Genomic DNA, 144,179 nt, shown 5'->3' with positions numbered 1-144,179 from the left:
GAGGTGGCAAGTAACAAAGTACAAAGCCTTTGTCGCTGTACTAATGTCGCTTTTCAGCTGTCTTTTTCGGATAACTTTATTCAGCCTCTGCAGATTGACGGCAGGACCAAAAAAAAAATGTGAACAGAGAGGAGTCAAAATAACTGCGCTTGAGTTCTTGATTGATGGATTGATTGAGAACTTGGGGATTTATGATGAAGAAAAAAAGTGAGCAGTGACAGAGGGTGTGAAGCAAGGAACATAATAGAAGAAAGATATTCCGCCCCCCATCTGTCATCTAATTAATCTTTTTTTTAAAAAAGTTTGATGTTTTTGGCTGAGAGAATGACTCAAAACCAAGCGCTTCGGGCATTTAAAAATGATGACTATAATCCGCAAACACGGTCGCTGATGGTTGCATGGTGCACTCGCCTGACTCGAGTGCCGGCAGGGTAGGATCGGTTCGCACTCGCTGACGGCATGGATGTGGGTGTGAATGCGTGTTAGTCTCTAGATGTGCCCTGCGACTGAGTGGTGACCAGTTCAGGGTGTAGTCTGCCTTCCCACCCCTCGTGATGTCAGCTGGGAAAGGCTCCAGCAACTCCCCGCGACCCTCTTGTGTCAAAAGTGGATGGAATCCGCAATCACACTTTTACTTTTAATCAAATAGCGGCAGCCAAAGTCACCATCATGATTAAATTGGATTAATTACCGATTCAATCATTCATACTTGAAACTAGAAAGTTCAGGCTTGAAACTTATCACTTGCACATACTGTATGCAACAGGTGACTTACTCTCCGAAGCCGCACAGCCACCTGAACGTCAACACTGACACATCCGAACATCATCTCATTGAGGATAGTTGGGCCGAGGAGCAGCTTGAAAACGGCGTGCGGCCATGATGGGTCAAACGAAACCAAGAGGAGGTATTTCCGGCAATGCGCGGGGATTCTCGTACAGCAAATAAAATCCAAATAGGGAATCGGGTCCCTATTTGGATGTAAAAAAAAAAAAAAGGTCAGTTACCTTCTGAACATCTGACGGCATCCTCTTGAGGAAATCCAGCAGCTCATTATTGTCGATGGCGTAAGGTTTGCGCAGCTTCTTGGTAAATTTGTTCACCCCTGCGAAAAAGGAGGACACCTTTATCAGTGGAGGACCAACATGCTATGCGCCGTACACGTTCCGGCGATCCATCCCAGGAAGCCAAGTACAACATAAACAATACAACAACCCAAGGGTATGAATAATTTGAGGCTTGACTATCGGCCGATCGGGTATTGCAAAATAGACGAGATACATTCAAGGCTGAAATCATTCATACCCGTTGGGAAATGAATAATTTCAGCCTTGATTGTAACTCCCGCTCTCCGACCGGGTTAAACGTACTTATTCCTTGACATCCAAAAGAATTTAGGCTCTGGGTCAAGTTATGCAGCATCAATAATAATTCCTTGGCACCAATTGCTACTTTCCTACTAGCTAGGGCTTTGGTGCCATGTGATGGATCTTAAGAGTGCTACAGAAAATGCACAAAATGACACACGAATTGCTAAGCGTAGGTTTCCACATGAACTCATTCAGTACCAGCCAATTTTGGACCAAGTCTGAAAAGACGTTTAAATACGTCTTTGGGAGTGTATGAGTTAAAAACAAAACAATCCCCCCCCCCCACTCAATTCATAAAAATTGCGATTAGGAGGGGGTTCACGAAATTGCTTCATTTTGGAAGGACGAGCCACCTTCTGCTCACTTACAAGCGCAACGCCGTGAGACACTCCGTACAAATGAGTGAAAAACACATCTCAGCAGTCTGGTAATGGGACTATTATACTAGCAGCTAGCGAGTGCCTCACCTCAACGTGCAGACAAAGAACCCCGGGACCTAAATATGTGCACGCAACTTGAAAGGCTTGCCTTGAAACCACAGGGATGGAGGTTAACAGGGGAGGCAGAGAAAGCGTCTCCGTCTGCGCGCTTTTTTTTTGATACGATAGGATTTTGGTATCGATTGCGTCGAGGGCTGCGCACAAACGGAGAGCGGCTGTGGGCTGGCGAGCTGGTGGAGGAGGAGCCCGTGGAGGGCAGCGTATTTCCCTGACCACTGAGATGACGGTCCGCGCGGTATAGCCACGCTAGATAATGAGAGGCCTTCAGAGCGCCCAAGGATATGCGGTGTTATATACGGCTCCGCAGCTCTCCTTTGTGTTCCCTATAAAACCCGGGGCCTTTGCCTGCACCGGGCTCCGCGGCATCGTAGCCCACACGGAGCCCAGCGCGCTTCTGCTGCAGACGTCTGATATGGTTGCATGAGCAGAGGTGTATGGGGAGAGATCTTGAAAAGGACTTCACTTCATTAAATGATCGGTCAGAGTTAGGGTGGGCAGTGAAATCGAGCACGAGGGCTCTCCGAATGGAGCTTCCGCACAAAAAGTGAGCAATTCATGATTATTTGTTGCACTGTTGGTCGACATCTCGACCTTGTGACATTTTTCATTCGATTTTTGCACAACGGCGTGAATGCACTTACCCCATATGAGCACAATGTAGCGCAGTGGGATAAAATATAATAGCAAGGTGGCTGCAAAGAGGACCAGGCAGGCCAGACACGACATGAACGGAACCGACCAGTTGAATAAGCTGCAAAAGAAGAAGAGCGGCGTCAAAATCTAGTCAAAAATTTTGAAAAAACGTGGTATGAGAACAGAATTGTCTACTTCTTTGTACGCTCCCCGATGTTTGCAAGCTCTTCCAAAATGTTCTGGACGGTCAAGACAACTTCTTGCACCATGTGTATCTTATCCATCAAACCTTTTTTTCCGGGTTCCTAAAAAAAAAAAAAAAGACAACAAAAGCTCTGATGAGGTCAACTGTTTGGTCATTGCGCTGCTTCGACAAATACCGAAAACATGTCTGGTGAGCAATTATGTTGATTTGTCTATTCAATGGTTGTAATGAGCTAACAACGTCCACTTCAGACAGCGCTTTTCAAGATGAGATGTCCTGAAGGAAATGTGACTGGATGCCAGACAGGCACACAAATGCAAAATGTAATTTCAAATGTTGAGTGCACGACACAATACAATTTAATACTTTAACAATCAAGACGCTCGGTTGGATAAAAAGTACAGTGAAACTCCACTACAACGAAACCTACATGGGCGAAAATACCCCCCCCCGAGTGTGAAAAAATCTTCATGCATTAACACCATTCCCACTTTCCTGCCCCCCATACAACGAAAAAAAAAACCCTGTTGCGTTTGTTATAAAGAATCTTTTTCTCTGCTTTTGCCTCACGACGAGATTTACTACAACAAAGTCTAATCCAACAGTGACCTCTACTGCTTTGTTCGGAAATGGCAACAGCAACCACCACACTGGTTTACACATGCGCAGTAGTCCAGGAAGTATTTGTTATTGTTAGTTTCAAACGCAGCAAGAACGCTGCATTGCTAAAATGGCTACAAAGCGGACCTTTGGATGTCAAGCAGTTAAGACAAGAAGAGCTCTGATGCTGGAAGAGGGTAAAAGTGATCAAAATGAAAGATGGAGTAAGCAAAATAAAAGACATTATCCAAGAAATTGATGTAATGAAAGTGAATGCCGATTGTAAATTTCACAATTTTTTTCCCCTTTTTTCTTTCTACACTGACTATATGAAGTGTCAAATAAATGTATGCTCATACTTATGCACTATTTCAATAAAAAATAAAGAGCACACATACGTTTGTGTGTGTGTGTTTACATCCGAGATCAAATTTGCTACAGTGACAAACCCCCTGTTGTGAAAGATTTCTTGCTGCAAACATGATTTTGTTGTAGAGGAGTTTCAGTCCTAACGATCAATTGCAATCAGGTTCCACATTGGAAAGGTACCATTGCTGCAAACTGCGTAGGTCCAGAATCGTGAAAACTGTCCGTCTTGGTTCGATAACCCAGAGGATGTTGACACTTTCTGCACATGACAGAAATGCTTTTCCCTTTGCCGAAGCGTTATTTACGTTTAACGCACGACATAATAATTGAGTGTGGCAATGCACTAAGTCAACATGTGCGAGGTAGGGAAGGGGGCGGGGGGGATAAGGGAATGGAGGGTTTGTCTTTTTGATCACATCAAGGCACCAAATGGAGGACGCGTGTGAAGCCTTCCAGAGGGAGAGTAGTGCATCGAGATAACGCCGCCTAAAGAGGCCTGAAAAGGCTCACATCAAAAGGAGGAAATAATGACAGGAATGATGACAGAGCGGAGGGAGGCGGAGGGCAGTGGCCACGGAGGCTGGAGGATATCTGCCGTATGTGTTTATGATACCAGACAAGCGCGTTGACGTGGTCCAGGCGGGACGCCGCTATCACGGTTCGGTGAGGCCGCCCATGGGAACGCGGCGGCGTCTGCAAGCGGGGAGAGAAGGGAGAAAACTCCCCGCTGTCAGGCCCGCAGGAAGAGAGCCATTCCCACACTAGCACATCCTCACCCAACCGGGTGTCGGATCCTGGCTGCGCAGCGGAGACTCACCGCTGGCCAAAAAAGGCAAAAGCATGGCAAATATGCTTTGGTTGAGAGGAACCTCTCACGCTCTTAACATGGGGACTATCAGTGTTTGGACTTAAGAGGTCAGTTTGGTACAGTAAGCGCTTTTGAATAGTGAGCGGTACCAAACCTCTACAGTGACACTCCCCCTTCCCATCTCTCGTATGGAATACATTCTATTCCCACTTGCAGTAGGTGAAAATCTGCGATTTCGAGGGGCATCATAATTGTGTTTAGAGTTCCCCCCACATGCTTCAACCACATGTAAACGGTTAAGCTTAATTTAAAAAAAAAATGCCTAAATGTACTTTATGTGAGCACAAAAAGAACTGAGAGATAGCATACAGAATGTATCATCTGTCGAGATACTCTACAAGAACCTTTGAGAGGCAGGGCTTGGCGGAGGCGGCGTATGGCCGAGTCTGCATGTGATCGCTCGGTGCATTGTGTTTGACCGTTGTGCTTGTATTCAGTTAATGGCTGAAAAGTGCATCGGCTCTCCTTTCCCATCTGAGCGGGCATTACGGCAAGTAAGTAAAAAGCCATCAAAAACAATAGCTTAAAAAAAAGTGCAACATAGTGGGGGCAGCTACGAACCAAAATACGGTATAGCCGGAAGTGGTTGGGGTAGGAGGTGGCGGATGGTGTGGGGGTACTTGGCAACCTTGTCTGTGGTTCAAAAATTGCATTTCGTCATGAAAGAGTGGAACGACACATGCTGTACAGAATCGTATTTTTTTCTTCTGTAAACCCCGCGCCCAAAAAAAACATCACGTTTAAAATAAAAAGACAAAAAGTGCAAAATGTTGTTCATAAATTCTCCAGTAAACGAACCTTGTGCAACATGAATGATGACATAAAACCTAATTCTGATATAATTTGGACAGATTATCTGGAGATTTTTTTTTTTTAATCGATTGGCTGGTCCCTTTGTCACGTGTTTCATCACTCCGTGACATCCTTGAGGGACAATGAATGGTACTTGTTTATTTCACCGGTCAGTAGCTTAGAAGAGCATCTCTTTAGCTACTTCAGTGGCGGACAAAGTAATAAACCTGTTCAAATGCTGCAAGTACTGCAACCATATAGGACACACACACACACACGCACACACACACACACACACACACACATTGAATAGTTACGACGTACTTTTGTATCTCCAAGGAACACGGAATTGAAAAGTGGCCCACACAAGTCCAGCTCTAATGTAGGTTATTATACATACTGTATTTATCGAGTGTATACTAAGTGCAAAGAAATCATCAACAATGACGGCAGACACGGATAAAGAGCGAACGCCTTCGCTTTCATGTGAGGGAAAGAAAACAGACAAATAGATGCCCTCTGAAGTATAAATAAATAGGTGTCTCTCTGAAGATTATCATTATTCATTTCCTTTCACGAAAAAAAAAATCATGAAATGCTCCATCTCCTTGGTGACAAGACATACTTTCCATGTCTTTCTTCCGTCAAATTGTAATAAAACAATTTCAACTGGACTGCACATATCATGAATGTCTTCTGATGAGAAAAAGCTGCTAAAAGCACATGCACATATCAGCTCAAACTGTGCAGACAAAAAGAAGTGTGGTCACGGAAAACTCATTTGATCCTCTGAACAAAAGTAAACAAAACATTTGTGGTGGCGGGAAGAAAAGCTCATTTGACTCATTGGATTCATTCGAATAAGCGGTGGAAAGGTGAGGCGTGGTGCCAAAAGTACTCACACGACAAAATGTAGAGGTACTGATTCAACTTGTTTCATTTTCTACTGTCAAATATTTACCAGTTGTGAAAACTTCGCAAAATGACCAAAACAAAAAAACGCTTATTGTTTACCTCATTCAATGGCAGCCATTTTCTTAAAAGGCGGCCCCTCGAGTGGCAGCCATTTTGGAGCATTCCCTGGTTCACGTTCCTCCATGCCATTCATTGCCGCCCTGTTTTTTTTTTTCCCCGACTTCTAAAACCCCAAAATCTCAGTCACTCAAATCAAGAACTCAAATCCGGTTAACTTTCCCCTCCTTATTTTTAGTCTTCTTACATTGTGAGATCAATAAAAATAAATATTCAATTAAAGCGCAGTTACCAAATGACAAATACTGGTTCTTCTCACCACTTGACACATACAAAAGGATTCATTACGCTCAACTGTGTTGACAAAGCAGTTCTTGAGGCATCGCATGCTGCGGATGATGGCACGGACAGTCTGGTGCACTCAAGGAGACCCGCCGGTGACACTCGGTTGAGGCATAGAGCGAACAAGCATCCCCCCCGGTCCAGGCTAGCACCCGAACAAGCACCTCCTCTGCGCCCCCCCCCCCCCCCGCCCCCCACCCTTTTTCTTTTAACTCCCCTCTGGGAGCGAGCGGAGGCCCGGACCAGCTCCCGGCCCGTTTCATCTTCCCTTGCCTCAGTTCTATTGGGGATCTGTGGACTAGTTTTGCCTCTCCCGTTTCGTTGTGTTTTGATTAAATAGCGTCTGTGTGCACAATTGATACCTAAGGGTTGAAAGGGAAGTCACTTTGCCCACACATAATTTGTAAGCCGTTTCGTCCGACCCCTGAGGACAGATTTGTTCACAGGCCGAGGATCTGTTGTGTATTATCCTGCTGTAACACTGCGTCGCCTTTCGCCTCTTTTTAACATCATGCTTTGGCATTCCCGCAGTTCGCATAGTTCCCTCCTCGGGGGAAAGAAGGGGGAATAAAAAACATATTTTGAGTGGTAATCACAACCTCCTTATGAGGGGAGGCGAGGGGAGGGGGCGGGGGTCTTTCTTGGTATGTTAGCGGAGAGGCTTTGAAACCGTCAAACTTAAAACTGATCACTCTTTAACCCCAAATATTTTAAAGGCAGACTTTGATAGGAGGTGTAAAGCGACACGGGCTTGATCTCGCCGAGCGATATCGCACTCAAGTGACAGCGCAGACCATAACACCACTTTCAAATAAGCCACTTTAAATTAAAACTGACAGCTTAAAACAAACACGGCCCGCTGCTTAATTAGTAAATGAAAGGAGATATTTCATTTTTTTTCTCCCTTCTCTCAGTATGAAAAAGGGCTTAGGAAGTCTCATGGAGGGGTGGGGGACATTTCAGAGAGCTTTAAGATGAGAGGGACGCGCTCGCATCGGCGTTTCTTTGACGAAACTAGAAAGACCTTGATCATAAGCGGAGGTTCAAGGTGAATACAAATGTAATAAATATCCACGGAAACGTTGCTATTACATTAATTACACTGCGTCAATCCCGTCACGTAGCTATAAAAAACAATTTTTAGTGCTATTTTCTGTTAACTTGTGTGTGTGTGTGTGTGTGTGTGTGTGTGTGTTGGCAGACCTATCATGCGAGTTTCATCATCCTTGCAGACAGGAAGTGCCGGTGTATATGTTTTCTTCCCTTTTCTCGCGAGTAGCCGGCGGTCATCACAACAGAATATATTGAGCGCATTATGGATATGAATGCCGGGCTGGGACACGCAGCACAAGGGTCAGCGCTCGCAGGCTTTGCGTCGGGCACTCACTTCATTGCCATAAAGCAATAATGCGCATCGCTGTTCAGTGTCCCTTCCTTACACCAAAGGGGGGCGGGGGTGAGTGTAAATGAATGTGGTATTCCGTGGCATGGGAAGAAGGCTAATTTTTTCAGGCTCCTTAAACATTTCCTGTTGTTTTAGTTTTCCTGCAGACAGTAATAAAGATGCTGTTTGATTTTTCCTCACTAAGTGAACAAGTGGTAGTGGCTCGTAACCCCTTTGGGCAAAAAACCCCCCCCAAAAAAACATGTAATAAAATAAGGTTTTTGCAGCTACGTGGGAGTGAATATCACCCACAACTATTCCATTTCGACAGTAATGAGATCTGAATCAATGCACAAAATGCACTTTTACGAGGACACTAAATGTGAAGATGTGGGTTCTAAAAAACGCTTGCAGGACCTTTGTGGATTTATTTAAGAGACATTGAACACCGCAAGGTATGCTTGGTCATGCCCTTTATAAAAACTAGACAAGTAAAGATTTCTGATAGTTGATAGTATGAACAGGCAACTTGGTGGAATAGTGGTTGGATCGTTTACCTCACAGTCCTCCTGGTGGAAAATCTCTGACGTGTGTGTTTTGGGCTTTTCTCCGGTTCCTCCCAAATTAGGCATGCCGAGCGATACGGCAAAACAAAAGCAAACTGGACAATCGCAAACTAATGACGGTCATTGGCGCACACCTAACACATCTTCCTCGCGTACATGCCAACTCGCTGGAACGGAATAATTGCAACCTCCGGTGTTCCTATCGGCGGCATAGTGGACAGTGTGAGCACCATCCGCTGACCGCACCCATGCATTTCGGCAACAGAGACTCTCCACACTTTGCTTTTTAGCCACAGGCACTGTACGTACAACTGTAAACACAATACATTTATATCTGATGTATACACAGTACGTAATGTAATGGTACGCCTTGGCCGCGGCTCGAAATTGAAAAAACCTCTTCATGTCCAACTATTTTGATGAGTCTCTTGATGTTTCCTCAAGCTGCAGACAGTCAGCGTTCAAGGTAAACATTACAGGATGCTCGCCGATTGTTTATAAAACCTCGAGACGTACCACCAAAACACATTACCCTGTAAAAATGTTCGAGCGCGACCTGATAAAATACCTTCTCGTCGTCCTCTTCATCCTCACCCATGCTCATGTTCACCTGGGAGAAAAGAAAAGGGCAGAGAGAGATTCAAGTGAATGGGACATTTGTGGGACGGGAGCATTTTTAACAAACACCCCGTAATGAAATTTCCTTTGAGTACATTCACCCCTATTGGGAGAGGCTTGTTGCCATAGAGACGGCATCATGAGGTGACCTCAGACAAAAGGAAGAGGTGAAAGAGAGCCTTCTGCAAGCAAGCACCGTCACACCAAAGCAATCTCATTTCTCCGCCACATAAGCGCACAAAAAAAAAAAAAAAAACAGTGAGGAAGTGGGCACGGGGAAAAAAACATTTAATTTGGATGTTGTTGCTGATATCACTTTATATCAAGTCATCCCTGACCCCTCTGTGACATTGCCTTTGAACAGCGCTTTTGTCATCGCCAGCCGGAGGGTTACGAGAGGGTCTCGGCAACTGGATGTGGAGAGTGAGTTAGGCTTTAACACTGCCCAGGGATGCAACCTTTGCCTGCAACTGCATATGCGCTCACCGCTGAGGTGGCACCACTTTGGGGAGGATGTGTGAGCGGGGCCAGGCTTCTGGCAGGGGTGGGAGTCGGAAGTGTGAACAGCATTAACCTTCAGAGGCACGTGTAGGGCAAACATCGAGCCCACAGCGGTAGACAGGGTGGAGAATGCACGCTCACCCCACTTACACCATGCGTGCTCGAAAACGGATGGTCGGATGTTTGTGGTTGTTTGCATTTTTGTTGCGTGTTGGCGTAGACAGGCTCCCAAAACTCGACAAACAAATACCGTATTTTCCGGTCTAGATGTCGCACTAGAGCTTAAATCGCATTTTGGGGGTGCGGGGGGATTTATTTGATAACATCCAACAGCAAGAACAGACATGTCATCTTGAAAGGCAAATAAAAATAAAAATAGAGAACAACAAGCTGAAGTAAGTGAAGGATATGCCAACGTTACATGACACATAACCAACCAACTGAGAACGTGCCTGGTATGTTCACGTAACACATTAAGAGTTATTCAGATAACTAGAGCATAAAGAACATCCTAACAAGTTTACCAAACTGTCAGTGTCACCCCAAATCGCTAAATCCAATGAAATCATCCTCCGTGTCACTTTTAAAAAACTCCGCCAACTCCTGAGGTAGAAGATAAGGCGCTTCCTCTTCTACGGCGTTTATGTCAGAGTCATCGTCAGTTATTCCGATCAGTTAGCGCCTATGTGGAAAGTATCAACACAGGCCTAGAGCACCCTCTTGTGGTTTAATGTGAAAATAACATGTGAAATGATATGACGTGTTAATCATTTCACACATAATAATAATAACAATAATAATACATTTCATTTTTAAATTGCGCCAGATTATAAATCGCTCCCCTGCCTAAACTATATTTAAAAAAACTGCGATTTATAACCCAGAAAATACGGTAAAATTACCTTTTTGCACTTTTGTCGTCAAAAAGAAAAATGTACTTACACATGTCGAGTCTTGGCACAGGATGCGCACTAATCACTGTAGTTTCAATATATTATGCATCTCGGGTAAAAGACGCATGTTTTTTTTCCAAAGCCGACCCTTCATTGTTTGTGTGTAGATGCTGCAGTGTATGCCCAAATTCAAGTACGTACATACCACAGACAAATGCGTGTATGTACAATTCAAGCACAAATTTGTGTGTGTTCGTAAATGAGGCCCATTGACTTGGCTGGTTCATTCACTTATACACCCGAACAAACTACTTTGTGATTTGGGCTGGGTGTTTTGGTTCATGATCTTGCTGCGTGATCACAGATTTCCCAGTCAGTTTGGTTGCATCGTTCTTGATTTTTCATTTCTAAGCAGATCACTTTTTCTCCAAACTTTAGCCTTTCAGTCACCTTAGGAAAGGTTTTTTCATCTCATCAGCCTAGAATACCGGATTTTTTTTTTAATCTCTTCTCCGTTTTTCTGTTTGTGGCAAATTCTGCTTGCTGTATTTTACAGGTTAGATGAAAATGGCCTCTCCTGTCTCAACATAAATCTACACATTGATGACACATTTCTGTATGGTTTTATTTTTGTACTTCCTCTGCGTCTGCCGACTTTGTCCAACACCCTGCGGCCTTAATTTGAACTTGTTGCACTCCATTTTTCTGTTTGGAATTACTGACAACCCACACACGAGACTGACACTTTCCCTACCCACACTTCAACTATAATTCAAGTAAATTATGTCAAACTGCCCACTTTTTGAATCGTATGCCAAGCACGGAAATATACCGCTGCTATTAAGCCTAAAGATGGACTTGCTGTAAAACGTAAATGACAAAGTGTGTAGGTTTCAGTGTCTTCATAGTGCAGGGTTACATCGGCAAACTGCAATGTCAGTTTCACTCACCAGGTCCTGGTTGGAACTGCTGTTTCTGCCACAGAGATGAAGGTAGTTCCAGCTGATGAGCAGGAGCAGGAAGAGGGGAAGCATGAAGAGCTCCCAGTGCCATACTGTCACCAGGAAGATCTGAGGAGACGGGACAGGACAGATTCAATGCGATACGGCTCAAGAGACTTCAAAATCCCCAAGTGGCCGTCACCAAAACCAAATCCGAAATTGATTTAAGCGCATTCAAAATCTCTCTCAAAAAAAAAAAAAAGCACTGCAAACCATAAAGCCTTTTGAGAGTTTGGCAACAGATTATGTCTGAAAATTCAAGGGACAACTTTTTAATACGTCCAAATCCTATTTAGACACACGGCGATAGCGCTGTGTTGGCAGTGAGCGCTCTTGCTGAACAAAAAGTATGACGGATAGACGCGCGCTATGCCGTCTTTTTTAACCGGCATGTCAAATCCTCTTAGAGTTAGAGACGGCGAGAAAGTCTGACGAGGGACATATGGCAACCGGAGGCGCATTTGCAGCATTTACCCTTTCGGCTGCGATGATACTGACCCCTGGTTGAAATAAGGCGGATCACGCTGAATGCGTAATCCCTTATAATTCTGTAAAAGAGTAGTGCATGAAACGCAGATGCATTTCACAGCGGAGAGCTAATTGGATGGTTCCTTTTAAAGCCACTTAGTGGTCGGTCGTCAAATGAGTCTGCCTACAAGGCAAACGATCGGGAACACGCGAAAATGATTTTACCAGGCGCGTGACAAGAAGGAGGTGGGGAAAAATGTCCCCAATATTAAGTTGACGTCTTTATAAGCTTGACAAGAACACGTATATGTATTCATTTATAATTCTTTTGTTAAACGGGGTAAAGGCATACCGTCAAATGTGGCCTTCAGTCAGATGCAACTCAGGAAAGGCCTGATTGACAGATGACGGTGAAAAACCGTATGGCATCCTGGACTGGTCACTACCTAATCTCAGGGCACGTATAGACAACTAGGAATGAGATGATTACCAGTTTGACGGTTTACCGTGGTTTTAAAGTCAAGGTTTCAATGACTGTCAGTCATCGATAATGAGCCGAGGGGACTTCTAAGCAGGGCACAAAATGTTTGGCTGCTTGCAGAGTTGAGTAAACAAGCCACATCTTTGAAGTTAATTGCCTGAAATTAACTCCCCCCCCCCCCAATCCTTTCTCAGAAAGCAGAGAGAAAGTAGTTCTGCACAAAGGAGCAGGGAGGTAGCAAGACAAAAAAAAGAAGACGCCACCGACATGGATGCATTTTTGCTTATTGTCCCCAATAAATAAAAAAAACAAATAAAGAAAGAAAGCGAAAGAAAGGAGGAAAAAAAATGGCGCCAGAGGGCACTTGTTAGCCCCAAGGACAACATGAGCAGCTTTTCTAAAAATAGCTCACCAGTGATGGAACACTGTGACTTAGAATTACAACAGAAGAATGTTGTCATGTACTGTATTTATTTATGAAAGTTTTACAAGGTACACGTTTCGAAATATATACCAAATATTCGATAATTTGTTGAAAAAATTAAATATATTGTGTACAACAGAAAATAAAAAATACTGTTTTTATCCAGCCGAATATTTCAAAAAAGGACATTTTGGACCTGTAATTGTAATGACGTGAAACCACTGTATTTTTGCTCACAGTTATTATGCCAAATCATACTTTGAAATTTGGAGTCTTCAAGGAACTTAACATGTTTTTGGAGGGTGAGCCATTTGGAAAAAATATGTTTTTTGAGAAATAGGTGTAGAAAACAGTGATCCCTTTGAGAGAGGGTACTTCAGGTACCTAATTTATTCCCTTGCAATGACAGCTACAACTTGTACCCGTGCTATGCTAGCGCCTTAAAGCTAGAAAATAACAACAGGCTCAAAAGAGCTGCGGGCTGCTTGGAGAGTGAACAATATGTTTGCGTTAAAAACCCGAGACAGGACGAGAAACACGGAGAGAGCGAGAAAGAGCTTGGGGCCTCGGTATAGCGGGGCCCCGCAAACAACAGATTGCTTGTGTCACAATCACCACGCGCGGCATGTGTACACGTCGGCTCCCGGGGGCCAGTCTACCTAGTGCTGCTCAGGGAACAATGACTAATGCAGACAAACGCCCCCAAGCCTCTCCACCGCACCGCTTAGTATCCTCTGACAGAGCAGTAGGTGAGCTGAGGCGACGACAATGAAGCACCGCCTTTCGGGGGGGGGGGGGGGGGGGGGGGAATAGGGACTGAGCTGTGCTGCAAATTATGGAGAAAAAAAATGCAAGTAATTATGACCACTCCCAAAAAAAACCCCATTTACAATCGTCTGTTTTAATCTTTTAAACCAGTGGTGCGGTGTATTCTCTGCATACGTATAGCTCAGTTTGTATGTAGCTAACAGTTTATGCATCATGATGAATTAATTCATCGTGGCTCTGTCTGGTATGTGCAACTTGGCTATCGGGGGGTGGGGGGTGGGGTGGGACAAGTTTGAAGAATCATGCTGACGCGAAGAAGAGTTTCACTCGATTAACCCTTTGGTCCTTCGAAACAAAAAAACCCCAAGTTACGCGTTTTACAATTTTGGAAATGATGTATGTTGTGTTATACAAACATTCTTTTTTTTTATTCAAACACTCAAAATGTTCAGAGGCATCTGTGCTATCCATACATATATATTTTGTATTAGTTCTTTGGGATTTTTTATTCTTTATTTTTTGCAAAAGGAAAAAAAAATTGTGTCTGGAGGTCCCAACCAAGCCCTACTAACAATCCCGACCGGACGTGTTCATGTAAAATGCATTAGTTTGAAGCCTCCTGCAAAAAGGCAAACTCATTTGCGATCCTCTGGCGACACCTAAAAGTTGCACAATTGGAATGACCTCAACCCAACAATGTGGCATGCATACGTCCGTCCAAGCGAAAACAAAGCGATTGACGTAAAAATCGCGTGAAATGCATGTATACACATTAGGTTTACTATGCATTCAAAAATATGAATTATAATGGGTCTCTATGGTGCAAAATATGTAAATTGTTAAGATTACGGAATCAAAACCTTTTTTATTATTGCTGCAATGCCTGAGAATTATCAGCCGGTGACGTAATGAAATTTCGGTCATTTTAGAACCCCCCCATACGTTTCAGCTCTCTCGTGTTTTTCCGAATGCCTTTGCCTTTGATTCAAAGACATAATTTTGCATTTATCGCAAACGGTGGACTACGAGGGTTAATGTAAGGTAACGGCAGGAATAGTAGTGCTGTTTTCAAACTGAACATTTTGCACCTCATTAATCCATATCGAATCACAGAACTGAGGCTCAAACGCCAAAACATCGCTCAAAAGTCATAGAAGTAAAATAACCATCGAGATGGTCCGCAAAAGTGTCACTGGGCTCACATCATCAACGAAAGATAAGGTCAAAACAAATGGGGGCAGGGACGGGGGGGTTATGAAAAAAATGAGTGTACAATCTTTAATTGCCAGTTTCTGTGTTTAAAAAAAATACAGTGGAAGCCTTGAAAGATCTGTCAGAATGCTCTAAACTGGCTGACACTCAATAGGTTGTCTTTTTTTCCCCTTTTTTTCCCAAATGGCTGGCACTGCAAAAGTTCAAGGGTGATTACACCAAGACATTGATGCTATTCATTCGTCCATGTATGGACTCATTCATTCATTCATTTTCCCATTATGTGTTAGCATTCAGCTAGCGTACTTCAAGGCAACGTTATGTGGCTGTTTTATCTCATGTGTAACTCTCTTTTGCTACTATGTGAGCTGTGCTGAGTTCACGGTCGCAATACAGTGCTTGTATCTCAATGTTTTGCTCTCAAGTCAAATACAAAGGAAAGAAACACTTGTTTCTCACATCTCAAGGCACCAGTGTATTTGCAAATAGGCGGGGGGAGGGGGGTGGGTTCGCTGTACAACAACTTTCCACAAATAGACAATCTGCCGCTGTTATTCTTTTAATAGCTCATTTGCATTACAGCGACAAACTAGCACAAGCGGGGGGTAAAGTAAAAAAAAGAAAAAAGGTAAACAATGAATATGCATGGAGGCTCTGTTATGAATAACCTGCGTCATGTGTTGTCACCTCAGCTCCCAAGAGAGGCCTCCAAAGCAATGCCCCCCCACCCCCCGAGGAATTCAGCTGGCTGGCCGACGAGTAGCTTGTCATATTACCCACAATATTATAGAAATAAAAAAAGGGAAAAAGGGGAGGAAAGGAGAAGTGACACGAGCCCAGCAGGAATGTCGCCGCTCCTTGCTCTCGCCTGGCGAAAGCTGTCGCATTAACCACTAAAAGTCTAATTGCGAGGCCTCCGTCTTCCCGCGCAAGTCAACAGAGGAGGCCAATTCATTTCCGCCCGAAGGGGGGGAAGGGGAGGGAATCTGTCACAGGTATTCATGATCGCCCACTAATGCAAATTTCTGCTCGCCGCGTTCCGGCTCAGCGGACAAGATAAAAGCCTACAGGAAGACAATGCCTGGCGTCGGGGAAAAAAGTGAGTGCCTAAATGAGGGTAGAAACCAAAACTGTCAGACATATCTCCTCCATTCCTCCCTCACAGGTGTGTTCTGCCTGGGCATGCTTTCTTTGCGAAAAGTGAAACATCTGGGTGGTTAGGAAAAAAAAATAATAAAAAAATGTTCACTCAGGTGCTGTTGTTGTCAAGGATCCCAAAGTAATGAGCAGAGGCAGAAGGGTACACACCCCCGCCCCCCCATGTTTCCTCACATCCTCCAGCGTTCCCCCCACTAGAAAGGAGACGAGACTAATTCCCTCCCAACTAAGTGGCTTGTGTTTTATTAGCAAGTGGCTGAGTGATTAGAGGACACGTTGGACAAAGTGCAACTGTAAATCTGTATCAAAATAATCCCCCTTTTAATTGCCGTCAAAGACGAACGGAGGCCCTTTTCGAGTTCTCCCACCCCGCCTTCCTTCCATCCACAAATTACACGCGGAGAGCAAAACCTCGACCTTCCGAAACATGGCAAATGCGGTCAACGTAAAAGACAAAACAAAGCAGGACGATGACAAACAATGCAGTGGCGCACGGGGCACAAATGGCTAACACAGTGATTGGATTGGCAAAGTATGGCCTGCGGGCCACATATGGCCCACTTTCTTTCATTTCGTCCACCAAATATTATGAGTCCTGTAATATATGATGCTTTAACGTCTCCATTCTACCACTAAAATGAGTTATTGATAATGTATTTATCACATTATTGGTTATGAATATGTTGTAAATGAAATAATTAAAAATAAAAAAAAACACATAAACTAAATAAAATTTCACATAAACTGAACCAGAATTATAATGCGTCGCAACAAAAAGTTGGCACATCATCTTTCCACGAAAGAAAGTCAAAATTGTATGAGAAAATGTTGCTTTTCATTAGATACTTATAATTTTATACATACCATGTGCATTTAAACCTTTAGTTTAATCTAATTACTTCTTTATGAAACTTATTATTCATTCATTCATTCATCTTCCGTACCGCTTGATCCTCACTCGGGTCGCGGGGGGTGCTGGAGCCCATCCCAGCCGTCTCCGGGCAGTAGGCGGGGGACACCCTGAATCGGTTGCCAGCCAATCGCAGGGCACACATAGACGAACAACCATTCACGCTCACACTCACACCTAGGGACAATTTAGAGTGTTCAATCAGCCTACCACGCATGTTTTTGGAATGTGGGAGGAAACCGGAGCACCCGGAGAAAACCCACGCAGGCCCGGGGAGAACATGCAAACTCCACACAGGGAGGCCGGAGCTGGAATCGAACCCGGTACCTCTGCACTGTGAAGCCGACGTGCTTACCACTGGACTACCGGGCCGCCTGAAACTTATTAGCATCGCTGATATTTCAACATGAGAATTACTATTTGTGGATGCTTAAATTAATCATCAATGTAAATTTTGGTGAATTATTAAAATATAAAGAATTAAAAATAATACGAGTAAAATGCTAACGACAAATAACAGTTAAACATATTTGGAAAATAATTGCAAAATTAATTAGAATGAACAGATCGTTTGTCCCATAATGGGGAAATCCGAATAAAGGTTTTGGTTTAAGTTAGACAATATAAAAAAACAAAAAAGACAAAAAAAGAGAACGAATTACTATTGTATTATTCTCGTCAGACTTCAAGGTTCATTCAAGGTTGCAACCGTTTGCCAAACAGTCGCCAGACATTTGACAGATATTTGCCTGTACTTCCCTTGGCTCAAGAGCATTTTGAACATGTTCAAAATTTTCTTACAAGGAAAAAAAAACATCTGCTGAATGTCTGACAACCGTTTAGTGAACAATTGTGACCTTGAACAAACCCTGACGAGAACACACCATTCTCTGCCTTTGCAAATACTTGCAATCATTCGCCGCTCAGTGGAATGGGAGCTTAAAAGCCTACCTGAGCTAACTAATGTGGTCTGTATTTGAACAAGTGTTAGTGTGTACTGTAAATTACCAGCCGGCTGAAAAACAGCTGCATGATTCCAAGAGGGACACCCGGGGAGGAGACGAAACAAAACAATTAGCACTTCGAGGAGTATGAACTACCTATGTGATGGAGATTCACTCTCCCTAGCCACCTGTAAGTGATGGGAAAAGAGGCCAAGCCTGGGCAAGCAAATCTACCAGTGGGGTTAAGAACAGCCTGACAGAGTTGTTTTATGGCGCCATTATTATTCCACTTAATGTACCGCACAGATGCCCCCAAACCACCACCCTTTGCTTGGCTGGATGGAATTGGGCACGTAATCATAAAGCACTCGGCGATTAAAAGTGTGAATAAAACAAGTTCAAGCTGTGCAAGCGCGACAGCTCCACTGCCACACAGGCTCCCCCGGGAGGGAGCGTGGTGGATAAAAGATCAGCAAAAGGGACAAAGACATGCCGCAAAAGAGTTTCTGACATTCTGTAAATTGATTAACAAGAGGAAGAGGCAGGGGTGCGGACGTGGGGGCGAGGGGCCGGGGGAGGGGTGTGTGACCATTTCGGCCACGCTAGTCGAGTGACTGGCAGGCGTAGCAGCAGACTGGCAAATGATTCCCTTTCCAAGAAGGCACTCAATGATATGACTGTTTAAGCTCACCTATTCACGTTCTGCTATTTACCACTTCACGTATTCGCTTTCCATTTGCTATTTGTGAAAAAGAAACAAAAAAATTGCGTACCAGAATACCACAAGATTGTGCCCAAATCCGGACAAACAGGAAAGGAGTAAGTGGTGACGGGGATATATACTGTAATGAAAGGGATACATCTCAAATGCAAGACGAGCATCGTTGTATGCCAGGGAAGACCCAAATTCAACGCAGATTTGAAGTTCCACAGATAACATGCACTTTCACCTCATCTAAAGTCTTGTCATCAAATTGTCAAGTGCCACTGAGGCGTGTAATAGAAAACACCCTCGGTCTGCCGGAACGCCCAGCGAAGCTCTAAGCGGTCTTGCCAAATTGCCATAAAAGTTAGACAAATCAAAAGGCGCGTGCACACGTCGCTGGTCTTGAACCCGAGGGCCGGTTGCCGCGGAGCGTTGGGGCTCTCAAGTAGCTGTATATGCAGAGCAATGAGACATGTAATGTGTGTTGAGCTTAGGCCAGCGAGGGGGACAGGCTTTCGGGGGGTTGGGGGGGGGGGGGGGTTGTAGAGGGAGCGGGTGTCGGCAGGCAGGGAGGAAGCGCAGATAAGATTTCTCTTCGGGGCACACAGAGTGTGTGTGTGTGTGTGTGTGTGTGTGTGTGTGTGTGTGTGTGTGTGTGGGCAGCCGCGGCGCTCTGAGCAAATTATTTCTGAATAAATATTTCACATACACTCAGCTCAAGTCGTATTGACTGAGGAGGAGGAAGGGAAATGTATAGTAGAGAGACTACTTGGTGAGAGTATGAAAAGGGGTGGGGGGGGGGGACTTAATTTCATGTGGAGGTCACAGTTACTTTGAGTGTGATTCCAATTAGAAGCAATGAATGGACTTAATTGAAGGCTGGTTTTTAAGCTAATTGTTCGTATCAGTTCCTGTTCAAACTAACTTTACAAGGGGTGTTTGGCGGGGCAGTCAGAAACATCACAGACAGGTAGCAATCACTGCCTGGGTCACCAGTTCTGTCCTGTCCTATTTGCTACCACTCGTTCGGGCCGCATGATGTTACTTCACGGCACGACTCGACGGCACGCACGGTCCAAATTCACATGAAGCCTGTCGCAAATTCGCCACGAAGGTTACATGAGGAGGAGCCTTTGAAGGAGTCAAAGCACTCAGCCTGCAAATCGTCTTACTGGAATTTGGAAGCCACGTGCGGTCGAGCTGAGCTGTCATGCACGCAAAAAATGCCGCCTTCAGAAGACGCTGAATGTGAATTTGGACGCAGCCAACATTCTAGCGTGAAAAGGGATACAGCCACCGCCCTGTTTGACTCAGCAGTGGAAACAAGATCAGTTGAAAATGAGGAAGACACACATGTAGCGCCGACTGCCTCACTACCTCTGTCCTATCCTATCCCATTCACTTCATGAAAATCAGTTGCGAATTGAGCCATTCTGACTTATTTTCAATGGACATGCACTGCCTTTGACGGGAACGCCACCGACACCAAACGTCGCCGAGCTAATCACAGTAGTTGCAGCGCCTGTACTATTGTAAAAAGATAAGAGCTTGCTGATCACCGACGTGATAGAAAGTGGATCACGAGCATTCACACTGGCAGTAGCAGCTAGTTTTGTTACGCACTACAGGTGAAAGCCTTCAATCACCTCAAAGAGTTTCACAGTGGGTGGTAGTCGCTGTCTGGACCCGCACCGGACATTTGAATTTGGTCGGTGTCGTATTCTCAACAATCGGTCCTTTTTAAAACATTTTTTAAATTTACTCTATTTGAAGCTGACGAACTGTGCTACAGTATTCATTAGACGTGGCGCCGGATTTCTTCTCCATGCCTTCTTTCTTCTTCTTTCTACGGCCTGTATGTCATTACGTGGCAGCACCCCCCAGTGTTCAGACTAAGACACTACAGTATGTTAAAATATCACATTCATTGTTATGTTGTTCCTTGGAACAAAGCAATGCTTTACTCTTTTCCGTCACAAATTCAGACAATACAAAACTCTGACCAATGAAAGGCTTTTGAAATGATGGAAATTTACACCTTTTTTCACATTTATTTTGTTTGACTGCCAAGTGCAAGCTCTGAGGAATCTTTTTTTGTCTTTGTTTTTGTGATTGGCAATGAAAGGGGTGAGGCGACATTTGCCGATCGCATCAATGGCCAATTAATCGGAGCACCACTTATTGATACAAAGGTAACAGTTGGATCAAGCGGAGTTGGATAGATGATGCCTGAAGAGTGAGGGACAAGCATGACATCATGGAAAGGAAACGGTTGCCGTGTGACGATCTCAGACGCTTCGTTAATGTAGCAACAAAGCTAAAATAATACCGCACCCTTTAAATCAACAATAACAACAGGGGGTTATATATGATTAACGATTATGTATATCGCAATACTATATATATGGTTGGATCGTATGGCTCTAGGCCCAAGTGAACTAAGCATGCAAAATTACCTCTCCACAATATTTTCAATTTAATTAAACTTAATCTCCGACCGGCGGCCCGGTAGTCCAGTGGTTAGCACTGAATGAATGAATGAATGAATAATCTCCGACCATATTTAAAACTCTCTTGTTGCACAGCAAAATTGCTCTGGCGTAAAAAGGAATACAGATCACCAACACCGCATAGTTGACTGAGAGGGGTGGGATGTGGGGTGATGGAACAAAAATTTAGCCGTGATCAGTCATTGTCACTTACTTCAGCGCAATTAAAAATAAACCAATTTGTCTGACTTGTGCGGAGGAGATAAGAAAATGCTCATAAGGACGTCTGCACAGTCTCTAACATCCAAAAGCAAAGCATTAGCATGTGATCCCAAGGGCCAGATCTGGACGTCATCCCGCCACCCCTCACCCTCCCTGCCTGTCTGACACATGCCAGGGCCACAGCAGCACCAGCGCGAGAGGGGGGCTGGTCAGCAGGGGGCCCCATAGTGCCTGTCAGCGGCGGCCACGCTGACCCCGCACTCGGGCGCTGGCCACTAGTGTTTAATCCGTGTCGGGTGCGTTAACACTGAGCGACCTCCTGGGTGACAGATCTGCCACGTGAGCCCCCATCCCCAACACACACTTCACCCAAAGGGTGGGAGTGGGAGAATGGCATGGAATCGCTGTCAGCTCCACTCACACATACGTTAACACACCAGGGCATAGAGCCCCTTCCTTCCCTTTGCATAGCGGGGCGAATGAAGGGTCAGCGCCTCAAGTGCCTGGGGTCAGATGTCCACTGTGGCAAAGTAAGGTGGCGAGTAAGTCATTGCAACGCGGCACACACGGTGGGGTTAAGCACAGAGCATTCCTCCGTGAGGTGCGACTTGGAATAAATATGGAGGGTGGGGTTAGCAAGAGAAGTATTTAAGTGAATTTTTACTTTTCTCCTAGCATTCAATAAACAACTGAAAAGTGGATTGACGACGGTGACTCTCCTTTACCACATGCAAGGGCATCACAATGCGTAAATACCCACAAACTAAAAAATAAGAAAACCTTTATTTGTCTCACAATGGCGTTTTCCCAATTTACAGCAGCAAAATTATGAAAGCGAGAAGTAGAGGAGCAAAAGTGTATATAAATATAAATATAAATACAAGCATATTAAAAATGGGTGAGTTTTGAATAGCCTGACAGCAGTCGGCAGGAACGAGCAGCGGTACACCCCCCCCCCCCCTCCTTCCTGCAGCGTGGCTGAAGGAGCTACCCAGGGCTCAGACCACTTTAAAAAACATAATAGAGCAGGCCATTCGTACCTTGACCACCTCGTCGTCAAGGTACGAATGGCCTGGGCAAACACATGTTGTCATTCATACAACAGAATTTAGACATTTGGTGACATATTTTGTTTGGTCGTGTGCTGAGATTTTTTTGAATTGTAAAAATGTGTTCCTTGGATCAATAAAGGTTGGGAAACACTGGTGTAAACAACCACCTGGCGCCACAAAGTGGGGATGGTATATTGAGATTGATTCATATATATATAGAGAGAGATATTTATAGAGAGATTGATTCCTCTCTCTGGAATGACCTCCCACTGAACATTCGGCAAGCCTCCTCGCTGCCCATCTTCAAAGCCCTCCTCAAAACTCACTTGTATTCTTTGGCATTCGACTCAGCATGACTTTGATGTGTTCTTGGTTTTACTGTTTGGTGCTTTCTACCGCCTTTATTACCGATTTGTCTTACTGCTTATTGTGCATGTTAAATTGCTCCATGTACAGCACTTTGTATGCAGCGATGGCTGTTTGAAAGTGCTCTATAAATACTGTTGACTTGACTTGATTTAAGTTTGAAGAAATACGCTTTAAAAAGCAGACAACAACTGAAATGCGAGTGGTCATCATTTTCACCATCCGAATGAACAGAAATGTTGCTTAAATAAAGCGGCTGCGTTTCAAGGTTGCGAATGGCTGTTGCCAGACGCTGTGGTCATAATACCGCCTTAACTCGGCAAGGGTTGCAGGTGTATTGTTCAATAATTAATAAATTACGGCCTCCAAACAGTGCGAGTGCGCACACTTCATCGCCACAGCCGTCGTCGTTTTTGTTCCCGCTCGACACATTCCCACCGCATAGGCTGTGAGAACTCCCATAGCTCAGGGGGAGTGAGAGAGCGTAACCCCCAAGGGAGTGAAGAGCGGCGCTCCTTTTGAGGCCTCCAACTTTTTTTTTTTTTCGTCATCCCCAACCCCAAATGAGAGAGAAAACAGATGCACAGCAGAAACAAGGAGACGATTAACAGGCGAGCCCAGCCGCTGGACTCCTAAAGCCTCCGCTTTTCAGGGACGGGTGTTGACAAGAACAATTACCACTGAGTCTGATTGCGTCTTTGATCTGGGGGTGTTCTGGTTAATGGCCACCGCTGCCAAGGGTTCTGCACAGGTGGTCACTCGAGACCTCCGGCAGGCCCAAGCTGAACCCTGCCCTCGCCTCGATGTCGATTATATCGGCAGTTAGCAGAGGTGGCAAGAGTATTCTCGCCCTACATTGAAGTAGATGTCCAGATTCTTGTGTCAAAAAAAAAGGGTCTCTGGTAAAAGTGGAAGTACAGATTCAAATACTTAAGTGAAAACTACAGACGCTGCGATGTACATAAGTTTAAAAAAAATATTGAATTTTGATGACTGTTCATCATGTACAATGCTTCTTTTGTTGCGATAACCTATAGAGTAACCTTTTCGGTTGTTGTTTTTACAAAAACAAAGACTTTTAAGCTATCAAATCAATATGATCCCAAAGTTTGCGAATGTTGCAAAGTAGCAAAAAACTAAATAACATAAAAAACCTAAATTAGCTCATGATAATTGAAATAATATCATCGTATCTGCATGTGAATTTTCTGAAGAGCATACGGCACCAATCATTCTTGGTTCCGACATTAAACATTTCTCTAAAATAAAGTTATGAGTGGGGAATATTTTGCACTCTCGGTATCTGCGTGTTATCAGTGATAATGATTCACATTGCTCCATGTCACTGCTGTCCCAAAACTGTCAACCAATCATTTTATTATTGTTGTTTTTGTTTGTTTTTTTTAAACACGTGTAGTCATCCACGTATGGTTGAACAATGAAGAAGAACATGCAGATATCTGTTTTCAAATATAGGGAGTAAAAGTAAAATGGCGCCAGACAGATAAACACTTACTACAGTCACCTGAACATTTGTTTACGTTCCCTAACTACGTACTTGCACTTCCCGCCACTGGTGGTCGTGACTGCCTAATGTATTTACGACGTCGCTGCTTCAATATTCGTCAAATGCCATCTTTACGGTGTGTGATGTGACCCAATCAACATTTCACAGGATATTAAAAAAAAAAAAACGGCTGGCTGGGTCAAAAAGAGAACCCACTCGAGCTATACACACGTTTCCCAAGCAGCGCTCACGTTGAAATATTAATTCTCCTTAAATACTTTAAACAGTTCTAATGACAGCGAAGCTCCGAATCAGCTTTCAAGTGCAAATGATCCATTTTCTCTTTAACTCTCAATCAAAAGTTGAACTTCTGAAGCTGATTAATTTGCCTGGCTAATACGTGCTAATTTAAGATTCCTATTCCAACGTGTCTTTTCCGCTGCTCCCAAAACCGACGATCTCGCAAAGAACTTCTTCCCCATGAAAGGAAACTATCAGAAGGGGGCTGGGGGGGAGTGTCAGATGGCCCTCGCTCGCGTTCTCCAGAAGTGCTATAGCGCCATCTAAAGGCCGCATCCTGTCGTGCAACAAAGAACTCTGCGTGACCCTTCTTGGGGAGTGTATAGCACATTCATTTGGCTCTGCGTCCTAGCAAGGAAAAGAACATCTAAAGGTTTGTGAAGATTTTGTGAAAATTTATAGTCGTCACAGTTCCTTGCCGTTGTCAAACTCTTGAAAAATCCCAATCCGAGTCTCATTACAGCAGCACACACAAGTTGAGACGCTGGAGGGCAAAACATGGAATTTTCCAGTCTGTGTTTTTGTCCACTCTGGAAAATGTTTGACTTCAAACATGTCCTCTTTTTTTTTCGCAGAGCATGACAGCATAATATACATTTTTTACCTAATTAGCGCTACACTTCATAAACAACATCCGCAGTGCAGCAGCGGCATACTCAACCAAACGTTTTTACAACATCCAACATTCGATGCCATGGCAAAGCTTGAAAGAAACCACACAGGGAAGTCAACTCCACACTGTGATACTGAGATTCAAACCGGGAGCTCTTGACTGTGAGACAGACGAGATAACGGCTGGGTCTATGAATCTTTTTTTTTTAACTAACTTTTGGTTTTTTTTTAATCCCTAAAATACACACATTTTATAGGGAAAACGTTTTCATGTTAGCATAGGATTTCCAAACTGTCTTAAAATTAGCAATCAACTGGTGACATTTGGAGGCTCACTGATTAAGACGTGTCCCAAAACTGAATATTCTAGTGTGTCCCCAGTAGAGCTCAGCTTTTGGCGTGGAGTCCTCCGTTTCCATTCCAACAGCAAATTTATACATAAGCCAGGCAACTCACTAACCGACGTCAACATTGTAGCAAAGTCATAGTTCCAGTAAATATTTGATTGGAAAAAAAAAAAAACAAAACTTGCAGGCCATAAATATGAAACAATGACACGCCAAACAGTAAGTACATCGGGAACTGAGCGGCACGGTGACGTATTCTTTCGCTGCTGCCCGATCTACTTCATTGTGCATCGTATGCAACCTTGAAACGTTGTCTGCCGGTACCAACGTTAAAGCGAGGACAACCTGAATGAAGGTCTTCCAAAATCTAGCATTTTGTCTTGAAACGTGAGCGGAAACTCACGCTGTAAAGATGCCACGACTGGAAAGGCGACCGACCGTGACAGATAGCGGTATTGGTCATGTGTAAAGCTAACTGCAGCACCATCTAGAGGTATTATCTTTTGATTTTTTGAAGGAAAGGCCATGTCGCAGCTTCTTGTTTAGCATTGGTGACAAGTCATAACATACGTAGCAGGAGTAACAAACAAAAACAGAGGAGCTAAGGCCTATTTGCATTAAATATTTGTCTGAAAAGCACGTGTCGGACATACACACGAAACAAACAAAAGAAAAACGGTAAGTATGGCGGAAATTGAGCATTCCTACTCATTACCGACTAGCTAGTAAAATACCACCCAAAATGTCCCCCACCCCAAACCTCTCCGTGTACCAGGAGTGATTCGTCATGCAATAATTTGAATAGCTTATACAGACCGCACGCCGATGAGGTGCTTCATAATGCATACACGCATCTCCATAAACAGGATAAAAATGGAGGCCGCATGCTGCGCTGAGGTCAAAAAATTGGCCCCCGGGACTGAGTGATATAATAGCATTACCAGTATTTCTGGTAAAGTACTCGGTGAGGAACATCCCCGCGGTCTCAGCAGAGGCCGCGGCGGCGGAAATGCATTACAGGATGTATGCGGTGTAAAAAGGCTCACGCCGGTCCGCCCGGCTTGATAAATAATGTATTGTAATGTATATTGAAGCTGCGGCGCAAACTGCAACGTTTCCTACCGGCGTACCCTGAGAAGCAGACACTGGTGGTATAATTATGCACATCGCAGAGGCAAGCAGAGGCCATCTGTCAATGTCGGAATCAGTTACCTTATTACCACTGCCTAAAGATATAAAGATAGGAGTGGGAGCCGCTTTCATTAGAGCACACGGGTGGCGTGCTACGTCGTAGACGGCTCCGAACGCTAACCTAATTGCGGATGATGACTGGGAGGAGGGAGGGGGGTGGGTCACTGTACGAAGGCTGGCCTCAGAGTGTGCTGGAGCATGGACACTAAGTTAAGGTGGTCGTTTTCGTTTTCTGTTCAATGTTTGCGAATGATTGCTGAAGGGAAAAAATCGGATTAAACTCAACTGGATATCTGTTTAGTGTAGCGTGTGTCGTCACTAGGATTTTGGTTGTGTTGAGTAGAGGTGTGCATGAATCAGCATTTCATTAAACGAATAGCGAACACAGATTTTGGATACAAGTCTGAGTTCTAGTGTTGAATGCTTTCAGCATGTCTCACAAGTCGTTCACCACAATAAAAATGACAGGGAGTAAAGGAGTCGCAATGTACATCGTGATCGGATGAGCTAACAGTGAGTTAGATTTTTTTGGTATTTGTTCTTCTACTGTTGCACGGGAAAAAAAAATTCCACGCCGTGACAGCCGGTCATTGGCCCAGAGCGAGAAGGCTGCCTGGCCGCCGAGGCAAACAAGCCTGCGCTTCGCTAGCAAGGGGAGGCAAAGAGCTCTCACAACAATGGCAAAGTTTGGGGTATTTTTAACGTATGATAATTTCTTTTGGTGATTCTATTGTCGACCTTGGTTTCCCATTTTTCGTTTACGGCCAAGAATTGTCATTTTGGGCCGTCCCTAACCGTGATTTACGTGAAGTGTTATGGTTGTCCAGAGAATAGCCATAAGCACACATATGCTATATATATACAGTATATTTTTTTTTGGGGGGGGGGGGTTGTGTCGGGTCTCTCACACTTTAAAAATCGATTAGGCTTTTAAAAATTGCTATTTGTGTACTCAGACTGAAAAAAAAATCAACAGTAAGTTTCCCACCTGATAAAAGTTACGTGTCATAAAACTAGCATATATTCCACACCTTGGCGTTAGCGTCTTTTCGCCGACCCATCACATGTCAGATCTGCAAATCTCCAATGGCAAACATTTTCCTCTAACCTGACTCCCACTCTTCTTCTTATACAAACGCCCGCATTGTTCTCTCCCTACCTATGTATCTTTGGGACCCCACCCGCCCCCCGCCTTGTCTGTGCGTCTTGCCGTTTCCAGGCTGAGATACGTAGGCCTATAGCCTCAGGGTGAATCACTCCTCGGGATACGCCAGGTACGAGTTGCATGTCATCCTGAGACGGCGCAGACGGAAAGAAAGGTGGCGAAAGGCTAGCTCTTCACTTTGCACACCGTCTGTGACCGCCCACTCACCCTGGCGAGTGCGCGCTCTTAATCATGACATTATGGAGTGCCGCTCTGAGAGGGATTCACGGGGGCGACTCGAGATTATTTTGGCTTAGGACCTTAGATCACGTCGCCTCATTAAAAACAGTTAAACAGAGACATTGAAAACGCCGGATCACATCTCGGAGGCAGGCCGTCACTCCTCCACGTGATCCTCCGCCGTGATCCCTCCTCGCGCCTTTCCTCGGGTTGGGAGGCTTTGCTCACAAGTCTCACGCACAAACGCACCCTGAGGTTCAACTCGAAAGTCATCAGAATCGAAGGAAAGCCATGCGGGGTTTGATTGAAGGATAAAGCACATACAAGGGGGACCAAAACAGAAGGCAGACATTGTTTTTTCATTAGGGGGGAACGGATGGGAGAGGGGAGAGGGTGGGCTCAAAGGCAATACACGAACGTGAGGCAACGTCTTACCAGAAAGGCGATGAGGCTCCGTTGGGTGCTCTCCCATTGAAAACAGCTTTTAATGTACCGCAATGTGTACAGAACCGCTGTGCTGATTTTCCGAACCCGATAGATATTGTGAGCAAGAACCTAAATGGGGAACAATTGCAACCAAATAGCGGTTGGGATCACTGGAAATAGGAGACATGATGTTTTTATTGTTTGTTTTGTCTTTGTGTTCATGACTGAAATGAGGCTTGATCACTGAAAAAAAATGTCAGGACTTTTTTCTCCATGTATGGACAGGGAGGGGGGGGACTTCAAATGTGTGTGTCAAACTTTTTGGCCAGCCCTTCTTTATCATAATAGACGACTGCGGTGATACCTTTTTGGAGAACTTTACATTTTCCTCAGTGAATTTTTCTTCCTTTGGTTGGAAACTTCTAACACCAGCTCGAACCTAGCAGGAGTCAGAAGGAAAAAATTCTTTTCAGATCTCAAACTGTATGGTGCATCTTTTAAAATGATTTTCCGCTTACTTGATTATATATAACCTCTAAGACAAGTGTGATGGTTCCTTTGGCCGGGCCACTCAAGTCCTCCTTCTTTAAGTAGAGACAAATCTGCTGCTCGTTTTGAACCTTTGAACACAGTCAGACAATATTGCGTAAAATCGACTTTTGAATTGCGTGTACACAAAAAACAGGAGCCGCAAGTGAATTGATGATTATTGTGGCTCGGTGATGAAGTGCTGCCACCATGAGTGAAAATACAACCCATGCTTTTACGCTCTTTATGGCGTTCAAGCAAATATTGCACTGGTACGCCAAGTTAAACAGTTGACCAATTTATTATATACTGTATATATATGTATTTTTTTTTAAAGGTGGAGAAAAAAAATGCGCAGCAGCGTTCCTTTTTACAACGTCAACGGGCAGAACAGAAACGCCGTGGCCTACACGCCCGACAAACTTACAGTCAGTAATGGAATAGCCACTTTGCCCAAAAAGCCTGGTGCTTTGTCTCCATTTTCATCCAGGATGGTCAGCTCCACCACATCATGAATGTCCTTAACAGGGCTGCGGCATGACAGCGGCAGACATGCTGTAATATAAACCATGAAAGGTGGGAGGAAGGGGTGGGGTTGGGGGGGCATTGGCCTTCTTACAATGTGATTGCTTTGTTCCACTCTGGATTGACGCTCCTGTAGATGGTGTGAGTTTGAAGTTTGCCATTTCCGAGCGCAATCACACAATAGGGGTTGCTTTTCCCTGCAAATGGCAATGCGGCGTTCATAACTGACATCAAATCGTTGTTGAAAAGTGCCGCGGCGAATGGTTACCATTGATGTCCGTGGCGGGAAGTTCATTTGCTTTTAAAACCTTGACTTGGAGGAAACCGATTTCTCCAGTGGATTTATACGAGTTACGAAGGCTCTGCAGGAAAAAAAAAAGGGAAAACAAAAAGAAAAGACACTCAATTAGCAAATGTAATGAGAAATCCTTCACCGCAGCTTTTGGTATACAGTGATCCCTCGCTATTTCGCGTTCATCACGGCTTCAGTGCATCGCGGATTTTTTTCAAACATATTCATAATTAACCTGTGTATGTTTATTGGTCGCTACTTCGCGGATTTTTGTTTATCGCGGGTGGTTTTGGTCCCCATTAACCCCGATAAACGAGTGATTACTGTAACAACAAAAATTTGAAGGAAGAAGTTTGTGTTTGGCTATTTATGAGTGTATTAAAGTCATTAGTCATGTTATTAACGTTTTGTGCACAGCGCTTTGTTCCAACTGCGACTGTTGAGAAAGCGCCATACAAGCAAAGTTGAGTTGAACGTATCATGGGTCAATTTCTTCATCCCACTTGAGACGAGGCAGACCACCTCTGTTTTTATGGGCGCTCGCTTTTTTTTTCTCTTTGTGCCGCAATTTACTAAAATAGCGGCCGGGTTGTCATAGTAACAAAGGTCGTACGTGGTTTTGGCCCAGCAATCGAGTGGAGGTGAGCCTTCCTTCCGAAATGTGCATGTGAGCATGGCGTTATGAATTTTGCTGAACAAAGACAGAACCGTGGGGCTAATTTGCATAATACCCATCCATCCAATTTCCGACCCGCTTATCCTATCGCGGGGCACGGGTGTGGGGGGGGGGGGGGGTGCTGAAGCCTATCCCAGCTGTCTTCGGGCAGTAGGCGGGGGGCACCCTGAACCGGTTGCCCGCCAAGCCAAATATCATCCGCACTCACACTCACACCTAGGGACAATTTAGAGCAGGGGTGTCCAAACTTTTTGCCAAGGGGGCCAGATTTTATGTGGTAAAATGTCGGGGAGCCGACCTTGGCTGACATTCTTTACATTGAACAACAATATTGTTCAACAAATTTTAGTAAGCCAGTCTGTTTCACATTTCCATTTTTATTTTTATTTCAACAATCTTAAGAATTTCTTTTGGTTCATTTGAAACAGGAATTTGAAATATGACATATCAGTCAATATAAACACGGAGTGATGTCTTGTTAACTCGTGAGTGATGCCCTCTAGTGTTTAAATGCTATTACTCATTTAGTGAATGCTATTACTCATTTAGCCACTAGAGGGAAGCAGTACTCTATGAAACATCACTCACCAGTCTACGAGACCTCAGTCAATGCAACACGTGTTCCATTGCGCCCAACCTGCAGGCCAGACGGCACTGATTTTATGACGGGGGCCGAGGGCCGGATGAAATTCGACCGCGGGCCGGATTTGGCCCGCGGGCCGGACTTTGGACATGCCTGATTTAGAGTGTTCAATCAGCCTGCCCGTCTTTGGAATGTGGGAGGAAACCTGAGTACCCGGAGAAAACCCACGCAGGCCCGAGGAGAACATGCTTGCATAACACCATCCCAATCAAAAATTGTCCACAGAAGCTTTTTCAAGCGTATTTTCCACTGCTTAACAATATTATGCTAATGAATGAAAGTTGTGGGCATTTTGATAAAGCCAACGCGCACGATTTCTGACATATCAAATGCTCCGCACTTTTTCAAATGTCTTTGTTTTGTGCAAAAGCTAAGACTTACAAATTTCTCCACCGTAGAGTCTCTCTCATCCGGCTTCTCCAAAGGAGCGTTCTCGATGTCGGAGACCGAGACTCCCCAGCAGGGTAGCAGGGTCACCAAAAAGACCAACCTGCCCTTTCCTGGATCCAGCATTTGAGTGTAGAGCTGCCTCTCATTAAACACAAGGTTGGATAGGTCAACCTCAAACCTACGACACGCAAAAAAAGGGGAAAATGGTTTCAACCGGGAAGGTAAAGGGGCTGCGCGCAGGTGAGCTAACATTACCCAGTAGGAAGTACTCACATTCCCCACGATTCCTCACCCTTCCTGCCTCTCTTTAAATGCACCTGCACCTGCAGAGGTTCCTGGTGATCTGCAAACTGATTGAAGTCAAACCGCTCTCTCCACTGGGGATTGGCTTGAATGCAGAGGTTCTGGGAGACAAGAAAGGCAGGCTCATCTCGTACATGCAGACATTTACATTTACGGCGTTATCAAATCGAACGGCGTCTGCGTGACAGGTGGATTAAGTCACCGTGCAGGACAACCGGCTGAGAAAACCGAGGTGCTCGCGCGTCGGCGTTGGCGTGCACCCGCACACTCCGGTAGCCACGCTGGGATTGTAAACACTGACAGCTCCCAATTAGAATGGGCTTTGTTCGACAAACAAACAAGCAAGTGGAGAGGGACGGCTGAGAGGTTTTTACAAAGAAATGACACGACAGCGGCGACACGCCGACGACTCGCCGGGTTGGGGAGGGTGGGAGGAAAAACAAGTCCAGGTAGATGAACGGAGGCGTGCTGCGTATGCAAATGAGAGAGGCAACGGAGCCCGGCAGCACTGAGTGAGTGGCAGCCCCGGCCCGCTCTAATGAGCTGCCTTTGCCGCGGCCCAGTGAGCCAAGGTGGAGGTGAGTCACAGACGAGTACCCGCTGCGGCGAAGGAATCTCTCCTCCCCTCACCCCCCCTCCCGCAAAAGATAAAACAAAGTAAAAAGAGCGTGTCACGAAAAAGACAGGAGCGTGTGAGAAACCAGGGAGGGTTTTTTTTTTTTGGAAAGTCTAACCTTGCTCTTGTATTTCTGATCGCCCAGACGAAAGCGGACATAGATGTCGCCCTGTCCACACTGCGGCAGATCTTGGCCCTCCACCAGGGTGATGGCCAGAGCCCCCGTCCACAAGCGGCTCTTGGACTGACTCCTCTGCATCTCAGCCGGGCTCTGGTACTGAATCGCCTTCTGTGCAACGCAGATGTTGTGTTATTACCATGGTGCAGAGGTGAGAAGATGGCATTTTTTCAAGGGATCAGACTTGAGTAGCCATTTACTGCCGACATTATTTACTTCATTTAAAAGCAGATATTTGAGATGTTGAGTGCGGCCTTATTTAAGACAATTGTTTGGGGTTGTCAGCTACAAATCTAGCTCATGTCAAATGCATCATGTTGTGCCAACCTAAAAAAAAAAACCACAAGCTGCAGTGCAAAAATTCTTCATCTAATTTGAACGAAAAAAACAAACAGGTATTGTATATCTTTCCAGTCGTTAACATTCGGTAATGTTGTATATTCAATTACGTTGTTTTGTTGGTGCAGCACTTGTAACCATTTTAGTGCTGATTAGCCCGTGTCAAGCTTTTTTTTTCCTTTTAAATACAAGCACTAGTACTACGGGCAGTAAAAGTATATTTTTCATTCTCTACTTTTTTTACTTTTAAGTAAAGGAATTGAGTCACTATCCAGTATGTAGAGGGTCTACTTTTGCAACCTCTGGTTATAACCTTGGTTTCTGTTGTGTCTCAGCGAATTTTGCACAACAGGACAGACATTAAAATAAACAAATCAATCAATCAGTCAATCAAAGCAATAAAAAGATTGGAATAAAGACACAAACGGCATAGGAAAAGACACACGTGCGCAGTCAACACACACGATTCACAAATGCACCTTTTTTCCTGCGGGGACTATTTTCAGCTATTCACTGAAAATCTCAACCGTTGGCTCCTTTTGCGCTATCTGAAACGACCTAAGATGTCACGATATTCTGCCATAACCCTTGCTAATAAGAATGTACAGACCGCTGTCAAGGGAATCTGTAGAGGCGAAACATTCCGAACGTTCCAAGGTCTTTGCGTGAGAGACACGAGCAAGGTTTAGCCTGTGTTGTTGAAGGAAATTACAGAGAGTCTTTGCCATGTGCATGGACAACACTTTCAGCACGTTTATTTTTTTTCAAGCTCAAATCGTTTGTAAGCCATTTATTTTTACGGGTCGTGTTGCCGGATGAGTTTTAAATTATATTCGGATGTTTGGGGTGCTTGTGGATCCCCTGTATGCCATTTACACTGCGAATATGGCTAAATAAGTAAATAATGTACACTGTGTGACAGAATATGTTGTTGTGTGCAGCAATTTGTTTGATACAATTATACGGTCGTTAAGACTGTTAAAACATTGGGGCGCATTCAAGTGTTTCACGATAACGACAGCTTGACGTTGCATCACAACTAGGAGGGTCCCGGAAGGAACCGATACTCCACCTTTAAGGTTCGACTGTACGTGCAAACCGCTCGCCCTCCCCTACCGCATACATGTTGCCGCCTCATCCCGACACCTCCTCATGTTTCTCCGAGCGTTTTAAAAGTAAGACAAGGGTTTACACTTTGCAACACATCTCTGCTGGAGGACATTAGCACATCTCTTTTCTGTCAGGCAAGGCTGGCAAAAAAAGAGGGCGAGCGAGAGGGAGAGAGAGAGAGGAAAGAGAGCAGGACGACAGCGAGAAGCCAGATGTCCCGGGCTGTGACAGTCCCACTCATCACTGGCTTCCAGGCTGAGTGTTGAGAGTCAGGACACTTGGCACGCCGCACCGGAGACAGCAGGCGGCAGTGAGTAATGATGCACAGCGAGCACGCACACGGCTCTCTCATCAGCATATTATGCAAAAAATGCAGCATGTATGGCCCGCATTACAGCGCGTTCGTATGTGGGTACATCCTTGAGATTCATATACTCAACAGTCACAACATTAGGTACACATGATGAGATCCAGGCGTGTAAATTTTGCTCTCATAAAGGTAATAATGCTTCATTTTGAGAAATGTTACTTACGTTAATATTCATGATTGTGATTTAGCCGTAGTGTAGTTACTTCACAGTCATGCAGATTAACGATCATATTATTTTTAGTGTTCTTTAATAATCCTGAATGTTACACCGATTTACGGGATCTCACAAAAAAATGTCAATTTACAGTCATCTCAAAATAACTCAATACGCAGCCATTAATGTCTTAATGACTCGCAAAAAATGTGCATAGACCCCAAAGTGAGACACGTGCACAGACAGACGCACAGCAAGTTTATCTACACGGGAATCTGCCACGCATTGACTACGATGTCTGAGAGAGGTGGTGTGGTGGACAGATGTGCACGTTGACATTAAGTATAATATAATTTCAAATTCGACTTACAACAGTTACCCGAAAACAAATATATACAGTATATTTTTTAAATGCTGCAAAAACTCTCTCCAACAACCCAGGCTAAACCTCGCTCCTGTTCGACATACTGCCCAAAGCTTATCTCCAAGTCAAGATGGAGCACTTGGAAATACTTCCAACTGTACTTCTTCCCTATTAAAACAGGGCATTATTTAGCATTATCTCCTGGGCATCAACGAATAATGGAGGATACGTTGCCCCTACTACCCAGAATGCAAATAGATGAAGTTGTGTAGAGTAGACTTTGAATATGTGACTAGAGAACACACAGAAGACAGAACTGGCACCTCAAAATGGGTGTTCAGTGAGGCTTGAACAACGGGACGTAAAGCGTTTGTAATTCTTGATCCTTTGGGAATGTTCATGAAAGAATGTTCCAGATGTGTGTGTGTGTGTGTGTGTGTTTTTTTAAGACGTTCAGGGTTTCCAATCGAGGAAAAATCACGATACGTCTCCTTTAACAAGACATATGTTCCCATGCTTTGCCTTGGTCAACATGTCGGAAATGGAGGACAAGCTTGGCAAACGGACTCTTCCCGCCGGGCACCGCGCAGGGCCTTAAGACAGAGGGGCCTTGATACGTTTCCCTGTTAGAGTTCCCGCGAGGCTACTCAGTGATAGCGCCGCGCTGTAAAAACACAAACAGCAGAGAGGTTGCGCCAGGCCGCCACTAATTAAAGAGGAGGACCATCATCCCGCTCAAACCTCTTTGATTGTCCGGCTTCCCGGGCTGGAGACAAACAACTCCGCCGCCGCCCGCTCCAGCCCCTCCCGCCTCGCTACGGAGGTCACAACCTGCTTTGCCACCCAATCCGGAGGGGATCAAAGCTCATCTCGGGGACCTGAATTAACACGGAACACCGCAGGCGAGGCCCTATAAATATCAGCCCTCTTCAAAAGGAGAAAGAACAGAGGGAGTGGAGCGGCGATAGAAAACAGGCCTCAGCCAAGTCGTCCCAAGTGTTTATCTTGGCCAGGTTTCTATCTCAGCGGCCAATAAAACAATTCCACTTAGCCGTAAGTGGCCCCCGAAGAGAATCTATTCCTGGTCCTAAAAAGGGCCGCACGATGGCTTCCATATGGCGAGGCGGCACGGGGACAGGCGCAACGAGCTCGGAGCCGCGTCCATTTGGCCTCCGCCTCGCCACTGTCCGTCCACAGCTGCGATATTACTCGCTAACATCTGGGTTATTGCCCACTTTGCCTGGGAATTATCAGCCGCGCCGATCTTAGGCATGTCGCTCTGGCAGTGTGCCGCCTTTGCCGCCAGAGCCTCCCCACACGTTTGGAAATGGAGATTTTACTCCCGTCTCCCGTGATGGCAACACACACACACACACACACACACACACACACACACACACACACACACGCACACACACACACACACACACACGCACACACACACACGGAGAGGGAAAAAGCACGTTTGCAAAGACAGGAGGGGGCGTGGAGCTGTAAAAGCTGGCGATTCAGCACTTCCAGGATAGGTGTTAAAACGCCGTAAAGATATTGTCAAAAATGATATGAGGGAGGTGGGGACAGTGGGGGTGCTGGCATTGTTACATTGTCAAATTAGCACGATGACTTAGGCGGCGGAAAACCGCGCAGAGTCCCATCGCACATTTTCCATCTCCCTTTGAGTACCTTTAACCATCTGCAGTGAATGAAAATGGCTTCATTCCTTTGTCATCTCATTTCAAATCGAGATTGTCTGCTGGACCATCAAGAGACAGAACAGCGGCAGCTGGAGTGACTGCATAGGTGTGAATATAAACCCACTCGATGCAGCGCTCGTCTGTCCCAAACAGCCGCGCAACCATTTCACAGCGAATCTAATTATGGCGGCGCTATACTGAAAGCCACGGAGAGAAGACGCAACTTTGTTTACTACCAACCGCAATTACCGACCCTGTAATATTCACCTAAGAGTCCCTTGCAGGACAACGCAGAGTCAATTTTATTATTTTGGTTTGGATCAGACATATTGTGCTTCTTCTGCTGATAAATGAGAGGCATAGCAAATATTAAAGCATACTGTGAAACCAGCGCAGTGGTGTTGAAACCAAGGTTAGAACGCAGTCCAGCCACCCCTTTTCTTTTTTTCTTTTTTTTTTTTGGTTGCACCGTAGCACAGTGATCTACTGCCCCCTAGTGGCTTTTCTTTCATCAATAAAACCCCACCAAGTTGAGTCCATATGTTGTAAATCTTACCTTAGTCTTTTTGGCTGGCCACCTCTGTACAAAGAAAATACGGACAAGAGTCAACACGACACAGTTCTCCGTGCTCGGCGTAAAGTTTCAACCCACAAATACTCACCCAGTTTCGTTTGATGGTGGCGTCCCGAAACATAAGGCACACGTCCACCGAGATGACTCCCATGTCGTCTTCTTTGCTTTTCGGATCAGTGAGGGGCAAATCCAATTCATAAGTCCTACAGAGAAAGGTGATATTTGATTTCATATCTCCTTAACCTACTTTATTTACATATTTATTTCCTGAGATGGTCAATTGCGAGATTTTGTTGGCTGTAAACGGTAATGAGCTAACTTGTTTACAGTACAATATAAAAATAAAACGTCCCCGGATGTAGTGCGTAGACGTGTGACTTTTTAAATTACATCACATAATCTACATTTATTAAACTGCACCCATATGTCCTCATATTCCTCCTCACCCGTATTTTAAAACAGCCAAGCCACCATAGCAGATAGCAAGTGGTGGTTGCGAACAGGAATGGCTGATGTCCGTAGTGCCAACGCCGCCCATTAACATTGATGCGGGGGGGAGTTATGAAATACGTTTTACTGTCAAACACATTTTATTGCCTGCACCTGTCTTATATTGTTTTCATAATCCACGACACAGATGTAAAGGGACCGCCACTCACTTGTAAAGTTCGAAATTCCTCAGTGGAATGGTGCTCGAACCCATGAAGTCATCAGTCGTTAGATTTTTATCATAGACCTGCAACGAGTCGATAAAGTGTTCATTTGAGAGCGTTTTGCCCGTGTGAAATCATGTATTTCCATTCCAATCGAAAGGTTTGAGGACAACTACTCCTACCCGGACATCCACAACTTGCTCTCTGTCCCGCAGGGGATAGGAGAAGAACTCATTCCACCTGGGATTCAAGTTCTTATAAACCACTTTGCTCTTGTAGAACTGCTTTCCTTCCAATTTGAACTTCACGTACGGGTCGCTCGTACCTTCGAAGCACAATGGGTACATATTAGCATAATGTATGGCATCGTGAAGGTCGTCGAATTGTCTTATATAAGAACACACACATGCACTGATTCCAGAGGAGGAGGACATGAAGAAGGAGGAGGGTGGGGGGCGGACGGGAGGTGTACCACACACACTGCCGTGTAGCCGTTTAATAGTGAAAGAGCCGAAACACTCGCCAGCATGAGATGAGCGGAACGCGAAAATCTCGAAGCAACCAGTGTTAATCTCCCAGGCCTGTTAATAAAGTCTGGGCCGAGGGTATGAGACGTCTTTGTTTCTGCGATTGCAAAAAAAAAAAAAAAAAATGAAAGCCATTTCCATGCCTTCATTTGTGTAGGGGTGGGGGATAAAGGGGTGCCGGAGAGAGCCTGCAGGGATGCTTGAATCACATGACAAAGGCCCTGTGGGGATGGGCTGTCAGGCCTGTCAGCTCCCTACTCCAAATGAACATCTCGCAAAAGGCAGGCAGGACCCACAGCAGCTCCACCCTGCCAGCCTGTGACAGGGAAACCTCCAGGCAACTTGACAGGAGGAGAATGTGGCAGCTCGCGAGGAGAAAAGCTTTGGCACAAGTGAGGCCGGCGACGATGGAAATTAATGGTGGGGGAGGGGGGCGGGTTTGCAGTGGGGGCAAAACCCAAAGAGCACGTGAGGGGGCTGGTGGCGTGGGTCCTTTTCAGAATATGTAATGACAATGTACGCCCTTGGTGAGCCTTTGGCACACCGCTGATTGTTGGGCAAACAGGGGCAAGGCACGGAACGTGTGTGGCTTGCATCATCACGCTGCCATCTTGTCAGCGAAAAGGGCACCACAGCGTGTAACTCTCATACAGTGAATTCCAGACCCACCCGCAATTGGTAAAAAAAATGATGTGCAAAGACGAGGCTACTTGTATTTTATATATATATATATATATATATATATATATATATATATATATTATATATGTCCCACACACACACACACCTCAACCAATGCTGGTAAAAATTCGCCATAAAAAAAAAAAAGAAAACGAAATCTATAAAAATATTCACAATTTTTTTCATGGAAAACGAGGGGAAGAAGGTGGGAAAAATCTCAGGAATGAAATGGAAAATCATCCTGAGCCGCCCCAAAAATAGAATTCGCAAATACGCGGGTGCCAAACTGCGACGATGCAGCGGTTCACTGTGGTTTTGAGTTGTGATTTCATCCGTCACCAGCAGATCTTAGTCTTAGTAGTGCTCGTATTGGGTCTTACATTGCATCTTATTATGTGAATCGGCCAAATAAATTCCTGCGGATTGGGAATGATATGCAGGACAAACGTGGAAATACGATAATAGTGAATTTTGAGAGAGATGATTTTTGTGAGAAAAAATAGATACTTTTTGCACTTAACTCATTCACTCCCAAAGACGTTTTTAAACGTCTTTTCAGACTTAGGCCAGAATTGGCTGGTACTGAATGAGTTAATATCGGTTTCTTGTTGAGCAGTTTTGTGCTGTCATTGAATGGTCATTTTTCGGCAAAATAGCTCTTTGCACTGGGAAAAAATATATATGTGGTTATTTGTTATTTACTTCAAACCTTTTGTTGTTGGCTTTAGACAGTGAATCTTTTGTAGATGCATTGAAAAATGTTTTATCAAAATTGGAATCTTGAAAGTAATAAGAGCACATATTTTGCTCATTTACACATTTTTTTGTCCATATTATTTAATATTGTATTTTTGTCTTGCATCTGGTTGGGAAGAGAGTGTAGCACCGGCGAAAAAGTTCTGGCCGCCTCCAAGTGAGACAAGCATGCCAGTTTTCGGATAGATGGAAATTATATTAAATACCACCGGTGGTCACTGCTTTCCCAATTTCAATTTTGCTGGAGTGATGGCGCTCCGGATGAGGTCAACAGGCTCACCAGGAAGTATTATTCCAATTTGTACGGGTGCCTCCTGTGATTCATTTAAAATTGCAAAATAACTTTGTGGAGGCTTTGCTTCTGCACAAAAGTGTGAGTGTACGATTCATTTCAGACAGTTAATTGCCAGTGAGTGTGATGGAGTTTCAATATCCCGATGAACGGATTCCTTCATCGCATTCTTTGCGCTCTCGTACTGGTCTGACAGCATACTTCTCACACGACCGTAATCCTTGACAGAAGACGATATCCTCGCAAGCAAACGCGTTCGCAAATTTTGGCAAGGGTCCAACTGGCCCACACGAAAACATCGAAACTAAAAGTATGGTGACAGGAGTTGAGCAATCAAGATCAAGTTTGGACAGGTTGTGAATCCGGAACATGTTTTGGGTATTGTTTGCCTACCGCGTCTGTCTCGGATGACCAGGTTTTGGCCACGTTTCAAGCTGATGCAAAGCAGGTATTTCTGGAGCGGGGCCGGGAATTGGGCGTCCAACCCTGATGATGAAAACTGCCCCGAGGGACACTATTCACATTTAAATTGATCATTGCAAGTGATTGGACAACTCCATTATGGCAAAGAAGTCAGGTGGGCACTCACTGAGTTTTCCAGGGGGTCGGGAAGCATTTCTTCAAAGAATTCACATGGTTCACTGGACATCTGCATTCAGAAAAAGTCCATTTGATTCCAGGGAATATAAACATCTCGCACGTTGATGAGGTGAATGCAAAGTGAGACGATTGATGTTTTCCGAACGCAAGGACTTCAGTCCTCGAAACTCTGCGCCGCTTTATGGGACTCGCCCGTCGGCCCGCAGTCGTTGTTGTAATTACAGCGGTATCGACATACGTTTTGAAGCGCGTAATCAACTAGATCGCGTCATGTGTTGTCACGCGGCACAAGAAGGCATGTTCAGTGAGTGCCCTGCATGAAAGGGTTGAGGCTGTCGCTGCATTTGCGTCGGCAGATATCTCATTCATAGTTCCACATTTGGAAGAGGCCAAATTCCGATCTTGGTAGAGCTTGTCTTAGTTTCAACAACACGACCAAATCCCGGGTGGTCGCTTAACTTGACAGGACAAGAAGCCTCGTTCTATGAGATTGCACCAACACAACAGTATATACCGCCGATGAATAAACTGGGATTAGGTGTTATGAAAGCACAAAAGAAAACATTAGCATGCAAAAGACACCGCTGAACATGTGCACCTCGGAGCCTGCATATGTGCAACAAGTGTACCAACTCGCCAATGGGTGACATAGCGGCAAAATATTGTGAATAATTTTTTAAAACCCTTGCAAGACTCTTTGGCGTAGACTTTGTGGCGTAGTTTTGTGAATCAACTACTTCATTTGAGGAGCAACTGGTTTTATTTTAAACAATTAAAAATATGGCAATATAAAGCATGTTGTTTGTTTTTTTTAGTCAACAGTTTTGATCTCTTCAATTCACATTGTATACAGCAACAACTGTTATTTTCTTGTCTAGAAGCAAAGCAAAATTGATTATTATTATTATTGTCATTTTTTACATTTTTTTTTAAAGCTCTGCTCAAGTGATTTTTTTTTTCATTTATATTGCAGACACCAAAGTCAAAGTCCAGGACTCTATTGTGAAAACAAACTACCAGTAATAAAATTACTGATACATTTTAAATATTTCATTTAATATTGATATACGTTTAAGATTACAGGCCATTTACCAGCAATCCTTGAGTACTATGAAAAGTGCTTTCAAATAAAATGTTTCATTAGCCTTCTCTGTCGCCGCCCCCACCCTCTGGAACGCTCTACCACAACACATCCGCAACTGTACTGACCTCCAATCCTTCAAATCATCCCTAAAAACTCACCTGTTCCGCTATGCTTTTAATACCTTTTAATCTCTTTTACCAATTTTTCTTTTGTTCATCCAAAAGTGCTTTTGTAAATTATGTATGCTTGTTTTAAATGCACATTTTTATCCTGTGTTTTTATGCTCTTGTAAAGTGTCTTTGAGTGAGATGAAAAGCGCTTTCAAATAAAATGTATTACTATTATTATTATTATTATTAGTCATTTGCCTGAAATATTGTTGTTCAAAGTATTGAACACGGCTGGAGACGGACGTCTGTGAAAAGTGGACTCCATCACCCAAACACTTAATCAATACTGTGTTGAACGCACTAGTGGTGTCAATCTTAGGTTAGCTTAGCGTGAACGTGGCTTTGTTGTCTTTTCTTCATTATCTCTTTGTGAGGATGATTTTTGCCAGAAATGTAGCTTTCTGGAAACATTTCGCAAGTCCGACTTTGTTTTGATAGTTTCGCTCTCCAATGCGTATTAATGAGGCCGAATTTTGACCGGCAAAATGCAATGTGAAACCGCTGATTTCAAGCCTCGCCCTTATCAACAGCAAATCGAATCACCCTAACCCACCCACGATGGATGTGCCCAGGCGGCATATGAAGTGTGAATGCTCTGATTTTCTACAGCTCGTCAAACTATCTTGGTGTCTGCACTACTCCAAAATTAACTCTTTTCGATATTAGACTAAACTGGGAGGGAAAAAAGGTTGTATGCTTCTCTCGGATTTTGACATTGACACCAGACACAGATTTAGCAAATGTATTTCAGACTGACCTCAATTTCCTCCTGAGTGCCCCCTTCCAGTGAAAAGTCCTCAATGCTGTTCTCGTTTGGGACGGAGGAAAGCGCAACATCCGTGTCCAGTCCCTCCATGTCCGTCAACCACGGCATGGCCAACTGGTCCTCGCCCGACCAACAGTACTCACTGCCACAGTCTCCGCTCCCCAGAGGCTTACCGAGAGAATCCAACGTGGCGGGCGTCTTTTCCCGCTGTTCGGACAGGCCGCCTTTTCCAGACGTCTGCTTGAAATGCGTAGCCTTTGAATGCGCGTTAACGTTAGCTTGTTCTCCCATTGAGTTTGCTCTGTCCAGCACTTCGGAGATCAGCGCTCTGTCGGCTGAGATGTCCTCGGACAGCCAAGATCGTTCGGAGCTCATAGCGGAATTGGGCGTTGGCGAACCGGCTTTGGTAAAGACGAATCGTGGGACTGGACAAGGATCGAAGTTAAACAAAGGCCCTTTCCTCTTGGCTTGCAATTCAACGGGTGTGTTCGCTCTTTTCTCCGTGCTTGGTGTCAGCACATTGTGAACTCCCTCGTTGAGACTTGGCAAGTTAATTGGGGAAGTAGTTCTATTGGAGCCTGCGTCTGCGGGAAACCGAACGCCAATGTGCTTGTCAAATGAAGTCGAGCCATCTGGGATGGAGCCGCTCGCAACAGAGCCGCTCGCAACAGAGCCGCTCGCAACTGAATCGCTATCGCTCAATCCAAAAAACGTAGAATCGGACGTTTTGGGCAAGGCGGTCTTCGGAAGAAGACCTTCGTCCGGCTTCACACTGAGGTCCGGTACAGATATGCTGCGTCTGACGCCGAATTTTTTCTTTTGCTTCTCTGCTGCCTTCCTACCCGGCTTCATCAGATTGACCAGCTTTGTTTTCATGCGGAGGTTGTCCATCAACTTCTTTTTCTTGACCTCCATTTTGAGTGGTTCCTTGGAAATGAAAGAGTCGACATTACCGACTTGAAATGTGTGCAGTCCAAAGACGAGGCAAAGATTTGAATAATGACGACCTAGTGAGAGATAATTGCTACTCTGACTCATAGACTCACATTGTGCGTTAAGCTCGAATGCAACATTCTAACGAATTTGTACGAACCGAGGAAAGCCACTGGAGTCGTATTCTACCCTGAAACAAGGTGAGATTACAACATAAAGCAACCAAAGTCATAACCTAACATAGAATTGTAGTTCAATTAGGAACGGAAACATACTTATGACAATTCTTAATCATTATCTTATAAGGCCAAAGATATTTCCCGACAGTGACAAAGTTCGATGATATACAGTAGCTTCACAAACTTACGCTGCTCGCAGACCAAAGTTGAAGAGCAAGCTACCTGTCCCGTCAAATGCCGTCCCGAAATCCAAGTTGCTTTCGACGAGGCGGCGCGACCATCCGACGCCTTTGATTTAAAAAAGGAGGATGTGCGTCAAAACGTGCCAGTCGGAGCTCAGTCATTGGTGGGAGTGGCCCCACCGGCTGAAACTGGCCATACCTGTCTTGCGAGGTCGAGTTTCAAAACCTGTGAGAAAGCAACTGTTGCAATTCAGGGCCAGCCGTTAATTTTTTTTTTTTAAATACCTCCCCGAGGTGTACGAGGTGGGATGAAATGATTTCATAAATGCTGCCATAAAATCCACGTTGGGAGTGGGGTCAACCGTTGCAATCCGACAGGACATTGCAGAAATACAAATATACCCGCCCTGAATCAAACACGCTAACACGTTTATTCACTGTTCCGACAACGTTTCTGCAAACATTTTAATGTTCTTAACCGTATTAAATTCAAGAAAATATTTTTTTGTTGTGGAGTTAGCCATGTGCTGAGCATCCAGGGCCCTGATACGTTATCTCACAGAGGTGTGTACACCCATCAGATTTTTGTAATTACAATACAATACAATACAATACATGCTGATTTATATAGCGCTTTCACAACAGCGGCAGCTGTAACAAAGCGCTTTACAAAACAGTTAACATCAAGTAAAATAATAAACACAACACATAACAAAACACGGACAGTCGTGCAGTCCGAACCACTTTTCCATCCCACGCTTTGTTGGTTGAAGCAGTTTGAGATGAAAGAGGAGAGAATCAAAGTGTCCTTTAACCAGTGGATCAGAGACGTCATGCTCAAAATGTGCACACGTCGGCTACAAGCTAAGTTTCAAAGTCAACAAGAAGCTGTAGCATCCATTGACGAAAAAAGAGATTGGTTCACTTCTCCTAATTATTTCATGATTTCTTCACACGGGACTACACTGAAGAAACGACTGTACTGATTGCACAACAGTGTCAATCTACAGTCCCACAAATGTATCATAAAATGGTGACTTTCTTACCCTGTTCAAACTCAACATTGAAAAAAAGAAGCATGTTCAATTTTATGAGGGGAGCTATATTTTGTCAACACTGTCACAATATTGAGATCAATGTTGAGTTTGAACAGGGTAAGAAAGTGACCTTTTCGCAAGTGAATTTCAAATCTGCAACTTTGTCGTGAAATTAAAAATGTGCCTTTTAATATGGAAATGACATCTTTATTCCTAAAACATAAGACTATTATTATGAAAGAATACACATTTTCAAAAAGAAGTGGAGTTTTTTTTTCAAGCAGGGATGTCTGTCTGATTTACGTGATGATTGTCACGATCATACTTGAGCAAAGAGGGGGGAAATACTAAAATTCAGCCTGGCTTTTGTTTGCGTCGCTCCTGCTTTATCAGTGAAACCCTCACTTCCTGATTATCCCAAAAATCCCGCCGCACGGATCGAGCAACAAGACGGCGCCATATGAAATATTGGCCATCTCTCTTTCACTTCAGGTCTTCCAAACTGCATCTCTACTACCTCACAGCCTCCTCGCTCCATGTTTGTTTACTCATCATTTGCGTTTGCAAAGTATAAACTATGTCTTTCCCCGTCCACACAAAAAGTGAATACGAAAAGACCCGGTGGGTGTTCAACTGTGTCTCTCCCCATTCTATGCCAGCAGTAGAGTGGAGACTGTATGACAACAGATGCGTTTGAGTCTGGGCCCAAGCTTGTTCAATATTTGCCCAGGTCTTAACGGTGGATCAGGCCCACACGAAAGAACCCCAGCTTGGCTCCCGGTTGAAAGGCGGGATTTGGGAGGATTGGAACAGGGCAAGCCCCTCCGGCAGGTGGCCTGTAGCCCCTTCTTGCGCAACTCAAACAAGGCCCGAAGCCCCTTTGGTTACTCTACACATGCACACTGGACCAGTTCCTGCCTGCTGCACAGCTGGTCGAGGGATGGCGAGCCACGACCACGCACCTTATAGCACGAAATAGAAGATCTAAAATGCCAAATACACAAGGGATTTACACCCAAACACAGACTTTTTTCTCCGTCTCCGCTTTGCACTCTCATGTTGAAATAATTATAGATGCATAACTGCAACAGCAGCATCATTGTGAAGTTTTTGTGCAAGGTTGAAGCTGAAACTGAATGGTCAATTTGTTTCCAGTTTTGAAAAGAACGACATTTATAATCCATTTTGGATGATGCTTGTCCTCAAAGTTATTTCTATTAACGGATTGAAACTGTGAGAACTAATTCTACTTTGCCAACATGAATGACGATTAAAATAGGATGCTTTTTTTTTACGACGAATAAAATAAAGAGGTTATGGATTGTTTTCCCCCCTTTTGTTCTGACTTTCCACCAATCCATTTTCCATTTTCAACTAAGGCGCGACACATACAGATAAACAAGCATTCACACGCACTTAAACACCATTGGACAATTTTGAGTCTTCACTGAACTGAACAATTTTTCCCCCTTAATGTTGGAGGAGTGGAATAAGTTGAGCACCTGGAAACAGTCCTCGCAAGCACAACGAGAACATGCTAAATCCACGCATCTTACATCACATAACAAGTGCGATGCAGACGAGCTCACCACTGCACATGAGCACTGGACATTGAAAATTGTCAAATTGTTTAATTACCTGGTCAGTGTCTTCTGTTTCATATTACTAATGAGTGGGAAAATGTGGTCGAACGAGACCTGCTACTGTTCAGGAAAAATATTTTTCGTACTTCACATTTCGATGGAAATTAAAAGATGCGGAGGGACGCTTTCGTTTACCGTTCCTGACAGCTTGTTACCTTAACTTCTTCGTCATAAATTCCGGGGGTAAAAATTAAACTAATTCTTCATGGTTGCACAGCGCCACTTGCATGCCGGGTGGTAGAACTACAAGTTGCCGGTTTCATAGTTTTTTTCTGAAGGACGTCCACAGGGCCAGAGTGATGCAAATTATTTGTGGTATCACAGCGCCACTAGCAGGCCAAATACTGGAAGTACAAGACGTTGAAAGGGAGGCCTGCGGGCAGGGGTCAAAACCATCAGGTAGAACAATTTCATACGAGAACAATTGTATGAAAATGTTGGTAATTAAGTGTTTTAAAGCATGATTACATAGAGTACCTTTTCATCTGCCATTTGCTGTAATCTGCATTAGTTTCTGTCAAACAAAATGGGCACTGTTCCACAAAGCAGAACTGGACATAGTGTAACAAAATTAGTTTTTCGAGCTCAAGTACATTTTAATGCTCCTCAAACCAATAATTCTTTGACCGCATCAAATGATTACAGAATATTTTACAGGCAAGTTTCACTTTTTAAATTGCATGACTGCAGCAAATTATTCTCATTTACTGAGATGCTCCTGTAGCTTTGGGGAAAGTATTAAAATGGGGCTATTGACTATGCACACAATACTAATGTGAATACATTAATGTGGTTGGTTTAATATAAATAAATAAATAAAAAAGATCTAGCGGTTGCAGTTATCATGAGTACACACAATGATAAAGCATAGAGCCAATAGTTGCATTTAATGGGCAAGTCAAAGATGATCCAGACTGAAATATACACTGATGTGTTTAATCAAGATTGTTTACTCTCTCGGTGTGTGTGTGTGTGTGTGTCTTCACAACAAGAGAACAAATGCCATATCAGTGTTTTGTCTTTTTTTTATATATATATACATGTATACTGTATGTACTGTATATACATAGAAAGAGAAAGATATAACCTAAATGACACATTAAAAGCCAATATTTGTACTTCTCTGAAAATACAAAGTTTGTACAACAAATATCTAATAGCATAGTATTTCAATTGCTCAATAAAAACTTCACTTGAATATTTTTTTCCTCATGAAAAGGATGAAAATAAAACACACTTTAACTTAACATTTGTTTTCTTTTTTTTAGGTGGGAAAAAGAACAACTAACTTCATTGTTGGCAACAAAGTCCAGCTTGTGCCGCCAAAACGGTTTGAGTAGTCAAACCGAAAAAACAGCTTTTTTTTTTACTGAATAAGTCAACTAATTGAGACTACAAACACTGAGCAAACACACACACTTGTTTTTTTGTTGTTTTTTTTGAATATATATTTATATAGGTATACAAAAGCCAGCAAGCAAAGCAAAGTGTGATTCCTTTCACATTCGTCATCCAGTCGGGAGGAAAAGAGTGCATCACTGTGTATTGGCCTAGCGCTTTTTCTTCTTCATGTGAGGTGTGATTTTTTTTTTACCGAGTGGTGTCGTATTTCTTTGGGATAAGGCATTTCCTACATGTGCATATTGATATTAGAAAATTCCCTGATAAGAGTAAAACAGCATGAAGTACTAAAAGATGTGTGCTGTTATGTCGGGAGTCGCTCCGTTATTGCTTGTTTTGCCTGCTATGTACTGTTTAAAGATGCAACTGGAAACTACTGACTACAATTTAATGCATTTCGGGATGGGCATTTTGAGCATTTCTGGGTAAAATGGTTTTCGGGGCTTGTAATGACAGTTGGCATGGAAATCGCCATTTGGGAGACCTCAACATGTCCAAAACTTGACTAAAATGCCTTAAACTTTCAAAGCGTGGTCCATACACCTGTCATGAGTGGTATGTGGGCTCCCTCTCGTGGCCCAAGTACAATTCAGTTGTATTTAACTTAGTTCAATACATCTGCATTCATTCATTCATTCATTCATTCATTCATTCATTCATTCATCTTCCGAGCCGCTTGATCCTCACTAGGGTCGCGGGGGTGCTGGAGCCTATCGTAAGTAGGCTTCGGGCAGTAGGCGGGGGACACCCTGAATCGGTTACATCTGCATTGCATCTTTAAATATTTTTTGATTCAGAATATTTATTTGGGTATATTTTTTATTCATCTTCTGTGAACAATGCATTTATTATTAAGTTGCTGTTGTTTTTTAATTCCCGATATGTAAGTGTGGTGTTAATATTTCAAACTCCATGGTGCAGTGGATTCAAATATTAAATATATATATATATTGGGATAAACCTGATCTCATCTTTTTGAGGTGGTAATTTGCATGGAAAATTAAAAAACTTAAGAAAAAAAACCCGGCAAAGTTCAACTCATTTCTGATTTTGATTTTAGAACTGCATGATTCTCATATATATATATTCATTCATCTTCCGTACCGCTTGATCCTCACTAGTGTCGCGGGGGGTGCTGGAGCCCATCCCAGCCGTCTCCGGGCAGTAGGCGGGGGACACCCTGAATCGGTTGCCAGCCAATTGCAGGGCACACATAGTCAAACAACCATCCACGCACACACTCACACCTAGGGACAATTTAGAGTGTTCAATCAGCCTGCCATGCATATTTTTGGAATGTGGGAGGAAACCGGAGCACCCGGAGAAAACCCACACAGGCCCGGGGAGAACATGCAAACTCCACACAGGGAGGCCGGAGCTGGAATCGAACCCGGTACCACTGCACTGTGAAGCCGACGTGCTAACCACTGGACTACCGGGCCGCCCATATAATACATATATATATATATACATATACATATATATATATATACATATATATACATATATATACATATATATATACATATATATATATACATATATATATATGGCAAAGATTCTCCATCCCTGATCTAAAGAATACGATGGAACCTCCAACACCCCCCACCCCAAAAAAGTGGCAAATTTAGAAATTTGAACAAAATAATGCCACAAGAATATGCTTCAAAATTTAAATAACTTGTCAGAATATGCTTCACAATGTAAATAACGTGTCAAGTAATTTGCCATCAATGTTGTGACAAATTGCTGATCACCCAGGTGTGTAAAAGGATCCGCAAAATTTGGATGACAATGGTGCCATAGGGTAGTCACACAAAAAAATAGGTTAACACTGAAAAAACGAGAGCAATGAAAATGAGTCTGACACATTCCATTTCCCCCACTACTGCCTTTTGCTTTTTCATTGGCTTTAAAAAAAAAAAAAAACGGTGACTTGTGCTGACCTTTGGAGGTTCCACTATAGCATTACGTGGGCGTGTGTGTAACTGTGTATTCAATTCAATCAATCAATTCATGCATCGGTGGCACTGACGACGCTAACAGTCTACCTGTGGGTTCTCCTTACGCTTTGACATCATGTTATCTGTGGATCATATGTGGCGTGTGAGCTTAAAAATTGCATAGATTACTGCGGGGGTGGGGGGTGCGAGGGTGTACGGAGGACTGACGGAACAGCGGAAAGTGAGAAGCGCACGGCCAATGCACAGCGACACCTCTGGAGAGTGCCTCATTTGTTTAGGATGGCGATGCTGAGTGTGCAGAGGGGGGAGGGGAGAAGGGGTGACGAGTCGAGGCTGTGGCAAGGGAACCATTTGTTGTAACATTAGAGCCACGGGGGGTAATTATGAAATTTAACTTGAATGGATCAATCCAAATATTAAAACAAATCTTTGGAGACATCTCGTGACAGGCAGAGCAATTAAATTCTCCTCCACTGGATGGCAGAAAAATACCATTAACCTGTGTATCTGACTTGTTGTTGTAAAGTACAGTCATAATTACTTCTGTTTATATAGCTTTCGGGGCATTTAAGTAAAGTAAAATATGTGCCTTGGCTTAATTGAAAAATTAGTAAACACTGCTTTGGATGATGAGTCAATGTGTGGTTGAAGCAATTATGACAATGTAAAATCTCATAGGCCAGAAGTCAAATTCGGAGCAGCACGTGATCTCCTTTTAGGTTGCATGCTGCAGTAAATTTGGTGTTCATCCATAAAAATATACACGTTTTTTTTCTCCTTTTTGGACTACACTCTGGTGAAAACCATTCGTAAAGTGACTACTTACACAACAAAGGCAAAGGTTTGGGCTCAACACAATTGTACAGAAAAAAAGGCTTTCAATTGGAAATGTCTTGACACGTTCAACAAATTTGAGTGTGACAGAAAGGCAAAAGACGAGCTTTGATTTGTGATGACGATTGGGCAAGGTGAACTTCATTGCTCGCTTGGCCTCCCAATTTGCTCCTCTTAACTTTAAAGGAGTCATCGTATGTATTTTTTCCACCTCAAGGATCAAGAATAACAGTAAACTTTCATATTTTTCATTTTTGAGCTTCGTTTGCATGGGCCGTCTTATTTTATGCAAATGAGCAACTTCTTATTCCGGCCCCTTCTACTGTGCCAGGAAGCAAGAACAGCTTTAGGGAGTGGTTACTTGTTGAGCCCACAGTTTACAAAATCTTTCTATTTCATCTTGAACTATGAGCATTTTCACAAAGCTTCAGGTTTAAAGGTTCTGACGTTTGACTTTCCGAAGAGGCCCTGTGTCTAAATTAGAATTGGTAACATTGAACTATGTTGATGTTAACAGTAAGCGTTGTATGCCGGGAAGGTGAATTTAGCCTGGGTTGTTGATGTCAATTACGGAGAGTCTTTGATGCACATGCATGTAGACTTCTATTTTTTTTTTAAACCAAATCCATTCCAAGCACTTTCTTTGTAAGGGTAATGTTTTAAGATGTGCTTGAAGTAACATGAAAAGGTTTTGGATCATAGTTTCATAGTCGTAGTATATCTACATTTTAAACTATTAATATGGTTACTCTCACAAAAAAATTTGAGGTTTTCTTTTTTCAGGGATCGTGCCTTCGCTCTGCGAATGGCGTGGGGGGATTACTGCTCAAGCAATTCAAAAGTCTGTTTCCCATGATTTGTCCCCTAAACAGCAACATGGACATGACACTGTTTTTGCAACCGATTCCTTCATTTGATATTCTCCCTCCAGTCCACATTCTCAACATCAATAAATTAGAGGCCACTTGACATAACGACATGTGTGTTTACATCACGATTCTTAAAAAAAAAAAAAACATGGCCCTCAGCCTGCTCTGATTGTTTGCGAGCACAACAGCGCAACAGCAACTACATAATATAATTGTCAGATGGCTACAAACAATCTATTGTAACGTGTTTGTCTCTGAACGCCTCTCTGTTCCTGCCTGACAGTCAGTACCTGCTTTCATTGACAAACTGAACCCGGGCTTGTTGAATTATGATATCATTCGCGAGAAGGACCCTTTGCGCTTGCCTGCTTCACACCTGCCGGCGGTTCTATGTCACCCAGGAGTCCATGCGCAGGCGCTTGACCGAGGGGCTTTCCCTGTCGCCGGTCGCCGGCGCTCTGCCCATGCTGAGGGGTGAGTGGAAGTCCGCCCTGTGGTCCTCGCGGTCGCTGCCGTCGTAGGAGCTACAGGAGGAGCTGAGGCTGTCGGCGGGTGAGCGTCCCAGACCCTCCTGTTGCCGGCCGGGGCCCTGCTGCTGCTGCTGTTGAGGGTGCGGCGGCGGCGGATGATGCTGGGGTGGAAAGCCGGAGGGGGTGACGCGCTCTCGCGGTGGCGAGATGGGTTCCGACTTAATGTTGATGCTCTGGCTCGTGCTGATAGAGAGGTTGGAGCCTTGAGGTAGGTGCCCTCCGCCGCTGCTAGGAGGGGCAACATGTTAACAACATGCACTGGTCAACTTTTACAACTTGTTTAGAACAAGAGGAATACATATCTCAAAGTGCATTGGCAACTCTGGCTCTCCCTGCCCACGTGCATTACAGCACTTTAATTACTAGTTTGTTTGGGTTTTTTTTAAAATTCACTTCAGGGTGTAAACACAAGCGGCCGCTTATCTCAGAACTCAAATTATGCTCGCAAGCAGTGACGCGAAACACTCACAAAGTGGGTCACTTGATTATTGAGTTTAGAACATCCATGACTATGGACTTTTAATAGGGACATACAACTTGAAGGAACCAGTCGGAGGTGTACAATATTCCAGCAGGCTTTGACTGAGGGGGGAAATGGCACTATCTGGTGGACTATTACGAAATAACAAATTTTAATTTGTCACCTGTACTTCTGTTTTTAAACGATGTTGTCACAGTTTATTCTAACCCCCCAAAACCCGCAAAGAAATTGACCAGTTTCCCCCCCCCAAAAAAAACAGTTGGACTCCGTAATTTGAATGGTAATTGCTCATAGAATTTGAGATTTTATCTTATTTTGCTCGATAAATATGCAAAAGTCGTCTCAAATGCCGGTCTTGTTTTGTACGCTGCCATCTGACGAGCGTGTCTTCTTTGTTGGGTAGAGTGTTACTCACACCAAAGAATTAAGTGCCGCTTGGCCCAGTTGATGCTGTTGCCATGCTGACATGGAGCCCAGTGAGAGCCCGGGGGAACTGAAACCCTGCAGGGAGGAGAGCTCTGCACTGCTCAGGGAATACTCTGCAAAAACAACAACACAAGAAGAAACGCCTTAGTCGTGATGGCAAAAGATAGGCCGTCTAGCAAAGTCAAAGTGAGACTTTCGTGGGGGGAGGGGCAGGCTTACCAGCAGGGTTGTAGGAAGTGGGCATGCCTGAGTAAACTAGGCCTTGTGGAGGTAAGCTGGGTGTGGTAACAGATACCACTGGAGTGGCCAGTGGCTGAGTTGACTGGGAGCTGCTTATCCTTTGGGTGTTCTGCAAAGAGAAAAACAACAAAAATATTAGTAGAGTGTAGCACAGTAGCACCCCGCCTGCTGCCCTAAGACAGCTGGGATATAGTCCCACGACCCTCGTGAGGACTAGCAGCTCGGATCATGGAGGACTCTCAATTGATGTAACAACAGTTACGACCACGCGGGGGTGCTATCGATCTCTGGTTTGCTCTCTTTTGGCTCCTACTTGATCCAACGTAAATAGTCACCCCACTTTTTGTGTTTAAAATGTCAGGCGTTGAAGTGCTATAGCCAAGGGACGCTTATGAATTTAATAGTAGAGAATAATATACAACCGAGGCTGTATTTTAATGCAGTGTTGCGTCATCCGCACCAAACACAGCATACTGCAGCCATACGGCAAGAATAAATAGCAGACATGATGGCCCACGTAATGTAACAAACATGTGTGCGACTGCCATCGTGTTATCATCGTCATCATCATCATGCTGACAGCTTCCTCGCATTGTTCCAGCACTCTGAGGCCAGATGACTTCAACATGTATCTGACACAATGACCTCATTCGGGATGGTGTCACTTTATCTTCCTGATGAAAAAAGTAACAATAATAGTGTTGTTCAGGAAATGCTACACAAAAGCGCACATAGAAGTGCAAGCGTGGAGTGGCCGACATGAATGCGGAGGAGCCAAGTGAACAGGCTGAGGTGATTTTCACCAGCCAAAAAGCCGAAACGGGCAAAGACAAAATGGCTTCTTTCCTCAATGGCACTAATGCAGAGTACACACGCTTTGATTTTGAGCATTTTCACCCGTTCCTAACAACGATAGAAAAGACAGATGTCCGATTTCGAAGTATTTACTAAACCACCATTTTAAAATAACTATTTTCAAGATTTATAACTAAACATGCAGTGGCAGAGCGACCCACGTATAGGTTTGGTGTACCAAAGAAACAAACATAACAGGAGGCTTAAAAGGCTGACAAAACGGTGGCGCACCCATATTTGATTACCTCTACGCTTGTCTCATTCGGTATTCTTGTTGATTGCATTTTGGGAGGAAAATATTCCTCAAAAGTCTTCTGTGAGTTAAATTCCTAGTACTACGACATACTTTTTGCTTGCAGGAGGACACCGGTGATTGTGTGTGGAAATATGGTCTGGTATGTGCAGCAATATGTCAGACTACTAAGCCAACACAGAGGCAAATTTAGTTTCTCCTGGTCATATGACTCTCACTTAAAAAAAAGGTTTAGATTTTGAAAATGTGTGTACCCTGCTTCAACAAAAACATCTCCAATCAGCCACTTGACGCATCAATTGACAAAAGTGCAGCAGCAGTCGTTTTGTCTGTTACGACGCTAAGCGAAGCAAAAAGCGCCAGATGTGATGTGCCTTGACTTCACACGCGTGGCCACAACAACGGAGCGACGTGTGAATGGCTTGCGAGGGTGTAAAAGTTGCAAAGTTGTTATCGAGGCCCGCAACAAAGAAGACAAGCGACAGCACAGATTGCAACAGGAGAGCACACCAAGTGTTCCAGCTAATATTCCTTCACGGCTATGCATTAGCTACCGTCGTGGAAATGTTCAAATCGGTGCTTCTACCTTCAGAGACCAATTTATACTCGTTATCCGCACTTCTGAAATAACAAATGTTCTCGGATTTATGTTATTAGTAATCATAATGAGGTTCATTTGTGAGAACAATGATATTAATGATTTATCAAAAATGAAGGAACATACCTATCATACACAATGCTTTAATTCCACAAATCTGTTCGTGTTAGTTAGCAAGCAAATGTTGATATCTGCAACATTTCTAAAAAAAACAAACAAACACGCAAATAAATAAATAAATAAATAAATAAATCGCAGCGTTCCATCAAAGATGAGTCGTCTTTAGAGTGGACCTGCGAGCTACTGCTTTGGTGCTTTGGGGGCTACAGGTGCCACGTTGGTGACCCTTCATTTATAACAATATGGCGTCTTCCTTATACCCCCTGCGGCAAAACTTTGAAGATGCTTCATTCAAATCACTTTAAAAATTGGCCCTTTACATTTCATGCGAACGTATAATCAAGTGTATATAAGCCATCAAGTAATAAGAAACAGATTTGAAAATGTGTTTCAGAACTGTTGATGTCAACTAAAATTATGTTACCCAATGCATCAGCGATACTGGAATCCATTCCATAAAGTGATGTGTGAAAACATAAGTAGGGAACAGAAAGTTCCACCCACAACTGCGCTACACCCTTCTAGCATTTATGTAAATTAAAACCTCCTCTGAAATAAGACATCTTCAAATCAGTGCCAGGCACTTTCTGAAGATGACTAAATAGACACCGTTGAACTCTATTTGAGCAAATGCTACTTCTACTTTTCACTGTACTGTGCCTACTTCCAATTTCTCCTTTGACCGGGCCCAGTCTGCCTTAATGTAGGCACTCAATCAATAGCATGAATAAAACGTGACAAGATATTATCTGGCTCACACCCTGGGCCCCTTGATTAAGTCTTCATCTACACTCTGTCATGCCAAGATGTGATTAATTTAATACCATTACGGTCTAATGACAGGCTGTCTGCAGACCTGCCACAGCCACCAACCTCTGAAAGGCTTGTGAGCGGTCTGGAAGGCTCAGACACGACCGACTAAGCCTGCTTCTTAAAAAAACACAACCTGACTCACCCGAGTACAGAACACAGAAGTGCAACGCTAATATGTGTATGACTAATAGGAAATCTAACGTCACTTTAAACTCCAAACCTAATGCATAATTTTTTTAATGAATGCGTGTATTTGAGTATTAGGTGGGATTCACAGGGCATGGACAAATGGACTATTCCGATAGTTTTTTTGGTTTCTCGTTGAGTGAGCATTATATAGCGTGTTCACCCGAAGTATTTCATTCGTTCTGTGAATGTAAATACAGACAGATATTTGACTTATGCCATTTGAAACATATATGGCAAAAGATAAAATCAGATGCAGACTTTCAATGGGGTATTGGGCACTTGGACCTGAAAGTTTATAATCCAAAATAAAACAAGTAAAGTGTCGCCCCGGGTGTTCAAGGTGCGCTTTATCTTCATTATCAGAATTATACAAAGCCTGGTGTTTCAATGTGAATAACTGATTAAGCGTTATAGCACTCGAGCAGCACACCGTCTCAGGGTGGGGAGGGGATCTTTCTATAAAAAAAAAAGTTGTTATTATCTCATAAAGCTCTGAAAATTTCATACAACACACACACACACACACACACAAAGAGCGTGACACACGACACACCTGTTAATAAAATCACAGATCTCCAGATGCCGCAGTGCAAAAATGGCGAAAACCATACCAAACTGGAGACGCATCAAAACCACGTAAAAATGCAACAACGAAGGAGAATAAGGTCATATGTGCGAACCACGACACTGTCGTTGTGTCTTAATTTTTGACTTCCAGCGTTATGGGAACTCAAATGTCTGTGGCAACAGACTGAAAGAAGTTCATAAACTCACGATAAAAACTGATAGGAAGGTCTCAGGGCTTTGTAAGAGCAACGGTAAAAGCTTAACACATGAGTCCATGTGGTGCTATTAAGAGTCCATCTACTCACCAGCGGGGGCATCATCCCTTTGCTCGACGGAGGGATGACAACCCTCAGGTCTGGCTTGCGGGCTCCCATTCCCATGCTCCCTCCGGGGGGCGGCGGCGGCGACTTGGTGGGCATGACTTTACCCAGGCCATTGCCGCTGGGCGCACAGAGGAGGCTCGGGGAGCCCCTGGGGTTGGCGAAGCCGTTCCCTGCAGAGCCCAACACAGCAACAGTGACACGTCGTCAAAAAGCACAAAGCGTAACCGGCCACCATTGCCGTCATCAAAGGGAGCACGCGGCTCGCTTTTGTTTTTTTTTATCCACGCGGCGATGAGTGTTTTCAACCCTCTGGGAAGTTTTAATGGACGTGGATAATTATCCCGAACAGTTACAAAAATAAAATGTCCATTTCAAAATTGATGAGCCTTTTATTTTTTAGTGTGAATGATTACATTAAGTGGCTTCTTTTTGCGTGCGAAGACAAGGGGCAGTTTCCGGGCAAATGTACCGTGACCGCTTAAAAGAAATAGCTGAAACCATTACGCCCGGATAAAAACAATTAAAAGAAAAATGCAATGAACACACACAGGCTAGACTCTCACTTTTAACGCTCACACATTCACTTTGAACACATTTACCAGTGTAATATACTGTCAAGTTAGCCTTGCCAAAACACAATCATTCCATCTTAAATAGGAAAAACTTTGACATCTATAACGTTCATGTTTTAGAGTCCAAAAATTAGGTTTTTGGTTATTTTTGGCATGGTTTTTCAGGCGTGCGGCATCATCAAAAAGAAAAACAGGTTGCACTTGCATTTTTGGGGGGCACTTCATTTGCCAAAAACCCTGACTAAGAACATGAAGCTCCTACTCACACTCTAAGTCCCCGTTGCGTTGACGGCAACAAACAAATTCCATTTGGATTCAAAACGTTTTCCGTTGGCCACAATGGGATGTGGGATTCTAGTTCAGGTAAGCCATTTTATACTAAAAAGAAAAAAACTTTTCCATCGTTAGAAGCAGATAGTTTTTGCTGCCGTCAACACGATTTGGGAACATTCATTTTGGATTGCAGTCCGAACTCAAATTTTAATATACCGTATTTTCCACACTAAAAGGCGGACTGGATTATGAAGTGCACCTTCAATAAATGGCCTATTTTGTAATTTTTTTTCATACATCGGGCGCACCGCATTATAAGACGCAATCTATAATGCATGCACCAGATGGAGCTACGCTCAAGGAAACGGCAACAGAACGATCAGATGTCAGTAAAACCGATTTAATAAAGCAGCGACACAGTTCACTTAACCAACAGCAAGTTATAACATTAACTCATGAACGTTGAACTCTCTTCCCCCTGTTCTATTTCCGTGTTCAACTGCGTAACCGATCGTCTTAAGTTTGAACTGTACGTTGTCAGCACGTCTCCAGCAAGGAGCCATTTTGGGATCGAAATATTACCGCATCGCATCAGATTTTACGGCGCGGTGTGAGCTTTTCGGAAAATTGAAGGCTTTTAGGTGTGCCTTTCAGTGCAGAAAATACGGGATGCAAATCGCGTCAGAGTATAAGTTGCACGAACAGTCAAAATGTGGAAAAAGTGTGATTTCTAGACCATATTTTCAGAAAAATAAGGACTCCAAAATCACTAAGCGAAGCTACACTATTAAATAAACCAAGGGAGGGAGAAAGAATGAATGGTATCTGGCTCTGAATAAACAGATCAGTAACACTCCACTAAGTCGCTGACTTTTGACTTCTATTGTTTGTGCGGCAAGTCCAAGTGTGCGTGTGTGTGTGTATGTGTCTATGTGCGTGTGTGACCGGGAGGCTCTTTTGCGTTAGGAACATAATGGAACAATAGCCGTACGATAAAGACCTGGTGACAATTCCCGCTCAAATAAACAGTTATGAAGCCCACAATGGTATCTCACAGCTGAATCAACAGTATGTACACAAGCAGCTGTCAGCTGGGACTTTTATCACGTAAGAATTGACTGCAGTGTTTAACCGCCGTGTCGATGACGGCCCTTAGAAATGGCCACACTTTGACAAGAAAACAAGCATTTCAGGGAAAATCAATAAGCGGCGCAACTTGAGACGCTTGGCCATTCAACTACTGGACTGTCAACAATAAAATAATACGAGTGATGCAACATATGAATCGTATCTGGGGTGGGCTGTGGTAGGTCGTTGATGTTTTACAGTAAACAGTCCAACGCTTGTGATGTACAGTATGTGGTATTTTGCTGGTGCTTTGTTTTGAATTTGAAGTCCTGAAGTAGTCCAGGAAGTAATATCAATTAAGCTGCAGAGCAAGGGAACAAGGACCCCAAAAAATTACTAAAACTAAAACAAACATTTTGAAGATGATGGTGTAGCAATTAAATTTTCAACGGAGGAGCTGTAGTCTTTCTCATTTTCCCCTCCTCAGTTAAAGTTAATGAGCAACAAATCATTATTTAGTTAATTTTATGTGTTTAATGTATTTATAATGGTGTATTTTCACGTATTCTCTGGAGATTATATGTAATTTTAACCACGCACTGGCACGGGTTGGAACGGATTAATTGCATTTCCATTAATTTCATTGGGTCACATTTCCTCATTTTTGAACGTTCCAGGTTATGGGCTCACGGAAGCAATTAGGCTTTGAACTTGAGGTTTGTTGTTTGATTTCCTCAAACCGTTTCATTTTGGGTTAGGATAGAAGATCTTTTATACATGCAATGAAAAATGCCTGATCAAAAAAGATATATATTAACAGCACATATTTTGCAATTGGCTTTTTTGTCATACATCTGTGCTGGCCCCCATTAGCACAGATGAAAAATTGTGGCGCCCTTCGGCATTTGACTTGCCTATCCCTGCACTATAATCACAATAAATTGATTTTTTTTGTCATAGTACAAAAACATGTTTATATTGTTACAAATAGTGATTGATGTCTGAATAAAAAAAGACTCCTAATTTGTTTAAAAACTATGACAGGTACAATATCCCGAGAACAAAGTTGTTGGACTACGATTGGGGAAAAAAATAATTAATTCTATCTTGGGGCGTCTTGAGTAGGGCAGGTTGGGTGTTACCTTTTCAACTTGAATAACCCGAAGCCGCCATTTAACAGAAAATTGTTTCTCACATTGCCACGGAAGGCCTGGCGTTGTACTTAAAAGCGGCAAAGGCACACCTTTGTCATACAGACAGATGGCCGTGATTTGCATTTGGCACGGTTGTGCTCCTCTCTTCCGGGCAATGCTCAACAAGCTCTTTATTTTCATTGAAAAGCGCCTAGATTGTTTTGCGTTAAATTGTGACCAACTTTTGTTAGCGTCGTAATATCCAAACATTTCTTTATTCTCGTTTCTATTTAGGGATTTAAACTCCTTATATGATATGCAAATAAATGCTATACGCTGTGCAATCCCTTTAAGTTATTATGTGCACAGTGCAGTTGTTATGAATAAAAAGTGAGATTTATTAAGGTAACCGCATGTGAAGTAGTTTGCTGGGTGGCGTAAGAATATGTGGTTATGTGGCACAAGAAGGCACGCGTAATTACAACCATACTGATTAAAATAAACTGTAAAGAAAAACATTTTGTTTCCCTGATTCAAAGCTGACAGTTAAATTTGTGTGGTTATTTTCCAAAATAAAGACAAATTAAGTCATTATACTCCTTTTTAAATTTACAAGGAGGAAAAACCCACAACATTCACGAGAATCAAGTTTGAGTGTTACGTACATAAACAGGCTGCGTTAACACATTACGGTTTCGAGTGACATCATTCTGATGATTTGCTCTCAAGTGGCACAATTGGGATCGGGATTGGACGTGTCATCGCTCCATGAATGGAAATAAAAACTCACGGAATCGGGTATGTTCAGATGGGAATAAGGTCTCTTCCAAATTGTGACTAAATATGCGAATACGTGTCGGACATTTAACAATGCAGGTGCAAGGTAAACGCACAAAACGGATTTTACCTCGTGAATACCATCTTGATGTTATCCAATTACACAGATTGGTGAGCAGCGGCAAAAAAGCGAAAGTAAGGACAATTAAATATGATATAAATATGCTAAGTTTGAAGTGTGGCCACTATCAAATCAGGAAAATAATTACTAGCTGTAAGCATTCCCCACAATGACTGCCCTCATTTTTTTTTTCAACTGGGGGTCAGCCAAGGCCAATTGAAATTTTTTTAAATTGTGGTATTATTTATCTCTTCTTATGTCTTCACTCTGGAAGCCGAGGACTGTTGCGTTTGTTTCCCTCATTTCCCCTAACCCAACTTCCCTTTTTCTTCCCTAAGACCAAGACAACAAAACAGGCTCTTCATTTGCTGATTCACCGCACCTTGCAATTGAAAACAAGGATGCAATTTAGGGTGTAATTGTGTACATTGTTGAGCTCTCTCACCGAATGGCACACTGGGGTATTGATATAAAATTAGACAGGAGCTGCGGCAGATGGCTATTTAAAGAACAAAAGAGAGGAAATATATTTGTTCCCTGACACTACGCACGGCGGCTCGCAAGACGACACCGTATTAGAAGAAAAGCATGTCCCAGTAATTAAATGAGTCACCGCTTCTCCAAACAGGGAAGCTGCTTGAATGGGAACACTAGTCCCAGTAAACGCAAGAACTGATGGTGAGATGGAGAGACGACCATTTGGCACCGCAACAACTGCCATCTGGTCACAGCTTTTGCTGCGGTTATACAGTAAATCCCTGCCTAGTTGTGCTACGCTATGCACAAATTCACCTGTATCCTGTAAAATCGACACTCCGTCGTTTGCTCAACTACGTGCAGAGTTTGCTGCTCTTTCCACAATGCCCCAAGATACAACAGAATGGTGGCAAAGCAGGAGCTAATCGGAAATTACGTAGTGATTGGTGTAATATTAGAGAGTACTAATTTCGAACGGGACTCTGGTTTGAAGATTTTAAAAATCTGTGCCATTAAAACTACAGCCATGTTTGGAATAATGAATGGCGAGGAAGTTCTTTTGCCCCGTGAACAGAGCGGGTTTACTGTATTGCGAATTGTGAAACGCAACAGCTATGTCAAGAATGGCCATCTGACAGCAAAGCCGGAGGGAGATGACACTTGGTACAAACAACAGCTGCAAGTCGCTGAATCCAGCTTTTGACCACCGCGCAAAACATGCGCAACCAGCCAAGGTGACGTTTAACGACAGAGTGTAGATGTTGTAATCCTACAGCAAGGCTTCATCTTTGCATCATAATTTCAAAAATAAACCGGTCTCTCATCGTCTGCCTGGCACAAACCCTCTCGGAAAAGCTGCTCTGTATAAACCATCAAATTAGCCTATTAGTGGCACCTTTAGAAAAAAAACGGTTACTATGTTATAGAAGAAAACCATAAAAAAGCCATACAGGTAAAAAAAAAAAAGTTGAACAGTCGAAGAGTTTGAACAGGCTAAAGATCAGGCTGCAGAATGAACACCCAAAGTCGTGCAATAGCTGCTGTCACATTACCCTCCCGACTCATCTCATTATCTTGGTGGGGAGAGCTGCATCGGCTCTGTGCACATGCAGCGAACCACATGCACTATATTATTATTTTAAAAGTGACTAACGTATTATTACGTTTGTCCCCTTATATAATCTTATTTCTACAAACAAGCCGATGGCCGCTTTTGGCGACAGGCGAGCTGAGTGGCAGGGAAAGAGTTAAAAAGCCCACCTGCCACTGCCCCTCACGCAGCACATTGCAGCCATGACAAGCTGTCCGGTCATTGTGTACTGAGGACTGAAGAGGGATATCATGGCCTGAATACCTCCAGGGTTATGCTGGTCTGGGCATCTTATGGGCCTCGGCCAGCCTTATAAGGCCTGTGAGGGTACATGCACCTGTCAACACAGCGAAGGAAACACCATGGGGGTGGGGGAGGATTCAGCCTGGAGGTGGGAGTGTTTTTAAAGGAAATTATTAACCGTGTCCAAACTCTCACGCGTGTGTACAACAAGGACATCACGTAGGCCATGATTATGCAGTGACTATATAGCCAAGCAAAAAGCCCCCCGCCCCGAAATCAAGAGCTGAATTGTCTTGAACCAATCACAGATGGATAACGCAAGCATCCAGCTCAAGTGCTAAGCAGGAGGTCCAGTGGGCAGAGCTACAGAGAGCGCATAAATCTCTTCGGGAAGGACTTACCCGCTGGGCTAGAGCCCATGCCGCTTGGCACTGAGAGCGCTGCTCTATCAAGCAGGCCACCTAATGAGATGTGCAGTGATATGATGAACCATCTGCACGGCTTGTGCGCACACACACATACACAAAAAAAAAACTAAACAAAATAAAATTCGAACATTGCATGTGTCAAGGATTCTCGATAAGACAGGAACATCATGTCATGTAGATTTATATTTACAGTCTGTAAAAGGCAAGGACTCTCATATTAGTGTCTGAGGCGGAAGGGATAGTTTTGGAAAACATCAAGCGGTGTTGTGGAAGGTTTGAAGGGAGACATATAAGGATTTAGAATAGTTCCCAGGCGTCTCACAAATAAAAACACCCCCAGCATATAGAAGCATTTATATTATCAATACCATCCTGTAATATTTGCTGTGTTCATTTGCCAAATTTTTCAGATTACTCAAAGCAGTTATTCTCAATCTTCATTACATTCAGCTGTGACTTGTATGCGTTAGAATTCAAACTCAGCCTAGCACCCAAACCCCTCGTTCCCTCATCGTTTGGACTTCCTCTGTATTACCGCCAGCTTCTTTCCACCGGCGACTACCAAAAGACATTAGAAAAAGAAATGGAAGAGGAACAAGATGAAGTAGAACAGCGGTGCAAAACTCATTTTTGTCGCAGGCCACATTGGAGTTAGTTTCCCTCGGGGGGGCCAATAGGACTTAACGAGACACGATATGAACATTTTAGACTGATAACCGATAATTAATTTCCTGCTTTTCATGGCAGATACCAATAATTGCTCAATGATATAAACACACACACACACACACACACACACACACATGCACACGCCTTGTTTTCGGAATGTTTCCACACAGGAGGCCCGAGAGCTTGAGTTGAACCACAGACTTTTGGACTGTGAGGCAAATGTGCTCCCAACCGCCGGTCTCGGTTTTCCAGCAAAAAGGTAATTTCTTATCATGACCAGAAAGCACATGCTGAGAAGTAAAGACAGGAGCCTTTTGTCGCCTTTGTGCGTTGTGTTGTTTCCCGTGCAAACGATTTGAATCTGAGGGGCTAGGCAAACTACGGCCCGCGGGCCGAATCCGGCCCGTTGGTCTTACTAATCCGGCCCGCCGAAGGTTGGTCCACAATTAATGTTCGATGTGAATGATTGCATTCATTTCAATTGGACTTGTAATGACAGGCATTTCACCACCAGGTGGCGCATTGACTTGAAGTTGCAGAACACGGGGGGGCGGGACAATCTTTTCGACCACCTAGTACCTCTGTATCGCTCCACTTCTACTGGTCTGATCACAACCCATCTGCAGCGATGCACAGGCTAAAATAGGTCAACAACAAGACTTTTGTCATTTAAAAAAAGTATATTAATACCGTACTTTCATGCTTTTGTTCTGTTGATGTTTGATATGGACTGTCAACAAATGTTTTCAAAAACGGGCAGAGATTCATTTGACTGTTTCATTTCACATTTGATAGGTGGGCAGGCACTCTATCAGTAATTAAGAAGTACAGTACATTGAAGTTTACAGATAAGCTAGCATCCTGACAGAATGAGAGTTTTTCCTGACGAGTTTTTTTTTCCAAGAGTTAAACTAAAATCAAAGCGCGGCACGTTGAATCCCGCGCGAAGCTTTTACTGATGACAGCATAAAATGATTCGAGAGTCACCACGGTAGAAAAACAAGCGTTATGTGAACTGGAATGACAAGTCGTCAGACATTTGTGTTATAAGGTGGCATCGGAACGAGGCATTTCACACCTTGCTGCATGTACTCGTATCATATGCAGTGTAGCCAAAGCCATCTGTACCCACAAAATCACAGCAGTCATTCCAGTACCAGAAGACACCTCATTTTTACACAACGCTCAGTAACGGTTGCAAAGATGGCAGGTTTGCTTACAAATCAGATTTGTGTCTCCCCACTACTCCCCTTATAATCGACCAAATTAATTTTAGGTTGAAATTGGCACTTTCTTTAGACTAGGCTTTACGTTTTAGCTTTTTATGTGCCACATAAGCTCACTTTCTTTGGGAGAAGAAATTCAGGTTTTAATTCAACCCGGCCTCAACTTTCCCAATTATCCCTGCGCCAAGGCCGAAAAACAGCACTTGTTGAACTCTCCGCCAAAAATTCCAGCGTTACATTCTATGGGCCTAGAAAACCAGGTTTTATTTTTTTCTGCCCATTCGTCACAATTATATCTGAGTCAATGTTGAAATCAGCACAAAGCCAAATTCCACATCTGCTCGCAGTAGTTGGGTCTCGAAAAACTGATCATTCTTCCATCCATCCATCCATCATCTACCGCTTATCCGGGGCCGGGTCGCGGGGGCAACAGCTTTAGCAGGGAAGCCCAGACTTCCCTCTCCCTAGCTACTTCTTCCAGCTCTCCCCGGGGGATCCCGAGTCGTTCCCAGGCAAGCTGGGTGACATAGTCTCTCCAGCGTGTCCTGGGTCTTCCTCGGGGTCTCCTCCCGGTGGGACATGACCGGAACACCTCACCGGGGAGGCGCTCAGGAGGCATCCGAATCAGATGCCCAATCCACCTCATCTGGCTCCTCTCGATGTGGAGGAGAAGCGGCTCGACTCTGAGCCCCTCCCGGATGACTGAGCTTCTCACCTTATCTCTAAGGGAGAGCCCGGACACCCTGCGCAGAAAACTCATTTCAGCCGCTTGTATCCGGGATCTCGTTCTTTCGGTCACGACCCATAGCTCGTGACCATAGGTGAGGGTTGGGACGTAGATCGACCGGTAAATTGAGAGCTTCGCCCTTTGGCTCAGCTCCTTCTTCACCACGACAGACCGATACAACGTCCGCATCACAGCAGACGCTGCACCGATCCGCCTGTCGATCTCCCGCTCCCTCCTACCCCCACTCGTGAACAAGACCCCAAGATACTTGAACTCCTCCACTTGGGGTAAGATCTCCTCCCCGACCCGGAGGGGGCACTCCACCCTTTTCCGACTGAGGACCATGGTTTCAGATTTGGAGGTGCTGATTTTCATCCCAACCGCTTCACACTCGGCTGCGAAACGCTCCAGTGAGAGTTGGAGAGCCCCGTTTGAAGGAGCTAACAGCACCACATCATCTGCAAAAAGCAGGGATGTAATACTGAGGCCCCCAAAACGGACCCCCTCAACGCTTCGGCTGCGCCTAGAAATTCTGTCCATAAAGGTTAGGAACAGAATCGGCGACAAAGGGCAGCCTTGGCGGAGTCCTACCCTCACTGGAAACGATTCCGACTTACTGCCGGCAATGCGAACCAAACTCTGACATCGGTGGTATAGTGACCGAACAGCCCGTATCAGGGGGTTCGGTACCCCATACCCACGAAGCACCCCCCACAGAACTCCCCGAGGGACACGGTCAAACGCCTTCTCCAAGTCCACGAAACACATGTAGACTGGTTGGGCGAATTCCCACATACCCTCAAGGACCCTGCTAAGGGTGTAGAGCTGGTCCACTGTTCCACGGCCGGGACGAAAACCACACTGCTCCTCCTCAATCTGAGGCTCGACTTCCTGACGGACCCTCCTCTCCAGCACCCCTGAATAGACCTTACCAGGGAGGCTGAGGAGTGTGATCCCTCTGTAGTTGGAACACACCCTCCGGTCCCCCTTTTTAAAAAGAGGGACTACCACCCCGGTCTGCCAATCCAGAGGCACTCTCCCTGTTGACCACGCGATGTTGCAGAGGCGTGTCAACCAGGACAGCCCCACAACATCCAGAGCCTTGAGGAACTCCGGGCGGATCTCATCCACCCCTGGGGCCTTGCCACCGAGGAGCTTTTTAACCACATCGGTGACTTCAACCACAGAGATAGGAGAGCCCACCTCAGAGTCCCCAGGCTCTGCTTCCTCCAAGGAAGGCGTGTTGGTGGAGTTGAGGAGGTCTTCGAAGTACTCTGCCCACCGGTTCACAACGTCCCGAGTCGAAGTCAGCAGCGCCCCATCCCCACTGTACACAGTGTTAGTGGTGCACTGCTTCCCCCTCCTGAGACGTCGGATGGTGGACCAGAATTTCCTCGAAGCCGTCCGGAAGTCGGCTTCCATGGCCTCACCGAACTCTTCCCACGCTCGGGTTTTTGCCTCGGCGACCACCGAAGCCGCGGTCCGCTTGGCCAGTCGATACCCGTCAGCTGCCTCTGGGGTCCCACAGGCCATAAAGGCTCGATAGGACTCCTTCTTCAGCTTGACGGCATCCCTTACTGCTGGTGTCCACCAGCGAGTACGGATCATTCTTCCGTTTTTTTGTATTTTTCTCTAATCTTTAGAATTATTTCCAGGTCAATACTGAAATCAGCACGTTCTCTTTAAACGACACGCCATGTATTTTTTAATGCAACGAAAAGAAGACAGAGGTGATGTTGTTTGGTCCCAGTGGCCCTTGTACATTGCATCCTGTAGACTTGGGCCCCCTGTCTCCTTATCTGAAATCAACGGTCTCTAACTTGGGCCTTAAACTGGACAGTGATTTCAAACTCGATCGGCAAATTGGTGCCGTTGTTAAATCCAGCTTCTTTCACCTTAGACAGCTGGCCAAAATAAAAGCTCTCCTCTCACATGAACACTTTGAGACAGTAATTCATGCCTTTGTCACATCCCGGCTCGATTACTGCAATGCCCTTTACTTTGGAATCAGCTGGTCCAGAATGCCGCTGCTCGCCTCTTGACTGGTACTCGTAAGAGGGAGCACATAACTCCTACTCTGGCATCCTTTCACTGGCTCCCCATTCATTTTAGAGTTATTTTCAAGAGCCTCCTCTTCGTTTTCAAATCTCTGAATAATTTCGAGCCACCATACCTCTCTGAGCTCATCCGCCCCTACACACCTGCCCGGCGCCTCAGGTCTGTGGACCAGACTTTGTTAGAAGTACCAAGAACTAAATTGAGGCTCAGAGGGGATCGAGCCTTTTCTGTTGCTGGTCGCTCTCTCCGGAATGACCTCCCACTGAACATTCGGCAAGCCTCCTCGCTGCCCATCTTCAAAGCCCTCCTCAAAACTCACTTGTATTCTTTGGCGTTCGACTCAGCATGACTTAGATTTGTTCTTGATTTTACTGTTTGGTGCTTTGTCTTACTGTTTATTGTGCATGTTTATTGTGCATGTTAAATTGCTCCATGTACAGCACTTTGTATGCAGCGATGGCTGTTTGAAAGTGCTCTATAAATACTGTTGACTTAACTTGACTTATCATCTGCGTGTTTGACGATGGGCCGGCGCCCACCAACTCACCTGCGCTGGTGGGCCTCTGAGAGCCTCCGCTGGAGCCCACATTCCTATGCAAGGAGGCCTGCGGAGGGGACAGCATCCCGTTGTCACCGAGGGAGGCCGTGGCCGCCGCTAAGCTCTGGCTGCCCAGAGTCACGCCTCCCGGCTGGTACATGGCGTTAGGGTTGGACACGGGCACGGCCACATGCATGGAGAAGTTCTGCTGAGGCAACGCTGTGGGCTGCGAGAGGGACAACAACACACGCAACGAGATAATTACACACTATCACAATCCAAGGGCTGATGATTATGACCAGTGGCCGTCGTGGTATTGGCAAATAGGAGCTACCTCGTGACAAATGAGGGTTTGTTTTAATAAAATGACACTGATTGATCAAACAGCCTACAGTAAATGTTGACAGGAACAACAGAAGCAATCATTTGCAATTCATGTATAGTCAAGGTATGTTCAAAAAATGTATTTGGCAGTGATTGGATGCTAGGATATATCAAAACATTTTGTCAGACTGAATGACTTATGTCAGACTTAAGCCCTGAATGATTCATCCGCTGACCACTGAGTAGTGAATTTGTGTCTCATAAATGTTCCTTCTCCCCCGCCCATTTTATTAGATTTTTTTTTATCACTTGTACCAGTGATCTTTTTAAACAATTTTAATGATTGTTTTTTTTTTCACGATTAGAGATCCTGTTAGCTTGGAGTACAACATACCAAAGACTAACAAATAAAAATCCTAAGAAAAAATTGTGCTGGTTAAAAGAAACACGACTGTAAAAAAAAGGTGACATCTATTATTAAAAAAAAAAGCTGTACAGGGAAAAACCAGACTGCTGTAAAAGTTGCACATGTCAAAATTAAACTTCTACAAAAATATTTGCATTGGTGAAACTCAGATTTCTGTGAAGAAAAAAAAAAAAGAAATTGTGCAGATAAAAATAAGACTACAACAACTAAAGAGTTGCTGGTGTTGTGCAAAAAAAAAAAGACCAAGGTTAAAAATCCAAAAAGTTGTACGTATTTAACGATTACAAAAAAAAAAGACACTAAAAATCCACTAACTCAGAATTTGTTCAGCGAATGAATCACCTTAGGCTGTAAACACACTACAAAGAGTAAATATACTCGATTAAATTTCAGTGCTAATCTCAAAAGACAATTTACGGGAGAAACAAAACAGAAAACAACATGCATTCAGGTGATCACTTTGGCATTGCAGCGGTCAGCGCAACAAGTGCAGGTTTTGCCTTTTGAAGCATCTGTGCGTGCATTTGTCAACATAGCAGAGAAGAATTGTGACAGCTCCGAAAATGGTGGCGCATTGAGTGACCATGTGCTGACAAAGGCAAGTGTCAGTGATTAAGAAAACAAATCAAAACAACAACTCGTTCCAGCCTGAATCCAGTGGGTCAGTCGGCGCATTATTGTGACTTTTGTTAATGGCAAATTGGTGCTCTTCATGTCAGGAAGAGAATATACTCTCAAGAAATGTGATATGATCACACAGATTAAGTCATTATCGGTCAAATATAATGTTACTAAAATGCTTTAGGGGCTCCATGTTTAAACCTCTTGCTTTGTTTATTTGTTCGCCACACAGGTAAAATGGTCATGGGTCAATGTGACCTACTGGATGTTTAAACATCAGAAAAGTAAGTCGATATACAGTGCAGACAAGGAAAATAAATAGGATTTTTTTTTTGAGGGGGCATACTGAAAAAAAAATCCAGACACCCAAAAATGAGTGTTACATAATCTTGTATCCTTACTATAAAACAAAATATCTAGATATCCATGTATGGGGTGTGTTTGGAAAATAAAAAAATGAAAATTCTAAATACTTTATATGTAACTTTGTGTTCAATTGTCATCCATTAATTTTTTGGTTTAGCAATCTTCAGAAATTACCCACTGTGTACACAGGCCACTGTATACTCCCAAGAAACACTGTATGAGTGGGTGGAAATTAAATTTTTAAAAAAATCAATAAAAACATTAAAACATGGTTTCAAATTGTGTTTTCGACATTAAAATAGCTTTTCTAAGTTTGCGAACTTAAAAAAAAGTCAAATCGACCCACAACATAACAGGAGGGAGATTCACTGCCCCCTTTACGAGATGCACATGGGCCTCATGGAGCCAATTACTCAATTTGGAAAGACCGTAAAAACATGACAAATATGATGTGATCTTATCAAGGTGCTTTGTGAATCAGTTGCAGAATAAATCAATACAAAAAAATCCAGAAATGGAGACGTTATTCTTTTTAGAGAGAGATTTTGGGCAGGTTAACGAAAAGACAAAAAAAGTTAAGTGAACAAAAAAAAAAAATCCAAAATAAAGTAAAAGAAAGAAAATCCTTTGTGGCACACAAAGCCAAGCAAAAATCTTATTATTTTTTTAACAGTACTTACAATTTTATGATTTCTCATCATATTATCAAACTCCTCATTAATTTTTTTATATTTTTCTTCAGTGTGAGGAGTGAGGACATACGAGGCATCGGGGTCCGGGCTATCGCAACCTCTGTGTTCTTTCTTGTTTAGCGCCTGCAGTGAACATCGACATAGAAACAGCCATCAACACAAAACAGCAGGGAACAGGAGAAAAGTACTTACACCGCAACGCTTGTACATTAAATCGCTCTCTTCGCTTAGTTTGCCGAAATGGTCGTCGGTGAGGGGGCTGTGCCCGAAACAGTCTTCGGGATCGGGGCTAGCACAGTCATTATGGCCTTTGTTTCTTAATTTCTGAAAGGAAAATGCACAATTGGGAAATAAACACAAACACAAGACAAGTCATGTCTCTCGCTTTGCAAAACAACAGAGTGAATCAGTATTTTACATGGAGAGGTCACACACCATGCTATTAGCTAATTGCAGGTCATGGTTTCGTGGAGGGTTATTTCATCCTACTCCAAACAACTTAAGGGACAGTTCTTACTGTTAGAACATGACCAATAAGGATTTTTTTAAGCCGATGCCTATTCGGATATCTGGCAGAATAAAAATACCTGATTAATCAGCATTTTTTTTAAATGAGTAATATTCATGCATTCAACAATATCTATAATATTGAACCCACAACGAACCCAGAATATCCGAATTGATTGTCATTGCACAAAATAAGAGTACACAGCAATGAAATTGACTGAACAGTAACGAACCATCTAAGAAAGAAATCTTTGATGAAAACGAAAAAGATAAGGATGGGGTAGGGTGAAAAAAAAGAGCCACACACTATGCTCCTATAAGGGAGGGGCACAGTATGGGTTTGGAAAAAGAACCCTCAGCAAACATAGTGAAAGAAAAAAAAATGATATTGAAGACTTGCACATGGGATGGAGTGTGTATCGTGTGGAGGCAGACATACTAGTCCAAACACATTGCCATGTGACAATGTTTGATTGGTGCACTTTTACACAAAATCTCAGAAGGACAGGTTCGTCTTTAGCTTGTTATGTTATGGCAATTCATGATTTAGGATTGATTGAAGTTTTTAATTTGGACAGTACAAAAAAAACTTGATACGGTAATATAAACATTCCCGAGTAAAACACCACATACTAAACATACGTCTTTTTTTTCTCCTGCCCTCCCCACTTTGAAACCAGAGTTTCCTCTTTTTCTCCAACTATGGGGTCAGCATTTTTATTATATTTTACTTGTCGGAAGTGCAACCCCTCTGTGCTTATGAGGATCCCACAACACAATGCCTTTCCTACTCGGTGCGATCTTAATCCCTGCGAGTAAAATACACTGAGTCTGTAAAGCTGTCACAGTGCTTCGATTTTTACACGTTTTATTGTTACGGCTTTATTTCGAAATGGATTATTTCCAGTCTTTCCCTCAAAATCCTGCACACAAAGCCCCATTATGAAAACATACATTTTTTTGATATTTTTGAAAATATATTAATCGATGAGCATACTCTCAGTTTACTTAACCATGTTATTTATTCATTTGTTATCATTGAATTGATTTACCAAAACAATAAAACTAAAACCAAGAAAAATTGATACATCATCAGAGACGATTTGTGTGTACCATTCTAAGTGAAACATTTATTTCAAAATGTGGAAAAAGTGAAGTACTGTGAATATTTTGCGAATGCACTGTGCGACTAATAATCATATGCCGCTAAATATTAGCGGTGGTGAAATTGTGCTTCCAGGAGTAGCGAAGCACTCTCACGACAAAGTCGACATAAAAAAGCCACGTGCTGCACTGCTCCTCATTACCGCTGTGAATAGCGCCGCTAACAAGGCAGGCTGACAGCATGTGACGGTTTTTGATACGGCAGCGGACGCACATCAAAACATGATTTATGGCCACCTCTCAAGCCTCCTCTATCGGGCGGCTGCAGACCCGTAGCAGGGAGCCGCTCGTGCCAGGCAAGCTTCTAGGGGGGGTAAGGCCTCGTGCGTGTACAGGAAGGTCGCTGACTGCTGCACGTATCGGGGTCATTGTGAGACCACCCTTACACACACTAATGAGACCTCAGTCTCGGCTTCTTGTCTTTATCACCCGACAAAATGATGAAACTAGTGTGTGTGAGTGTGTGTGTGTGTGTGTGAGAGAGAGAGAGAACAGGAGTGAGTGTTGTTTTGGGTGAGAATGTGCAAGATTGGTGCGAGATCAACGGGGAGGAGAGTCGTAGCACTTGACAGAAACGTGACAGTGGGCCTCATCTGTGCAGACCACGCAGATAACCTCCACGGCACTCGCCAAAACCTCACTTCTTAGAAGCATTTCCGAAAACGCAGAGATGTCGTTTGATGAAATTCCTGCAAAATATTGAAAGCGGAGTTCTTTCTCCCCTTCCTTAGGTGATACCCAAAACTTTTGATGGCAAAACAAAACATTTTTTACTGATGCGACTCTATGAAACGTGCTGTGAGCAATGCTGGCTCTTGTTTAATGTCGGGACTTTTTGTACTTATCGTTCACCATTCACACCATGAACTGTCTCATCTTTTAGCAAAGGGCACACATTTTCCACGACTCACCACAATACATACTTTTAGACCAATCATATACATATTCCAATCATGTGTGAGATACCTAAGCTTGTGTGACTTCATACATGACATGTTGGCATTTCTCTACCACATAATCAATGTGACAAAATGAGATTTACTTTATCGTCTATTCAAAAGCTGTGCTGATATCAAATCCAAAGCGATAAACCATTGCCATCTACAGGGATCCGGTAATCATTACAGTGGTTTAGAAGCCTGAATTTCACAGCCAAGCGGAACTCTGAACAGGAATGTAGCCCTATAACTCTAACTATCACCTCCTAACATTATTTAGGGGGGCTAAAAGTAACTGCTACAAACCTAAACCAATAATCCTAATCCGGATTCCCAAACATGAACATTTCTGAACATAAATTGGCTGCTATCACCCTATCCTCCTCGTTCCCCAAACCCAATCCCAAACTTTATCTTAACCTGAAAATAACCCCAACACCCCACCTTCTGACCCTGAGCGCAACTTCTGAAAGTTCTGGCCTAAGGTTCACCGCTATAACCCTAACCCGCATAAAACCCTCCACTCAGATTACAGGTGTAAAACCCTCCACTCAGACTACAGCCACAATTGTAGAGTCCTAAACAAAAATTAAATTTAAAAAAAAAAAAAAAGCAGAAGCATGAAACCCCCATTCCTACCAGATTTTGTTGGGGTACGGCATTCTGCTGATGTGTACTGTTTGTTTCTGTTCAATTTTGGTTTCCACCAACCATATGTTTGAGGTCTACTGAACTCAAGAGATACTGCAGATAGAATAGAAAGGTTGGGATTGGGAACATACTGGTTCCCAATCCCACCCAGTTCTTCCTGACTCGAGTGGCCACATTGACAACAAGCGACAACTGGCCCGCATAATGACTGGTTCTCACTGAATCACACAAGAAATCAAACCAGTGTGGTACAAAGCGGTGACATTCCTCTGGTTCTAAGACAACGCCTTGCTGCTTCATTTCCTGTTTACCGAGCAAAGGCCCTTTATAGTCAGCCCTCCTTTAAAGGCCTGTGTGTTTTTCTGGCCTTCCACTCTGAACTTTCTTCTCCCGCCTGCCAAAAAGTCTGATGTGAACCTGCACATTTAAAACTCCATCCTACTCATTATGGGAATATATCGGTTGTGCCGGTCCAGGTTCCTCTTTCACACAACAGCATTCTGCACACACCCACAAGCCTGAGCCTTGTAGGGAGGGCTTCCCAACAGAGGAACAAGAGATTCAATATAAATGGGGGTCCTGAGCGTGCTTGTAAATCTTTGCCGAATGACTTGGCATGTTCTGCATGTCATGCAGTGACCTCCCACACTTCCCAGTAAATGGATCACTAAAGCAGCACATGGCCAAGCAGGTGTCGTACCTCCGAAACCCTGCCAGAACCTGGCACCCACCAACGTATCGCCCGATTTAAGTCAACTGTGCAGACATGACCACAGAAGGAACAGCTTGCAGACACTGAAAGCTATTTCACCTATCTGCATTTTAAATGCAAAACTTGCCCATTACTAAAAAATACCCATGCAAAATGTAACTTTTTTACAAACATATATACAAGGGACAATGTAACCCAAATGTGTACATTAGACGGTCCTCCCGCAAGCGTCTCCAGTTGGTCCAAAATACTGCCGCTCTCCTCCTAACTGGAGATCTTAGTAAGGAGCAAAGAATTCCAATTCTGGTCTCCTTTAACTGGCTCATTGTAAAAAATTTTGAGTCACATGTTGTAATGTCTCAGAATCTATCACTTACTTAACGCAATAGTAAAGTCATAATTTCAGTGAATAATTCTCATGACTGTCAAACAATGAACTGAAAAACATCCAACAGGACACTCACCTGCTTCTTGAGTGAGGTACTTTACGACCATTTTACTCAGATGCTCTCCCTTCCCTCATACTAAGAGAGCTTTTATCACTGTAACTTATTTATGTTCTGTACAATGCTGGGACTGCATTGAAGACATGGGGAGGAGAGGCACATATACAGCAGTGGATGGGTGCATGTTCTTAGAGACACTAGCTGTTTTTCCACAGCCCTTACCCCATGAATTGGCCCCTGGCATGGGGACTTGCAAAGGTAGCATGCTTATCCTCATGACATCACCATTGTGTCCGGGCGGTTCCATCTAATGGGCTTATCAAATGGCTCTTTTGAATTCAAAGGCACTCGGAAATCAGCAGCTTGGGAGGCAGCTGATAGAGGAGACTTATCTTGCCAGGGAACATTGCCGTGCTTATATAACACCAAGAGACTTTCACAAGAACCGTGTTCCAAATTCCGCTCGCTGCGCTGTTCTCACTATGGGAGAATTTAAAAACAAAACAGAAAAAAATGTTTAATTATTTATTAATCTGTTTGTTTGTTTGTTGGGGGCGGGGGGGGGGGGACAAGATACAGCGTATCAAGGCCAATTTTTGAAATGTTTGGCAATTATTACGCAACAACAACATCGCCAGACATATCCCTTTCAATTTCATGATACTCAAAGATGATTGTGTGGACTGCTATTTGGATATGAGGCTGGAGTCATATACTTGCTTTTGGCTCGCTCTATTGTCCCGATCATTAGTGTCTAGGACGAGCTAAGGGAGGGGCCAAGATCTGAGCGCAAGATTTTAAACTTCAGTTGGATGTGACCAAAAAAAGAAAAAAATATAATGAGACACGATTGCTGTACCTTCAGCCTTGGACACACCACAAAGAAGATAAACAAGACTTGGTGATATTTAGGGGTCACCATTTACAAATTTACCTGTTTGCGTTTTTTGTGGGGGAGGTTTTTTGTTCACTGAAAAACCCAACTATTCCTACTTATTGCTCAATGACAATTAAAAATATGAAACAAGCAAACAACGGTGGTCTCGGTATGACAATTGTTTTTTATTTTGGTTTTTTTTTTACAAGTGACAGGGCTAAGTCCGTGTCTGCAGTATTTAGCGGGGGGTTTACTGCACGTGGATATGATGGACAGGATTGGCAATTAAAAAGCAACTGATTTGATTGAGGACTGCGAGAAGCCACGCCAGCTCTGAGACCATCGTGGATAAAGACTGATGCGACAAAGCTATTGTCCTCCCGCAGCCACCAAGAGTAATCATCAGCCTGCGCATTTCCAGTATGAGACGGGAGGGAATTCAACCGCGAATGAATGAAAGACACGCCAATGTCATCGGCAGAACGAGACCATGGACTGTGGCACATTAGAAATTAATGGCAAGTTTTACTTCCATCAACAGCAAAATAACCTGAACAAGTTGGAACACGCTGCCGTCGACCACTAACCAACACTCACATTCCTGCGCTGGTTCATTAGACGCCGCTTGTAAACCTGACATATCATAATTACGTTTTCGTATACCAACATTTCAAGTCCATAAATATTAAATAATGAAATGAAAAAAAAACATAGGCGCAATGCAGCATGACTATACTGTGCATTGCCATCAACATCAAAATGATGTTTGGTGGGAGAGACACATTTCAAAACTGCAAGATGTACTGTATACTTTCGATTTCAAACATTTTCCTCCCTCTTCCCTCCGCTGGTCACTTGGTGGATCATGAGCTACCCAGCCCACTTGAAACCATATCACCCCGCCCCGAACTGCAATCCTTGCCGGCCTCTAAAATATTCATAAGGACAATTAGGAGTTCCGATTAAGTGAATACGGTGAGCCGGTGTTGGGCGGCATAGAGGGCAGGAAATGCCAGCAGGTCACCTGTTCTGCAACACTCTACACCCTGACCGCAGACCCGAGTTCTCATCAATCTGCGACGGAGTATAGTTGGCATGGTGCCACCCCATTCCAGCAGGCTTTGCTCTGTCCTCGCCCCTGGCCAGGAGGAGGTTTGGCTGCGCAGCGGGAACACCAGGAGGAGGGGGGCACAAGGGCGAACTGGTTGTTGCTAACTCAAAAGACACCACTGTGTATTTCAGGCCCTCATTGAAGGTCGCCGAAGAACACAAGGGTGGACTCGGGGCTTGTAGTTTAATGATCTTTTAACAGCTTTGCCGACATCCTTGCCGCCCGACTAGATCCAATCAAATTAGGTCAGCCCGATGTTGACCTACTTCACGTGGTTCATGAGACACCAGTTTACGACTGGAGACACACTGCTTCCAGTTACGTTCCGGATCCCGCCGTGCTGTTGCAGCTCACGGGTTGCATGTGTAGTGCGCGTCCTGTGTTTCTGCTCTGTAAACAAGACTCAACCACAGACATCCATCCATTGTCTATACCACCACATCCTGTTCAGGGTCGTGATGCGGCTGGAACCTATCCTAACTGACAGAGGGTGAGAGCTGGGATACACCATTGGAGTGATGGCCTGTCACTCACAACACTGATACATACGAAACAGGAGCACCAAAAGAAAGTCAGTGGACTGTAGTTTGGGGATCCCCAAAATAATGTGAAAAAAATATTTGCATTGAAAATGTGTATACCTATGCTACATATGGAAACCAGTGTGTGTGTGTGTGTGTGTTTCTCAGAGAACAAAGGTTGTATCATGACAGAATAGAGTCCCATCTTTGTCAAGAAAAAAAAAGAAAAAGAGAAAATAGGCCCCTTTTTTTAAGAGAGCGAATGAAGGCACCGTTTTATTTTATTTATCTCTTCTTCCTACTTTTTTTTCCTACTTTGTTTTGTGTGTTTTTGTACGCCACAGCTACAGGGGGGGGGGGGGGGGGCAGCATCTTCATTTCTGCTCATCTCCATTATTTTCTTTAATCTTTTAACGTTTACATTCAAGCTACGGAGAACCAGCTCGCCCGCGTGAATTTGGTGAGACAAATAAAGGTTTTCTTATCTTATGAAACCTTGCCTTTGAAAACCCCATTTTATCCAACTAATCTTAATACAGGTATGATTTATAATCTGGTCACATTTGGTAGCAGCAAAATGAGTTTGCCCACCCCTCGTTTAGACAATGTGTTGCATGGAAATTAGTTGTTCAGTACTTCCATATTTATGCATAATAAACTAACCAACGTATAGGCCAGAAACAAATTTTAAAATAATCATTTTGTGTATGGAATGCATTTTAAATATGGGAGGGAAAAATGTGCGGGGAGACAAGCATTTCATATCTGGAGGCAAAATAGATCCGACATGAAGAATTTGCGTGACAACTAACTAACTCTTACAAGAAAAAGAAAAATAATAGAGCCACTCACACTTGTGCTTCCTTTCATTCAGCGCTCTGCAAAAACACCCTCGGTGCAAAATGAGACATATGCAACATAGTTGAGAGGGTGGAAAAGAAGCAGTGACGTCAATGAGGCATGATGTGTGCCAAAAGCAGAAATCTCTTGGCAGTAACCTGGTAACAAGCAGCGTAATGCACAGCTGAGACATAACGCCGGGTGAGGCAGTATCGGGTGTTAAAAAATAAAAACAATAAAGAAATCAAAAGGAATAAGTTCACAAAAAAGGTATGCAGTGCAGGGATACTGTAACAATTGCAAGTAGGAGATGCATTTGCGCCTTTGACAGACTGCTTTGTGAGATCACCACATGAACAATCCAATGACAGTCTCATTGCCCTCAGCTAACTACAAGGAAGGCGGATGAACCTTCCCGCAACCCCCCCACCCTCACTCAAAGCCCAAAGGGAAAGAAGTCCTTGTCCCATTAAAAGTGACATTAGAAAAAAAAACACGATTTGGCTCACGACAGAACGTGGAAACGACAACTGTGGCATTACATAGAACACATTGAGTCAAGTTTTTAAGGAACCGTTTTCAAAATGGCCATTTCTAAATGGCCTCCAGGACTTCATTACCTTTCATTCAAAAAACTTGATTTCAAGACACAGGCAAAACACAATGCCGAGTGCAATACAAAAAAATATTATTGCAGTTTAGAAATGAGGGAAAGCCTTCCATTTGACTCTTTTTAATGTAATTCTCTGCTCCTTTCATTTTTCCTCCAATGCTTGCCCTCTTCACCAGCCTCCATTTCCGACGAGCCACCAGCACTGGGATAATTGATCAATCACACTAATTGAAGAGTCCGGACAGCAAGCCTACAGTAGCAGATGTGCCAATTTGCATTCATTATGATAAAAATGAGCCTTAATAACTGTGCCGCTCAGGTTTTGATTGACAATTTAAACACCCGCCCACCAGCGCCAACACCACTACCACTAAACCTTGACACTGCTCATTCAGTAGCATTAGATGGTCAGTCAAATTATATATATACTGTATATATTTCATAAAACAGAAACCGTTCATGATTTATAGATTACTAAATTTTGCAGCAGTTCTCAACTTCAAAGGCAAAATTAAATATATTGGACGCGGCTTGAAGCCATTTTAATATCGTGTCTAATTAAGCAAACAGCAAGCAAACTGAGTCCTCTATTCATGTTTGTTTTTTGGATAATCAGAGAGTTTAAATGTCATGACTGTACCAAGTAAAATAAACAAATAAAAATAGGCTCGGTGCTCAGAAAGCGAAAATGTGGCTGCCATTCTCTTAACGGTCAGAATTTACATTTTGCATTGAATGATCTATACAGGTCCATCTATAACACACACACACACACACACACACACACGCACACACACACACACACACACACACACAATTGTTGATAGCAATCGTGATATGAAAGCTAATGGAAGCTGCCTTATAATTATAGGCTCATTTCCTCTTACTGTAGAGGTCATGTGAGCGGGGGAGGCTGTTCCTTTGTGAAAAGAGAAGGAATTGTCCATTTTCCCCTCAAAGAACAATGTCCTGCCCTATTTATTATGAGGGAAGATAAGACAAATTTGCCTATGAATGATCGCCACTTGTTTACGTTCACAATTCATCAGGACGGAAGACACACGAGTGAGCCACAAAATGCAAAAATCTTTGAATAACAGTGAAGGCCATTCATTTATCACAGATCAGTTGCCATTTTGACTCCTATTGGATTAAGGCCCATTCACTTTTGCCTAATTTCTATTTAATTACAGTTAATGTTGACAATGCGTGCCTACGAACCATTTTAATTTGACGACCTTGATGGCTCTGAGAGACTTCTGACCAAACAAAGTGAAGTTTGCCGCGCAATTTGAAAGGCTTTGCCCGTGACTTACAGGCACTTCTGTGTGTCCACCATCACGGTGTGAGGTTCTAAGTGGAGCAAGGGCAAAATCTCATTAGCTCCACACGAGGAGAGAGAGAGGAGGAAGAATGAATATTATTAGATTAATCTAATGACTAACTGCAGCATTTTCATTTGTGGCACAAAAAGAATTCAATAAGAAACACAATTGGGGCAGTGCCATGAAAAACCTGTCATGAGGGCTTTCCTGCCTTCGGGACAACAGCAAGGCAAAGAAATGCTGCACCAAAAAAAAAAAAAAAATTCTGAGAAAACTGCCTACCCACTCAAAAACACTCAAAGAAGTTGTTCTTCCAAAAAAACAAAACAAAACAAACAAACAAAAAAACGCTCCGGTAGGTCTGTGACTTTTTTAAACCATTGTCCATGAAGGTATTTTTTGTTTGAATCTGTTTATAAACACCAGTTAAGATTCTATCTAGCACAAGGCCCCAAGATCCAAGGGAGATATTGACAAAAAAGGACTTTTTCATTCCTTTTATACAAACAATTCTGTCTCTGGAGTGCCTGACAACACAAACAAAAAATATACACAACCGAGAAAAGCTTTTGTGAGCTATTTCCCAAAATGCCTGTGAGCATAGCAATTCTGAGAGTTTGCCAGATTGTGACTTAACAGTGCAGCGAATTTCCCGGCACATTAAAACTGCCTCTACACCCTTGCAATGGGTTGCGAGTCTCTCTGTGTATGACTTGGTAGCCAGCCTGGGCAAAATCTGACATTTTCAAGTAATGACTAGACAACACAGAAATGCTGTCAAATCAGAGGCAAAGGCCAAGCAGAGCTGCAGTGTCAGAAGCACAGATCCGCATTAAAAACAACGTGAACAGCATTTGCTTCTGGTTAGCGGCAAATACTCAAATTGGCAGAGAAGATCATTCAAGCTCCACTCTCTGCCGTCATGGTCAAGAAAAACGCAATCAGGCTGAGTTTAAAAAAGTTTTTTTAAAAAAGAGAGGATGAAAGAAACACAATTTAAGAGCCTGCCAATAGTCATGTCAGCCAAAATGTGTGGCTCATTATTCATTTGGGGGTGGGAGGGTGAGGGGGGGCTCCAAGTCAGGACAACTGTTGTACAACCGATATCAATCAGGACAAAGGAATTTCCCTTTGTACTGTATTCCATTAAAAATAGAGCAAAACGTTGATTCCTCAGCCCACTCGACTCGATCCTCAACTCTATCTTTGCCTTTGATTTGGTGAACGCGGAGATGGAGCTTTTCCATTGGAGTGACTGACACACGCGAAAGCACTCATCCAGTATCACTCGCACACACAAAAGGGATAAATCCCAGCCGACTTCTTCGCTTTGGATTGTGAGCCAAGTTAGAAACAAAGTCCACAGTCCTCCACTGGGTTATATCAAACTGCAGGCCAGATTCGCCTCCATCCATGTGTGGGAAAGCTCGAGACATGTTCTCCCACACTGTAGACTTATCTGCAGATGCCACTACCGTGCAGGTATGTGACCTTTTTGATTCGGCTTCTCACCAAAGGCCGATCATTCCTGTGAAAGGTCGGCGTTGACCCGTCAGCCTCCTTGCTGTGCACCAACAGGCACATGACTGTTTACACCGCAAAAGTCTGCTTTACCGCAATCAAAAAATTGTGATAAGTGTCTCGGAAAAGTGCCCTCATGTGATTCTCATTTCTGCTGACAAACAGGGAATTTGGATTCTTGTCGAAAATTGCAAGCGGGGAGCCTTTCTAATGGGATCTTACGTTTGGAAGCTGTGCACAAACCAATTTCAACAGTCGATCGGCCACCTTTGACATGGACGAGCGAAAGGAGGTCGTGTGTGGTGAGGCTCTGGAGTGGAATGGCTGGGTTATTTCTGCTCTGCTTCTTCACTTCTGAGCGGTGACCGTGTAGCCGGTAGGCAGATGGGTCATGGGCGGGACGTGATTTGTCCAGTACGACGCTGCATTGTTGTCGTCTTTTGTGCAGCAGGGAGAAGCTTCCTTGAGAGTAGCCATAAGGGCTGCAATCAGCTATTTGCTGGTTCACGTGCTGTACGTAAGAAATCTTGGCGATGTGATGACGTACTTGGACCTGGATTGCAAAAAGCCACCAAAAAGCTGTAATTTTGTCCACGTATTACCACTCAAAGAACCGAAGAATCAAAGACCTTCTGTTCAAAATGAGATGGGATGATGTGTTCATTTTCAGTAGATGGGCCGATTGTGGGGTTTTTTTCAGGTCTGAACAAAAATCAAACTGATTATTGCTACTGGTTCCAAAGGTTGCTGCTCAAATTATTCGCGGTACCAGGAAACTAGACCACGTTAAGAAGAATGCTCCAAGCTTGATAATGACTTTCTGTAAATCAAAGAATAGAATTTAAGGTCTATTGGTCTTGGGCCTAAATATATTCAACCCCTTTTATTTCCTGATGAGACTTCCAGACCCCTCAGGTAATCGAGTGCAAGTTTTTTGAGCGTTTCCAGAGCCAGACTTAAAGTGAAGCATTCAGTTTCTACGCTCCTCAATTTTGGAACAATCTTCCCAAAGAGCAGAGCTCCACTCAGGTTGAGTTGAGGGTACATTTAAATCTGGCCTGAAAATCTTCTTGTTCACTTCAGCTTTTGCAAAAAAAAAAAAAAAAACAATCTTTGTTTCATGATCTTGCTTCTATTATGGGAGCATTTAATTTGATTATCTGTGTGACGTCATTTTACAATTTTGTTTTATTTTTCTCTAATTATGCCGATTTTAGGTTGGGATTTTATTTTGATTTGCATGTTTTCATTTTGGGCGGCCTGGTGGACGACTGGATGGCGCGTTGGCCTCACACTGCAGAGGCGCAGGGTTCGATTCTGTCTCCGACCTTCCTGTGTGGAGTTTTGCATGTTCTCCCCGTGCCTGTGTGGGTTTTCTCTGGGTCTCTGGTTTCCTCCCACATTCCAAAAACATGCGTGGCAGGTTAATGGAACACTAAATTGTCGCTAGGTCTGAGTATGAGCGTGGATGGTTGTTTGTCTATGTGTGCCCTGTGATTGGGTGGCAACTGGTTCAGGGTGTGTACCCCCTGCCGATTGCCCGAAAACTGGGATAGCTGTGATAGGCTCCAGCACGTCCCGCGACCCTTGAGGATAAGAAGATCAGAAAAATGGATGGATGAATGGATGTTTTCATTTAATCTCGTTTTTAAGAATAATTTCTTGGCCTCTATAAAGTATGATGGATTTGCCTTGTGTGTAATAGTACTCCATAGATAGACTTGTATCGTCTTACATTGTAATGTTAAAACAAAAAAACCTTGGTGGAAACGAGATATGGAAAACCAAATGTGTGATGGGACTGGTCAAACTTTAATTTTATGCAAAATCTTGAGAAGTAAAATTGAAGAAATTTGTGGTCACAACTTACATAATAAGCAAGGCATGCGCCCATTTTTTTTCTGTTTTCTTAAGGTGAGCCTTAACTTTTCGTTACGGGATGAAGGGGGTGACTGCACGAGTCTCCTGGCTTGCCAGAGAGCACTCTGCTGCAGCCCTGCCAAACAGGTAATTCACAAGCAGTGGCGGCGGCATGAATAAAAGATAATGGGCCACAGCTGACTCTTCTGAGCTACATGTAATGTCTCTAATTTCACAGAGTAAAAGCTTTTCATGAGGTGCAATAGGTGACAGATTTCCACCCTTAGAACCCGGATATCTGCTAAGTGGGTAAAGAGAATTATTACAGGAGTGCATTGGGCATTTTGGACTAGGGAAAAAATGGTCTGCATATTTTGCCAGTCGTGACATAATTTTGTGAGGTTATGAATAGCGCGCAAAGAACTCGTTTGTGCCTCAGCACGATATGTGACCTCGTGCCACAAGAGGTACACCAAGTTATAGCCATCATGGATTTTTTTTAATACTTTTGGGCTATAAGAAGGGATGGGCGGTATAAATGGTATAAGCGGTCCAAATTTGGCCCAAGGTAGGGATTTTCATCAGACCAGTCTATCGCATTATGTTATGGCATCATCGAGAAGAGCATTTGTCATCAAGCCACCAATTTTCAGAGTATTTTTTTTGTTCCTTTTATATCGAAGAAACCTGGTTTCTATTGATTAAATGACGGCATTTTTATATTCTGTGCCATTTAAGAACAATGAAGGGAAAAGACAAAGCCGTGTTTTGCACTCGAGTAATGTTTCATTGAAATTTCATTCTCACATTTCACACACACATTTTTTTTCTGTATTTCTTCTATAATTGCAATTTTGCAAGAGAAATAATTTGGAAGTAGCATTCTCAAGTATTTCATGTTTGTATTGAAGAAAGGTTGTTGCTACATTGCCTTTTCTATGGGTATATGGTACCTCTTTGTTTTCAAATCTCTGAATAATCTCGCGCCACCTTTACCTCTCTGAGCTCATCCGCCCCTACACACCTGCCTGGCGCCTCAGGTCTGTGGACCAGTCTTTGTTAGAAGTACCAAGAACTAAACTGAGGCTCAGAGGGCATCGAGCCTTTTCTGTTGCTGGTCCGTCTCTCTGGAATGAACTCCCACTGAACATTCGGCAAGCCTCCCATCTTCAAAGCCCTCCTCAAAACTCACTTGTATTATTTGGCATTCGACTCAGCATGACTTAGATTTGCTCTTGATTTTACTGTTTGGTGCTTTCTACCACCTTTATTACCGATTTGTCTTACTGTTTATTGTGCATGTTAAATTGCTCCATGTACAGCACTTTGTATGCAGCGATGGCTGTTTGAAAGTGCTCTATAAATACTGTTGACTTGACTTGTTGAGTTGACTATTCAGAAACCGTTCACATTGAAATCTACACACCATGGCATATACCGCAATAAATATCGCCATATGGTTCTATGGTTCAAATTACATTATATTACAATATGAATTTTAGGCCAAATCGCCAAGCCCTAGCTTGAGGTGTTTTTTTAATTTACTTTTGCACAATTATGGAGCTCAGCATGTTCTAACTTTAGCAGAAATGACCATCTTTCTTGCATAATGTCAAAACATCGAGTAAAACTGCTTTTTTTGGGTGCAACGTCTGTGTTCCATCCATTTAGTGCTTGTCCTCCTTTGGATCGCAGGTGATTTGGTTGGACAAGAGGCAACGTATAGCCCGGAGTGGTCACCAGGACATCACTGAGGACATGTCGATGTCTTTGTATTCACACCTGTGGATACTTCAGTTCCTATAATGAAGCTGAGAATCATGTCTTTGAAATATGGGAGGAAGGTGGGAGGAAGGTGGAGTAGCCAGAAACTCCAAACAGAAATGCCAAAGCTTAGAACAGCGACAAGACAAGACAAGACAAGACATGCTGATTTATATAGCGCTTTCACAACAGCGGCAGCTGTAACAAAGCGCTTTACAAAACAGTTAACATAAAGTAAAATAATAAACACAACACATAACATAAAACACGGACAGTCGTGCAGTCCTAACCACTTTTCCATCACACGCTTTGTTGTTTGAAGCAGTTTGAGATGAAAGAGGAGAGAATCAAAGTGTCCTTTAACCAGTGGATCAGAGACGTCATGCTCAAAATGTGCACACGTCGGCTACAAGCTAAGTTTCAAAGTCAACAAGAAGCTGTAGCATCCATTGCCGAAAAAAGAGATTGGTTCACTTCTCCTGTCACATAGAAATCCATTTCAATTCCAAGCGGCGTCTCACGGTTTCAAATACGCAACGCTCCTCTCTCCTCATCCTCAACTTCAGCGGCCATCCATCCAGCCGCACCAACGCCAACTGTCCAACAGCGCTGACATAGCCACTGAACAAATCGGGGTTGTGAAAAATGCTGCCCATTACTGGCGCAAAAAACACAAGCGCCCCAGGTCTGTCCAGCACCGACAGTCAATGGCGCCGACATTCCTCCCAATCAAAATCTGTGCTGGTACAGGCGTGCTGCCGAGAAGGCGCAACCACCAAGCACAGATTCTTCTCCTTTGACGAATGTGGTGGCCAAAAAACGCTGAAAACAGTCCATATCAGGTCCACACAATGAAACAACAAACAACATGTGACAAAACAAAAGACAAAAACAGCGAGACAGAAGCGCTAACCAATAAGGTGAACTGGCGTGTTTTTCCTGAAAATGTATGTTGAATTTCCAATTATCACAGGTCCACTGATTGGAAACATCATCTTCTAAAAGAAGGTCTAGAATTAAGATCTCACCTTCATTAAGGTCACTTTTTACCACCATAACACTGCAGCCTGCCATTTGTGGGGCACGTAGACTCTGCCAGAAACATTTAAAAAGCTGAGCTAATACTGAATTTCTACTGTAGTTAACAGCACTTAAAAAAAACGCACGCTGAGGACATGTCAGCAGCAGCAGAAACGGTATCTTTTGGGAAACAGATTCCTCATAGCGGTCAGATAGATTTCCTCCACCGGTTTGTGGACATGAACTTATCAGGGAGTGCAGACTTTATGTGACCTATAGTGAAGAAGGAAACTTCCACACATGCCTCATGTCTAAAGCATTCGTAAAGCAATATTATCTGGGTAATGGATGTTAATGAGGGAATATTCCAAGACTTTGAACCCAGTACAAAATGATTACTCCATGTTAAATGGGATTTACTGCTTTATGTGACAGCTACATGAGCAAAAGAATCGATGGGAGTGAGTGGAGATGCGTGGCTGGGTTCTTTCCGCACGTGAGGTCAGTTGATGCACAGAGTGGGAAAAAAAAAATAAAAATACGCTCACCTCCACAATGTCAGAGTTGGTTCTGCTCTCGTGGGGCTCATTGTACTCAGTGTACTTGAGCAGCACTTTGTCCATGTCCGTGCTGGCATACTGAAACAGTTTGTTGGAGCTGTTGAAAATGATGAGGGCTATCTCACAGTCGCACAGCACGCTCAGCTCGTAAGCCTTCTTCATCAAACCGAACTTCCTCTTTGTGAAAGTAACCTGGAGAAACAGAACACCAAAACCGTTGACTGCAGAGGATTTTATAAAACGCACAGCTTAAGTGCAAAAACAGTTGAGAGGCTAAACAGCTAATAGAATTGCTACCAAGTAATCACACTGATTACATCTTTCCCTATGTTGTTCTTACAGTCTCATTCCAAAACTGATTCAATTACAAACCGAAGACCCTTTTTCGTAGGGAACCTCAAAAAATCCATTCCAATTGTTGTACAATTCGGAATGTAACGAAATTCCTGGCAAAATTACATTTGCGGAGGGTTTCAAGCACCTTTCATTGCATCCCTCACTTCAGTTTGGTGAGAATCAAATAACTGACCCCGACATTGGTGTTTTGCTTTTTCTTTGGCTTATTTATAAAACCTATTCAAAATGACTCCGCCTCAACAAGCACAGTCAGAAAGGGAAAATAGAAGACAAATATACACACCAGAAGTTGAATTAAAAACTGTTAGTAGACTCCCAAAATTCCATTTCAAGACTTTGTTATTGTTCACTTATTGAAAACTAATTACCAAATAGCATGCGTCCAAATACTTCTTCTGAAACTTGTCGTATACATGTAGATTTTGTGGTTTAAAGACAGTAAGAGATAATTTTTATTTCAAAATAATTATTTCAAAATGTTAACAAAAAAAATATGTATAAGAAACAGTTGTGAGCAAAAATCTTAACATCTTAAAAGTTTGGACAGGCGATGCGACAGGTAACAAACTATGTTGTCCACTAAAAATGATGGCGTCAGTCCAAACTGTCTAGTTAAGAGGTCAGGTCAAGACGCACAAGTCAGCGAGCTGAGTCAGAAGCGTCCATACATTACTGTAGCCACTGACTCCATATAGGGAAAGCTATCTGTGTAGCGCAGCACAAGCCTTGTAACTTGAGCTCTCCGATGGGACATTAGGTCATCCATCACTCCAGCTGGTAAATGGAAGCCCCACCTCAAAATGTCCCTCAAGAAAAGTGACTTTGTCCTAGGACCACTCCCGCAAGGTGAAACGGGCTTTGTTCAGTTGGAAAAAAAGGGTGGAAACTGTACTTCTTGGTCCTTGTGGTAGCATGTCACAGATGTATTTTTCAGACGCCTGGAAACGGTTTTAAATTGTGGAACAAAAAGAAGACATGTCTCATTTAAAAGTATTGACATAACAAGCAACAAGGCGGCCCGGTAGGCCAGTGGTTAGCACGTCGGCTTCACAGTGCAGAGGTACCGGGTTCGATTCCAGCTCTGGCCTCCCTGTGTGGAGTTTGCATGTTCTCCCCGGGCCTGCGTGGGTTTTCTCCGGGTGCTCCGGTTTCCTCCCACATTCCAAAAATATGCATGGTAGGCTAATTGAACACTCTAAATTGTCCCTAGGTGTGAGTGTGAGCGTGGATGGTTGTTCGTCTATGTGTGCCCTGCGATTGGATGGCAACCGATTCAGGGTGTCCCCCGCCTACTGCCCGGAGACGGCTGGGATGGGCTCCAGCACCCCCCGCGACCCTAGTGAGGATCATGCGGTACGGAAGATGAATGAATGAATGAATAACAAGCAACTGCCTTTTGCCTTAATAGATTTTAATTTTTGTTTACCCATCCCAACTTTTGCTACCCCCCCCCCCCCCCACCATTCTGATATGTTTTCTTTCCACCACATTTCTGCAATTCGGTCTTTGTGAATGTCACTCTGACGGCGGCTTCAAAGCGGATTACCATCTGAGGGCAGACAAGTAGACACGCACAGAGAAACAATATCAGGACACTTTCTACCCGTTGAGAGCACCTCGCACTCCTAACCACCGCGCTCGCTCATCTGCGTGTCTTTTTGTTTGCTCAACCTAGCGGAACGCGCACATGGGCAGCGAGTTTCACGTGAGGGACGGAGAAAAAAACCTATTAACAAATTGTCCGCTCTTAGCAGATGAATGCGGGACTTTAAGCCACGGAGAGAAGCATGCAGATTGAAATGCCGAGGCGTTGGGACTTCGTTCCACCTGGATGGGCGGCAGAGTGCTGAGTGGATGGCTGCTGAGCCAGTCACTTCACTTGCCTCCTTGCCACAGACACAAAAACAGCACAATCATCTAATACTGCCGTGAGAGAAGGACATCTACAGACCATTGGCCATCACCAATGTTGTGCCCACAGGCACCAGGTAACCCCCAAAGACCACTTGAGTTGCCCACCAGCCTCTTTAAAAAAGAAAAAGATCACCAGTGATGGAAAATTATTTTCTAGGAATGATCTCGAAGTGATCTGAAGTACTGAATATCATTAACATTAGCCTTCACAAATTCATATAAGGAACAATAACATAAAACACTAATTTGAGCACATTCGTTGTTTCATTAGTGTTATTTCAAACTGGTAACCCTTTGCATTAATCAGGACTGAAGAAGGAGCTCTCGGTTTTAAAAAAGGTTGGTGGCCACTGCTCGACAGTGAGCTCAAGCCGATGGAAGGTGGAGGTCGCGTGCTTGGGAATTGCTATTTTTACGTGTTGTTGTCAAGGCAACATCGCGGTACTTTTGTTCTGCAAATGATTTGTAAACTATTTCTTTTTAGTCGTAATGTTGTAAAATGTGTTTCAAATATATGAAAGCGCTTTGGGAATCACACTTTGTGATATATTTACAGTTGAAACAATTCCAAACATTTATATTTGGGGCGTCAATGATCAGGATTTTCGCTATTTGAGAAAGGATAGAAAAGCTAGGGCTGATTTGGCATGGGGTTGCTTACCGCATGCCAAATCAACACACACAAACATCCTCGGGGTAAATGGGAAGCACAGGGTTCTTCACATCCCCAAAAATAGGAGACTTTTGACATCATCATCAATCTGTTTTGATGCCATGCTCTGACCCAAATTGGATGACGAAGGCAAAAAAAGGCTTGGCAAACCATCGCCCATCTGTTTTTGTTCCCTGCTTTTATTCTCATTAATTTGAATTCTCGAAAAGTTTGTCAACATACGAGCACCGAAATGACCTAAAAAAAACACCGCTTCACATCAAAATGTGGTACTTAGGACCACTTTTATTTGTCTGCTGGTCAGGCAGCATCTCAGCCCGGGACAGAAAGAGACTGGAGCGACTGGTCAGGAAGGCCAGTTCTGTCCTGGGTTGCTCCCTTGACACTCTGGAGGAGGTGGGCAACAGAAGGATGCTAACCAAGCTAAAAGCTATGATGGCCAGTCCCTCCCACCGCCTCCAGCCCGCCCTGACAGCACTTGGTAGCTCCTTCAGCCAGAGACTGTTACACCCGCGCTGCAAGAAGGAGAGATACCGACGCTCGTTCCTACTGACTGCTGTCAGGCTGATGAATAAAAAATAACAATCATAATAATAATAATAATTAAATTATGTGAAGTAAAATTGTAAATAGTACTGCGATTTATCCATTGTGTTTATATTGTATTTAATTGAAAGATGTTTGTTGGTTTTTTTTCTCTTTCTCCTTTCTTCTTTCTACATACATTCTTGCTGCTGCAGGCTGTAAATTTCCCCAGTGTGGGACGAATAAAGGATATCTTATCTTATCTTATCTTATCTTATCTTATCTTATCTTATCTTATCTTTGGCACCATGCTTGCCCTAATGTATGCCCAAAATGCTTCGGATTAGGGCTTCCTGTTCGATTTGGGTCTCAATCCTTTTACGTGTTGTGATCAAAACGTCCACACATTTTCATGTTGATGAAACGGGGCCCAGCTCTCTTTCTCTAATTTTACCCTTAAATACATTTGAGCCAGGGATGGTGAGTTCTCAGATATATCAAGGCTTCCCAAAAGGACTTTTATCAAAATAATAATAAACAGATTCAAATTTCTGATAATTGAGCCCTTCATGTTTAAACTTGTCAACCAAGGATCTACTCATAATTCCTATCTCTATGTGCACTACAAATAGACACTACTTAGCCACCCGCACACCCACAAACGTGCACGCACACTCGCACACAGCTGATGTGTCAGTCAAAGGGTCTATCAATGTCATTCCTGGGGCGGAGGCACCACAAACGAGACAAACAAGACATCTGGGACTGTGATTGCAGCTGTGACTAGGCCATGGCAGAAGATGCCAAAGTTGCTAACACCTTCGAGGGGTGAGAAGCTGGAAGTCTTATTAGAAACATTGATGGCAGACAAGTGGATTGAGGCACGGGTAGAGAGAAGAGAAGACTAGAGAAGAAGAAAGAGAGTGAGAAAGGAAGGTCTTGCGCTGGTTGGCAGAGTGACCTTGGCCCTCTATCTGCTGCTGTATGCCGTCCACCGTGTCTGTCGGTCTGGGTCATCTCTGTTGGAGACGGCGATGAGCACCCATGGATAACCATGGGAACAAAACAAATGAGGGTGCATGGTCTTGTTCTGGGTGGGAATGACCTTGAAACAGTATAGAGTGACGCAGCCAGACAGAAAACGAGATTGACATTTCCCAAACTTTGGTTGGAGACAAAAGAAAACGGTAACGTGAAAAGGACCTTTCTCAAATTCACGTACAGGTCGAACAGCAAGATGAGCTTTTCCTGAACTCGTCTTAGAGACAAAGAAAAAGAACTCAAATGTGGTCAAAAACGGGAAGACCAGCCTTTCCGCAAATTGGGATTCAAGACCAACAAACACAGCCAAATCTAGGATATCCATCCATTTTCTGATCCGCTTTATCCACACAAGGGTCGCGGGGGTGCTGGAGCCTATCCCAGCCGTCTTCGGGCAGTAGGCAAGGGGGTGGTGGAGGGGGGGAGACACCCTGAACCGGTTACCAGCCAATATCAGGGTGCACAGAGACGAACATATATCCGCGCTCACACTCACACCTAGGGACTGTTTCGAGTGCTAAATCAGCCTGCCTTGCATGTCTTTGGAATGTGGGAAGAAACCGGAATACCCAGAGAAACCCCACATAGGACTGGGGAGAACATGCAAACTCCAAACAGGGAGGTCAGAACTGAAATTGAACCCGGTACCTCTGCACTGTGAGGTTGATGCGCCATCCAGTCGCTAACCACTGGACTACCGGGCCAACATATCTAGGATATGAAGACCCAAAATAGGAATACCAGCCGTAAGCCAAACTTGGATTCTGGGGCCAAAACAGATCCAACAGGACAATTATTGTTTAACATGTTGGCACAATTTTTTCAATCTGGAAGAATTTATCGCTGCCTCTCCTGGTATCTGTTCTGGTTGCTAGTCAAAAAGGTCATCTTCACTCACACCATGAATGGCAATCAAGCATTGGCAATGCTGATGGATAGTCGTTATGTAACATTCATTGGCAATCAGTGAGACAATCTGGCTTGATGACACGGGCTTTTGCCAAGTGCCGGACCATCACACGCATCATTGTATGAGGGGATGTGCAATGCATCCTCCCATACAAGACGTGTATAACAAGATGTCTGTGGCCTCAGAGACTGAACTTTTTTTTACTTTCCATTTCACAGTGATGATGGTGGATACTGCCACGGAATGGAGCAGGTATCTTGTTCAAGGATACTTCGAACCGCACCGATCGAACAGGTAACTTTCAGTCATGTGTTCAGATCAATAAAACAGAGCCTATCTAAGGATGGCAATTACAAATCACAGCTTAAGCCTCAAGTAGCAACATACTGAAGAGCGGCATTGCCATCTTGTCATACACCAGAACATGACCTTGCAGTGGCATCCTGATTTGAGATGAAGACTATATCACAGACATTTAAAAATTACAGACGGTGCCTGAAGAGAATAATTTCTGATCCTGGCAGGCTAAAAGCTGAATGCACCTAGATTTACGACACCGTACATTTTAGATCAGCCTTTCTGACCTGCAGGTACAAGACCAAAACAGTCATCTTTGAGGAATAACCACAAACCATTCTTAGTTGGAGACCGGCCAAGGGTCTTCTGAAGAGTGTTATCCGTTTGGTACTTTGTCGCAGACGGCGTGAATACCAGCCAGCTCTGCAGCTAGGCCAGACCAGAGTTGCCCAGGAGGCTGCTGTGCGCCCTACTGACCCGCCCTGCTAAATGAGAGGGTGCTTCGGCGGTTCTTATTTGCTACCAAACAGATGACAGAGAAAGGGTGCTGTTTGTGGTTTGGGGGGTCTCAGCCCACCTGCCAAAAGTTTGGCGGGGAGGGTGTCTGACTATCACTGCTGCACAGCACTCCTGCTGCCTCATCAATTTTTCTGGGCAAATCTGCAGGGTGGTAGGGGGAGCGCATCTGTAAATATGACAAAGAAATGTCACAGTCCTCGTTGAGCTGGTTGAAACTTTCGGGAGGAATGTCTGTCTGCATCAATGCAAACAAAGACAGCTGCTGGACTCCGGATGGTAGTAAGGCAGGAGAGAAAGCTGGGATGTACTGTCGGTAGGTAGGGAAAGGCATTTTGATGACAGAGACACTTTGATATCACATCAGCAATGTAAAAACAATTTTTGTTTTTAAGATTCCAAATAAACACAAACCACAACCTGATCTTGTTCGAGTTCTGTAATATTTTAACATTGATTGTTTTTTTTCGTATGTTTTAAATTAGGCTGCAAGATGTACTGGCCATCGGGCCAGGGCACTGGCGCTTGCCCCCAAATCAGTTTGGTAATTTTTCAACTCACCAGCGACCCTCATGAAGATAAGCACCACAGAAAATGGACAAAAATTAAAATTCTCTAATCTGCATCACAGCCAAATAGAACCGAATCCAAGTCTACAGCAAAGTTTGTTCAAAATCAAGTGCAAGTACCAAACATGAATTGTTGCTGTTATTAAGCAGCATGTCTGCTAGTAGTTAGCATGTCCACCTCACATGAGATCCGGGTTCCAATCTCGATTAGAACACACGGCCCAGTCAATTTTAATACTTTCCACGATATCCATTGGTTATATTTTCTATCACGCTTGTACCCATTATGCACAATTGAATTTAGTCTTCAATGTTGATATTGAGTCTTCTGAGGTAGAACATGGCAACTTCATACAGGAAGTCCGATTCAGAGATTTAATCCCCGAATCTCAGAGTTGTGAGGTAGATGTGCTAATCACTAGTGCGCAACACTGGGCAAAGGTAACATCAAATGTAGTTTTGTGTACCTGTCTGTTCCTTTCATCCATTATCCTGGTGATCTGTATCTTCTTCCGCCCCATGGCTCCTTGTGCTTTTTCCCGTCTCTCAGACTCTTCACGGTCAATATTCGACAATCAAAAACACACATATACACCCACATACACATGCACACACACACACACACACACACTGTTCGCGTCCACAACCCTCCTAGCACATTGTGCAAGTCCTTCTTCTGGTATGCGTACTTTCACTGGTCTCCACGCACCATATGCTCTTCAGCAGTCACCCGGCACAATCTACAAAAAAAAATAAAAAACACGGCCAGAGCGAGTGAGCGAGAGAGAAAGAGAGAGAGGGAACGCAGTTAACATGACACTCGGTAATGTCTCCTTAGGCACTTCAAAGCACAAGTGTCTTCAATGTCATTCCTAGTATGAAACCCACATGTCTGGGGGGCCTTATCTCCTCATGTGAGCCACAGCTGAAGTCAATGAAAGACAGCCTGTGACAGCGGGGCACATTAACAGACTATTACATCAGATTAAAAAAAAAAACAACAAAAATCAACAAACAGATGAGACGGAAAGGGGTATCAATTATCACATTATTATGTCACGACATCCTATCCATCTTTCGTTTGGGGTTTGTTCATTGTCTAATGGGCATACAGAAGCGGTTGCTACCTAGCTAACTTCTGCTAGCGACTACCCCAAAAGAGAGTTTTCCCATGTTATAGAGCGTCAGTCCCGAATCTTTTCTTCACTGTGTTCAGTGGTTGCATGGCTACTTAGAAGCGGCTAAACTGCTAATAACACAAGCCTGTGAAAATTCCTCTCGCAACGGTGAGGAACAATCTTGTCAAAATAAGGTAATTTACAGAATGGGGGATATTTGGGGGCTGATCTATATACTCCCCTATTACTGTCTCTGGAATGACCTCCCACTGAACATTCAGCAAGCCTAATCGCTGCCCATCTTCAAAGCCCTCCTCAAAACTCACTTGTATTCTTTGGCGTTCGACTCAGCATGACTTAGATTTGTTCTTGATTTTACTGTTTGGTGCTTTCTACCGCCTTTATTACCGATTTGTCTTACTGTTTATTGTGCATGTTAAATTGCTCCATGTACAGCACTTTGTATGCAGCGATGGCTGTTTGAAAGTGCTCTATAAATACTGTTGACTTGACTATTTAAAAAAAAATAAAACTCCAGTTGGATTTGGTTTGATGTTTTATATCAGTTACCTCTCACTATGTAAACATACAATTACTTAAAGTTTTAACTACGCCCACAGAATCCGGTTATGCTCCTCTTGCAAACAGAGAGTGGTGACATCGTATTGACCTTCCCAAGATGACCACGATGCCAACTTTGCTCTTAAGATGATTAAGACAGCGCCCAGTCCCAGGCTGACATCGGTACAAGTCTCTTGGGCTGCAAGGGAGAGCACGGGGTGAAAAAGGTGGCAGTATATGTATATAAATACATATTCCCACACAAGCATGTAACCTGACCACCGTTCCCTTGGGAACATCCATGTCTGCCAGTTTCCCTAAAAGAAGTATAGCCCCTGTTCTGGAGCCACATCAATCACTTAGTGTGAGCAGGGGTAAAAATGTCTAAACAACTACATTCCCTCTTAATGGGTACAAATGTAGACGGGTTAACAACTGTGACAATTAAATGCGGTTAGTAGTTGGGATCCAAGTAAACCAGAGGCAGAATTGGCAGTGCCAATGAAAATGACCGCTTTCCAGTGGCACACAGTCATTAAGGTTTACAGATGAACTGAAATTATGGTGTCTGGCTTGCTGGATAGGGGCAAAGCTGACTGAGATCACCCAAACTAAGGACTCACAAATGTCTATATTAGCCAGGATAGGAAAATGTGTTGACTTGATTTTGATCTTGAGCCGGTTTACTAACAATTTTACTGAATATAACAGGCTCAAAGCTCTCCGGTTTATGACCGAGTTCTGTTCCGATTGCAGTGACATAAAAAAATATATATACCCAAGTGAGAATGCATCTCTGGGCTTCCAATTCCTAATGCTAACGCAGCAGTAAATTCATTATTACAGTAATCATTTATATTATAAAGACTTCAGGGCCATAAATAAGAAACAACCTAATGAAAAGCATCAGATTTGAAAAAAACAACAACAAAAACACTTGATATGATGCTTCCTGAGTATCACTTCTTGAGCCACGACATTGGATTCTTACACCACATTGCAAAGTGGCTCATTGCATGATGTTTATATGATGTTTTATGATGTTTAAACAATTCCATGGAAGCAAGAATCGCCTTCAATGAGGCACCGTCAACAACTTGTGTCGAACTTCACTTCCAAGGAAATCACTTACTAATCAGAGGAGTCAAGTGAGCTTGATAAAGGGTCATTCCAAATGTAATGACAGCATGGAAAGCCACAACATTGGTTGCGCCACGCAAAAGGTTTCAAAGCAAACATTGAAGTTCTGGTATTGGTATGAAGTCAACCACGGAAAAATTTAAACAAATGCTGAAAACCGGATAACTACGTTGTGTATGTTCGGTTTGTGTGCTAGCCAACAGTTTGCTTACTTGGGGCTAGCGCTGGACCATGTCCACGCCGAGAATGTGTGTGAGTTTTTATTTCACTTTGTAAAAAGTCCTCCAAACTCAACAAAACTTTTTCAAATTCTCTACGTAAAAAATGTCAATGTATTATGAATCACAACTTGGAGATATTTTCTCATGAAGTCCTCATGAATTGAAAAACTCCCTCAAGAATTACGTGCACAAGGTAACAATTGGTCAGTGGAGACCTTTTGCCGCTTTTTTAACTTTCCAATGTACTTGTCGGGTTGGTTACATAAGAATGAGTGACACATACACATTAGCATCATGCTGGAGGATGAATTATCCGACCAACTGTTTTCTATCCTCTTAGCCTTATGGGGTCGTGGGTGAGGAGGAGCCTATCTCACCCATACCGGATGGGTAATTTAAAATCTTCACTGAACACAAAATGAGCTCTTGCATTTTTTTTTGCTGGTGTATTTTTCAGCAGTTTTGTGCCATCCTTTAATGGTACTTTTTACGCAACAGAGCCCTTTGCACTGGGAAAAAAAACGATTGTATGGGGTCACTTTGTTGTGTGCTTCAAGCCGTTTGTGGTTGGGATAGGATAGTGGATCATTTATACATGTGCATGCATTGATATATATAAAAAAAAATCAAATATATGAAGAGCATGTATTTTTCAGGGATGTGTGTATTTTGGTCATACATCTGGTTAGCAAGTGCGTATTTCTATGTGGCCCGCCAGTAACACTGATGAACAATCGCGGCCCCCTTTAGCATTTTGCCCGTCCCTGGTATAGACAAACAAGCATTGACAATCACAACCAATAACAATTTGGCCTCATGAACCCAATGTGCATGTTTATGGAATAAGCCCAAACGCCTGAAGAAAAAGCAGTGGGCCACCATGCTGCTTCTCTCCACAGCAATGCATTTGGTAACTGCAACGGTGTCACCACTGGTAGCTAGCCTCAAAACAAGCAAACAAAGACAATTTTACCAGTTTGTTTCAGTGGCGCCTTGACACCAGTGTGATTGGAAGCAAGCAATCACCCCCGCCCCAGAGAACCCCCCCCCCCACCACCACCACCACCACCACCACCTTGTTCTCGGCTTTCATCAGGAGTTGCTGTACCTGTAAATGGGGCTGTTGGCCTGAGGGGAGCGGAGGCGAGCCAGCACTTTTACGCCACGCATCACCCCGCCCCCCTTTACACTCCAAATATCCTCCCCGCCTTTTTTTTTTTTTGGTGAGCTTATCTCCCTCTCCAGTGGTGAAAAGGCAGGATTGTGGCCCCTGCAGCATCACTAGTGTTAATGTCTCCTGATGATAATCTGGTGTTGGGGCTGATCCCTCAACAACAAACAACCCGTCCCCGAGTTTCTTTTCAGATGTGATTTCACTCTTTCGTCTCATTCCCTGCCTTCTCTTTCTTTCTTTCGATGGCATAATGTTATATCTACATCACCGCAGTTTCCACAGCAACTGAGGCATAATTAATAAACGTCACAGTGGTTGTACAAAGAGCAAAAAAAGACTGAAAAGGGAAACTTTCACAGAAAAATGTAGAGGAAAGGAAAGGCCTGAAAATAAAACCTTGGATTTTCCTCACAAAAAAAAAAAAAAATCGCATTGCCCAGAATAACAATAATATTAAAAAGTGTTTTAAACTAGAAACTGACATGTGGTCACTGATGCACTTTTCGGCAGTTTACTGAACGCCAGGACAACAGTAAAACATGAGCGCAGGCCTGCAGGAGCTGCTTTTGGACACAGTTCAACCTCCAGACACTCACACGTAGTCTTGCTGACATCACGCACCACCCCAACCAGCCCCGCCTCTTAAAGGCACATGGTTAACACAGAGACAATTCAAGTATTTTCTATAATTTTATGCTTGCAATTTTGGGTGTTTGATTAGAAGTTAAAAAGTGAGTTTGATTCAGTTTAAATGTTTTGAAATCTTTTATGTTTTTTTTTGTTTTTTAATAATGCCTCAGTAGATAGATCACTGATGAGTCTGGAAGTTCATGGCATGTCTCTAAACTTAAAGTAAAGTAAGTAAAACCGTCTCTTTGTAAGACTGGGAACCTGAAAGTGATACAGAAGGTCATAGCACATCTTCCTCGCCTTACTCGATAAAGTAATATGTATCCACCCCGCACGGCGAGTCAGATTGAGCCTAAAACAAATGGCATATAAAAATTTATAGTTGAAAAGGACAGTGCGACCTAAACTAGCGCTCGTGGCCAAACGGCAGCCGAGCATACGACGAGTGGTTAATCTGCCACCATGACGACGGCGCCTCGGCCCAACTCTCCAATGACCCAGCTGTAATCCCTCACTGAATCAATGCAAGTTCAAACAATCCTTCATGCTGCTCGCACCTTTCGCGAGCTGGGGAATGGCGAGACGGGAAGCTACTTATCACCTACCAAATGACATCAAAAGGAACTGAAACCCCCACAGGATGTCAGACAAAATGTTTCATCGCTGGCCAGATGACACCGCCATTTGAAAACCATGCAGATGTCTTCATCATTTACACCCCCCCCCCCAAAAAAAGCGATGAAAACGATGACAACTAACATCTAATAAGACTTCCTGTAGTACACTAACAGTGTGAGCACACAGACACCTCCATCTCACTCTCGCACAACTGTCAGGAGAAGTCAAGTCACGTCAACAGTATTTATAGAGCACTTTCATACAAAGTGCTGTACATGGAGCAATTTAACATGCACAATAAACAGTAAGACAAATCGGTAATAAAGGCGGTAGAAAGCACCAAACAGTAAAACCAAGAACAAATCTAAGTCATGCTGAGTCGAATGCCAAAGAATACAAGTGAGAAGGGACTATGCAAGGTGACTTTGACCGAGTGCTCTGGGGTTTCACAAGAAGATGACACTACATTAATTTCATGTCTCTTTTTGAACTGACTTAGTAACACGGAGCAGCATATCGGAAAAAAAAAAAAAAAGAAACAGACACGGTGGCTTGAAGGCAAAGGCAGGCCATGGAAAGAGGTGGAGGGATCGTATAGCGTATAATGAATGAGAATAACCGACTTGCTTACCGGTAAATTTTATTTATTATTAATAATGACGTTATTCTTTAAGTGTCTTTGAGTGTGATGAAAAGCGCTTTCAAATAAAATGTATTATTATTATTATTGTAGGTCGTGACCAATATGGACTTTTATGAAGTCAACGCCAATTCCGATAACTGATTAACCAATTCACGAAAAAAAATATAAAGACATACAAACCCCATTCCAATGAAGTTGGGACGTTGTGTTAAAGGGGAAGTCAACCTCAAAATTTTCTTTACAATAATGTTAGATACGGCTTTACATTCATAAACACGGCATTCTGATTCATGCTGCGTTTGTGGAATCCGATTTAAGCAGCAGAATCCACCCATTTTTGTCCATCTCAGGGGGCGGCCATTTTGCCACTTGACTGAAAATGACCCCACTGTTGTTTAGGCAATGACCAATCAAGGTTTACCTGTTTTCTGAAGATGAGCCAGTTTCATCTATAAAAAAATATATAGATTTTTTTAGAGTAAATATCGGCTGATTAAACGGGCTGGGTCTTAATTAACAGCTGTGGTAATATATTTAATTTTTATATTTTTATATTTATTATTAAGAGGAATATGTTTGAGTAAAACATTTCAGAGACACTTCCTGCGTTTGATAGCAGGTGTTTTGAGATCGTGAGATGCACAGAGTTAGATGTGAAAAAGATGACTTTGCTGTGTTAACGTGAGGGGAGGGGTGGTCGAAGGGAACGAGACTAAAAGCAGCATCCCGCACCCATGCCATCCTACCTCAGAGGTAGTGTGTGTGGCGGCGTGGTAATATAATTACTGCTGGGACACTTCTATTCCCAATGATCCATTTGCGTCAGTCAGGTTCTCGTGGCCGCAGCCAATGAATGCATTCTCGGTTTCTCAAGGAGAAAGAGATGACCCTCTCCTAACGGTGGTATCCATTTCATGTGGAAGAAGCTCCTCTCGTTCTTGAGGTAAATCCCTCGATGGAAACTTTTACCCAACTACTGAATGACAACTTCTTAGATGCGAGGGGGTAGAAGTGATGATTTATGGCTCATTAAAAATGAATGCAAATGAGAAGTCAGACACAGCACAGATAGTATGGTTCCCCAGCTGCCCCACTTTTTGCCTCGTTTTTAGCACCGCACATAGCCAAGCGTCTGGTTTTCTTCAAAACAAACGCTGGATCATCTCGCATCTCTTTAAGTCACAGATCAACACAAAAGTCTTCAGTCTGTCCAGATGACCACATGCTCCATCTGTCGCAGGATCGCAGTGGTTTTTAACTTCTCCTTAGTCGGATCTGTGAATCCATTCAAAGAGCCCAAATAGATATAATCAAATTATGTCGTCGCTGCCCCACAGTTAACTGGCATATCGACACCCAAATTAGATGTCGCCTTTTGCCATTCAGTGACCCGCCCTCCAGCCCCCGCACCTTCCCCCAAAAATGCACAAGTGGTGCTACAGCTGGGCCATATGACGATATACATCACAAATTCGATAGGTGAGTGTCTATCGTCGCCCTCATAGACTCAAAGAGAAGGTAAGTTTTTTCCTGACTATCACCTTTTCGTGATCTCGAAGTCACACGTTCTGTATGGTTTCTTTGAAATGGCATTCAGTGCTGCTGATTGCCGCATGGATTTGCATTGCTGTCTATCATCGGATGGACGACTCAATGGGGAACAATGATAATGCCAACGCCATAGGGAGCGACGGTGCCCGACCCTCCCAGGAAGCCTGCGAGCTGTGTTAAGTGCGACAGCAGCCTTTTGATGTTGCGCGCACACCGCAATTCCGAATTGGTAAACAGCGATGATGAACTGAGATCTTCCTCCGGGGGGAATCCGCAGTGTAACGGTATGAGGGGATGTCATGCATAATGCGTCTCAGCAGCTGCACAGTGTTTACGCTGATCTCATGGCGTGGCTGGAAAACACTGAAGATCAAGATTAGACTCTGATTCTAGATACTCACTTCTTCCACGTTTTTTAATAATCGGCAGGCTGTTGAACCCAATGAAGAGTACGAGGCAAGGAAAGAAAGAGTTGGTACGATACGTTCCAAGAGAGTCTCTGGACTCTTTTTAAGTGCATTCTTTCGCCTGGTTGTAAAGGAAAAACTAAAAAGCGAGTTCTAAATATTTGATTTTCTCTTCCCATTTTCATCCTCCACTTGATGCCTTTTTCCAATGCCGTTGCATAAAAGCTTTATGCAATCTAGCCAACCAGGATGGCCTATGAGTCACATCGACACCGAACTGGACCTGCTTAACTGGCAGTGATTTTTCATTTTGTGTAATATACAGCAGATAGTACAGAGCTGATTTTGTTTGTATGTAAGAGGCGGTGTTCACACAGGGTCAGTTGAGTTAACCTCCCAGCTGAGTTACGGGTCAAACAGACAACTCTTAAAGTCTAAAATATGAAAATAAATATTACCAACATTTTTTCTGTTTACCATAATTTTTGCAGGATATATTTGTATTTTTTTTCACTCAATTTTGCAATGTGTTGGGAGGTCAAAATGGAAAAACTTTAAAATGGATAAATACACACATTTTTTAAATGGGATCATAGTGACAGCTAACCTTTTCATGTTTTTCTTTCTTCAGATTTTCTTTTTTTAATGACTTCTACAACTGATATCTCAGATTTTTTTTTGTATTTGTTGACCTAATTTAAATGATTGTCTGTTTGATTTATTGTAAAAAAATTAAATAGAACAATTTAAACAATTTTGCGGCCCGGTAGTCCAGTGGCTAGCACGTCGGCTTCACAGTGCAGAGGTACCGGGTTCGATTCCAGCTCCGGCCTCCCTGTGTGGAGTTTGCATGTTCTCCCCGGGCCTGCGTGGGTTTTCTCCGGGTGCTCCGGTTTCCTCCCACATTCCAAAAATATGCATGGCAGGCTGATTGAACACTCTAAATTGTCCCTAGGTGTGAGTGTGTTGAGTGAATGGTTGTTCGTCTCTGTGTGCCCTGCGATTGGCTGGCAGCCGATTCAGGGTGTCCCCCGCCTACTGCCCGGAGACAGCTGGGATAGGCTCCAGCACCCCCCCGCGACCCTAGTGAGGATCAAGCGGTTAGGAAGATGAATGAATGAATGAATTTAAACAATTTTGATGTAATTTACCATTTTTATTTTACTAAATATTTGGTCATTAATTATTCCCAACTCAACTCCACCACCGCTGTACAAGGAGCAAAATTAACTCAAATGTATAAATACTCAAATAACAAAGACACTAAAAAGCACAAAAATGGTCAAATCTAAAAGTCAAGTCTTATGCTAAGTCATGAGACAAAGAATAAGGATGTTAAACTCAATTTTTTGCCCCAGGTCATTTAGTTACAGCTTCGATCGGAATTCCGTGTTCACCGCGACACCATACAAATAAAGTTCAATTACCTTCTCATATTATTACATACAGGGTACACAACAAATGGATGGATAACGAGCTTTAAAATCACATGTCATTAGTATGGCAATCTTTTGGATAGATTATTAAAATAAATAAAAAGTCAGAAATTTTGATCCGGACCAGGATCGCGCACTACATACATGAACACATTTAGCTCTAACTCTAAATATCACTGTTGCACAGTGATAAGTGTGAGTGGTTGGAATTTGCCATCCATCCATTTTCAGTTGTTTCTTGTTTACATCACACAGCAGAACCGTTTCATTTTGATCTGGGAAAGATGATTTAGTAATATCACTTTTACGCGGCGTTGACTCAAATCTAACATCTGCAAACAGAATGGTGGGGGGGAAGGGGTTTAGTTGTCCACTGTGACAGCCACAGAGTTTTTCTTGCAGTTTCTTCCTCACCCCTGCACCCAAATCAAACGATGCTATCTCACTGTCACATGAACACTGTATCCAACCACCATGAGAAAGCGAGATGGAAGTGAGACAGAGGCAGAAGGAGCCAAGGAGAAAGAGAGAGATGCCCCCAGCCCTCTTACTTGCCTCACAAGAAATCTTCTAAAGCTGTTTCTTAGTAAACTCTAGTCTCCAGTCCATGAAAAAAAATGACAACTTGACACACTACCCTTCAAAAAAAAAAAAAAAAAAGATAATAACCTTTAAGGGTGGTTCTTAATATACGTCAGTTCCAACATACGACTCTGCGTGGTTACAAACAGTTCGTGCTCTTACTGAAATGCTAGAAGAGCGGTGGCCAACCCGCGGCTCGCGAGCAACATGCGGCTCTTTGGCTTGTTCAATGCGGCTCCCAGGCTTTCACACAACAAGCGTGTAAAACGCCAAGGCAGTGGCGATGCCATTCAAACAAAGGCGCTAAATACACAGAACGTACTACGTCAGCCTATCATCAATCCTGTTACTTTATTGACATAGAGGGCAATCAATCAGATGACTGCATCACCACTCATGCGCAAAAAAACTGTGCTAAGCTAGTCAGCGAATTACCTCTGATTATAAGGCAGGGGTGCCCAATACGTCGATCAGCATCGACCGGGAGCCAGCATACTGGTTCCAAGTTGACCGCAAGGAGTGGGAAAAGGAAATGGGTGGGGAAAAAATGATTTGTTTGTTTGTATCTTCAGCTTTCGTTTATTTTCGTCCCGTTCCAACTGTTGTTCATCGTGGTGTGCGTGCATATGTGCACGAGTGCCCTAATGGGCACCCGCGTGAGTGTGTGTGTGTGTGGCTCTTCGAAGTAACAAAAAATTGGCTCTTCGTCTCTGACTGTTTGGCGCAAGAAGATGCCATTCAAACGTATTCTAAATCGGAGCGTGTCAAGCAAGTACTAAGTATTAACATCTCGATGAAGATACAAACTTTGGATGTTGGTGAAGATCCAGCCAATCAGATCTGTGGAAAATCAATTCTACAAAATCTAGAATTACACCAAATGTCAGAACAAATGCTCTCAGAACACTCTTCTACAGTTGCAAACCAAAAGAATACCATCTGATGTGATCGCAGGTTGCCGACCGCTTACTGATGGAGAAGTCGACACCATTTTCACCTCGACAGGCAAGCAGAGGCGAACTCAGCGGGTGGACCCGACACCTCGCAACAAAATTACGGTACCCGTTGGTCTGTGAGACGCACGAACAGGGCTGCGACAAAACCATCCAACCAGAGTCCAAATTGCTTTCGCTAAATCAAGGGTTGGATTTGAAGGTGCCGGTGCTAAGAACTGTCCACGGAAGAGTCGTCAACTTATGGACCGCAAAGTCAGACCCCAGCCATTCGAACTGCAGCGTGTGTGTGATTGTGGGGGCGTTACTTCCCTTTGCTGTCGTAATGGTTGATGTGTTTTGTTGAATAAGGCGAGGACTCGGCTTACTCAGCGCAACCTCCAGCTGTCTTGGTTCACAAGACTCCTCAGACAGAAAAACAAGTATATCGCAGGCCTTTACTGCGGGGCTACAACTCTCCTCACAGCTACTGGATTGAACCAGCATCGGAACAATTGGTTTGTTTGTCCACAGCTTGACAAATGTGAAAAAGTGGTTTCGTGTGACTGAAATGGGACTTTAAAAGGCGATATTCATTCATTCATTCATTCATTCATTCATCTTCCGTACCGCTTGATCCTCACTAGGGTCGCGGGGGGTGCTGGAGCCCATCCCAGCCGTCTCCGGGCAGTAGGCGGGGGACACCCTGAATCGGTTGCCAGCCAATTAAAAGGCGATATCTAATGGATAATTTACTTCTTTCAAAACTATTATTGCTAATCCGCCCCAAGTCACCAGGTTGACAAAAGATATACTGGCACTGGCCCTGCAACAAAGGGCACGGGGTGAGCAGTGCTTCATTTGCATTGCACCAAACATGGACCATCTCCCTCAAAACAGGGTAATTTCAGTGAGACACAATACAGAGGGTGTAAACTGTACATTTTCTTAGTTTGCGCTCAGGAATCAACAAATACGTCTGCCCGCAGTCGTCAGTGTAACAAAAGTGAATCTCTCATGTGTGGTGTGAGTGACTAGTAGATTATTTGAACGTGGCACAGCCAACCACTCCAAACAGGCTAATTTCAGCCAGGCACTAAACAGGGTGTTATTTATTGTGTGTTATAATTCTTGGTCCGTTGTGTGCCAACATCGAGCATGGCTTGTACAACCATGACAACTAAAGGGATGTATACTGTATATATTCAGAAACCTGTCTAAAAAAGTGATCATGAGCCCCAATTGAGACTGTAAAATCACGGATTTTATTTTCATTCATGAAGGCAGCACTTCATCACCACATTGTTGACTACAAACAATACCTCCACCTTGAGTGTCAACACAGCCTCGCTTGACTCATGATTCCAAAATGTGCAGGTAAACATTTTGCAAAAGTCTCTGCTCGATGACTCTGCACGGTGGCGCACAGCTGTCATTGGGTGCTACGACTGCACAACGGTACCCTTACACTCCGGAAAGTCTTTCGATAATTAGATGTCATGTCTTTGTTTATCGTAGTTGCTTTTTATTGCAATACTAGTGAAGCCTATACTACTGGAGACAAATTTCTTGTGTGTTCCACATACTTGGCCAAAAAAGACGATTCGGATTCTGATAAATGACGCTCAATTTCTGTACAGTGTGCCACATACAGTAATGTCACGCAAAAGCCAATTCTGGACCAAGTCTGAAAAGACGTTTAAAAACGTCTTTGGGAGTGAATGCGTTAGGGGCTTGGCCCGTGACAGTAAACAGCTCCATCAGTCATAACTCGGGAGGACTTCGTTGAAACTTTTCCACCCTCAGAATCCAATTGACTATCTGAGAGTACACCGTCTTCAGTTTACCAACAGAATACAAAGCAAATTCAAATCTCGAGTGTGAGATGCTTTTTAAGATCCACATAGTCAGGGGCATCAGAAATTCAGTACAGTGGGGTATCTTGGTAATCATGCACATCTTTTGATCTAGTAAATTAGATTATAATATATTCCTTTGAATTATGTTTTTTTACTTCTCCAAGTCTCATTAAAATTCTGTTAAAATGCAATTCAGCAAATGGATGTTTCTAACTGCTGTTCAGAGAGTCGGTTTGAATGACGCAACACTTTATAAAATCAATAATGTGGCCAGTCACCAGTTTTTAATGACTGATCTTAAGCCTTACGGGCCTGATTGTAGATACAACGGTGAAGCAAACCGCAAACACATTTGGGCTTGTTGGTCTTCTTCGTGAATCCACATTCTCTTGCAATGATACAGAGTGTGATTGTGAGGTTGGGCCTGCACACCTCAGAAAGCCAAAATAAGTGGAGGTGACATTTCACAAAGGTGCTAAATGACTTTGCAAAGTCATCAGCTCGCACTCGCGCGGTTTCCACCACAAGTCAAAACAGAGAAGGTAACTATGAACACGGCAGAGGCGAACCAAGGAAGGGACTCGCTATCGAGAAGACGAGTAGGTAAAAGTTGAAACTGAGATGATATGTGGGTAAACATATTATTAGCCTAAGATGGCCGCTTGTGCGCCAGTGTGTTCGGCGACGCTCATGCCATTTCGCGTTTTTTTTACTTTTCACAATGCTCGTTACCTCCCTAACAGTGTCTCGGTTGGTTTATGATCGCCGATCGTTGTTATTGATTCAACAACACATCGGAGATTCGGACGCATTTTGGCAAGACAGTGTTGAAAAGACGCTACCTCCGTTCTTGGCTAACCTGCCGGCTGATCTCTACCGCGTTCGCTCGCTCCCTTCACGGAAGCGCCACCGCCGCAGCCGCGGCAAACGTAGCGGTCAGCTCGTGAAGCTGAAACGGGATCTGAGACAAACTTCGATCGCTCCGGCGTGGTGTGCCCACGACCCCGTCACCTCGTGCTTGCTAACAGTCGTTGGCTCTCCCTACGCGCCACGGCATTTCTACCCTCCGCGCCTTTCTCGGGGAGGAATCCAACAAAACCTTTTGAGGGAATTCCCCCGGGTTCGGCAATCGACAGAGGCAATCCCTACCGTTGCTACTTCCACAAGGATCGCGTTGTTAAATGCCCGGTCGCTGACGAACAAGACCCATATTTCTGAGGGAGTATTTCCTTTCCAATGACTTGGATTTTCTGTGTCTGACGGAGACTTGGGCAGGTACTGGTGAGTACAACGTATTGATTGAATTGTTGCCACCTGACTGTGGTTTCCTCGATACACAGAGGACATCAGGCCGTGGTGGAGGTACGGTAAGCATCTTTAAGAACAATTTCAAATGTAAACGAAGCACATTCACCACATCGGCCACCAGCTTTGAAGCAACCTTCTTTGAAGTTGGTCGTGTTTTCCCGGTGCTTTGTGCTGTCATTTACCGTCCTCCTAAATACAACAAAGACTTTTTAAGCGACGTTTCAACCTTTTTTGCGGAAATCAGGCTGAGATATATCCTCCTAATGGGGGATTTTAATATCCATGTGTGCTGTCCGTAAAAACCGCTAGCAAAAGACTTCTTAAGACTTATCGACTCTTAATTTTGTGCAGTATGTGACCAGCCCGACACATGAACAAAGACATATTTTAGACCTTGTCCTTGCTCATGGTCTACCGGTGACAAATCTGGAAGTCCTTGAAAATGGGATTTCTGATCACATGGCAGTTTTATTTGACGTAGTCTTATCGCATGCTGCTGTGAAATCTGGCGCTCCTAGTTGTAAACGCCGAATTTTTAACCCTCGCACTGCTAGTCGTTTCTCTGATGCCTTTAATAACCTTTGCGTACCCTTGTCTAACACAGAGGAACTCACTTCATGGTTCGACTCGTCATGCCGTGCCATCCTGGATTTGGTGGCTCCTTCAAAAATTGTGCTCTCAAAGCCTAAACCCGAGCCATGGTTTAACGACATTACCCGCGCAGCTAGGCAGGGGTGTCGCAAAGCTGAACACAAGTGGAAAAAAGACAAATTGCATGTCTCTTATCAAATTTGGAAAGACTCCTGGAGTACTCCTGGAGTAACTACCAGCTCACAGTAAAAGAGGCCAAAAGAGAATATCTGAATATCTATCCTTTCTTCTGGTGTAGTTCCCCAACAGTTTAAACATGCTGTGGTCCAACCCTTGATCAAGAGACCTGGTCTTGATCCAGATGTGCTGTCCAGTTACAGGCCCATTTGCAAACTGGCTTTCATTTCCAAAATTTTGGAAAAAGTGGTGCACATGCAGTTGAAACTTTTCTTGGATGAACATAACATCTTGGAAGTCTTCCAGTCAGGTTTCAAGACAATGCATAGCACGGAGTCAGCCCTGTTACGCGTTTCTAATGACATCCTCCTGGCAAATGACTCTGGAGACCACGTGTGTCTGGTTTTATTGGACTTAACTGCAGCATTTGATACAGTGGATCACAGTATTCTCCTGACTCGTTTGCAGCACTTGGTGGGCATTGGCGGCAGTGCTCTTGAGTGGTTTAGGTCCTATCTAGCTGACAGAACCTTTTGTGTCAGCCTTGGCTGCTCTGAGTCACGCACTGCTCCCCTGTCATGTGGTGTTCCACAGGGCTCAATTCTGGGGCCTCTGCTGTTCTCGCTGTATCTGCTCCCATTGGGTTACATCTTAAGGAAACATGGTATTCCCTTCCACTGCTATGCAGATGACTGCCAGATCTATATCCCACTGAGCAAGAAAGACGCCTTCTCATTAAGGCCACTCCTATCCTGTCTGGAAGAAATCAAAACCTGGATGGCACAAAATTTCTTTAGATTCAACGAAAAAAAGACAGAGCTGATATTGTTTGGTCCCAGTGACTTGGGCCCCGTCTCCTTATCTGAAATCAACGGTCTCAAACTTGGGCCTTAAACTGGACAGTGATTTCAAACTCGATCGGCAAATTGGTGCCGTTGTTAAATCCAGCTTCCTTCACCTTAGACAGCTGGCCAAAATAAAACCTCTCCTCTCACATGAACACTTTGAGACAGCAATTCATGCCTTTGTCACATCCCGGCTCGATTACTGCAATGCCCTTTACTTTGGAGTCAGCCAGTCCTCCATTAAGCGCCTTCAGCTGGTCCAGAATGCCGCTGCTCGCCTCTTGAATGGTACTCGTAGGAGGGAGCACATAACTCCTACTCTGGCATCCCTTCACTGGCTCCCCATTCATTTTAGAGTTATTTTCAAGATCCTCCTCTTTGTTTTCAAATCTCTGAATAATCTCGCGCCACTTTACCTCTCTGAGCTCATCCGCCCCTACACACCTGCCCGGCGCCTCAGGTCTGTGGACCAGTCTTTGTTAGAAGTACCAAGAACTAAACTGAGGCTCAGAGGGGATCAAGCCTTTTCTGTTGCTGGTCCCTCTCTCCGGAATGACCTCCCACTGAACATTCGGCAAGCCTCCTCGCTGCCCATCTTCAAAGCCCTCCTCAAAACTCACTTGTATTCTTTGGCGTTCGACTCAGCATGACTTAGATTTGTTCTTGATTTTACTGTTTGGTGCTTTGTCTTACTGTTTATTGTGCATGCTAAATCGCTCCACGTACAGCACTTTGTATGCATCGATGGCTGTTTGAAAGTGCTCTATAAATACTGTTGACTTGACTTGACTTGACTTGACTTGACTTAAACCTCTGGATAACGCTAGGTTAAGTTCCCGGTCGCCACGGGAGACCCATTTGCCTGAAATGCAGTGCGGGTGAATGCTCAGGCGTTTCCAGGCCAGCCAGGACGCACAGTCTCTCCATCGTGTCATGTGTCGTTCTCGAGGCATCCTCCTGGTGAGACAAGCCCGGAAGACCTCACCGGGGAGGTGTCCATGAGGCATCCTCACCAGATGCCAAAGCCACCTCATCTGGAGGGACAGCTGCTTGACTTTTGTGTCCCCCTCAAATGACCCATTTTTTCCCATTTGAAATTCAAAATCATCATTTCAAGCTATTTTCTATTTATTTTTAAAAAAAAACTAAAAAGTTGACTGATCCAGCAATCATTCGTGTACATCAAAGGTTCTTTGATTGGTGGAGGTCTGAGCTCTACTTTATTATGGATATGACTTGGTCAGCAGAGGATTGACCCATTTGTTTGCATGACTACTGTTTTGTACAACGGTTCCAGGGCATGCTTTCTAATTGATTTACTTTGGTTCCAAAATCAAAATGCATGTTGACAGAGATGTGGCCGGGATTTGTGGCGGTGAAAAGCAGATTTAGAGAACGGTTCCGCTCCGGGATCTTCCGAGCAAACTGAAAAGTGTGGTCCAGTCCAGACCACTTGTCAGGCTTGGGCGCCGGAGACAGAAGGAAAAGACAACCTCGGCCTTTAAGCCGCTCTGCCCTGCTCAGCAGCACATGTGCTGAGCGAGCCAAACCCAGTGGCTTACCACCAGAGGTTTCAGTCAAAGGCAGGACAGTTGAAAGGTCGACGCTTACCGACTTGCTATACAAACAGGGCCTCAATGACTAATACATTCAGCCTCGAAGTTCACGTCAAGCCATTCGTGGAAACGTTGGCTGCTTGGGAGAACTGTTTTCTTGGCCTACTATTCTTTGGGAATTCAATCTTTGCAAGACTGACGTCACTCTTGTGGTGTGGGCTGCTTGTCTGGGGAGCGTGACAAAAGGATTGGTTTTAAAGGTGAAAAAAAATGAATAGTGTTTAATCATTCAAATATAAAATTACAATAAAGGACGTGCACAAAAGGTTTGTCTTAGAAACCAAAATTTTTCCTCAAAACCTAATGACACAAATTTGGTTATTGTGTGGTACTTGCTGCAACCGAATTTCTTTTACTCCTTCAATGGAAATCTACGGACTACAACTGACATTAAACTGTGTGGTGGTTACTATTTTACAAGAATATAAAACTACTTTGAATTTTATTCATACATTTTCACAACAAAGAGTGCTTTTTCTCACTTAGAGAAATTATCATACTATGTTCTACATACAGTAAATCTGCAAAAGCTACTCTTAATAGTGAAGGCAACTGTGAATATTAATAATATTACTTTCATTATTTACATTTTATCGACAGATTATTTTCCCTTTACGCATTGTTTTACTTAAGACTTTTGTACTACTTCAATACTACACAAAATGTTTATTTTGCATTTGTGGTTTTTTTTCTGACAGTTGGGTAGCAGGATGATCGACTGGTTAGCATGTCTGCATCACAATGCAGTGGGTGTGGGTTAATAATAATAATAATAATACATTTTATTTGTGGGCGCCTTTCTAGAAACTCAAGGACACCTTACAACAAGCAGTTAAAATCACGAGTACAATGTTAAAAACTACATCAAATAAGATAAGAAAAAAATACAACAAAATAAATAAATAAAAATAATAAAAATAATGGCTTTATGGTCTGAGTGAATAGGCTTGTCGAAACAGATGTGTTTTGAGGCGGGATTTGAAATGTGTTAATGAGGCTGTATTACGAAGGTCAGCGGGGAGTGAGTTCCATAGCTGGGGAGCAGAGCGACTGAAGGCTCTATTTCCCATGGTGACGAGGCGAGCAGGGGGGACAGAGAGGAGGACAGAGGAGGAGGAACGAAGAGAGCGGACAGGCGTAGGAATATGGATGAGGTCAGATAGGTATGGAGGGGCTAGGTCATGAATGGATTTGAATGTGAGGAGCAGGATTTTATATTGAATGCGGTGTAGAATGGGGAGCCAGTGGAGATGTTGAAGGACGGGTGTAATATGGTTTATGTATGGTGTGAGTGTGATAATGCGGGCGGCTGAATTTTGGACCAGCTGAAGCTTATGGAGGGTTTTTTGAGGGAGACCAAACAGAAGGGAATTACAGTAATCGAGTCGCGAGGTGACGAGGGTGTGTACAAGTATAGCAGTGGACTGAGGAGTGAGAGAAGAGCGGAGCCGGTGGATGTTTCGAAGATGATAATATGCAGAACGAGTGATGTGGTTGATATGTGAGGTGAAGGAGAGGGTGCTATCAAGGATGACACCCAGACTCTTGACCTGAGGGGAGGGGGAGATGGAAGAGCTTTCGAAGGGAATGGAGAAGTTGTTTATTTTGTTTAGATTGGATTTAGTGCCTATAAGGAGGAATTCAGTTTTATTGCTATTCAGTTTGAGGAAATTTGAGGTGAACCAAGATTTTAATTCCTGCAGGCAGTTGGTTAGGGAGGATGGTGGAAGTATGGTATTAGGTTTGGTAGAGATGTAGAGCTGGGTGTCATCCGCGTAGCAATGAAAATGAATGTGGTGTTTCCTGAAGATATTACCAAGGGGAAGAAGATAAATTAGAAATAGCAATGGGCCGAGGACAGAACCCTGAGGAACACCTGAAGTGAGGGGAAAGGGGTGAGATCTAAAACGTTTGAGCTGGATAAACTGGGTGCGGTCAGAAAGATAGGAGCGGAACCAGGAGAGGGGGATGCTGGTGATGCCAATGGAGGAGAGTCTGTCGAGGAGGATGGAGTGAGAGATGGTGTCAAAGGCTGCACTGAGGTCAAGCAGGAGGAGGATGGCGAGTGAACCGGAGTCAGCAGAGAGAAGAAGGTCATTGCATATTTTGAGGAGGGCAGTTTCGGTACTATGGAGGGGACGGAAGCCAGATTGAAATTGTTCGTAGAGCTTATTGGAGGAAAGATGGGTGTGAAGTTGAGCAGCTACTGTTTTCTCTAGAAGTTTGGAGATGAACGGAAGGTTTGATATGGGACGAAAGTTGTTCAAGTCGCAGGGATCAGAGCCAGGTTTCTTCAGTATGGGAGTGACAGCAGCAGTTTTGAGATGAGATGGTACAATGCCAGTAGAGAGGGAAGTTTGAATAATGTTAGTGATGAGAGGCCGATAGAAGCTTTGACTAAAACAGTAGGGAGAGGGTCAAGTTGACAAGTAGAGGATTTGGACTTCTGGATTAAGATGGAGACTTGGTGGACAGATGGGGATGTAAATGCAGAGAGTAGGTGGGTAGGAACCGGGGAGAATGGAGAAGGAGGGTTAGGAGCAGCTGAAGGGGTGAGTTGCTGGTGGATAAGTTGGATTTTGGATGTAAAAAATGAGGCCAGAGTATTACAAAAATCAGTGGAATAGAGATGTGAGGGAAGAGTGTCAGCAGGTTTAGTGAGTTTAGAAATGAGTGAAAAGAGTGATCTGGGGTTGCCTTCATTGGAACTGATTAATCCAGAGTAGAAGGTAGATTTGGCTTTGGATATTGAGTCCTTGTAATGGAGAAAGTGGGTAGTGTACATTTCTTTATGAATGGCGAGTCCAGTTTTTCTATATAATCTTTCAAGTTGACGGCCTTTTGATTTAAGTTGTCTGAGCGTAGGGGTAAACCAGGGTGCTGTTTGGTTGAAGGAGACAGTTCGGGTTTTGAGTGGGGCCAGGATATTGAGAATGTTATGGAGATTTGTATTGTAGTGTGTCAAAAACTCATCTGTTGTAGAAAGACAATCAGTACTGGGGAGGTTGTTGATAAGTGATTCTAAATTGTCCGGGTTAATGTCCTTGATTTTACGGAAATGTATAATGCGTTGTGGGTTGGATTTGAAAAATGACAGGTTAACATTGAATGAAAGCAATAGATGATCTGTGTATGGGAGGAGATCGGTTTTACAGTTTGTTGGTGATAATCCAATACAGCAGATCAAGTCCAGAATATGTCCTTTACTGTGTGTGGGAAAGTTGACATACTGTTGAAAGCCAAAACTGTCCAGGCAGGAGGTAAAGTCTTTGGTGAGTGAGTTATTGATATTGTCCATGTGTATATTAAAATCTCCTAAGAGAATCACATTTGGTGATAGTGTATACAGATGGGTGATGAGTGTAGTAATGTCAGTGATAAAATTCTTGTTTGGTTTTGGTGGACGGTAAATAGTGGCAATCAGTGTGGGAGTTGATCCAGAGAGCTGTATAACTGTCGCTTCAAAAGATAAAAAAGCAGGCACATTTACAGGTGCAAATTTCCAATCCTCGCGCAGAATCATCGCGAGGCCGCCTCCCCTCCCAGTCGTGCGCGGCACAGCGTGATAAACAAAGCCCGGTGGAGTAGCTTCATTAAGAGTACCATAATCATTTGGCTGCTGCCAGGTCTCAGTCAGACACAGAATGTCAAACTCACGGTCTGTCAGGAGGTCGTGGACGAACTGGCCCTTGCTCGTAAGGGAGCGGATGTTCAATAGGCCAACGTTGACAGCAGTGCAGCTGCGAGCGACCGCGATGCTATCCGACCTCGGGACGCGTGTCAATACAGAGGCATCCGCACGGCGTCCGGTGTTCTTCCGTGGGCGGCGAGCGGTGGACCAGAACGACCTGATGGAGCTGGAGTTGTCGTATTGATAGTTTCGGCGTGAGCCCCGGTGAGTGCACCTTCGCCGGGGCACGTAAAGGATGTCCGGGTGTTGGAGCAGAGCAGGCGGTGGTGGACCGTGTGGATTAAAGTTGAGTTTGAGCTCAGTGGCTGCATATTGGTGAAGCGCTTCCAATGAGTGGTGGAAAACACACAGAGCGAACCAGCAGAAAGCAAGCCACTCACAGCTGATCAACATAGCCGGACCGGAGTAATGAAGTCGGGAAGCAGCAACAGTTAGTGGGTAAGCTAGCCGCTAGCCGCAACTCAACGACAACTCAATACTCGATGACAGGTAATGACAGTTCGGCCGATCGGGTGTGGATTGATCATTGTTCACTCGGTGACCATAAAAGCAGGTCGACATAAAATATGTCGGCTATAAAAGATAAAAAATTGACAAAAAATGGACTTAAAAATCAAAAAATCACGGGGAGTAGCGGCGTCCAAAATTCGCCAGCGTTCACTCCGGAAGTGACGTATAAAATGTCCCAGATGGTTCAAATCCATCCCCAGCCTCCGTGTGTGGAGTTTGAATGTTTCCTCCGTGCCTATGTAGGTTTTCTCCGGGTATTCCAGTTTCCTCCCGCATTCCAAAAACATTCATTGTAGTGTTTATATAGATATATACAAGATATGTATCTATATATAGATATGTATTATATAGATATAGCTAGATAGATTTTTTTTTCAGAAAAAGAAAAACGTGTGGAAGAAAAAGGCTTGGTTGTTACACAAACACTAAAAGGAGGGCCGGAAATTGAAGACAGCAACGCTGATATTGCTAGCATGCCACATGGCACACATGGTGACCCATTTAGCGCCAACCCCAAATTGTAAATTATAAATATGTTCATATAAATTATTGTGATTATTGATCATCAAGCAGTGAGAATGATTCCATATGATACGGGCAATTTATTTCAAGCTTTTTGGAGTGGGGGTTGAGGGGGGCTTCCATTAAACCACATTGTAAAACATTATCTGCCAGGCTCAAGATTCTGCATGTGACCTCAAGGTCTCACAGTAGAATGCTGGAATCTCCATATTGATGATGGTGTGCCAATAAAGAATGTGTCACGTTACCAAATGCCCTTTCTCTGTCAAACAAGGGAAGAAACGCTAACCAAGCAAGCTTGATATTGTTTGTCCTGATAAGAGTGACTTGGCTTAAAAATAAAATACAACAAAAAAAAAAGTTAAGTAAGGACATTTAGGAAATATTTAGTGGACTCTTGGAACGTTCTGTCTTATTTATTCATGTATTTATTTATTTGAAAATGAACAACTCAGGATTCGGTTTAATTTGGACTACAAAAAAAAACAACAAAAACAATTTTAAGTTTAATGACATTTCCATGAATAAAAAGGCAAAGGACTAACTGTCATCCTTGAAGTGTTCTTGCCAAAAATGTCCACTTCAAACCAACATGGCAGACGTTCTCTGGCTTTTCAGGCATGGCTTCGTGAGACTTTCTCATTGTTGTTGATCTGTCTGATCATGAAATCTCATGTTGCTAGGTGACAACGGCTGTGGGGGCTGAATTTTCAGAACATTCTCATGGGGATGCGACCAAGCCAATGACAAGTCAGTAAATTTGTCACCATGCTACAGACACACGCAATGAGTAAAACTGAAATTGTTCGCAGTTTAGTATCCTTCGTCTGTCAAGAATACTCAATTTAAATTTAGCAGCGGGCTTTTAGAAGAGTTCATCTTTGAGAGGTGGAGGGAAATCCTAACGTGTCCACTTGATACCAAAATCAGAGATTTCCTCTGCCTTTTTTGTCATGACTTTGAGATTTTTTGTGGGTCTACACATGATGGACATGCGAACATCTTATGTTGGGGATAGGAAAAAAAAGCCAGAGGGATATGACAGTACTAAGCCACGTTTTCATGCCATGTCAGCAACCACTGCCGTACGAAAATGTTCACCATGCTGAACACATGCAAAATTTGGTGAGTTTTGAGTGTCGCAAAGTCCTTTATTGGGTCTAAGAAAAACAACAAGGCCGAACTACATAACTTCAAGAGGGCCTTTGCATTTCTGGCAACGGAAATGTGGGTCCTTTTCCTGAGACTTGTGATAAGAAAATGCTGTTGGACCACAATGACAACAATGAGCGTGTCTTTTTCGATCTTTCTCCACTGCGCAACTGGCTACCAGCTTCCCTTGTAATCTTCAAAGAAAACATCCTGGCAGCAGAAAAACAGAGGAGAAGGTCCTTGGCGCTCTGTGTTAAACACCCGTTTTCTCTTTCTGACAACCAGCATTAATAGCTGATCTGACGCGCCCACGCACTCCACATTTGCGATGGAAAGAGAACGCTGAAGGGCCGAGATTAAAGTGGGGACGGAGAGTGCAGTGAGAGGATGCTGCAGCTGCCCCGTTCCTCGCACATCCTGTATCTCCCTTTCAATTAGGAACTCGGGTAAAGATGCTGACAAATACTAAATACACATTACTAGAGACTTCATAAACTCCCCCCCAAAAAGATGAATATTTGGATCACGGAAACAGGCGGAAAACCTCATAGGGGGCCACGGAGGTTAGACCAACAGCCCATGTACAAGGCAGACACTAACGACGGGTCTCTCAGACGGCCCATAAATTGTTCAAACGATACTTGTCTGCATATTACGCATAAAAGCTCACATGATGAGAATCATGAGGCCCGGGGGCAGCGCGCGTGGCTTAATGACTGCAGATTGGAGGCCGTTTTACTGCTTCGCCATCAAAACTGAGCGGCAAACAGCCGGTCTCAAATGCGCTGTGATGGCCATCATGACCAAAAGAACAAATACCAGATGACTCTAATAACGCTGCTCCCCAAAGCACTACTTATCTCTAAATGAAACTCCTCATCATACACAAAGCTACCACCGGGTGGCTCACATGAGCACAGACAGTAAATATGTGAGTTATCAGTGACTAAGGGGATTCCATGTGTGAGGGATTCACCGTATCATTTATTTTTTCCCCCCCATGTAAAGTGCTTACACTGACCGAACACATGTAACCCAGATGTGCATTTGGATAACAAGACTCCAGATGGTAGCTGCACTGCATCGTTTTGCACGTTGATCTTTTTTTTCTTCAATTCGTACATTTTAAAGATGATTTCATATTTGTTGTTTCTCAAACATTTCTTCTCCCCAGTTCGAGCCTTTCAACATTAACACTGTCAAAATGAGTAACAACATCGTGCGCCCCTAAAATTTCAGAGTGCAGCTCTAAAATTTCAGGTTCGGGGCCACCATGCTCCAAGTAAAAATAAATAAGTTAGTCTAGAGCTCTTTGGAAAGGTTACATATCATTGAGTTGACCTGGGATGACTCTTAACTGAGAGTAACCTCTGCCTTACTCCACAAATCACTGTCAGCAAGTGTCTTGCTAATTCACTGTTGATGGACGCCACACTCTAGTAGCGTATTTAAACCACATTGAATTGTCTACTACCAAAGGCTGTATTTCGTTGACCTCAAGCTCGTAATAATGGATATCCAAACTGTCCATCCATTCATGCTCCACACGCATTTTCAGATACCCGGTACATGATATGTGTACGTATCCACATTTGGAAAACGCAGTCCGGATTCCGATCTGAAGTTATCCAATATCTTGTGCCACTTGAGGGCAAAATAAAACTCTGAATTGTGCACACAATGCCGTTGAAATCCAACCAAAAAGGGCTGGATTCAAGAAGCCTGTTTATTTTTGCATTGGTTGGTGTACTGCGTTTTTTTTATTTGACTTCCTTTCTCCATTCTTTCCTGCTTTATGGGAGGCGCGATCAAATCGACTCAACACCACGCATTACGGCCATCGTCATCGAGAACACCAACAAAAGCACAGGGAGAACAACTCCACCCAGGAAGACTTGAGCTGAATCCAGAACCTATTGGCTGTGAAGCAAATGAGCTCTAACCCCGAGCCGCCACTCTGCTCATACTGTCACAAATTCAGTTATACCTCTTTTATGACTGTGAACATATTTTCCCAGGAAAACAAAGCTTACAAAGCTTCAAAGAAAAACTGCCTGTACGGTCAATAACGGGATCAGATTACTTCACTTTTTCCATAACGTCCATTAACGGTTTGAAATCAAAACAAATGCTACAAGCAAACAAAACTACTAAAATCCATTCTTTGTTAAATACTGTACTACATATCACTTACGAATTCACACTCAAGTCCAAGTTCCATTTAAAAGCAGCCGGAGAGTCCTCACTTTTCAAAGTAAATTAATAATAAGTTCAAGCTGACAGCATTTTCCTTTAAAGTGCTTGCAGCTCTTCGCGTGACTAATCAACAACCACACCAACAAGACAAGGAGCGCAAACCACCAACTGCAATTTCAACTTGCACGCAAAAAGCAGGTGTTGCCATGTTGATTGGCGCAGTTAAATATCACACTTGTCATCCAAAAAGCTGCCAAAGTGGACTAAATGTCAATGAAAAATATTGAATGCTGTCAGGCGTTCTCATGACTACGCAACATTTCAGAAAAATGGTCCCATCTATGTCTATCAGATAAAGAAATGGGAATTGTCCATTTTTCTGTGGTCATGGTGGACACACCAACTGGTTTAGTAGCAAACTAACAGGTAGAAAAATCAAAGTGGGCTACAAAGTTGGAAGTACATGACTAGTGTTGCTTTGGGAAAGAGAACTTTGACGATTGTTTTTTTTTGTCGTCTAAACAGAAATAACAAAATCAGGGTAAATCGTCTGTGCTGTCAATTGACATAAAATAGGTGATCCACACTGTTCATAGACATACAGTCAAAAAGTTGTTGGGGGTTGGGGGGTCATCTCGTTGAACATAAAAGACTAGTTTGACTTGTATAAAAGGAATAGTAGTGAATATTGTCGAGGTCTTCTCTTGTTGTTTAGACATGAGAAACAAGAGTGCAAAACACCAACCGTGCATGAAACAAACAGGTGCTGCCATGGTCACAAGTAGGGTGAATGAGACATTAATCATCAAAGAGCGGACATACTTCAGCCAAACTGACCAAAATGTTGACGTTAATCATTTTAAGAGGGGAGAACTCTCACATTTTTTCATTAGTCATAACCCATATAATTTTAGCAGAAAACGACTGGTAGAATCGTGCCGTCTTGCTACCGCGCAAGTGATTCGCTATCAGCAGCGTTTCGTCAAATAGTCGCTTGAAACTGATGGTCCGAAAAAAAGAAGTTACTTTTTTTTTAACGTGTTCCAATCCGGGCGATCCACTGTACTGTACTGTACGCCTCCCTCTGGCGCTTTCCTGCCGTCACTAACTCGCCCTCGTCAGTTACGGCCGCCTTCCACAACAAATGTTTCTATTTGCGTTCACTCACCTTTTTCGTCCCGGGTCGTGTTGTTGGAGACACTCTACCGGCGGCTCCCCTGGACAAAACGTAATTTCGGTTCACATTGAACACGCTGAACTGCTATTTTCGGGGGTTGTTGAGAGGAAGGAGGGGGGAATCTAAGCTGACAAACTCAGAAAAAGCCAGTCTGCCTCTTGACAGCTAGGCTCTGCCCCCTTATCAGACGTCATCGCTTCTTACCTACGCCCACTCATCGCACTCGCTCGTCCGCGCACGCGCAAGGAATGAGCGTTTGTATTTATGACAAAAGTTGGCAGCGAATTTTAAACCAACAGTCTTGGAACACAGTTAAGTACGGAGTGCAGGAGAGGGAAAAATGAACAGATGGACCAAAAATACTTTTTTTTAAAAATGTCACGTCGCTCATACAACAGCGATGACTTGTGATCGGCGTGCGCGGTGTCCAATAGTGGCACGCAGCGCCTCATGGGAACGGCCAATCGAAACAAAAGGTAGGCGGGAACATGTCACGTGTAAAGGGCCAAAGGGTAGGCGTGGCAGTGCCTTCGGAACATGACAGCATGTTTGTTGGTCATCTTTTTTTGTTTTTCGTTTTTTTACGGAGGAGAGCAGGTGCTGTGATCTTAAACGTGACCACACACCTCAGACATTAAAGTGACGAATACAAGCCGATCTGTACTTTTACCGAATTATTTTTTCTTCTAATTATTGAGCAAAAGAAAAACCGGTTGTGTATTGTGGGGGAGGGACATTACTAATAGGATAAGATATCCTTTATTAGTCCCACACAGGGGAAATTTACAGCCTCCAGCAGTAAGAATGTCCAATATATTTCTGTTATGTTGTATGACTGTTACTTCCTAAATATGGACAGTGAAGCTAGAATCTTAACCCTTGCGACAGACATGGTAACTTAGAAAAGCTAATTACATAGGGCTTGAGAAGACTAATAAAAGAGGGAAACGGAAAACATTATGTTCAAAGTTATGGAAAAAGTATCTTCCATCATGACATTTTTCCTTATCTCCGTCAGTAGATTTCGCAGTCTGCAGTCTGCACTTTTATTTACAAATACTTTCAAGAACATGCATTGAATCACTTCTTCAACTTTGACGACAATCAATGTATACCACTGGTGTCAAACTCAAACCGTGGGGGCCAGATCTGGCCTGCCACATCATTTTACAGTATGTGGCCCGCAAAAGCAAATCATAGATGTAAACTTCCGTGATGCTTGTCAAAATATGGACCAAAATTTCAAATTGTCATATGTGATAAATAAGAGAGATATTGTCAGCTTTTTTTGGTGCCAAACCCCTCATGACAGTACTTAAACAATAGTTGAATAATCCGTTATTATTGACTTTTTTTTAATGGTTTCAGTCATAATGACCCTCCAAGGGAAATGGTAACTAAAATGTGGACCACGAGAAAATGGTTTTGACACCCTTGGTGTATACCAATGACATGTATGTATGTGAGTACCTTTGCCACCTCTGGTCACTCCAGATGTCATACAATAACACAATGTAGCAGTAATGTGATTCGCATGAGCCCCTCCCGAATTGTTCAGCATCACACTGTTAAGACTCATCTTAACATCATGAGACTGAATCACGGCGGTCATGGGACATGTTAGACACATTCTTGATTAATTCAAGTGGTATTTCTACATGCGATATAGACAAAAAGTCACTCAAACGTGAACCTACTTGTCAGGACGCCTGAGTAAACACAATCGTTATTAACTTGGCAAAGTCTAAAAAGTTTAATCAAGAGTGCAGTACACTTTAAAGCATGAGAGTTTAGATCAATTATTGTTGAGTTTGGAAAAAACTGTCTGCTGGACTGAGCAACTGGTATCAGATAACACGAGGGGAGAGTCAGGGAGAAAAGAGTTGGAAACAAGCAGCGCACAAGCGTTTCAGACTAACTGGCCGTGTCTGCATTGTTCTGCTCTTGGCTTTTGGCCACGCGGCCGTCCAGGTTAAATGAGAGTGTGCTTTATGGCCAGCACGGGGCGAGGCAGGCTAGCGCTGCCTGCAGTTTTTCTTCATCCTCTTTTGCTTTGCTGTGCAAACTCAAGCTGTACCAGGACAATATTATGGCAAGCAGAAATTCCATGTGTCAGGCAATGGGAGAAGAGCACATACACAGTATTAGGTTGCTTGTGTCAATTAAAATGCTCCAAAAATTACACTGGGCTTCGCTTTGGAAGTGTCTTATCAACTTTGAAAATCAAAATCACATTTTTGCGCTGCCATTATTGACGTAGCAATGGTACACCGCAGCATTGAGTACGTTTTTGTAAATGAAAGACAATCATTTCTACAGCCTAACACTCAACAAAAGCAGGTGAAAATCAGAGAAAAGTGTCAAGAACCATGTCAAGCACATTCAAGTAGTACGGTTTCCACTTTGGTATTTCCATGGTCACGAGTTGTGCAGGGTACCAAAATGTGTACCATACAGCTTGTTGGAAACCTCCCATCAAGGGGCCAACCGCAGTGGTCAGATCCGAAATGTGAGGTTAGGTTGGTATGTTAGACTGAGGTCCACCGTTACAATGTCACGCTGTAAATGGCCAACATAACTCATAGAGCAAACGTGGAATCTGTGCAAACCAGATCTGGTCCATACCACCCCATGAAAACGCAGGCTTTATACTCCCCATTTCATAGTACAACTATCAAATAGCAGCTCCATTTAGCATTTGCTCCATGTACAGCACATGGCTGTTTGAAAGTGCTCTATAAATACAGTTGACTTGAGTTGACTTTTACATTCCTGCAATTTCCTTTCAAGAACACGAATTGTACTCAAGAGTGTTTCGATTGCCACATCAAAAAAAGTAGAGACGACGCAGATTCATCGATTAGTAAAATAATTGATTACTTGCAGCTCCACAATAATCATGACAAACAATCACAGAACACTGCAGTAAATACAGCTAAACGTTACCCCGGTTGGCATCCAATCCCTTGTCAATCGAGTCGAGTTTCTGACAACTTGCCTGTTTTTTGTTTTTTTTTTTTTTGTTGCACACAAATGCCTTCAAAGAACCTGCTGTTCCAGTCTCCACTTGGCCTCTCTCTTGACTGTCGTCATCCCTTTCCTTTTGCCTAAAATTCCTTTCTTTCCGCAGCCAGCCTCGGTTTCACTCGGCCCAACGACCTAACCCAAAGCCAGACCAGCTGGCTTTGAAAGCTCGCCCGCAAGCCCGAAGAGGCCCGACATCGAACCCCATTCCTCCTTTTGTATCCGTCTGCACAGAGCTAGGAGGGTGGAGGGGCATTGGCGTGAACCCCGTCGTGGACACGGATTTGTCAGGCATGCGTCCATCTGTGGAGTTGTCACAAGTGTCAATCATGTTTCGAGCAGGTGTTGTCCTCATTGAGGTGTACAGTGAGAGCACAAAACAAGTTTTCAGGGACTCAAAAATAGATGCAATTGAACTTCCGAAGGCAATTGCTTTGAATAAAAAGAGATACTGTATGTGATGGAAAATTGACTTACAGTATGGATTTCTGGAGTCCCTGCTCACCTGTTCGTTGTGAAATTACACTAAGCCTTTTTTGGAAAATGTGTCTTTAAGCAACCCCTTCTAAATGTTTCCAGCTTGTGATGTAAAAGTGGGGATAATTACATAATACCACCTCCACACAGAGTTCCTCTGCCCATGTCTGAGGAGCTTGGCTGGGCAAAGGTCTGCCCAGTGACGGTACGACTACACGGAAACACTATCGTTTACAACCTAAAAAAATGATTGCACATAATACTACTTTCAGAGTACATTATCAAGTTAAAGCCAATGGCCAAGCAGAGCTATGAATTAGCTTTAACAGTGTCACTTCTGATCACTGACACATGCTCGTATTGTGAACAAAGTTGTCAAGGTGGGAGCAGCAACGTATTTGAGTCCGTATGGACCACACGCAAAAAGCCATACACTATTTTACAAAAAGTGCAATTGGATAGTACAGTGATGAAGTGCTGTCACCGTGAGTGAAAATAGAATTTGACTTGCTCTTACTGTTTTGTCCAGTGCTCGCTTTTATCGTTACACTCTTGGGCCTCAATGGCACACAGATTTGTGGGTGTCGCAAGAACTTAAATCATTTGTACAATGGAATAATAGATTTGAGTTCAACGAATCAGGTCCAGCATTTCACAATAAATCGGGCAATCTCAATCCATTGAGACTACATCATCACTCTTTTACTATTTATACATTCTCGGTTATATTTTCATGTATTGTATAAGATGGGTACCTTGGCTCGGTGAAAGCTAGGAAACACTGCTCTAGGCTAGTGGTCAGCACAATCTCATCAAAACCCTCAATGTCTGTTCAACGCTGGTAATGGCAATGATTCGAAAATCCTTACCAAAAAAAAAGGTACTATCTACAGATCAGTTACAAGATTATGTATGTATGTACAAGATAAACAATTTCTGAGTGGTTCTAAATTGTGACGCGGATAGGTGTTTAATTTACATCATGATCACGCTACACAAGTGTTATTGACTAGCTTAGTGATGAAATGCTACCGCCACAAGTAAAAATGCTTCAACAGCAACTGGGGCGCTCGCTTTATCGCAACTCCTCGCTTCGCCGTCATCGAAACTAATTTTGTGGGAAAAAAATGTTTCTGAATTCCAAATGATTTTTATCTGGAAGTTGACAACTGTAACCAAAGGAACCACTACTCATTCTTGACATAAATTACATCGACAGAGTAGTTACCGCCATATGAAAACTACTAAATTAATTGCAAGCATTCCAACAAGTGGCATGGAGTTTGCCAAATAACTATTTGTTCCATCACAGCCTTGACATGACAGCTGGCATTTCCAACACTGCGCCACACCACAAATAGACCCAGACCTCTTTCTCCCCCAATTAAAAAAGAGCCCTCACGCAGAGAGCTTGATTAGGTTGTGAAAGTCTGGTTTGATCCGCAACAACACTCCAACGAAATACATAGTTTATTTTGTAAATGAGAAAAATAAATCAATGAGTCACACTACTTTTTTCCCCTGAAGAGCCATTTTTTGAAATAACACTTAATTATCTGTGCCATTCTGAGGAGGCCCTCGATGTCCCTCGCCAACCTTTGTCTCATTTATTAATGCCAACATAACAACATTTTCCTTTCATTACACATGCCTAGAATCAATCACTAATTGGTGTTAACAAAAAAAATGTGCATGGAAATGGAACACAATAACAAAAACATCTCCCAACGGAAATAATGTGAGTTTAATTAATTTGGTTCAGGCATGATCTGTTGCCATTATTTATTAAGTGTACATTAACAGTCAAACACAAGGAGATTTCAATGGCAAATCCTCAAATTGATCAAACATGCTCCTCAAGATGACGAAAGCAACAAAGCTTCACAATGTAGCATCACCCATCAGTCTAATAGACCTGAGTCGGAATCGCCTTAAATGGCAACTTCAAACCAAAATGTCATACTTTTGAGATTATCTATCTATCTCTATCTTTGAAAAACACCCTCAGCCTACAACTCATGTCTTGGACAGAAGGAGCGCTTCACCTATTAGCATCATCCGTCTTTCAATTGGGGCTCATTTGGGCAAATTCCCTTGTAGGATTTTGTCGAAATACAAACACTGCAGCCCAGGTCTGGACTATTCAAATATAACAAAATATGTCCCTGCGAAAGAATGTTTGCTGTTATGCTCGACATATCCACCAGATTTCATGTGGATCGATTAAGTAAGTGTGGGGATCATGTTTTTAACTTTCCAATATTAAGTGAGTTCCAGGTGAATTTCAGCATGTTGAGCCCCACAAAAAAACACGAATTAAGTCAAAACCACTCACCCTTTGAAGATGCCGACACACAGGCAATTGTGAGAGATCAGGAAGAGATTTTTAGAGTGATACAATGATCGAGTCAACTTTTATTGATGCAATGGGTCCTGTTTTGCAGCAGTGACATAACACAAATTTGGACAACAGTTGGAATGCAGTGCAGCCTGTCACTAAACGGTGCAAAAGCAGTTGCAAATTGGTAGGATAAGTTCACCATTTTATAAAGTCTGAATAGATGCAACCGTTTCATCATTTCAAGGCGCAAAAACTGCCTAGTCACAATGACTTCATTCATATCTATGACACAGGAAGGATTCCAAAGAAATCAGAAAATGCTTCTGCGATGCAGTTGAGACCAGACTCCACTAATAAGCCAGATCTCACCGCCTGCATTTCCTCTCCATTGCCGTTGTAATTAAAAGGTAACAGACGGCCCGCTGACAGCCTAGAATAACACACAACTGCGAGGCAATGACAGAATGACATCTGAATGACAATCAGTATACTGCCAACCAAGGATGGGCAAACAGTCCAAAAAAAGTCCTTCCATGATTTAATCAGTTGATTGTTCTTTTAATATTATTGATTCACTTGCGAATGAAGGATTCCCTCTCTGAATGTTGTGAACTTCCATTTCTGTCTTGGTGTTTCCTTGAGCAAAATACAGTTGCCTGGATAGAATGTCCACGAGAATATTGGCCACAACTCAGCAGCATACTGTATGTTCTCCGTTGACAGACCACAACAAACTCATTTGTAACAACAGTGGCTCTGCTGGTGACAGCTAAGAGCTTAGCCTGCCAGATTTTCTCTTAATGACCTACTGTTCACCTGACCAACTCTACTGTGGGGTGAAGCTATTGTATGGCCATTTGTTCAGGCAAGAATAAAAAAAAGAAAAAAGAAAAAAAGAAAAGCAAGCATGAAGTGCAAAATAAAATGTAATTTTTACTCCAGCACTTCATCACCCGGCTGCCAAATTACACTTGTCAATTTGTGTATCAGATCCATCCATGCAACACTTTGCTAAAGCTAAAGCTAATCTTCTATTCCTAACAAGACAGCAGCTCTGCTGAGCATTTGGCTTTGACATACTTCTATGTATCCATGTAGTCCGAATATCACTTGCAAAGCGCGCCAATTTATGGGCAAAAAAAAGGTGTCTGACTTGTTACTGTACTTCCACAAGTGGCAAGATTCATGTGGTTCTGGAGTCGTCGTCGTCAAGTATTACTGACAAGAACCGTGTTTGTCTCTCACCTCGCAAACAAGTTAGACTTCTTCCTGAGGCAGAGAACATCAACAATGAAAAGGTCTTTTTGTGATGATCTCTCCTGGGAACGCAAGTCTCATGAGTGTCTTGATATGTATTCCTCTGTGTGTGTTCACCGTGCCCCTTGAATGCTTATCAACCGAGAGCTGAAGTATCCCAAACGCAACGCTGACTTTCCCCGCGGATGTACAAAGATCTGGATAATAAGGAGAGAATCTTTAATTATCTGCACTGTTCGCACGAGCCTGTAGCTCCATTTATAAAAATGGATCTCCATTGTACCAAACTCATTAAAAATTGAACAAGGTCCGGAATGAAGCTGTGCTCGCCATTATTCATTTTATCACTAATTTCAACCAGTTTTTCATTAATCACCTAAAATGACAAGTTGCTCGGTGATATTAGCAAATTCCATCTTCATCTAAAGTGACTGCAAAAAGACATCCGGGCACATTGTCCCATGGTTCTGCTTAATAAAAAGGACAAGGAACATTTATCGAGAAGGACTCACTTTCAGGCAATCCTACACTGCCATTGCCTAATTTTTCTATACATCTGACTAAATGTTTGCATCATGGACTGATGATGGAGTTCAATAGGCAGTAGGTGCCATCTCTGTTAATCCTTCATTAAAAAAATAAATAAATAAAATTCAAACCACAAGGCCCAAGTACATTCAAGAGTAAATGTCCCGAAGGAGCATGTGGGCGGACTTTGTTTCTGCCGTTTCTCCACACCAATCTAATGCCGTGCTGTATAATGTGTTTTGTCAGACTATACTGCGAGAAAGCCAATCATGTACCGCACTTCACTCAACATTTTAAGTGTTCCGCAGTCCTTGCAATTTTTAACAGCCTATCAGACTTGATATAAACTTCCCGGAGACTCCATTATATACAAATGGTAATGAAACTCCTTTCAGGATGATGAAAAAGCCATTTTAAAATACTGCAAGCCAAGATCCAAAACAAACCTCCAGACTGCTTCGATTTTGAAAAATGTGCATCATAAAACATTTATGAAATGTAGAGGCAATGTTAAAAGCCAGTCCCACACCGAGCAACCCGACAGCACGCAGCTGACCTACTCAGTCACGTCACGCCACGCATCGCAAGTGAATGGTTCTAAGACACCATGCAACAGCACAGATGTTTACGGCCAATCAAAATGACACTTTGCATCATATAAACGTTCACATCAAAAATTCCATTTGCAGGTACCAAATGAGATCGAGCACGCCACCGCTAAGCCAAACAAATATATAAATACAGCTGCGGATTGAGTTACAAGTGGCGCCAACTACAGATCAGTCAGTCGCTCATTTGTCTGATCTTTTGCTTTAACCTGTGAGCACCAAACTTGAGATACCAGCATTGTATGGTTATAGTGGCTCCAATCACAATGTGTTTCTTATCTCAAGTTGGACTGTCAAACTAAACATAAAACAAAGAGGATTATAATTATTTCTATCAACAAAAAAAGCAACTTTCCCATATGAATGCCACTGTATTCTTAATACTAACGCATTATGGTAATCGCTATTGGCCAGGACAGGTCCTTGCACTCTTATAATCCCTTAAGCAGCTGATATTCGAATTTAAAAGGTGGAGCAACACTCGAAGACAGACAAAACTGTCCTTACAGGCATATATTTGTTGTCACCTCCGCGAAAAACAAATACTGTAATTGCAGCTTGCCGAGTTCCTAAAAGTAAGTGGTCACTGTTTGTTTGTGCCTGCATGAGGGTATTATACTGCCAGTCGGTGGTCAAGGCAGTAACACCTGTCAAAGTAGCACAGTGAATTGAATTGTGGCATCAAATCACGATGCCAAACTCTTTCATTGTAATAACTGTTTACATTGCATTTAAAATGTTAGTGATCTATGTATACAATGATTGAAAACTATTTTCCTTAGTAAAAAAAAAACATTTAAAATGTTGGTTGTCTTTATTTCTTTTTTTGAGGGGGCTGGAATGGATTCATGGTAATACAAAATGGAAATATGATTTCAGATACGAGCTCACCGAGATATGGTCCACGGATACATCTTGGAGAAATCTGCAACCGATGTATAATCACCATTTTGAAACCTAGCAACAAGAGTGAAAAAAAAAATAAAATAAATGGGCCTTTCACGAAAACATGTGTGCGGCTTTATCCACAGGTTCTCTTTTCTTCTCGCTCATTTTCTCTCTTTGTATTCTACATTGAGGAAACCACGAATACCAACATGTGCTGTGACATACTGAAGCATAATCCCCTTCCTTAGACTGGGTCACATAGCAATCTTCCAACGTAATCACAGCCCCAAGCACATCTTTAGGACGGTGTCTTGTTCAAGAAGCTGAGGGAAAAAGTGATTGACTGGACCAGCATGTCTTCAGACGTAAGACCTATTGAGCATCTGTGGTCATGCAGCTTTGCCATATCACAGAGAAGTGGAAGAGAATTCCACTGGCAACTCTTTGGTTTAGGCAGTGCTGCAAAAATAACTAACTTTTTAGACAATTTGACAAGACTCACTTTTGTTGCCAGCAGTTAAGACATTTTTGGTTGGTTTGTTGAGTTAGCTGTCGGGGACAGTAAATGTACACCGTTCTACAAGCTTTACACTAACAATGTTACATTGCTGCAAATAATCAATTTTTCAATATTGTCCTATGAAAAAAAAATCATGAAATATTTTTAAAATGTCGGGGACGTACTTACTTTTGTGAGCTACTGTTTAAAGCTACAGTAGCCACGAAATCTGCCGTTTCCTTCACTTGATTGTGCCATTTTGATGGCGGTTTGATCGAATAATATACAGTAGAGAGCACTTCAAAAAATGTTGTTTCCACCAATAAAAATGGCAGTATTAATTTTTTTGGTTTCCAGTGGATTCTGAAATGGCAATCATCAATGGTTTCTCAGGTTTAGAATGCACTTTTCCCATCAAATGCCAAATCATGCAATATCGCACACCCTGAACTTTTAGTAGTTATGCTGAATCATTGCCTTTTAACACCGAGCAGAACTTTGCACACATGCAATATTCCCTCACAATTGTTCTTGCGGAAAACAAACAAAACAAAACAAAAAAACGGATTCAAAGCATTCTAAGTAAGGATTGTGACTCACTCCAAGCGTATAGGGCCGCTATCCACATTCCAATTCACGGGAGATCATTCGTTATTCGTGTTTTACAAATGTGCTCGAGAAAAATCCCTAAATCTTTTCTGGCAAAGTCGCACAAGCATGTCATCCGGCATGAAAAGACAGCGGGTGTGTTGGGGAAAAGAGAGGATTTGTCTCCTGAATTGCCGCCGTCAGCTTCCTTTGTGGCAGACTTTGTCTCGACAGTATCCTCCTGGTTCCTCAAAGGTAAACAGAGGATCCACTCAAAGGGGGCAATCGCACTTTTGCCGACAACAGGTAATACATTTGGGCGTCAGGCCTGTGCGTCACAGATTAAACTTGCTTTGTTGAGGGTGATTTATGGCGGCGATGGCGTGCCAGGGTGCGTTTGGCTGTGTGAGCGGTGTGATGGCTTGGCGTGCGAGGGCAGTAAGCAGGTGGGGCGGTGGGTTTGGCGAGTGTCAGATTTGTCTAGCGGGGAGACTGATCTGTAGCTGCTCTTAGGGTACTGAACGCGACCTCCATCATCAATCACACAGACGAGTGTCTTTTATTACGCTTACACCGTCAAACGATGAAGGAGCATTATCAACATATCGTTGACCCCCCCCCCCCAGAAGTGTGTCTTATCATGACAACGTTTAGATGACATTAACTAATTCGAGTCCAGAGGTGATACAACGGAGTCCACAGTGTGTACTGCGAGTCCACTAACTCGAGTGAGTGAACCTAATACGGCAGAATCAGAGCCTGCAGTCTTTCTAAGGAGTTTGCAAACTCGAGTAACTGACCAGATACAACAAACCTATACAGACTAATGATACAGTTGTCTCGAGTTCAGAGAGGGTCATCAATGTTTCTGGCTCGTCCGCAGTGAGCCAAAACGACTGAGTTTTCAGAATCTGCAGTATACCCGGGTGAGAAACAAGGAGCATGCTTATTATTCAGTTGTATCGGTGTACAACATAAGGTAAGGGGGCTCACCCGAAAATCTGCAATCGCTACTTAGAGGATTTGGTTCGGTCTGTTTATTGATTCAGGTCTGCAGATTCACTGTAAACATTACGAACTAAGATGACTGGGTTATGTTTGTTCACTGATTCAACCTGTGTTTGAATCTATAAGAAAAGAAAATTGATAAAAACGACCTGATTTTCAACCTGGATTCACAAGACGACTAGATTGTTTCATTGCTTTGGTGGTTTTATCATCGAGTCTATGGGTTCGGCACAGACTGTAAAGGGACTTGGTGACCTGTCGTTCTGACACTGTGTGCTTTATCCAACACCATCTCCGACAAGCCGTTTAAATCAATGTATTTTATTCCCTGCTTTTGATTTTCACACAGGAATCAACACTGTCCGTGCGCAGAAGCATAGCAGAATCCTCACCACGGAACGGCTGCATATCATAAACACTCTAAAATAGCCCTAGGTGGTCAGGATGTGGGAATAAGGGCCTGTCAAAAAAATGGAACCCACATCCACAAAGGCATGCCTTCAGTATATACTGCACACGGTCAGTTACACAGAGTGTATAATTGCACTCACTGTTGAACATTCATTACATTCGGCGCACACCATTGCGGTTTGTTTGTCCCTACACACTGTGCAAACAGCTCTAATGTGTGCCTAGGCAAATATTTGCAGCACTATATCAAATTCGCCTGACAAATTGGGGAAATCAAGACAGGCCAAATAAGGTCAGGTGTGTGAAATAACAGAGTTGTTAGGCCCTCCCCTGTACGGAGGTACACAAATTGCCCAATCGCACATCGAGTGCTTCAAGTGTTTGCACACACATCTTTGCAGTGCTGTATATCACACGGTGGCTTATTAAAAATGTGAACAAAATCTAGCTTTCACTGCTCCCTGTGAGACCAACACCCTGCAGGAACTCCACGTGGCCCCGCTAAAGACCTCGTCGTGCCCCCTACACCGACACCCCCTCACACAAGATGAAAGGATTGTACATGTGCTCCATAGATAAAGGAGCCAAATGGAGATAATATAACAGTGCAGTATAAATTCGAGCAGAATACCACAAAAGTGATTTCCTTATTATTATTATTTTTTCGCTCTTACTCTGTATAGAAGGGCTAAACTCTTCAGGATGTCATGGTTTGCCCTGCATGCTTATAACGCACTTTAAATTGAACACAAAGCATGGTTATATAATGGGGAGCACATTTGCTTCACAAGAGAATCCCCTGGGTTTGAATGTTGGTTCAGGCCCTCCTGCATGCCAGTAGCATGTTCTCCATTCATCAGGTTCCTCCCACATTCCTGAAAAAGTACAAAACCTCAAAAAGGTCCACGGCTTTCAACTGTTCGTGTACATGTGCCCTGCGATTGTCTAGCGAGCAATCCAGGGTGGCGCCTGCCTCTGGTCCAAAGTCAGCTGGCATAGTTTCTAGCACACCCACAACCCCTCTAAGGACAAGCACTTCCTTCAACTTTTATCACATACCTGTGACATTGTTCAATCTGGAATTGAATTTGAGTCTTTTGGTTTGGGTCATTTGTCGATTTGTTTGGGGTCCATCAACTAACCGTGGACACCTGTTCTACTACTTTGGAAACAAAACAACATAAATGGGCGGCCCGGTAGTCCAGTGGTTAGCACGTCGGCTTCTCAGTGCAGAGGTACCAGGTTCGATTCCAGCTCCGGCCTCCCTGTGTGGAGTTTGCATGTTCTCCCCGGGCCTGCGTGGGTTTTCTCCGGGTGCTCCGGTTTCCTCCCACATTCCAAAAATATGCATGGCAAGCTGATTGAAGACTCGAAATTGTCCCTAGGTGTGAGTGTGAGCGTGGATGGTTGTTCGTCTCTGTGTGCCCTGCGATTGGCTGGCAACCGATTCAGGGTGTCCCCCGCCTACTGCCCGGAGACGGCTGGGATGGGCTCCAGCACCCCCCGCGACCCTAGTGAGGATCAAGCGGTACGGAAGATGAATGAATGAATGAATGAATGGTTTCCACCCCAACCATCTCACTTCTGACACCATTTGTTACAGAACTCTGTTTAATTCTCCAAATCTAGATTTGGGCTTGGCTCCTTTGGGTTGGATTGAGTTACAAACTTGAGTCCCTTTTGCCAAGACTTGCAACAGAAAGATCCACCATCCCAGTACTTTGCCGATGTCTGTGGTCAAGGTCTCATCATACAGGTAGCATCCATGATAGCCATCTCACTTCAGAGACGGTTGGTCGAATAATTCACCGAATTAGTTCCCTAAATCTGGATTTAAATCTTGGTGTAATGGCTTTGGTTGGTTTACCAATCTTTGGCGTCTCTCACACATTGATCACCTATCCATAGATGTGACCAGGTCTGTTCAACAAACATAAAGGAGTTGATCATACCATGCTGAGAATTTCACACTCTTGACCTCATGGCCAATTTTGTATGTGTGAAAAGGAGGCGGTCTCATGCCCAACGCAGTTAGTACTGCTTGACCAGGCTGACAGATCAGCTCAACTGCAGCTTAGACTGCAGCATAGTTTTAGTGTTCGATTCACTGCCGACGGGCAACTCCTCGCCATTGTCTAACTGAAGTGAAATGTGAAACCAAGGCAGCACGACGCTTGCCCGCATCCCTATAGAACATGCATGTAGCATGATAAAGGTTCTCTTGGATGTGGGTTAGGTTACAGTTCCAATTGTTTTTCATGTTTCCCCGCCCCAGCAACTAAAGGAATTAATCCTGCACGTAGAAGCGATTTTGGACGTGTGAGGATTTACCAACATAATATGTATCCATCCATCCATTGTCTGATCTGCTTTATCCTCACAAGGGTCGCGGGGGGGGGGGGGGGGGTGCTGGTGCTTATCCCAGCCGTCTTCGGGCAGTAGGTGAAGGACAACCTGAACCGGCTGTCAGCCAATCGCAGGGCACACTGAGACAAACAACCATCCACGCTCACACTCACACCTAGGGACAATTTTGAGTGTTCAGTCAGCCTGCCATGTATGTTTTTAGAATGTGGGAGGAAACTGGAGTACCCGGAGAAAACCCACACAGGCCTAGGGAGAACATGCAAACTCCACACAGGAAGGCCGGAGCTGGAATTAAACGCACGACCTCTGCGCTGTGAGGCCGACGCACTAACCATTGGACCACATAATATATATATATATATATATATATATATATATATATATATATATATATATTATATATATTCATTCATTCATTCATCTTCCGTACCGCTTGATCCTCACTAGGGTCGCGGGGGGTGCCGGAGCCCATCCCAGCCATCTCCGGGCAGTAGGCGGGGGACACCCTGAATCGCTTGCCAGCCAATCGCAGGGCACAAATAGACGAACAACCATCCACGCTCACACTCACACCTAGGGACAATTTAGCGTGTTCAATCAGCCTGCCGTGCATATTTTTTGGAATGTGGGAGGAAACTCGAGCACCCGGAGAAAACCCACGCAGGCCCGGGGAGAACATGCAAACTCCACACAGGGAGGCCGGAGCTGGAATCGAACCCGGTACCTCTGCACTGTGAAGCCGACGTGCTAACCACTGGACTACCGGGCCGCCCATATATATATATATATATATATATATATATATGTATAGGGGTACCGGGTTCGATTCCAGCTCCGGCCTCCCTGTGTGGAGTTTGCGTGTTCTCCCCGGGCCTGCGTGGGTTTTCTCCGGGTGCTCCGGTTTCCTCCCACATTCCAAAAACATGCGTGGCAGGCTGATTGAACACTCTAAATTGTCCCTAGGTGTGAGTGTGAGTGCAAATGGTTGTTCGTTTCTGTGTGGCGACCCTAGTGAGGATCAAGCGGCTCGGAAGATGAATGAATATATATATATATATAACGCGAGTCAGGATGCCCCTCAAAATGGTCATAACTGTATAAATGAATAGCCCAATCCCTAATTAAACTACAAACTATGATCTAAAAACTCTTTAATATCATTTTCAACTAATCAAAATCCTCCATTTTCATTGAATTTTGATCCAACCAAGTGCGCACACAGCCTTTTGGCATGAAAACAAACTTGCAACGAGGTGTTTGGAAAGCTACTGCAGGCCTGGCACACTGCTATCAGCCAACGACGAATATTTTATCTCACCTTGGAGAAAACGGAAAGCAGTAGCCTAGTGCAGACGCAACCCAACAGCCTGTGCACACCAAAGTGAGACCTGAGCGAGACAAAGTTGCCGCCGTGGGCGTGCGTCACAGAGGAATTGTTTTTTATGTAACCCATACAGATGATTAAAGAGTTCAACACAGCAAGCAGACTAATGACTCCACAGGGTTGAGGGGGAACTCGGGAGAGAAGGGCCCTCTGGAGAATACCGAAATGGGCAATGACTTCTAAAATATACAAATGCGTTTAGCACAAGAGTGTATTTTTCGATCAGCGCCACTCACACATGCACGAGAGAAAGGTTGAAAAGGGACAAAACAACACCGAGCAGCCCTAGATAACCGAGCAGAGGAAGTGAAATATGAATTCGACCAAATTCTGGGGAAATGTTCCTCCTTCATATCCGACACAAGGCATCACCACAATGAGCCACTAAAGCTGTGATGGGCAACGTGCGGGCCACATTCCACCATCTCCATTCTTGAATCTGGCCCACAGTGTAAGTTAAACATTTTCATATATGCATTAAATATAATATCTATTTTTTTAATCTTAAATGATTAAGATTAATTTAACCTTTTGTGCACAAATAATTAATAACCTAGATCAGGATTTTTTTCTCAAGTGTTATTAGTCTGAAAAAAAAATAATGGCAGTGGATGGCAACACACATAAGGGTCCATTGTAGTGGTCGATGAGCAACTGTGACTTAATAAAAGAGAAAACAACATGTGAGGAGCTGTAAATGAAAGGGTTAATCGTAATGAAATGAATTAAAATATTAGAATAAAAATAAGCGGAGAGTTTCATCTCTTCACATCAAACACAGCTGAGTTTGCAGTGGATATGCTTTCAACGATTGATTAGTTTGACTTCGACAAGATTGTAGCTGAAGAGCGAGGGGCATTCCCGCTTGTACAGGCTGTGGTGTTTCAAAAAAGAGCCCCAAAAAACTGCTTTGGATTCATTCTAAAGAATCACTCTGCAGGAAGATTCTTTTGATTTGGCTCATTTTGTCACCAGTGAACATATCTGGAGTGGACCGGCCTTTGTGTCGAATCTAAAAGGTTTGCCTTGATGTTATGCCATTTTCATCAACCACCATTCATTTTGTACCAGATTCCCATGTACTAACATCACTTATGTTCTTTTTTTTTTTGCATACAGTCTAGAGTCAGATGTTTCTCAGGCAGATAAATGGACAACCAGCGGGTCCCTCGTGAGGGGTGACAGAGTGATGAATGGCTGAGTTGTCTCCGGGACATAGTGCAAGAATTATTGTCAACCTCTATAGGAGGAGGGATTAATAACCACAACCCTGTGACACAGGATAATCATGGGAGATTAAGGAAAGGGGTGGGGGGGGGGGGGGGGTCCTCAAGCACGGGAGGTGCAAAGTTTGACCTTTTGTTAGATAAACAACGATGAAACCTAGTATCCATAATGGTAAGATACATTTCACAATGAATCCTAAAATGAGGACAAAAAAAGTTCTTTTATTTGTTTTCTATGAAACATTAAGAAATGTACATTTAATTAAACACATGTATTTTTTGTAAAAAAAAGAAAAAAGGTTTTATTTGCCCTTTTGTCATGTTCAGCTATAATAGATTTTGTAGGGGGGGTTTTTTTATGTCTTGAATAATTTACAACACCCTCCTGAAATGAATAAATGGCCTTTTGGGGAGTCGCTACATAAATGAAAGCGCATATTTTTCAAGTGTGCATACCCCAGCGAACTAAGTAAAGATGCATGAGGCTACTCAACGCGCTCAGTAGCACCCAGGGGAGAAAAAAAAAAAATAACCGCGACAGCAGTTTCACCAATTGACACAAAGTTGGTTGAATTAATCGGGTGATTTAAAAATGTTTATGAGACATGGAAATTGTTTTCTTTCTCTTCCACCATTTTGTTTGAAGAGTCTGCAAATGTGTTTTTATATGGACAGATTTTTCTTTTTTTCCTCACTGTGGCTACCGAGCAGGTCCTTGAGGTTGGTCATGTCCTTTCTATTGGGAGTTCCTGTGTTTAACAAGGCTATGGCGGCCTCCCACTCTCCAGAGATTGGTCATATTCATTGTTTACCGCCAAGTAGAAGGCAGGCATTGTTTCGCGTGGCATGTTTTGATGCGGCAAAGCACTGGTTGCTGCCTCATTGTCCCTCTCAGAGTACAATAACAACTATGCATTGAATGAAAACATGCAGTCTATTAAAAGACATGGTACATTGCATCTATCAGGGCGGTAGTTATCGTTGCAGGAACTTCAAAGTCTCACAGATGTAATTCTCTATTGATTTTTAATTATATCCAATTTGCACCCAGGTCCTGTTAAGATTTGGGTAACCACACGTTTATTTAAGCAGTCACGGATGGCAAGACTGAAGGCATGTGGTTGACGAGGCATCAAGCAGGAAAATGGGACGGGCAAACGTCATGCCAGCAGCCGCAGCTGCGGCTGGCTCTAGCGTATTACAGAAATGTCTTATTGCAGCATGTTGCTTCAGGTGGAAGGAATCGAAAGACCTATGTCGGCTATTGTTGCAATAGTTTAATTGCATGCTACTGTCGAATCTGTTTGAAGGTGATTTGGAATTATTATTGCATTCAAGACATAGCATATACATATATTAGCTCCTCCGTGTTTACATGAGCATAGCTGGCAAAAGTACTCCGAAGTCAAAGGACAGTCAATAATGTGGTAAAAAGTAGATGGATTGATTCAACTGCTGTAGTAGGAGAAAAAAAAGTAGACACTGTGTTGATAACTAGCACAAGAAAAAAAAACTTCTCGGGACCCATTCCCACTTTTAACACTTAATTAACTTGCATGTACTAAGGAAAAAAGATCATTAATGCTGTCTCAACCATTAATGCTATCAAAACAATCGGTTCTCTTTCATTTGCTAGTTAGATAAAAAGAGGTGAGAAAAATAGTCATCAAAATGTCATGCACAAATACCTAAAAACAAAATCTAGTCAACTTCAGTTGGCGGGGGGGATTATTTCGCACCATGGCACATGAGTAACAACAGCCGCAATCCTACATCCTTCTTAAAAAATGAATCCATATCACGGGGAACAAATTTGTGAACACAGACTCACTGTTCAAGCCAGCAGGGATGACAACAAACAATAGTGCAGAGAGTTGTTCAAAGCGGCCGCACGGTGATGTTGTTGGGATTAGCGTGGTAATCTCGGGGCTCAGAGAGCTCTCTGTAGGCACCACTCATCAGCAGCGTGTCCGTCTTCGTTTGCGTGTGTAAATGATTCCATTATTCTGAGATTGACATTAAAACAGAAACGGTGAAAAAAAAATTGAGAGTAAAAATGATGTAATAGATGAGAGGGTGGGTGGAAAAGGAGATTTCACATTTGTCTGGACAGGCAGAAGGCCTCCAGAGGTGGACCTGACAGCAGCTGGGGCCTGGCTTGATGTCTTCAGGTGGTGCCTTGACTCTGCCCCTCCATTTTCATCTTGTGTTTTCAAACAGAGTGCACCATAAATTATTGTCAGAAGTAATCCCAGCTGCCCACGATGGTCCTGCTTCTGGCTCCCAGGCTGTCCTTGTGTATCAACTCACTGCAGTCTGCCACTGCTGGTATGGCAGCCACGCCGACGAATTGGGGCCTTCTGAGGCATATTTGACGTCATAATGAAATTATAAATATCTTTTTAATATGTATTTTACAATAGTAGTTAAAAAAAGATTAATGTTGCACGTTCCCCAGTACAAAATATGTAAGATGTTATTACAAATTAACTTTGTTGGATGATTTCTTTTAGGTGAGATTTTTTTAAAGCAGTTTGGAGCGTTTCACAAACCAAAATGTGACCCTAAAATTTGAACTGTTACACTTCCACCAAATGAAGACAATTAAAATGACATATTGATATATATGGGGTGGCCGGGTTGTTGAACGGTTAGCGCGTTGACCTAACCGCGCGGAGTTCGTGGGTTCAATCCCGGCTCCGGCCTCCCTGCGTGAAGTTTGCATGTTCTCCCTAGGCTTGCGTGGGTTTTCTCCGGGTACTCCGGTTTCCTCCCACATTTTAAAAAACATGCAGGGCAGGCTGATTGAACACTATAAATTGTCCCTTGATGTGAGCACGGGTGGTTGTTCGTCTCTGTGTGCCCTGTAACAGGCTGGCAAACGGTTAAGGGTGGCTCCCGCCTACAGCCCGAAGACGGCTGGGATAGGCTCCAGCACCCCCCGTGACCCTTGTGAGGATCAAGTGGATCAGAAAATGGATGGATGGATGCTAATATATATATATATATATATATATATATATATATATATATATATATATATATATATATATATAAAGAATACGAATAAAATAAATAAATAAAAACTTTTTTTAAAAGGAGACTTTCAGCAAGGCTAGTACGCTGGAAAGTGTCAAACAGAGTGCTGGCAGGTTCAAGTTACCAAGGAAACAGTTGTTCTTAATTCCTTTTGGCCTAATATTAAAAAAAAAAAAAAGACTTGCCACAACTGCAATAATATTATCCCCATTGTCTTCAATGGTGTAATTGTTGGCTGAGATGAAACATTGCGTGTTTATACCGCCTATCTGGAACTCGATGATCAAAAGAGTGGGTGAGTTGTTCACCACTGAATATAAAAATTTGAAAGAACAATTCCTCATAGTGTGCGGAGCTGGACGGCAAAACAAACGGCAGACTGTGCATCTGCGATCGAGCGTGATCGTTCATTGTAGCAGAAGAAAAAAAAAAGAGCTGCGCTTTCATCACTGAATGAAGCCACACCGGTCAGAAAACTGGGCTTCCCCTCTTTTCTTCTGTCCGAAAAAATATTCATCTAGCTCCTCTGGCAGGTTGCCCGGGAAATTGTGGCACACGCTGTGTTTTTCCACGACGGCGCTGTTATTTTGCCTTGAAAACTCCCAGCAAGCGGCGGCGCTCCCACCTCTGGCAAGACACTGCTGTCAGAGCTGATCATTGGAAGAGTGGCTGTCCCTTTCAATTAGCCCAGTCTGTCAAGGAACAGGGCCCCGGTGAAAGAACAGCAAGGAGAGCAGGTGGGAAGCAAAGGGAGTGCTGCAAAAGTAAGTCCCAAAAACTCCAGACCGGGACCGAAATACCCGCCACCGCTGCGCACTAAGCCCCTCTATATCAGTAAAGGCCCATACCACATCTCTGTCAAGACGAGCAGGCTTCACGGAAACGTGGCCATTTGGCACCGTCGCTGGGAATGCGCCGCAGCACAAATGAGGCATAATTCCCCAAATAACGTTCTCTTCATCCACTCATGTGCAATTGACTTGATGAAGAATGATTGCGAGAAAGAGCCAAGGAGCTAGCAGAGGAGCTAGCTACTTAAGGACACCGACAATTTTTACGGGGGTAGTTCAAGTGACAAATGAAAGATGGCTGCAAGTGACACTAAATGGGATAGAATTGGCACGCTGGGAGTAGAAAAGAAAAAAAAAGAAAAAGAAAGAAAAGAAAGGGCGACAGCCTTGCCCCCAGGTTGTTTATTTTGAATGCCACATTCAGGTGGGATTTGCAAAGTCGCACCCGAGCTGACATCTTTCTCTCAGTGGAAAGAGCCCAAGGCGGAGGATAGTAAACATGGGCAGCTGTAACACAAGCGGGGAGATCCCTGTGGGACTCGGACTGGGATTTTCTATGGACCAACTATTGAGTGCAATCACAGTCACCATAACGCACATATCTGGACTTCTCATCATTCAAATGCGGGTATCTGGACGGATCAAGATTTCATCAATGCGATTAATCGATCTTACCGAATCAACCACGGATGGAGATAAAAAGACACACGCTCTACTGGAATTAATATCATGTGTTTAGACCTGTTCTTGGGGGACACTGTACCAAACTCTCGCGGAGAAGCGGCAGACTGTATGGAAAACTCATCAGCTTAAACATTTTTGATAGATAGATAGATAGATAGATAGATAGATAGATAGATAGATAGATAGATAGATAGATAGATAGATAGATAGATAGATAGATAGATAGATAGATAGATAGATAGATAGATAGATAGATAGATAGATAGATAGATAGATAGATAGATAGATAGATAGATAGATAGATAGATAGATAGATAGATAGATAGATAGATAGATAGATAGATAGATAGATAGATAGATAGATAGATAGTAAGTAGGTAGGGTAGGTCGGTACGTAGGTGGGTGGATTAATTAATTAAAAAGCCTGACCATGAGAATGTAGAGTTAAAATATTCTGACTAGCAAATATGTAGTTGCGAGTACATTAAAACAGAATTGCGGGTACGTTCGGATGAACTTGCGAGTACGTTCCAACGGATTTGTGAGTACGTACAAACATACTTGCAAGTACGTTTGCACATCTTTAAATACATTCAAAAGTACTTGCAAATATGTTTGCCAGTCCAATATATTTACTCCACATTGGCAGCTCCATGCTTCCGCAGAATATTATATGTGGTGAATTCGAAATTCTCTCTGTATGTGACTTGCTTACATACAGAGAGAATTTGATTATGTTGTAATTCCCTTACTGGTCAAACGTTCTGAGTAATGGTCGTCAACGATTTGCAGGCATTCTATTGGGGCATCCGATTGGAATTGAGGGGCATCAACCTTCCATCATCAAAACCCGCGCACACTATTTGCGTGCAGTTCTGGATGCTGAGTGATGAAGCGGGACAGCCCACTTCTTCCATGCGCATTGTAACTTGTATGAGACGTCATGCTATTAGCAGCACAAAATCAGGGTAGAGCGATGTAAAGGATATTTAAAAGGCTATCTTTATCAGTATCACAGCACAAGATCAGAAAGTGTATGATTGTTGTACATGGATATGAAACACTCCACATTCTTACTTTATTTACGACAGGATGGCCCTAGTATGTCAGTGCACTTGAAAGTAATGCCAGACACTGACATCCAGCAGTTTTTTTTCACCTTTCTTTTTTTTTTATTATATCTTGTGTCCCATATGCATCCGGCTCGAGCCATATGTAACTGAGGATATCTCTTTGTTCTCTTACCATTCACAAAAGAGCGTTTTGACACTTAATATTGTATTCACGTCCTTTCATCCTGAGTCAGACATGTGCCACGGTGACTCGGATTGCCTGGCAGAATACCCCCCGCCCTTCCCCCCTCCCCCCCAAAAAAGAAGATTTAGTTGACTTAGAAGACAGGATAAATGTCGATAATGCAGCTGTTTTTTATTTGGGAACACATTTTCATAAATTGTGTACTGTCGTGGAATACAGTAATCCCTCGCTATTGCACGCTTCATCTTTCATGGCTTTGCTTTTTCACAGATTTTTTTCATGCCGATTAAAAAAAAAAATTATCAATGCATTCTGTTCTGCATCCTGAATGGCAAAGGGACCGTAGACTAATGTCAACAGTCCCCGCACCTGATCGCTGTAAAGCTTGCCAAATTTTCTCCATGTCAAATCCCACAATGCCCACAAAACGTTCTCTACAGCATTTCTAACAACTTTTAGTTGTTTGTAAGAAAACATTTTTTATTTGCCTGAAAAAAGGCTTAATATTTGGCTTAATTTATTACATTTATTATTTTTATTTTCCGCACTAGAAGGCGCACCTAAAAGACATTTTCTGAAAAGCTCACAGCGCAGTTTTGCTGACATCTGATTGTTCTGTTTGCATTTCCTTCAGCGTAGCTCCATCTAGTGGATGCATTGTATGCGTCCAACGGTGCGTCCAACATATGAAAAAAAGTTACTAAATAGGCCATTCATTGAAGGTGCGCCTCATAATCCAGTGCACCTTTTAGTGTGGAAAATACGGTGCATAATAATTGT

General features: G+C 43.4%; 2 protein-coding genes and 1 long non-coding RNA gene across 18 annotated transcripts in view; all 3 read right to left on the bottom strand.

The window, feature by feature from the left end:
• mctp2a (multiple C2 domains, transmembrane 2a) overlaps positions 1 to 44,323 on the bottom strand; it is a 47,901-nt gene extending 3,578 nt beyond the window's left edge. The window contains exons 1-24 of one of the 8 annotated variants that reach the window (XM_052060471.1): positions 44,167 to 44,318; positions 43,913 to 43,989; positions 43,709 to 43,793; positions 42,858 to 43,450; positions 40,836 to 40,895; positions 40,640 to 40,745; positions 38,173 to 38,315; positions 37,997 to 38,073; positions 37,426 to 37,540; positions 37,320 to 37,343; positions 32,673 to 32,843; positions 31,909 to 32,039; positions 31,627 to 31,813; positions 29,903 to 29,996; positions 29,729 to 29,831; positions 29,537 to 29,639; positions 29,100 to 29,201; positions 28,946 to 29,020; positions 28,591 to 28,710; positions 11,564 to 11,683; positions 9,170 to 9,211; positions 2,699 to 2,808; positions 2,512 to 2,621; positions 1,008 to 1,105 (exon numbers count right to left, since the gene is read on the bottom strand). In XM_052060471.1, coding sequence (XP_051916431.1) covers positions 1,008 to 1,105; positions 2,512 to 2,621; positions 2,699 to 2,808; positions 9,170 to 9,211; positions 11,564 to 11,683; positions 28,591 to 28,710; positions 28,946 to 29,020; positions 29,100 to 29,201; positions 29,537 to 29,639; positions 29,729 to 29,831; positions 29,903 to 29,996; positions 31,627 to 31,813; positions 31,909 to 32,039; positions 32,673 to 32,843; positions 37,320 to 37,343; positions 37,426 to 37,540; positions 37,997 to 38,073; positions 38,173 to 38,315; positions 40,640 to 40,745; positions 40,836 to 40,895; positions 42,858 to 43,450; positions 43,709 to 43,793; positions 43,913 to 43,939 — 2,796 coding nt within the window. In that variant the 5' untranslated portion in view covers positions 43,940 to 43,989; positions 44,167 to 44,318. Of the gene's footprint in view, positions 1 to 1,007; positions 1,106 to 2,511; positions 2,622 to 2,698; positions 2,809 to 9,169; positions 9,212 to 11,563; positions 11,684 to 28,590; positions 28,711 to 28,945; positions 29,021 to 29,099; positions 29,202 to 29,536; positions 29,640 to 29,728; positions 29,832 to 29,902; positions 29,997 to 31,626; positions 31,814 to 31,908; positions 32,040 to 32,672; positions 32,844 to 37,319; positions 37,344 to 37,425; positions 37,541 to 37,996; positions 38,074 to 38,172; positions 38,316 to 40,639; positions 40,746 to 40,835; positions 40,896 to 42,857; positions 43,813 to 43,912; positions 43,990 to 44,166 lie in introns of those variants that run through there. The other 7 variants (XM_052060472.1, XM_052060465.1, XM_052060473.1 and 4 more) reach the window with 7 other exon arrangements.
• A 5,849-nt stretch (positions 44,324 to 50,172) lies between these two features.
• mef2aa (myocyte enhancer factor 2aa) lies at positions 50,173 to 126,988 on the bottom strand. Of its 9 annotated transcripts, none has more exons than XM_052060487.1 (11): positions 123,969 to 124,244; positions 96,154 to 96,243; positions 94,833 to 95,105; positions 87,552 to 87,755; positions 71,326 to 71,457; positions 71,122 to 71,256; positions 68,713 to 68,929; positions 57,286 to 57,473; positions 53,565 to 53,694; positions 53,335 to 53,458; positions 50,173 to 52,666 (listed from the first exon to the last, which is right to left on the bottom strand). In XM_052060487.1, exons 3-11 carry the CDS (start codon positions 94,884 to 94,886, stop codon positions 52,297 to 52,299), a joined length of 1,554 nt encoding a protein of 517 aa, XP_051916447.1. In that variant the 5' UTR covers positions 94,887 to 95,105; positions 96,154 to 96,243; positions 123,969 to 124,244; the 3' UTR covers positions 50,173 to 52,296. The 9 variants fall into 9 exon arrangements, with proteins under 9 accessions (XP_051916447.1, XP_051916446.1, XP_051916445.1 ...); XM_052060486.1 differs by lacking the exon at positions 123,969 to 124,244 and adding an exon at positions 121,014 to 121,323; XM_052060485.1 differs by lacking the exons at positions 96,154 to 96,243; positions 123,969 to 124,244 and adding an exon at positions 126,859 to 126,988.
• LOC127597478 (uncharacterized) lies at positions 64,750 to 68,684 on the bottom strand. The gene is made up of 2 exons (XR_007961663.1): positions 67,699 to 68,684; positions 64,750 to 65,736 (listed from the first exon to the last, which is right to left on the bottom strand). It is a non-coding gene; the product is annotated as an uncharacterized LOC127597478 (long non-coding RNA).
• Positions 126,989 to 144,179: the final 17,191 nt, after the last annotated feature.

Source organism: Hippocampus zosterae, chromosome 3 (genome assembly GCF_025434085.1).
Source record: "Hippocampus zosterae strain Florida chromosome 3, ASM2543408v3, whole genome shotgun sequence".
NCBI classification, from domain to species: domain Eukaryota; kingdom Metazoa; phylum Chordata; class Actinopteri; order Syngnathiformes; family Syngnathidae; genus Hippocampus; species Hippocampus zosterae.
Note: the sequence above shows the minus strand (reverse complement) of the source record. Positions and strands in the feature narration are given on the sequence as shown.

Excerpts from the sequence above, each read along its gene's own strand:
- mef2aa (XM_052060485.1), bottom strand. The coding sequence starts at position 94,886 with ATGGGGCGGAAGAAGATACAGATCACCAGGATAATGGATGAAAGGAAC. Across the intron at positions 71,458-87,551 it reads CCAACTCTGACATTGTGGAG|AAATTAAGAAACAAAGGCCA; the intron begins GTGAGCGTATTT and ends TTTTCCTTTCAG. Across the intron at positions 53,695-57,285 it reads AAGGGATGATGCCCCCGCTG|AACACCCAAAGGATAAGCAG; the intron begins GTGAGTAGATGG and ends TTCTCTTTGCAG.